General features: G+C 41.2%; 4 protein-coding genes across 13 annotated transcripts; 1 reads left to right on the forward strand and 3 right to left on the reverse strand.

Annotated features, from left to right (window-relative positions):
• Positions 1-8219: 8219 nt before the first annotated feature.
• On the reverse strand, positions 8220-40180 carry LOC140132993 (uncharacterized). Of its 4 annotated transcripts, none has more exons than XM_072152503.1 (7): positions 39947-40180; positions 37666-38811; positions 35444-35540; positions 25162-25413; positions 17362-17495; positions 11524-11647; positions 8220-8775 (listed from the first exon to the last, which is right to left on the reverse strand). In XM_072152503.1, exons 2-7 carry the CDS (start codon positions 38789-38791, stop codon positions 8616-8618), a joined length of 1893 nt encoding a protein of 630 aa, XP_072008604.1. In that variant the 5' UTR covers positions 38792-38811; positions 39947-40180; the 3' UTR covers positions 8220-8615. The 4 variants fall into 4 exon arrangements, with proteins under 4 accessions (XP_072008604.1, XP_072008603.1, XP_072008602.1 ...); XM_072152502.1 differs by having other exon boundaries at positions 39915-40180; XM_072152501.1 differs by having other exon boundaries at positions 39907-40180.
• Positions 40181-47590: 7410 nt separating this feature from the next.
• PRP4K (pre-mRNA processing factor kinase PRP4K) lies at positions 47591-71711 on the forward strand. Of its 5 annotated transcripts, none has more exons than XR_011855765.1 (18): positions 47591-47749; positions 51063-52235; positions 52502-52675; positions 54872-55030; positions 55783-55864; positions 58568-58760; positions 58858-58931; positions 59067-59157; positions 59587-59734; positions 59916-60053; positions 60143-60296; positions 60796-60910; positions 62685-62836; positions 66167-66253; positions 67306-68058; positions 68620-68665; positions 69182-69711; positions 71526-71711. XR_011855765.1 is itself a non-coding variant. In XM_072152506.1 (15 exons), exons 1-15 carry the CDS (start codon positions 47715-47717, stop codon positions 67507-67509), a joined length of 2979 nt encoding a protein of 992 aa, XP_072008607.1. In that variant the 5' UTR covers positions 47591-47714; the 3' UTR covers positions 67510-69072. The 5 variants fall into 5 exon arrangements, 1 of the variants encoding a protein (XP_072008607.1); XR_011855766.1 differs by having other exon boundaries at positions 69186-69711; XR_011855764.1 differs by lacking the exons at positions 69182-69711; positions 71526-71711 and having other exon boundaries at positions 68620-69072.
• A 3815-nt stretch (positions 71712-75526) lies between these two features.
• Positions 75527-88854, reverse strand: LOC140132995 (enoyl-CoA delta isomerase 2-like). Its single transcript, XM_072152507.1, has 9 exons — positions 88771-88854; positions 87644-87736; positions 86547-86714; positions 83885-83954; positions 81925-82027; positions 81663-81783; positions 80235-80324; positions 78800-78943; positions 75527-76056 (listed from the first exon to the last, which is right to left on the reverse strand). The coding sequence occupies exons 2-9, from the start codon at positions 87692-87694 to the stop codon at positions 75901-75903; spliced, it is 903 nt and encodes a 300-aa protein (XP_072008608.1). The 5' UTR covers positions 87695-87736; positions 88771-88854; the 3' UTR covers positions 75527-75900.
• A 12306-nt stretch (positions 88855-101160) lies between these two features.
• On the reverse strand, positions 101161-130344 carry LOC140132996 (enoyl-CoA delta isomerase 2-like). 3 transcript variants are annotated; one of them, XM_072152509.1, is made up of 10 exons: positions 130184-130344; positions 125539-125692; positions 124032-124130; positions 122541-122723; positions 118942-119014; positions 118528-118630; positions 115745-115865; positions 112651-112740; positions 102306-102449; positions 101161-101388 (listed from the first exon to the last, which is right to left on the reverse strand). In XM_072152509.1, the coding sequence occupies exons 1-10, from the start codon at positions 130231-130233 to the stop codon at positions 101233-101235; spliced, it is 1173 nt and encodes a 390-aa protein (XP_072008610.1). In that variant the 5' UTR covers positions 130234-130344; the 3' UTR covers positions 101161-101232. The 3 variants fall into 3 exon arrangements, with proteins under 3 accessions (XP_072008610.1, XP_072008609.1, XP_072008611.1); XM_072152508.1 differs by having other exon boundaries at positions 125539-125695; positions 130184-130339; XM_072152510.1 differs by lacking the exon at positions 130184-130344 and adding an exon at positions 130039-130133 and having other exon boundaries at positions 125539-125695.
• Positions 130345-144179: the final 13835 nt, after the last annotated feature.

Genomic DNA, 144179 nt, shown 5'->3' on the forward strand with positions numbered 1-144179 from the left:
CCTGGGGACCCCCTGCTGCGATCCCCCCAGTTGCCACAGCCAGGGGAATTTGTCCCTGGAATGCCATATATCCCCAGATCGCATATAATGGAAGACGATCTGGGTGCTACCCCCACTCTCACTCGCTATGCTGCACCCTCCCCAGAGTGGGAATCATCGCCTGAGCACTGTGGTGTGGACACTATGCCAGATAAGAGACCACCGACTTCAGAACCGTACTGGCACGCTCACCTCCAGAATTTGCCTACTAAAGAGGACTTTAAATCTTTAATTGCTGAAGTCAAAGAGGCGTTCAAATCTGAAATTTTGGAGGTACGACGTGATATTCAGTGCATGACGCAGAAAATTGATAATTTAGAAGCTGAACAGGCGGACTCAAGGCGTCAGATTTCACATACGCAACATGCTGTGCACTCTCAATCTGTCACACTACAAGAAATGGCCAGACACCTGGAAGACCTCGATAACAGAGGAAGACGTAACAATATTCGGGTGAGAGGTCTATCGGAGGTGGAGGGCAAAGAGGATGTACGTGTCACGCTACAAGCTCTCTTCTCAGCGCTATTGGGGGAGCCGGAAACACAGGTGAAGCTTGATAGAGCTCATAGAGCATTAAGGCCTAAAGCACTGGGAGGAAACCCGCGGGATGTTATCTGTTGTGTGCATGACTTTGAATTAAAGGAACGCCTCATGCTTACGGCAAGGAAAAACAAGAACTTTGTTTTTAACGGAGATGCCATACAACTCTACCAGGATCTTTCTGGGATCACCCTTCAGAAGCGGCGGATCCTATGACCGTTGCTGGATATTTTACGTGAGAATGACATAACCTACCGCTGGAATTTCCCCTTTGCTCTGTCTGCCACCAAAGATGGAGTCACGGCAACGCTCTCTGTGATGGAGGAACTGCAGGAATTCTGTGACATCTGGAACATCCCGACCCCGCGACTGGATGACTGGGGGAGTCTCCCCCCTCAAATGCGCCAACCACAAAATAAGAATCAACCGCAACAAAAGAGACGAAGACCACGAACCAGAGCTCCATCCCAGGACTCTTATGAATAGAAGAGGATGCTTGTTGAATACATATCCTTTATGGGGTTCTTGCATTTGATTGCTTGTAGGGGGTCTTATGTCTGCTTGTGTCTGCATATACTAGGGGTATTTTCCCCTCCTTAGTTATACGGGAAGTAATATGCACAAGGGCACCGGGGCTAGTCCCTGGATAGTTAGTGATTTATCTAATTTTTCAAGTTTTGTATAGTACTATAATTGACGTATCTTTTTCCTTCAACAGGTTCCATTGCCACGTTTTCCCCCATTTGGTGGGTCTTCTCTGGATCCCACCCTCTGGCCCTGACCAAGGGCTTCCACGGGAGGTGGTGAACCCAGATCAGCCGACTATACTCCCCCACATTAGGGGTAGACCGGCTGAATAGACCTACACCAGGGTCAGGAAGCTTTTCCTCTCCCTGGTTATAGAATTGGAAGTTTATCCTTGTTTTCTTATTACTTTTTTACCTGTTTTTACTCGTCTTGATAGTTTGTCTTGTGGTGTGTGTGTTTTGTCCCCCCATTGTCATACCCCTTGTCCTAGTGTTACTGACACCTTAGGCTTTCATACGCCGTCATCCTCCTATATCCCCATACCAGAGCCTACTACATAAGCTGCGCACGGCCATTCCCACCCCCTCTCCCCCTCAGGGCCTGTTCCGCCGTGTATAACCACTCACCATGGTTCAGCTTTTGACATTAAATGTGAAAGGGCTCAACTCTGCTCGCAAACGCCGACTTACGCTCAATGAGCTTAAGAGAAGTAGGGCAGATGTGGTGTTCTTGCAGGAGACACATTACGATGCGACAGGGAATTTTAATTTTGCTAAACATCTTTACCCGGTATCTTACATGGCGTCCACTGAGAACAAAAAAGCGGGAGTGGCGATCTTGTTTTCAACCTCGTGCCCCATAGTACCTGACATTGTGACATCAGATCCCATGGGCCGGTTTATTTTTGTCCAGGGTAAAATGTTCGGTTCGCCTGTAATTTTGTGCAATATATATGCCCCCAATTCATCACAGGTCCGCTTCATTACCAAAGTCCTGAATAAATTAGCTAAACTCCCAGCAGCACCCCTACTGATAGGAGGGGACTTTAATGTCATTTTTTCAGAAAATATGGATCGGCTGGCAATTGACTCCAATCCCGCCACTAGATCGCAAAGTACTACATCAGCGGCCTTCCGTAGAGTCATCAGGAGATTTGCCCTGTATGATCTGTGGAGGGTGGGTAACCCGGGTGACCGTTCGTTTACTTTTTATTCTGCCCCACATGGCACCCATACCCGTATAGACTATTGGTTTGGAGATATACAATTCTTGTGAATGATGCATTCCGCAGAGGTGGGGAATATATCGTGGTCAGACCATGCGCCAGTTCTCTTGCAGCTGAATGAGGGCCTCTCTACAACTAGGGTATGTCACTGGCGCCTAAATGAATCCCTTCTTAAAAAAACCCTGATTAAGGAGGAGCTAACTGGGGCATTAAAGGAATATTTCCAGTTTAATGAGGATTCAATCCCCTCTATCCCGGTGATGTGGGAAGCTCATAAAGCGGTTTTTCGAGGTCATTGCATAGAACAGGGAACCAGACTGAAAAGAAATAGAGCTCATCTGGAAAAGGAACTAAGAAAGGAGATTGGCAGGCAGGAGACAGCTTTGTTAGCTAAACCAACCAGGAGGAGACTCCAACAGCTAATTGAGGTCAGGGAACAGTTACGAGAGGTCCAGACCCAGGCGGTTGAGAAATTGCTGGTGTTCACTAAGCAACGGTACTATGAGCAAGCGAACAAACACCATTCTCTCCTGGCAAAACAACTGAGGGAGAAAAGGGACCACCAAACCCCCCATCTCATACGGGATTCCGGGGGGAACTTACTGCATGACCCGAGAGCGATCGCCTCTCGTTTCCAGGAATTCTATGCTAAACTGTATTCCCTGCCAAACACTCTGCCACTGGACGATACCCTTAGAAAAACGCTACTAGTGGATTTTTTGAATTCTTGCTCACTCCCTGGAATCCCCTCAGAGGCTATAGAGACACTTAGCTCAGAATTAACATCGGAAGAGATAGAGGAGGTTATTAATGGAATGCCTAATGGCAAATCCCCGGGCCCAGATGGGCTCACGTATCTTTACTATCAACATATGACAAAGGTATTTAATGCATTCTTACAAGGTGAGCCTATGCCTACAACTTTTACGCATTCTTACATCACTCTTATTCCCAAGCCCGGGAAAGATGCAACTGATTGTGCTAATTATAGGCCAATTGCACTTTTGAACGCAGATTTAAAAATTTTCACAAAATTGTTGGCCAATCGGCTGATTCAATGGATCCCCCAAGTAATCCATAAGGATCAGGTAGGCTTTGTACCAGGGCGGCAAGGTGGTGACAACACGAGGAGAACAATTGATCCCATAGATGTAATTAATAAACAAAAAGACCAGGCTCTGATCCTCAGTTTAGACGCTGAGAAGGCGTTTGATCGCCTCAGCTGGCCCTTTATGTTTCAAGTGCTTGAACACATTGGAATAAGAGGTCCCTTTCTCCAGGCTTTGAGGGGGTTATACTCAAATCCCACAGCTGAAATTAAGCTCCCACATGCGTCTTCCCCACCTTTGCGGACAAGGAACGGTACCCGCCAGGGTTGCCCACTCTCTCCCCTCCTGTTCATACTTTGTATCGAACCTCTGGCCTCCATCATCCGACAAGATCCTAATATCCATGGTATTATGGTTAGAGATAAGGAATTCAAACTGTCTTTATTTGCGGATGATATTTTACTAACTATAACCCAACCTCTAATATCTTTACCCAACTTGCAGGCACGGCTGCAGCAGTATGGTCGTCTCTCTGGTTATAAGGTAAACCCTTCAAAAACGGAGGCTTTGCCTCTTAATCTTGACCAATCACTGGTAGACCAACTGAAAACCACATTTAGATATAACTGGAAAGCGGATGCCATTAAGTATTTGGGGATACAATTGACTCCCTCTTACAATACGCTCTATGCACAGAACTTCCCCGGCAGTTTCCGGGAAATAAGGACTCTGCTTGACAATTGGAATAGTCTCCCCCTCTCCCTTTTTGGTAGGATAGCAGCGGTTAAAATGACCATCTTGCCCAAGCTGCTTTACCTTTTTGAAACCTTACCAGTCCCAGTCCCGTTAGGGGTTCTGAGGTCCCTGCAAGCATCCATAGTACACTTTATCTGGGCAAAAAAGAGACATAGAATCTCCAAGACTGTCCTCATCGCCCATAAATCGAAGGGTGGCCTATCGGTACCAGATATAACCAGATACTACTGGGCAACACATCTACGGCGCATCCCAGCATGGTCCAACTTGCTGGCTTTCTCCAAATGGATGGAGATAGAGAAATTATGGCTGGCTCCTTTTCACCCTAACTCTTACCTCTGGCCTAAAGAGGCACCTGAGCTACCTGACTCCCAACTAGGCCCCATCTCATTCACAATTAAATTGTGGAGGGCCTGTTTGGCCAGATTCCCACTGGTCTCTCAGTGCTCTCCCATGCAATCTTTCTTACACACCCCCCTCATGCAACAAGCCGGAGCAGGGCAGGAAATTAAACCCTGGCACGAGAAGGGTTTGTTTAGGTTTGCAGATATTGTGGACTACCGAGACAGGAAGATATTACCTTTCACTGCCTTACAGGATAAATTCCATCTCCCGCATACGGCAAACTTTCACTACATTCGAATCAGACACTTTTTACAGTCCCTAAACAGTACCGAGATGGTTTCGGCGCCCACCACATTTGAGCACATTTGCAAAACCGCCACCCACACTTCTGGCCTTATATCCGACATCTATATGATCCTATTACACCCAAGCTCAGATGAACCTATTGCACACCCGTATATGGCCAAATGGGAGAGCATAGTGGGGAGTCCAATATCCCAAGACACATGGCAATTGATCTGGAATAGAGCGGCTAAAACCTCCTTGTGTGCCACACATAAGGAGAATCAGTACAAACTAATGTTGCAGTGGTATCATACCCCGTCCTTGTTACACAGGCTCTTTCCAGATACACCGGATACTTGCTGGCGATGTGGCTCAACTGGTGGAACTCTCCAACACATCTTCTGGACATGTCCATTGGTGCAGCCTTTCTGGCAGGAGGTTAGGTCTCTCCTGCGGGAGGTTGTAGCGGTGGACATCCCACTCTCCCCACTATCTTATTTGCTAAATGTCTTTCCTCAACCCATGGCCAAGACGGCTACAAAATTGAGCCTACACATACTCACAGCCGCAAGGTGCCTGGTAGCACAATTCTGGAAAAGGCAAGCCCCCCCTTCCCGAATGGACCTTCTCTCTAGGGTGAGGGAGACTCGTAGTATGGAGTACCTGACCGCTTCTCTGAATAATCGTATCCCCTTCTTTGATAAAACTTGGGAACGCTGGGATCGCTACTGGATTGAGGAGCGAGCACGAGGAGGAGAGTGATATGGTCATCCCCTTTTTGTCTTTACCCAATTGTTAATTGTTGTCATGGTGTGTTTGTATGACTGTCTTTCGTTGACACCCCCCCCCCCCCCCCCCAACCGATTAGATGTAATGCAGATGTCATCCTGGGCAAATGTCTAAATACTAGAAAAATACTGCACGGTCAGGCTTAGGGTCCTGATACACCAATGGAAGATTCAAGCTGTTGAGGTCTTTTGAGACGAAACTTGTCTTTTGGTTGTATTGTTGTTGAAAAACTTTATTGTGCAATATGTACATGTTAACTTTTCTGTTACATTTCTTTGAAAAATGATAATAAAAATACAATTATAAAAAAAAAAAAAAAAAAAAAAAATCAGACCGTGTAATTTTCGAGATTTAATTTCACATTTTGTTTCTCATAGCTGAGGTCTACCTAAGATGTCAATTACAGACCTCTCTCATCTTTTTAAGTGGGAGAACTTGCACTCATCTGGATGACTAAAATACTCTTTTTCTCCCACGATATACATTGTAGTAAATAATTGTATTCCCAGCAGTACCCAATCTCATCAGCATTGTGCTTCTCCTTTTACCCCTAACTACCAGGTGGGGTGTCTGTATACCCTCTTGTCAAAGGTTATGCTCAGATGTTAAAATTCCTATAATGTATAGTACAAATAATAGAAGAAAAGCAGAACAAAGTGATATAATACTTAGCTTGAAAATGTTAAAAATCATAAGTTATAAAGTAAAATTAGGGAGATATATTTCTATTGCTGTTCTCGGCAATCTCCCTCAGCTCCATAGACATGAATGGAGCAGTGGCAGTCTGCTCCAGTCGTCTCGGGGAGCTACAAGGGGTCTCAACCCCATCGGACCCCGTTCTCGTGATCTGTAGGGGTGTCAAAAGTTATGGAGCCATATTTACCTTATTCATGTACACATACAATTAATGATAAAACTTTACATACAAGGTGCTTATGCAAAACAAACACTTCCTCTAAAAATGAGACTATGCAGAGCTCAGCTTTGCAGCTGAAAATATTGTCTGCATTCATGAAGTTAATACTTAAGACTTTAGTCATCTGGAAAGAATTACACAAATATCTTGAAATATTTCAGTGTCCAAATAAACTGGATCTCCGTAGAATTGTACTCTTGAGCTGAAAACAGGAAACCAGTGAGAAAATGTTAAACAATGAAGTAAAAAAAAAAAAAAAAAAGTCTCAAAAGAATACACATGCAGATGGGTGCATGTTGAAAATCAAATATCAATATAAAGAAGTTAATGAAGGTCCAACAGGGTCTATGCCCACATGGAAGTTTGGGGTGTAAGGCAGTGAACCATGCAGTAATAAACCTGATGGAACCAACTTGGAGGGGTACAGTTTCCTAGTCGGAAGATCGGACACCTGCATCTGGAACCAGCTGTATACCGGGAGCTCCACAAACAATCTCGGCCTGCTGAACGCCATCCCAAGAAGACGAACCAGCAATAGGAAATTACCTCTACTCTTGTGTTCTGATCCGTATCGGGAAAGGAACTGTTTGCTTTGATTGTCTCTTTGATCATCTTGCCACATTTGAAAAGTGAAAAATAAAAAGACTTAAAAGCGGAGAAAATACTTATTACCGTTTTTCCCGTGTGCCGTCTTTTCTGCTCAGTTTTATCTCATTTTATTCTATATGTGTTTAGTATTTTGGAGGTAATTGGGCTTTAATAGGGTTTTCTTCAGGAAAAAGCATATGCAGTTTACAGTGAATTGCTAGATCCAGCTTCACAGTAGGTATGTGTGAGACATGGTTTTCATGTGTTTGAAGTGTAAGTGATGTCGGCTCAGAACTGTTGCAATTTGCAGTAAATCCACTTGAACATTATGTTTGTGGACACCCTCCAGGACATGTCTTGGGTTATGTCAAACATCATATTCCAAAACTTTAACCTCTTGTAACCAAATATATTCAATAAGACTAAACGGCATTTTCAGTGAAATAATCGGATCTATTTTCACTTACAGAAAAGTAGAAGAGTAGAATTGAACCTCCTAGTACTTGAGATTTTTTCTAAGCATCACAGTACAAATACTATGAATATAAAGAAGTGGGTTCCAGTTCTGGAGACACCTGCCCAAGTAGTATGTCAGTGTGTTAGGCATGCAGATTCTTTTCTACCTCTTCAATGCAAGCTAACAAATTGCTAAATCAAGAACTGAAACATATACCGTATTAACTCAATAGTATTTACAAAAAAATATTAACACGGGTACAGAAAATCATTTATTACATTGTAAAATCTGCAGGTTCTGATATAAATGTGACCGGAACTCAAAAATGAATTATTATAATAGAGGATAAATATGAAGACAAGATGACCATTAAAAAACAAAAATTACAGATGGTGCTTTGGAACAATTTTGTGTGCAGAAGTGAATTTTGGCAAATCGGAACTTTGCAAAATTAGAAAAAAAAAGCAGAAAACCCAGATTCACAGAGCTGCACCTCAGTATTAGCCCGTCCACAATTTGTTCTATCCACACATAGTAACAAGTTCTTTTAAATTTAATCAGCATATGTTGTTTAATGTGTGGACCCAATGGACTCGCAAGAGCGGAGACGATTAAGGGTTTATATGGCACTCAACAGAAGGCACATAGATCTTCTAAATAGCCCCTTTTTGGCCACAAGCTGTCCTCAGACGAGAGGTCAACAATAATGTATCATGTTCCATGTATCAGCAGATATATCACAAGTCTGTTGTTTTGTTTTTTTTTCTTTTGCCCCAATGTAAAATTAGTTAGAAACCATTGTAGATAGTGTAATCTTTCTAATATAAATACTTCATAGTGTTGTATTGACAGACTACAACAAAGAGACAACAGAAGGCTGCTAATCCTTATTTTCATTTGCAAGATTACCAAGAGCCCAATGTAATCCAAGAACAACTGATGCAACATGACAGCGGTTAACATCTTGCTGTACGGAGCCGTCTGTACAGCCACTGCTAAACCACATTCTCCAAATACATCATCTCATTGCAGCCACAACTTTTCTGTAAGAAGAGGTAGACATTATCGACATGTGATGACTTCTGAAGCAGATATCTGTCAGCTGGTGTGATGCTGGGGGTCCTCACTGGTATGATGCTTCTTGGCATGTTTATGTAGCAGCTGCTTGTCAGGAGAAGAATATGTGCAAAGGCTGCACTTGAACATCTCTCTGGTGTGATGACGGCGTATGTGGAGGTCAAGGCTTTTCTTCTGAATACTACAAAAATACACACATTTTATGTGTTAAGAATGTTATTGCAATTTAGCTAAAAGGGGTTTATACTAAATCATCATCTAAAGTAAATGTTGAGCTCATTGGACACGTGGCTCTACAATTCCTTTGCAAAATTACAGTAATGGCTTGGGTGCCAGAAGAACGATACCCATGTATTAGTATAAAATGTTGTTGTGCATGGAAAACTCCTTTAACCCTGTTGTGACCAAAGGTCATTGGTGCCTGAATGTCCAGGGAAATTTTTTGCAGTTCTATTCTGCTCTTCTGTAAAGGAAACCTACCATTTAAATCCAGCATGATAAACCTGGGACACTTACTCATAGATCCAGACACAGCGACTGTGGTAATCTTCTTATATTTGTTATACAGTCTCCTGCCTTCTAAAATGATGGTGCCTGGATCTATGACTAAGAAACAACGTTCTGCTGTTTATTAAAGAGGAAAATCTCTCCTTTAATATCAAGATTGTGTTTCTAGGAGTCACAGAAAATATCCACTGGAGATATGTTTTTTTTTATTCCATTTTTTATTTTATAAAACATAGATTTCGAGTACAATGAACCAAGATACAATACGGAGGCCTGCATCAGCAGAACACAAACAAAAAAGAAAGAAAGCAACAATTGTCACTGAATATTTTCAGTATAATAGCATAAGTATGATAGCACCCAGAGCAGCTGGAGATAAATGGAGATAAATGGCTGCAAATAAGAAAATCACTTTCTGTATAGTAAAGTTTAGTCTGACTTTCTTTAAAAATCTACAGGTAGCATATGGGTGGTGTATGTGTATTCACCTCCTACAGCGCTCCCAGTCTCCTGCACGGCCCTCCATTGGTGCTGTGGACCTGTTTGTTTAAAGGGGCAAGACACCTCTGCTCCGATTACTTCTGGCAGCCTGGCACACCCTCCCATCCCCTGTCCCAGTGCTGTAATCTGGTGCCGAGATGGATCTAATCAGATATAAAGGAGTCTTCTTAAACTACTGTGTTCTTTCTGCATTCAAACTAGGGTTGCACAATGCACAAAAATTATCACAATACTTGATACCGATATGATACTTTTCAGATTTTTAAGGGGTTTTCTGTAATACCATTGTATCACTTTGATTACTTTTATTTTTTTTGAAACACTGACAAAAACACAGCATTTTTGCTAAATTTGTAGGAGATTCTTTTACGGGGCTGACTAAACGGGTTAATTAATGGATTATATTTATAGATTGTGAGTTATGCTAGCAGCACACGTGACTACGGCCTTTCACAGCAGGATCAGTATAACCCCTTCAGCCCTGCATCCTGACCTCTCTGAGGGCGAGTTCATATGTGCAGTTTTATGGATGCAGTTTTTAAACATATCCCTGAAACGCATGCATTTTGCATGTTACCATGTGTTTGGCTGGTTTGAATGTGTTTTTCTCTATTGCATTAAGTGTAAGCAGCGGTCTCACAATGTTAAAACAGCTGCTCAAACTTCCAGTAATAATGAAAAATGCATACCAGCCAAACGCATGCGTTTCTGGGAGGCGTTTAAATGCTTCCAAAAAACGCAACAAGTTAATGCACCAAAACTAAGAATACAGAAGCATATTAAACACAAGTCTGGGGCTGAACAGATGTTATTAGGGATCAGGCAGCCTGAACTAAGGAATACTAATTACTGATATGACCAGACACATGGCCACAGCCTCTTTAGGGTGCGGTCACACGTCGCGTTTAACGCATGCGTTTAAAAACGCATTGCAATAGCTGGAGAGTGATTTGCCTAATTAAACAGCTGCTAACACCTGTGTTTACAAAACGCAACCGTTAACGCATTGTTAATGCATGCGTTAACATCGCGGTTGACACATGCGGTTGTTAACACATTGTTACCGCATGCGTTAACATCGCGGTTAACGCATGCGTTTTGTAAACACAAGTGTTAAGAGGTGTTTAATTAGGCAAAATCACTCTTCAGCTATTCCAATGCGTTTTTAAACGCATGCGTTAAACGCGACGTGTGACCGCACCCTTACTGAGGGAGAGGTTTAACCCTTTTAACTCCTTTAGCTCCTCTTAGACCTCTCTGGCACAAACACTACAGAAGCAGAGTGCCCTGCAGGTCCTGGACCAGCACTGAGTGAGTTAATCTTCTCCGGCAGTGATCATGGCATCAGCAGCTTGCAAATTAGCACTGATGGACACATGGCCAGAGCTTCATCATGGAGAGTGGGTCATGTTTCTTCTGAGGTCCAGGACTGGGGTTAAAGAGATTGCACTGATAAGGGTCAGTGGAGTCAGGGGAACTGGAGGCAGGGGAAACTTCATTTGCAGTTACATCAAGCGCAGCAAAAAATCTCCCTACTTCCGTCTCTTTGCCCGAGCTCTCTGATTGGTGGTGAAGTGATCACATGCTCAGCATCGCACAGCAAGGTATCCTGGTATTGAACAGTTGTCCCTTTTAAAATTGAAAAGGTACCAAAATTTCAATGCATTGTGCAACCCTAATTCAAACATCTCCCAAACCTATCTCCAACCAGAATCCTGCTAAGTAGTAGGAAGAGACCGTGCTGTGTTCAGTAAAGAGATCTATTACAGGGCTACACGCCAGGGCATATTTTTCACAAACATGCAGTTACAAATCACACAAAAAACGTGTTACACAGCTCTCCAGGGTTGCTTCCCAATACTATCTGCAGTCGAAATGGCTGGTAGAATCCCTTTAACATAAAAGCCATGTATGAACTCACCAGCTGTAGGAACAACATTGACACTTGTAAGGCTTCTCACTTGTGTGAGTTCTGATGTGTCGACGGAGAGAGCTGGCATCTATTGACGCATAGGAGCACAGTTCACATTTAAAAGGCTTCTCACCTGAGAAAATACAGGATCAAACAATGAAAACAAAAAGACCCAAATCAAAATAATGTCAAATTGTTAACGCATAAGTACCGAATGAAAAACACCTCGGCTTTTACCCGAGTGTTTAAAAAAACCTTCCATGCTCACCTGGATGCAAGCAGAGACGGGGACTCTGCTGCAGGGCATTTTTATTACTGTGACCAATGACCTTCCCACCCTAGGCTTATACTCGAGTCAATAAGTTTTCCCAGTTATTTGTGGCAAAATTACTGGCCACGACTTACACTTGGGTCAATTTATACTCAAGTATGTACAGCAAATCTTTGAACCAAATTTATTCCAAATGTGAATTGAGCAAGTGATAGTAGCAGGCTCATGGTTTCAAATCAACAGTGTCCAAGTGGTTGCTTTCCTTTTAGTTCTCTACTTGTTTTTCTTGAAGAGAATCATATCCTGGTATTATCAACTTTATGATGCATTTTGCAGTCAAGAATAGGATAAAGCCACCAACATGTAAGCGTATGGACTTACTTATTTCTAGGCAGACACATTGTGAAGTTCTATCACTTGTAAAGGCTGTAGCAGAAAATCACAGTTACCTTTTCCAGGAGGGAAAAGAACTTGACCTGTGGGATATAAAACTTTCCTCTACAAGTTGTTATTGGATGGTTCATTTCAACATACTACATAGACTATACGGCCAAAAATTAGCATATAAATGAATCTAATTGTTTAAGACACTTAACAACTGGGGTAAACTTCATCCACTTGATTTGGTTATCTCCTAAAATAAAGAACTACTGGAGAAAGATATTCCTAGTTCTACAATCTTTGTTAAAGGACATCTACCACCGGGATCAAGGATTGTAAACCAACCACACTTACATACTGGCGAGTGCCGCCTCTGGCAGGATCCACTCTTCTTTATTTTCCTATGCCCTTGTTTTTAAGAAGAGAGGCTTTAAAAATTATAGAAATGAGCCTAAGGGGCTCATGGCTCAATTAACACCTATGGAGCTTGTAGCCCCTCAGGATCATTTGAATAATTTTAAAACAGGGCATAAGAAGCTAAAAGAAGAGCAGATCATTCAAGAGTGGACAAACACCAGTATGTCAGTGTGACTGGTTTACTATACTTGATCCTGATGGTATATGTCCTTTAACCTTTAAAAGGGATCCCATTAGCAGAAATTTGCTTAAGAAACCACTACCATTAGGTTGTCAAGCAGATTAACACCTTCCATATCAGTTTCTTTCATGGGTCACCATGGTGGCATAAGGAAACCAACTTTGAAGCGAGGTGCAAATTTGCTCTATAAAAGTCAGAGGTGGAGAGTTAACAAAGTCAAGCCTCCCACATCAGAACGTCTCATATGCTGTGATTGAAATTATTAACCAGACTTCTGGAGAGCCAGTTATGATCTCCCTGGACCATCAATTACAACGAGGGCATTCTGGGGAAGAGGGAGCTTGACTTCATTGCTAAAATGAACTGGAAGGAGTTTACCTGCTTAACTACATACTGGTAGTGGCTCTTCGGGTCAATTTCTGCTTGCAGATTCACTTTAATGTGTTTGTTTTTAAGCTGCTCAGGCTCCAAAAGCTATAACTTAGAGTTATGAGGGCTTGTTTTCTACTAAACACACATGGGGGAATTTATTAAGACTGGTGAATTGAGAGCTACCGTATTTTCCGGGCCATTAGGCGCACCGGAGTATAAGGCGAATCAGTCCGATGCGCCTTATATATGTAATAATTCCATATATAAGGCGCATCGGACTATAAGGCGCAGGGTCCGGGGGCGTGGCGGAGGTCCGGGGGCGGAGCGGAGACCCAACGAGAAGAGACGCGACGAGACGCGGCGACGCGGGGAAGGTGAGGGGGAGGTGGAGGAGGGCAGCGGACCATAGAGACAGCAGATCTCCAGCGGGAACTGCAGACCGACGCGGCAGAAGTTGTTCGTGTCGCGTGGTCTGCAGTTCCCGCTGGAGATCTGCTGTCTCCGGTAGCGGGGACCTATGTAAGTATGGTCCGCTGCCCTGCGCCATACATAGGGCGCACCGGACTATAAATAAATCAATATGAAAGTGTAAACTCTCAAAACACCCAACAGCTTGTTGCCTGTATGTTTTTTCTTCTATCCATTGTACTGTGCTGTACATGCTCTTTTTTAAAAGGATTTAATAAATGCCACTATTTTTATCTACTTGCCGCCTCTCCGTGCTCAGCTGGATGCATTTCCTTTCTTCCAGCACCGGACTATAAGGCGCACTTTGGATTTCCAAGGAAATCCAAGGCTTTTATGTGCGCCTTATAGTCCGGAAAATACGGTATTCTTAATCCAACCCCACTCAAGTGTAAAAAAAAAACAAACAAAAATGGCGATTCAAGAGTTGTTTTTTTGCAAAGGTTTTTTTTAACCCCTTAAGGACGCAGCCATTTTACAGCTTAAGGCTCAACCCCATTTTTTGGATTCTGACGCGTCATTTTATATAACTTTTGAACACTGTTACTTATCAAAGCGATTCTGAAATTGTTTTCCCCCCCCCACATGTTGTATTTCATTTTAGTGATAAATGTTGGCTGATAAGTTTTGCGTTTATTTTCCAAAAAAAAAGAAAAAAAAATGATTTTTTGAAAAATTTAACTTTTTTGAAATTCTAAATCATTACATTTTCAGGTAGATTTACCACCTAAATAAGTTGCTGAATAACATTTCCCATATGTCTACTTTACATTTTCATAATTTTTGAAATGTCTGGATAATTTATTTTGATGTCGTGCGGCTTACAAATCGAATAGCGTTTTTCTGTATTTTCAGAATTTACTCTTTTGCGGATAAATACTGTTTTGAATGAAATTTTACATATTTAGCATCAAAACCCTCCTATATAATAAACCCATTTTCAAATCTGCACCCCTCAAACTATCAGAAACAGCTTTTAGGAAGATCGTTAACCCCTTGAGATCTTCATAGTAATTGAATCAAAATGGAGGTGAAATTTAGAATGGTCAAATTGTGCCAGGTATACGTTTATTTAGCCGTAAAATTTATACATTTCCAAAAGATAAAAATAGAAAACCCACCATACAATTTGTTCTATAATTTCTCCCGAGTACAGAGACCCCCACATGTGGACGTTACTTGTGTATGGGGGCACAGCGAGGCACAGAAGGGAAGGAGCACCCTGCAGCTAACAGGATTTTAGTTTTTTCGGATTTTTGTAGGCTAAAATTTTTTTTTTCGCTTTTTCGTTATTGGGGCCATGTGACTGCATTTTTTTTTTGCGGGATGATATGCTTTTTCCAGTGTTGCCATTTTGGGGTTGGTATCACCTATTGGTGAAAATTTAGGAACTCGTTTTTGAGGGCAGGAGTAGAAAAGCATCAATTCTGTATTGGATTTTTGACTTTTTTTTACTTCGACTTTGAATATATTTTCTTACATTTTACAAAATTTGTCAGATATATCCGCCACTGAGCGCTAAGTCAGAGAATAGCGCAACTATGTTTTGTTTTAGAAAATTGTTGTTTTTGACCGAAATGAAAACCATTGCTCTGGGGTGGGGCAGTTCTAAATTCCCTACATTAACCCCTTCCCGACATTTGACGTAATAGTACTGCATCGCGGTAGGTGCGTTCCAGCAAAATGCAGTACTATTACGTCATGCTTCGGGCACCGGCTCCTGAACGGAGCCGGCGCCAGAAGCTGCGGGTGTCAGCTGTATATTATAGCCGACACCCGCCTCTAACACCCGCGATCGGAGATTTCTCAGATCGCGGATGTTAACCCCTGGCACGCCAAAAATGTATATTTTTCATAAAATCTCTACACAAAAATGTTCTAGAAAGTGATCAAAAAAAGTTATGTGCGCCAAAATGGTACCACTGAAAGAAACAACTCAACATGTAAAAAATAAGCCCTAAACTAGCTCTGTCAACCAAAAAATATTAAAGTTACGCCTCCGAAAAGATGGCAATGCAAAAACAAATGAGATTTCCTCTATATTAGTTTTTATCCAGTAAAATTGTAAAAATAAATGAAAAACTATATAAATGAGTTATCACCGTAATCGTAGTAACCTATAGAATAAAGATAATATAGTATTTTTAGTGAACGATGTACGACCCCCAAAAAATACGAAAAAGTAAACCAAAATTGACAATTTTCTTTTCACCCATACATTCAAGAGTTAATAAAATCTCATCAATAAGCTAATGACCCACTAAAATGAAGTATTTGTAAAGTGCATCTCATGTCGCAAAAAATAAGCCCTTATATGTCCAAATTGCCAAAAAATTAAGATTGTATAACCAATAAAAAGTGACAATGCATAATCTGCTCTGAATGGCGCAGCTCCCTTCGATGCCCTGGCGTGTGCCCATAGAGCAGGTTACCAACACATATACATATATTGTTATACGCGGGAGAGATTGCGTATCAAACTTTGTGGAGCGTTTTGGTATTTTATCCACTGAGAATTGTACATTTTTTGAAAAACACATTCATTTAGCCAAAAAAATTTTACTTTCAAAATTGCATCCGATTTTGTTTTATTCCCTGTAAAACAATTAAAGGGTTAACAAACTTCATAAAAGTTGTTTCACGTACGTTGAGCGGTGTAGTTTCTGTAATGGGGTAATTTATGGGGTTTTACTTTTATTTAGGCCTCTCAAAGTGATTTGAAACCTGAGCAGGTCCCTCAATAGCAGGATTTTGCATTTTATATAAAAATGTGAAAAAAAAAAAAAAATCGCACCTGACGTTCAAAGCCCCATAACATCCTACAAAAATAGGAGTATGCATAAAAAACCATGGCCACATAAATTAGACATTTAGTGTATGTTAGTTATTACTTTTTTTTGCGGTTATGACTATGTATGGAAAAAGTAGAACATTTTGAAGTCCGCAAATCAAGAATTTTTCCAAATTTTCACCAAATATCTGATTTTCCAAAATTTTTCAACTAACATAAAGTACAAAGAGTCACAAGAGAAAACAATTTTAAAATCACTTGGATATGTTAAAGCGTTCCGAAGTTATAACCACTTGTAGTGACACAGGGCAGATTTGAAAAAATGGGCCGTGTCAGGAAGGTGAAAAGTGGCTTCAGCGTTAAGGGGTTAATTACAATAATAATAATAATAATAATTCCTTTATTTATATAGCGCACACAGATTACACAGCGCTGCACAGAGATTGCCAAACTGGTCCATATCCCCAATGGGGCTCACAATCTAATCAACCTACCAGTATGTTTTGGAGTGTGGGAGGAAATCGGAGGACCCGGAGGAAACCCACGAACATACAAACTCTTTGCAGAATTTACAGTGGCTTAGTGGTTAGCATTACAGCCTTGCAGAACTGGGGACTTGGGTTCAAGTCCCAGGGTCAACATCTACAGACGGTTCATGTTAACCAAAAAGATTAAAAACTTTGAAAAATGTTTCAATGTCAAGACTGGGAGAAAAATAGTGTGGGTAAGATATGTAGTGAGATCCCCCCCCCCCCCCCCATCCCATCTTTTACTTCTTTCCTTGGTCAGCGGTTGGGGATTGAGAGGTCCTGGTAGGAATGTAATGAGCTTTTGTAATGTTAAAGAATAACCTTACATATAAAAGTCAGACACAGTATCTTGGTCACACATTTTGCAGATCAGACATGGTCTGAGACATTAGGTTCACAAGAGAGACCAGTGTCTCTTAGCCGTTTACATGACATTTACCTGTGTGGATTCTCATATGTTGTGTGAGAGAAGCCTTTAGCCTAGTTTTATATTCACAATGGGAGCAATGAAATGGCTTCTCTCCCGCATGTACTCCCATGTGTCTCTGTAAAGCCAGTTTTGATGAACACTTCCTAGGGGGAAAAATGGATTTCATCACAATGCAAGCACAATAAGCCCATTCAGGCTCAGCAGATGAGATCATTCATGGAAACAAGACATGCCACAAAGTCAGAGAGAAAAATACTGCATTTCTAAACATTTGTTTCTACCATTTTAACATACAGAACAGACCAAAAGTTTGGAAACACCTTCTCATTCAAAGAGTTTTCTGTATTTTCCTGGCTATAGAAATTACAGATTCACACTGAAGGCATCAAAACTATGGATTAACACATATGGAATTATTATACGTAACAAAAAAGTGTGAAACAACTGAAAATGTGTCTAATATTCTAGGTTCTTCAAAGTAGCCAACCTTTGCTTTGATTACTGCTTTGTGCACTCTTGGCATTCTCTTGATGAGCTTCAAGAGGTAGCTGAAAAGGTTTTCACATCACAGGTTTTCCCTGTCATTTTTAATTAGTGGGATGTATTTACTTATGAATGGGCTTGGGACCATCAGTTGTGCTGTGCAGAAGTCAGGTGGTTACACGGCTGATAGTCCTACTGAATAGACTGTTAGAATTTGTATTATGGCTAGAAAAAAAGCAGCTAATAAAGAAAAGCGAGTGGCCATCATTACTTTAAGAAATGAAGGTCAGTCAGTGTAAAAATTGGGAAATCTTTGAAAGTGACCCCAAGTGTAGTTGCAAAAACCATCAAGTGCTACAAAGAAACTGTCTGACATGAGGACCGCCCCAGGAAAGGAAGATTAAGAGTCACCTCTGCTGGGGAGGATAAGGTCATCCGAGTCACCAGCCTCAGAAATCACAGGTAATGGCAGCTCAGATTAGAGACCAGGTCACTGCCACACAGAGTTCTAGCAGCAGACACATCTCTACTAGATTAAGTTGAAAAAATTTATTCAATATACTTTTTTGTTTGTGAGTATATTGAATAAATTTTTTCAACTTAATCTACACAAAAATCCGTCTGCACTATTGCGCGTCGTTTTCTCTTCCCTATGGCGAGTGAGCTGGAGTAACCGCGGAATTAGCGGAACTAACCACAAGGAGGCAGGATTCCCTAGTCGGAATACAGAACCCACGCACCGACTATCAGCCGCTATCCGGGTGTCTTATCCAGCAAAGCCGGAGGAACGCGGACCAGGAGAACACACAAAGTATTTGCATTTCTTTCTTTCATTGGAGGAAGGTACTGTGAAATCTAGTTTTATCCCAGTGCATTTCACGCAATTGAAATTAATTAAAAAGCGGGCAAGGACGTTTGATGCGGTGATCACTTGACTTTTTCTGTTGGACTTTTCGGTGTTTTTTGGACTTTCTCACCAGTGTTCCCCTGCGCCGTCCCCTCAGCCAGCTTGCCTGACACGGTACTTACTGACTAGTAGAGTGTTTGAGCCTTGTGAAATTTTGAATATTCTGGATAAATATGCACCCTGAAGAGTTGGTTTATACTTTAAAACTACAAAATTTATGTTAAATGTCAGCAGCTTATATTGCGGCTAAAGAGGAAGTTCCTGCAGGATCACTATAATAAGAGTGGACATAAAATATTCAGTAGGTGACACACTGAGGCAATAACTGTTTGAATATTTTGGGGAATCTACTGTTATCAGTGTGAAACTATTGTGGTAGATGTTTGTTGGTCTATGAAACTGCAAAAAAATTGACATTTCCTAGAGGCAATTCTTTCTGGGAAATGTAAAACTAACTAAACAACTGAATTGACTGAATAAAGAAATCTTGTGTGTGACAATTACAGGTAAAATGGCAATCCTTACAGTTCTATAGCTTCCAGCAGCATACATTAGTACCACGTCTAATTGTATGTTCACAACTTCTTCGACGTTGCAAAAGATAACATAATCTGCACCAAAGCAAATGCTAAAATAATAAGCATATACCAAAAAAACACTACCAATATATCACAACGTATCAGGAGAGTATCTCTGACAAAGTGTTTATACATTTAGGAGTTGAGGAGATGAAACCCTGTGCACTGCAGTTAAGATAACATTCCCAGTACTTTCCACTGCTGGCACTTCTCTCTATCTCATGAAAGCTGTACTCGTGGCTACACAAGAGATGGGGAGAGAAGGAGCCAAATATGATCTCATTCAGAGTGGCTGTGTAGCATGACTCAGCGCACAGCCGCTACGTTCTCAGACATAAATTAAAGCTGCAGCCTTATATACTAACACAAAGAGACAGGTCCTGTCATATACAAGGGCTAATCTAGTTTACTGGAGAGTATGACTGGGAAGTAACCAAATCTATAATGCAGTAACATGTACCTAGACCAAAACCAAAAGAAATAATTAATTTTTTTAAATAAAAAAATCACTCAAGCCCAAATGATTCATTGCAAACAAAAAAAAAAAAAAAAAAAAAAAGATATGATAAGGGAAAATTTCTTTCCAACAGGCAATTATGTCAGGTTAAAAGAGCAGCTGCAAGAATGCCTGGTCATAGCAGCAGACAAGTTTGAAGCCGCTGGTGCCTCCAACGTTCCCCCAACAACAAGATGCAGGGTCCTTCAGAGGTCTGCAGCTGTGCGCAAGCCTGTTGACCTCCTCTATCCACTGCACACAAGCAGAAACGGCTCCAGTGGGCCAAACAATACATGAAGAGTGACTTCAAAACTGTTTTGTTCACTAATGAGTGCCGTGCAACGCTCGATGGTTCAGATGGCTGGAGTGGAGGACGGCTGGTTGATGGACACCCCAAGCAAACACTGCTACGGTGTCAATAAGGAGGAGTTGGAGTAATGTTTTGGGCTGGCATCATGTGGAGTGATTTTGTCGGCCCCTTTAGGATCCCTGAAAGGGTAAACATGAACTCCATAATGTATGTGGAGTTTCTCAAACAGCACTTACTGCCATGGTTCAAGAAGAAGAACCGTACATTCCGCATCAAGATCATTTTCATGCATGATAATACACTCTCTCACGATGCAAATACTACATCTGCATCTCTGGCTGCTATGGGAATAAAAAGGGGACAAACTTATGGTGTGACCCCCATACTCCCCTGATCTCAACCCCATTGAGAACCTCTGGAGCATCATCAAAACGAGAGTCTATGATGGCTGGAGGCAGTTCACATCTAAGCAACAGCTCTGGGAGGGTATTCTGTCTTCTTGCAAAACAACTGAAGCAGAAACCATCCAAAAACTGACAAATTCAATGATGAGAGAGTTCAGAAGCTCCTTTCCAACAAGGGGTCCTATGTGCAAATGTAACATCACCTAGAATAAATGTTTGACTTGAAAACTGTTTGATTTCAGTTTGTAATAACCTGCTAATGCTTATAATGTCACAAATGACCATTTTTTGTTCTTAATAAAAATGAAAAGGTTGAAAACTCTTCTGTTCATAAGAATTTAGGACATACATTTGTGTATATTTAAAAAAAATATATACTGTTATCATGTTAATAATTTGGAACACAGTGTAATGAGGATCAAGCTGTCTACTTCTTGTTCCGTTGTCTATAAACTTTATGAACAGCTGCTCTCAAATACTATCTGAAGGAAAGGTCATCAATTAATTTAGTCCAGAGAACCGCTTTAAGCTTTATTTACATGAGATGAAAATTCCTTTAGATGTTTCATCTGTGCTAGGGACCAAGTTTCAAGCTATTAGGATAAAAGGTGGAAGCGTATTCTTGATGAAGATGACAATCCAGTGAGGAAGAACACCGTCAGTAATATTCTCAGCCTGCCCAGCATGACCTGACCTTATGGCTACTTATTCTTCCAGTTACTACTGTATAGAAGTAACAAATGCCAGTAAAGGAAGATATTCTATGCTGTCCTAACATTCCCAGGGTTTCATTTCCCCCCTAAAAAAAAAAAAATATGTTGTACTCCATGGATCCATACTCTTCCAGTATACCAAACCTGTTTGTCACCTGCTTACAGACAATAGAAACACAGGATGAGGCATGTCACCTGCTACATTAAGCCACAAGCTACTATTTCACTTGAGCTTTACTGACACCTATTGGAAATAACGTATATTGTGTTTTGTTTTTTTTAATTGTGCTAAATTGTTACTTTAATATAAACAGGACCCCTTGTAAAATAGTTGTTGTACACTCGCTATAAGCATTCAACCTCATTTATTTAATATTATAATAATTCCTTTATTTATATAGCACACACAGATTACGCATAAAGGAATTAATATTATTATTTAATATGATAAAGATTTCCACATGAAAGGAAGTAAATGTGAGCTTTTTTCATGTGTGCACCTTAGAGCCTGACATAGCATACAGAATTTATACAGAATACCCTTTAAAGCGTAACTGTAAAGTATAAAAAACTTTTGCAGAGCTCTGCACCAAGCCAAAATTTACACTCATTACCTATCTGCAGCCGTTAGGTAAACTAGCAGCACCTTATCTCTGTCTTGTGGGTTGGTTGCCATGTGAGTCCATATCTAGACGCTGGAGAAGAGAAGAGGGTGGGTGCTGTTCGGAGGGGTCCCTGACACATGGCAGGCTCCTTAGGGTGCTGTCACACCATGCATTCTTTGACCGTTTTTAAACACACTGAAAACGCATTTTGGTTTGTTAACCTTGCGTTTGGCTGGTTTTAACCCGATTCACAGCTGCTTACACTTCCAGATATAAAGAAAAACAGATTCAAACGGATTTAAACGTGCGTTTAAAAACGTTCCAAGACTGCACCCTAATCAGTAAAAGCTCCCGGCCACTCCAGGACCGGCCGTGATGTTATAACCATGTGGCTGATCACATGCTTCATGTCATCCAATTACATACCAGGAACGCAATGTAGAAGAGTGGTTTGTGTTTGAAAGTTTGGAAAGTGTGTGTGTGAGGTGCTGCCATGTGTTCATCTAATGTAGGGTGCGTTCAGGCGTGGCATTAACACATGTGTTTTCAAATGCAGCTGAACAGCTGAGAAGAGGAGATTTGCCTGATTACACAGCTGTTTACATTGCATTAACAAACAGATGCGTTATCATGGGTGTTAATATTGCATTAACACTTGCATTTTGTAAACGCAATGTTAACAGCTTTGTAAGCAGGCAAATCTCTCCTTAGCTATTCTGATGCGTTTGAAAACGCTGCATGCATTATTGCCATGTGTGAACGCACCCTTAACCCCTTCACGACTTGGCCTTTTTTAGTTTTTTCACTTCCATTTTTCACACCCCACCTTCAAAAATCTATAACTTTTTTATTTTTCCACATAAAGAGCTCTGTTATGGCTTATTTTCTGCGTAACAAATTGCACTTCGTAGTGACGGTATTTAATATTCCATGGCGCGTACTGGGAAGCGGGAAAAAAATTCCAAATGCAGTGAAAATGGTGAAAAAACACATTTGCGACGTTTTCTTGTGGGCTTGGATTTCACAGCTTTCACTCTGCGTCCCAAATGACATGTCTACTTTATTCTTTCGGTTGCTACGATCACAGGGATACCACATTTGTACAGGTTTTATAATGTTTTCATACATTTAAAAAAATTAAAACCTCCTGTACAAAATTTTTTTTTTGATTTTGCCATCTTCTGGCGCTAATAACTTTTTCATACTTTGGTGTACGAAGCTGTGGGTGGTGTCATTTTTTGCGACTTTTGATGGCGTTTTCATTGCTATCATTGTTAGGACTGTGCGACCTTTTGATCACTTTTTATTAATTTTTTTATATTTTCCAAAATGGCAAAAAAATGTCATTTTTGACTTTGGACGCTATTTTCCGTTACGGGGTTAAACGCAGTGAAAAACCGTTATAATATTTTGATAGATCGGACATTTTCGGACGCGGTGATACCTAATGTGTTTATGATTTTTACTGTTTATTAATATTAATATCAGTTCTAGGGAAAGGGGGGTGATTTGAATTTTTAGGTTTTTTTAATATAATTTTTTTTTTTTTAACTTTTTTTTACTTTTACTTTAACTATTTTTCAGACTCCCTAGGGTACTTTAACCCTAGGTTGTCTGATCGATCCTACCATATACTGCCATACTGCAATATGGCAGTATATGGGGATTTTACTCCTCATTCATTACAATGTGCTGATAGCACATTGTAATGAATAGGTTAAAACGAGACAGCTTCGGGCCTTCGGGAGGCCCGATGCTGTCATGGCAACGGATCACCGCTCCCCGTGACGTCATCGGGGAGCGGAGATCCGCGCCAAGATGGCGGCGCCCATGCGGCGCCATCTTTTTGAAGCCTCCGGCAGCATTGCCGGAGGCGATCGCGGTGAAAGCACCCGCGATCGGTGCTAGCACCGATCGCGGGTGTTACCGGTAAGCCTTTGCTGCAATATGCAGCAAAGACTTACCGGCTATGGAGAGGGCTCGGCCCGCGAGCCCTCTCCATGCACCGGGACCCGGCGCGCGCCGTACTAGTACGGCGCGCGTCGGGAAGGGGTTAATATATCCTCTTCTTTGTGATGTAGTAGATAACTGTATGATGCAGTGCTCTGTATCTTCCCTGCCTCTATACAAGCAGCAACACTGATTCTGTATCCTGACTGGCTGAGCCGCTTGTTCATGTTCACGTGAATGCCCTGAGTGCTATTGGCATCACTGACCATAGCTCATGACAACAGGAAGTCCCGCCCACTTCAGAAAAATCTGAGAATGTTTTACAGATATCCTCATATCTATTAGCCCAAAAATTGCAGGCAGAAGGGCTAGCCGAAACGTTGCACTGTATTTTCCACTTGTGAATAAACACTGAACACTACTTAGTGCTGCCCTTCTGCCTGCAATTTTTGGACATCCTTGGGGGTTTTTGAGTCGAACCTCGGGAGCCTGCACCCACACTGGATTACAATCCCTATTGCTCTCACTGTGCCGCCTGTACTTGTTTGCTGGTTCTCATATCTATTAGCCCTATATTTTAGGATAGGAAGAGGCTATAAGCATTATACAGGTATCATAGGAATTTTTGTCAGAGGCTACAAGGTGCTACAAACGCTACACCTCCAGATAAAATATATAAGTGGGTTCATGGTACAAGATAAGGTAAGTGTTTTTTTTATAATTGCAACAATGTCATAGAATTGGGTGCTATACTGTGTGCTGAAGGTTACTCCCGATCTTTTCTGTTCTCGGTCAGACTTAGGTTGTAGGTAAGCTGTGCGAGGTTTCCCATTTACAATGTTAACTCTGGGGTTAGGTATGACTAAGATGATATAGTTCGAAACGCGTTACCGCTGCTATTTTTTTGTCTCGTGTTTTTTCGTTATATCCATGTTTAACATTTGCTATATGTTAAATTTTTATCATGAAGATTACATTTTTGACTATGTCTTAACAGTTTTGTGTATCGATTTGTGGATGCTGGATCTCCTGCCCTTTAAAAACATATTTTCTCTTTGCAAGCATACAGTACACAGGATATCCGGACAAGCGTCTTTTTAAGGGGATACCGTGCACCTGACCATCCGTGACCTGGGACCTACACAGCCTCCTATGGGGGAGCTGTTACCCTTTTTTCTTTATTGATACAATTTCATATCCTTCCATTACCAGAAGCTGGTTAAAAAAGACAGAAGGCTCAGTTATACTGTAACAAAATCCATTAAAATGGGCGGTCATTCAAGATGATCTACATCAAAACCCACACACAAAAATTATGACTATATGATCATAAATTAGGATAAAAGACAGAAATAATTCTTACCTGCTACAAAGGTCGCAGCTGAATGCTTTATTTGGATTCCCTTGTGGATTGCTGGAACCTTCAGGAACAAGAATGCGATTTTGGTTCTCGACTTTCTCCTTTCCTGTCTTGCCATCTTTGTTATCAGATTTGGGATGTACTCGCGTTTGGTGTCTGTTCATTTGGTGGATGTTTTTGAAAGTTCGATTGCAGTATGAACAAGGAAATGGCTTGTGCTTTTTGTGTTTAGACGAGTGGATCCTCACTTGTGATCTATAGAAAGACAATTTCACATACATTAGCATTTTGTTTAGGGTCAGTGGCTTATGCTTGGCCTTCAATGTATAAACTCACAGTTTATACAAACAATTATACAATTACTTAACATCTTCAAGGGTATTTAGGGTATATACTCATGTATAAGCCGAGTTTCTCAGCTCAAAAAAAAAAGTGCTAAAAAAACCACACCTCGGCTTATACACGAGTCAATAAACAAAATAAACTTACATACTCGCCCTCTGGCACCCCGTTGCTTGGCGCAGCTCCTGTTATGTCTTCTCTATGCTGTAGTAGCCGGCAGAGACGCGTCCATTCGATCTGCTGCCCAGAGAGAAGAAAGGAGCCGCAGGGACCGGAGCATTGGGGAGCCACGTCGAGCATCGGGACCGCCCGATGGGGAGTATGCAAGTTTTTTTTTTTTATGTGCTTGGCAAACTGCGGGCTGGCCGGCCATACGCTACAGGGGGCTGGCCGGCCATATATTGGGCGGCTGTGACCAATGCATTTCCCACCCTTGGCTTATACTCAAGAAAACAGGTTTTCCCAGTTTTTGGTGTTAAAATTAGGGGTATCGGATTATAATCAAGTATATACGGTATACGGCAAACAAGTAAAGCACCAGTGTTAGGAATACACTTGTTGATGCAGAGGTAGGACAAGATAGCTTGTAACTGGTCAAAAGTATAGCCCCTACCGGCGAACTTCTTCAGACCCTGCATAGTTTCAAAAATGCACCATAAAAGTCCCCCCCCCCCAAAAAAAAAAAAAAAAAAAAAAGAGAAGGTAAAAATACATGTTCCCCTATGTCTTGCATCAGTAAAAATTATATACCTGCCTCTTTCCTTGCTCTGCTCAGTTAATTGTGGCCAACCCCTAGTTTTTGGAACTACTACTACCACCATCATGCTGTGTTGGCTAAATACCTCTAAGGGATATTGTGAGCTAAAGTTTGGAAAATAAAGATCCAAAGGCACTCGGAGTTAATCTATCCTCCCAAATAGATTGTGATGTCTCACAGGCAGGATCCTTCTACCAATTGTTACAGATTTCTGTAGCTTTTTTATTTTGTACTTGCATTTCTTTTCGTCTTAATGTCATGTATGTGGACCCCTTATTAACCCCTACACGCACCTAGACGCTATAGTACTTGCTGGTGAGTGCTTAATTAGCGCACCAGGACACACTATAAGGTGCCCCTCTGTGTCCCCAGCACCTGACCCCTTCACCTCCTATTCATAAGGGAGAGTTCACTTTCTTTTTTTTTTTTAAATCTTAAAACTTTTTTTTTTAATAAATTAAATAAATATATAATAAATAATTTAAAAAAAGTTGTTAGTTCATTAGAGTCAGTTACCGTCGGTCATTGTCATTTGTCAGTCTGTCCCTGTCAGTCCATTAGTTAGTCAGCGTCAGTGTTAAAAAAAATGTGTAGTGTTTCACAGTTTATAAAATGGTTATGTTGCTTCACGATTCCTCCTCCTCCAGTGATTCAGGAGAACCCACTCAGAGTCGTAGGAGAGTTAATGCTCAGGTTCTGCCTGAGGATTTAAATTGGGCACCCCTAACAGATTACACCTCCCAAATTCCAGCATTTACTGCAGTAGCAGGGATTAAAGGAAACCTACCACTTGAAGTGGCAGGTGTAAGAAGGAAATACCGAGCACCAGCTCGGTGTTAGTGTTTTAAACCGCTGTATCGCGGTTTAAAACACTTTTTAAACTTTATAGCCGAAGCTGCTTCGGCACAGGGAGGTACGCGCTCGGCGCTTACCATGCGCGCGGCTACGTAGGAAGTGAAGGATAGCCGCGCGCATGGTAAGCGCCGAGCACGTACCTCCCTGCGCCGAAGCAGCTTCGGCTATAAAGTTTAAAAAGTGTTTTAAACCGCGATACAGCGGTTAAAAACACTAACAAAAATAAGCTCCTACAAGTGGTAGGTTTCCTTTAATGTCCCTACTGAAGGGCTCTCTGCCCTCAGACCAAATTGCCTGTAAAAAATAATTAAAAAAAAAAAACAATTAAATGGTAGAACAAACCAACAAACTGGCACTGCATGGAGGTATTAATTCGGCACTGCCATGGATGTGATATGGACAATGCACAGCTCCATGTGTTTGCTAGTTAAGCCCAGACATTACTATGTATTGGATATCAAGTCCTAGCCTACCCAGATTTCTACATACTAGCTGACTTGTGTGTGTGCGTTCTTTACACACAACTCTTCACAAAAATAAGACCAGGAAATGTCATATCTGAGAAAGGCTACATGCACACAACATCCGTTGACGAGCTGCAAACAACAGATCTGAGGCCCGTGTTTTATCAGAGTGTGAAGTCCACTCATGTGCCAATGACGGTAGAAAAGAAAGCCCGGGCCATAAACATGGGCAGTATTGGGACATACTCTGAGTTCTGAGGTTCGAACAGTGGGCTCTGGAAACCAATGGCCGTGCGTGGGCACATTTTAAATTAATTTGCCAAATAAAATTTTTTTTAAATGAAATTTACTTTTTATATGATAAAAACACAAAACACAGCTAGAAAAAATTCCCAAAAGCACATAAATACATTCCTTATATAGTCGTGTGTCCAGACACCGAGTTTTGAAAGATCAATACTGTGGATTTGGGAGTAGTATAGTTATATGGAAGAGTATCATTACACTCTGCTGTTATGGCAGATAAGATAATGATATAGCTTCAAATAAATCCCTTCTATCTTATATTTTCTAAAGCTAAAAATACACCAGATGTCTCTGTCTATGTCCCCATAGGATTGGAGGTGGATAATTACTGTTTGCTTTCTGTACAATGCATCTTTATTAACCCTTTATGGAAATGCTACATGTAAAAATGCAATGCTCGCATATGCTGGGAAAACATAACTTTTTTTCCCCAGGCCAACAATATTAATGCCCTATCCAGTAATAGCTCCTAGCACTGCTGCCAGTTAGAGGAGCAGTGCCACCAGAGATCGCAATAACGCCTCTACAAACGTCTATGACGCATGCAGAGGCCGATTTACTCTCCAAAAAAACCACCAAGTGTATAAATACGCATGGCAATTTAATTGTGTGAGCGCTGTGTGGCTCTGGGCAGTAGTGATGTGCAGCTCCCGCCTGCTAGTGTGTAAGGACAGAGCGGGCAGCGGAGCTCAGACACAGAGCAGTCACGTGCACACCGCCCCACTACACTGCAGAGATGTATCTGCTCCTCCCCCGCAGAAGAGGAGCTCAGGCCACGCCCCCTCAGCACAGAGCAGTCACTGTCTTCTCCCAGCTGCTCTGTGTCTGTGTGATATAGCATATAGGGAGCAGTAGGGCAGTGATGGCGAACCTTTTAGAGACAGAGTGCCCACACTTCACAATAAAAAAGTGGATTTTGGTTGAAGTGCCACCATGGAATTTTATACAGTAGCTTATTGCTACCTGTTCTTCCACATCTTCCAATTGTATCGGCCCCCTAAGGCCAACAGTACAGTTGACAAGAGGAGGGTAAATTCAATCTACCATTGTAGCTTCTCTCCATGGTCTCTCTGTACAGGAGAAGGGGTGGGTCCAGAATGAGAACCTCCAAAGATAATGCACTTCTGTCATCACCATCTCACTTTTCCCGCAGTTCCAAACTGCCAACAAAGTGTCACTTTAACCCCTTCCCGACATTTGACGTAATAGTACTGCATCGCGGGAGGTGCGTTCCCGCAAAATGCAGTACTATTACGTCAAGCTTCTGGCCCCGGCTCCTGAACGGAGCCGGGGCCAGAAGCTGCGGGTGTCGGCTATATGTTATAGCTGACACCCGCCTCTAACACCCGCGATCGGAGATTTCTCCGATCGCGGGTGTTAACCCCTAACACGCCGCGGTCGCGCTGACCGCGGTGTGTTAGAGGCATTTAAAGTTATTTAAATGTGAATCGGACCCCCCCGCGGCGCTTACCGGGGGGGTCCGCTCCTCCGATCGCAGCCCCGGGACTGCCGGTGCCCGGGGCTGCGCGATCCTCCTCTCGGTGCCGGGTCCCTGCCTCCTGGCAGGACCCGGCTGTAAGACACTGGGGCATGCGCAGCATGCTCAGTGTCTTACATTACACAGTGCAATACATCTGTATTGCACTGTGTAACCTGTAAAAAAGCTTGAACAAGTGATCAGAAGATCACTTATTCAAGCTAAGATGTCAGTAAATGTAAAAAAAGTAAAAATAAATAAAGGTTTTTTTACAGTAAAAATAAATAATAAAAGAAAGTGAAAGTCCCCCCAAACACCACATTTCCCTTTACACAAGTAATAAAGTATAAAACACTAAATCACGAAAAAACCCCACTTATTTGGTATCGCCGCGTCCGTAACAATCTGTACAATAAATCCTAATCATAATTGGACCCGCTCGGTGAACGTGGTAAAAAAAAAAAAACAAAAACTTGCCAAAAATTAAAACTTTTTATCAAATTGCTTTACAAAAAATGTTCTAAAAAGTGATCCGAAAAAGTTACAAGCACCAAAATGATACCAATAAAAAGAGCAACTTGTCACGCAAAAAATAAGCTTACAACCAGCTCCGTAAACCAAAAAATACTATAATTATGCCACTATAAAAATGGCAATACTAAAACAAATGCAATTTTTTCTATTCTAGTTTTCCTTCAATAAAATTGGACAAATAAAAATAAAACTATATAAATGAGGTATCACCGTAATCGTAGTGATCCGTAGAATAAAGATAATATATTATTGTTATGCTACAGTGAACAACCCCCCAAAAAAATGCTAAAAATCCAAAACAAGAATTGATGATTTTATTTTCCTCCACACGTAAAAAGTTAATAAAATTTCTTCAATAAGCTAAAAACCCACTAAAATTAAGGTTTTTTTTTACAGTGCATCTCGTCTCGCAAAAAATAAGCCCTTATTTGTCTAAATTGCTTAAAAAATAAATAAAGATTGTATAGCCTATTCCCAACGAGCGTTGTTATAGAACGGTACGGCGGGTTGTGACTTTCCAACACCGGTCAGGGTAAGACGGCGGCTGTTCACTAATCGGGGTAAGACGGTGGTTGTTCCTGACAGCCATCCATCCTGCCCCATGGACCAGAAGGGTTACGTCCCCCCCACACACCCCCAGTTTATTATCGCTGCTACTGGCTCATCAATTCAGACGAGCCGATAGCAGCGAATTTACTTATGACGTCAGTAATACCGATCACCATGTCTGTAGACACGGTGATCGGGGCAGGGTGGCGGCTGTTCCTGACAGCCACCAATTTTGCCTTGCGGTCCAGAGGGGTTTTGTTGCCCCCCTCTGTCCATGTTTGCCGCTATTTGCTGGTCGATTTGGTCCAGCCAAAAGCAGCAATATTCGTCACAATGGGCATCGCTAGGGTGAATAAAAGCAACACTTGGTGATAATTTCCCTACTAAAACGAAGATTTGGTACAAAAGTGCGGGCCGTGTACATTGTACAGATTATGGTGTACAACTCTTACGAGCTGTTCCAATGTGCATGTCCTGCCGTATCATTTCTCCGTTTTCAAGAGGAAGATATTAGGAAACTAATATTGGGACAAGAAGGACGGGCCCCAGTACCTCTGGTTTAGATGTTTTGCCAGGACAGCATTTTCCCGGTGAATTCTGCTGCTTCTAATGGTAGGACTCAATAAAGAGTCTGTTCCAAAAGAGAAGTTAGGATGGACACTATGTACTAAGAGACCTGCGACAACTCCAGAGTGACAAAAGTTTAGTTGGTCCCCTGGTATATTCTACCTCCTTATACACTTGACATTCACAATTCACGCCCAACCTATTGTGAATTAATTTCGGTAAAATGAATAATTGTAACAACTGTTATGTCCCGTTGCTCCCTAAACCCCTCCATTATTTCATAAGGGGCGCCACATAACGGGCACTGAACTTTCCAGAAATAATTGCAATTTCCATCTTGGACTCCGTTGCACATCATATTTGGAAACCACCTATATGTTCAAAATGCTCATTTCACCACGTGTATTACACTACACCACATATTACACCTTGCTATATTCCCCAAGGGGTGTACATTCAACAATTAGGGTCACTTTTCGGGTTTTCCTCTGTTTTGGTACCACTACGGCTCTCCAAATGTATCCTGACACATGTGAAGGATTTCTTACAAATTTGGCCTCTAAAAGACAAACATCCCTCTTTTCCTCTACTGTGCGCCGATATAGCATTTTATATGCACATGTGGGGTACTTCTACACTCGGGAGAAATAGTTTTACACCTTTTTTGGGGTTATTTAATATATTATCCCTTGTGGCTTACATAAATTAGGGGTAAAGTGACATTTATAGGAAAATTTTCACCTTTTTAATGATTCGGGCCTAATTGGATCATTCACCTGTAGGGGCAAATACATATATTACACATTGCAAAATTCTCTAAGGGGTGTGCATTCAAAGATTAGGGTCACTTTTCGGATTCTTATCTGTTTTATACCACTAGGGTTCTCCAAATGCATGTCAAACATTTCTGTCAAATTTGGCTTCTAAAAGGCAAACATTCCCCTTTCCTTTTACTGTGCGCCCATACAACATTTTATATACACATGTGGGGTACTTCTACACTCGAGAGAAATAGGTTTACACATTTTGAGGGGTTATTACATTTTTTTATCCCTTGTGGCTATCTAAAATTAGGAGTAAAATGACCTTTATAAGAAAATGTTCACCTTTTATCTATTTAAGTCCTAATTAAATCAAACACCTTTACGGACAAATACACATATTACACCTTGCTAAATTCTCTAAGGGGTGTGCTTTCCAAAATGGTGATACTTGTTGGGGTTCCGCTCTGTTTTGGTACCACTACGGCTCTCTAAATGCATCCTGACACATGTAAAGGATGTCTGTCAAATTTGGCTTCTAAAAGGCCAACGCCCCTCTTTCCCTTCTGAGCTTCACTGCGTACCCATACAACATTTTATTTGCATGTGTGGGGCAATTTTATACTCGGGAGAAATGCTAGTACACATTTTTTGGGGTTGTTTCATCTTTAATGCCTTATGGGATACAAAAATTAGCCGTAAAAGTGACTTTTTTGGGAAAATATTCACCTTTTTCCTTTTAGGGACCTAATTGAAGCAAACACCTGTAGGGGAAAATACACATATTACACCTTGCTAAATTCTCCAAAGGGTGCACTTTCCAAAATGGTGACACTTGTTGGGGTTCCCCTCTGTTTTGGTACCACTAGGGCTCTCCAAATGCATCCTGACACATGTAAAGGATGATTGTCAAATCTGGAAAGCCCCTCTTTCCCTTCTGAGCCCTACTGTGCACCCATACAACACTTTATATGCAAAAGTGGTGCAGTTCTGTGCTTAGGAGAAATAGTTTTACACATTTATGGGGTTGTTTCATCTTTTATCCCTTGTGGCTTACAAAAATTTGGGGTAAAAGTGACTTTTTTGAGAAAATTTTCACCTTTTTTCCCTTTTGGGGCCTAATTGAATCAAACACCTATTGGGGAAAATACACAAATTACACGTTGCTAAACTCTCCAAGGGGTGTACTTTCCAAAATGGTGTCTCATGTTGGGGCTTTCCTCTGTTTTGGTACCACTATGGCTCTCCAAATGCATCCTGACACATGTAAACTTTTTCAGCCATATTTGCCCTGCAAAAACGAAACAACGCTCTTTCCATTCCAAGTGCCCCACTGTGTCCGTACAGCAGGGTACAGTGACAAAATGGGTATTGGCATACTCAAGAGGAATTGCCCTCAACATTGTAAAATGCATTTTCCTTTTTAACCCATTGTGAAGGTGCAAATTTTAGTGTTAAATGAATCTATAGTAAGATAAAATTACATTTCTCTAATTTCACTTTCATTTATCTTTCACGCTCATGAAACGCTCAAAGGGTTAACAAAATTCCCAAAGGTTGTTTTGAATATTTTGAGGGGTGTAGTTTCTAAAATGGTGTCATTTGTGGGGGGTTTCTGTCATGTGGGCCTTATAAAGTCACTTCTAACTAAATTGACCCTCCAAAAGTAGGTTTTGATGATTTTCGTAAAAATCTGAAAAATTGCACCTAAAGTTACAAGCCTCCTAACATCCAAAATAAAGGAAAAGATGTTTGAAAAATGATGCCAAGTTAAAGCAGACATATGGAAAATGTTAGTTATCAAGTTATTTTAGTGCTATGACCAACTTTCCAAAAAGTAGAAAATTTTGAATTTGGAAAACATTGCTTTTTTCAAAATTTTTGCCAAATTTCCATTTATTTCATAAATAAATACTAAATATATTTATTAAATTTCTCAACCAGCATGAAGTACAATGTGTCACGAAAAAACAATCTCAAAATCAACTGGATATGTTAAAGCGTTCCAAAGTTATAACCACTTAAATAGACACATGTCAGATTTTAAAAAATGGTCCGTGTCAGGAAGGTGAAAAGTGGCTTCAGCGTTAAGGGGTTAAAATAGCGCTGAGAGCAGCATCTCTTAAATTGCCTGGGACTGTAGGTAGGGTCAGTGTTTGGTGAACTCTGATGGCCAGAGTGCCCGCAGAAAGGGCTCTGAGTGCCACCTCTGGCACCCGTGCCATAGGTTCGCCACCACTGCAGTAGGGGAATCACATTACACTGAGGGGCGGGGCAAGGCACAGGCAGGAGGACAGGACATGTGACCACTACTGGGGGTCTCTGCTCCTCCTCCCCTCCTGACCCGTCTCTCTAGTTCTAATATATACAGCTGCACATGCGCACTAGCAGACTTGGCAGAGTCTGAAAGAGTGGAGGTGCGTTTGATTCCAAAGGTGTTTGTTGTCATCTGTTGTGGTGGTCCTGTGTCTGCTGTGGTGCTCTCACAGGTTTGTGTGACTGACCTATTGTATTCCCAGGGAGTTCAATTGATGAATAGTGATTACCTGAGCCTGACATAAGATGTATTCAATAAATTACAAAATAGTTATAATTGATATTCCATGCATAGGTGGACTACATGGGACACAGGAGGTGACCGTGATCTTACAATGTTCACAAGAGCTTACAATCTATGAGGGGGAGGGGGAGTGGGGGGGCAAGAGGTGACAGTGCTTGTACAATGGTCCCCAGAGCTTACAATCTATGAGGAGGAGGACACAGGAGGTGACAGTCCTTGTACAATGGTCACAAGAGCTTACAATCTATGAGAAGGAGGGGACACAGGAGGTGACAGTGCTTGTACAATGGTCCCCAGAGCTTACAGTCTATGAGGAGGACGACACAGGAGATGACAATGCTTATACAATGGTCACAAGAGCTTACAATCTAGGAGATGGCAAAGGGAAATTGGAGGTGACAATGCATATACAATGGTCACAGGAGCTTACAATCTATAAGAAGGAGGGGACACAGGAGGTGACAGTCCTTATACAATGGTCACAAGAGCTTACAATCTATGAGGAGGAAGAGACACAGGAGGTAACAGTCCTTATACAATGGTCACAATAGCTTACAATCTATGAGGATGAGACATAGAGGGTGACAGTGCTTGTACAATGATCCAGGCATTTCAAGTAAGGGATAATTAAATAAATACCCCAAAGACCCCAATGTTTTCGCATTGTATTGAAACTCATTCTATTGAACAAAATCCTCCCTGATCCAAAACACCTGTGCTCAGTAAGTAGCAACTTTATCGCGGCCAAATACATCATGCTAGTTATTGAACGCAAGTGCATTGGTCAGAAGGCTTATGTTTTTGGAAAGGACTATTTACTTTAGTAAAAAAAAAAAAAAAAGTGTTATGCCCTCAACACCCCAAAAAATAAATGAAATAAATTTACAGGCGGCAGCCTCAGCCTGCTCAGCGTGGGGAGGTAGGGGGTTTGCGGCTGGCTATATATTTGTATTACTGAAAATTCCATACTCTTCCTCGGCTAAAAATACTCCTCAAAAATGGTGAGAAGAGTATTATTACCCTTCTGGAAAAATGTTAGTGCGACCTCTGAGTGCCACCATACACAGGATGCAGCTCAAAGATGATAATATAAGGGGGAGAAAAATTACTTACTTTGTGCAAAATCTTTTCCCACACGTGCTACATACAAAGGGCTTTAAACTGCTGTCATGACTGGACAAATGCTTATACAGCTTATTCCATTCTGGTTCTGAAAAAAATTAAAACAATATATAAGAGTTAAAATAAAGGGAAGTTTTGAGTCCTTACTTATAAATGAATGTGAGAAGAAAACAAAATCCAGTTGCCTCCTTTGTTTGTCAGTGAGAATTTTTAGAAAACCATCCCAAGCAGAAACACTCCACTTGTGTAAGGACCGTCACTGATAGGTTGTATGAGGGTAGGCACCTCTGCGGCCAAAGGTAACAACATCTACTCAGAAGAACTAGCTGTGCTAATTTTACATCATTGGTTTCCAACATTTTAGTAGAAGTTCTTTATTAAAAATTAAATTGATCTCTTTTAATTTTAGTGCAAGACACAAGGCAGTGAGGAGGGGGATGTGGACATGACTAAGGCTACATGCACAAGACTATATTTTCTGGCCGTGAGCTAGCCGTACCACAATGTTTCTCTCACGGCTAGCACATGGCACATTCTTTTTTATGAAAAATATGGGTTTCCATTTGATTAATTGTATTTATGACTGGACTGTAATTCAGCCAGGCAGCCATGCCATATATATATATGCCCATTTGTCTTGTAATGTAGAAGGTGAGGGTGGACGAGCGCTCACTCCCCCTCCCTTCTCCACCCAGCCATGTTCTATGTCTGGGTTCCGACACTGGTGAGAATGTGGTTATGTGCATGTAGCCCAAGCCTGGGCCTCCCTCTCTGCTTAAAGTGAAAAATCTTCCCCATAGTCATGATCATAGGGCAAACTGTAATTCCACTGTAAGCTGGAACCGTATAAAACGTATGCTTGCCCAGGTTGTAACCCAAACAAGCATACAGCTGGGTGCAGGAGAGGGGTGAGGAGTAAGTGAAAGCAGAGGGTCCGGCACCATAATATGGCAAAATGTATATATTTCTGTGCAGCCGCCCAGCTCTGTCACAGTGAGGTGAGAGATTGCGTGCTCACTGCACTGTGACCGGGTCCCATAGATGTCTATAGAGGTCCAAGAATGATAACTAAACTGCCATCTACTTTTTATTTAAAGAAATGTGCCTTGGCTTACATTCATCTCCCCCACTTTACTGAAACATAAAAAGAGCTGCTCCATTTAAGAGGCATGTGGACAAAAGTTTACATTTCTCCTTTTCAGATGAAGGTCACTGACCCAGGAGAAGAAACACAAATTAAAAGGACAATCACCAGCTTTTACCCCACTACTAGCTCCTTCAGGTAGGTATCATATGTCCTATGTAGAACTCTCTTTTATGCTAAATATCACCCATTTACCTATAAAATATCACCTCCAAAGTCCAATATTTCAAGTCACATTAGACTTGTGGTTCTGTGAGGCGTGAATCAGATTGTTAGGCTACGGCAGAGGAGGAGAGGGTGAGCGCTGCTGGCCCCGGCCCTCTCCATAGAGATACATGGCACGCGTCGTCGTAATACCTACATGTCCTACCTTATCCCTATGTACAGAACAGTACAGTGCTGCACAGTTCCGCTCCGTGCGCCCATTGACGGCCTATGGGGAACGTATATACGGCCTAAATACAGAAAATAATAATACTGGAAGCCCTCATTGGACTGTCAACAGGGTGCAGGCCACTAGTTGTGCACGCCTCTTCTAGGCATTTAGTGCTGCACTTTATTTACATGCTCATTAGTGAAGTTCCTCTGCTACAGATCAGAGGAAAAAAGGCACTGGGAGGAAATCCCTGCTCTCCCTTTGAAACTGCTAGAGTAACCAGGAAAACACATCTGTGGAATCAGAGTTGTGCAGTCCATGACCATTTCAGTGAAGTTGGAGTTAGGGAAATTGAGGAGTTGGAAGTTTTGCTTTGTGACCCTATGCCCGGATCTCATCAGAACAAAAAGTGACTCTTGCTCATTGGCATATGACTACGGAGGCAATTTTTCCATACGTAAAAAGTTGAGACAACATTAAAAATCTAGAAAGGACATTTCATACCCTACCTGAGGGGACTGCTAGTTTCTTGACATAAAAGCTGGTGACAGACTCCCCTTTAAGGCAACTATTTTTGGTTCACAAACATGAAAGAGTAATAGCGTGGTTAGAAGCAAAAATGTAGGTCAATGCTGGAGTTCCTAATGTACATCTACAGACATAAGCTGCTGGGGAAAAAAATGAAGCACATACCCACAAGTCCACATTGAAAACACTTGAAGACATCTTCGGTATGACAGGTCACATGCAGGTTTCTAACATTTTCACTTTCAAATGATAAAGGGCATTTTGTGCACAAGAACACGTCACTCTTCTGGTCATGGCCTCTCATGTGGCTTTTCCACGCACTCTGGGTCATAAACCGTTTCTCACATACCTGACACTGGTAGCTCTTTCTGACTAGGCGATGGCTTTTTATGTGTTTTTCCATTGGTTCCCATTCACTCATGATGGAGCCACAATACAAGCAGGTGAAACCACCACCATGTTTGTGGCACTGCACGTGAACTTTGTAGGTATCCTTTGTCTCAAATTCAAGTTGACAAGTTGTGCATGTATAACCTTTTTTTTTATCAATGTTAATTTTCACATCCAACACAGAGGATGAGTTTCTGAGTTTTCTGCCTCTGCTCCTAGTTCTTGCAGATTCTCTTACCAAGCTACTTGGAGGCAGTTTAGCATCAGTTGATAAAGAAAGGGGTCTCAGGTTGGAGATGCGGTACAGACCCAGAGACAAGAGGTGTTCACACTGCGCTTCATCTTCCCCTTTAGTTTTGGGAGAATTAGCATTACTTGAAGGTGGAATGGAGTCACTTGGCAAAGACTCATCCATGGGAAACTCGGACTGATCTCCTTCAAATATTGAATTTACTTCACTTGCACTGACCATATTTACATTTCCACTTTGGTCTCCAACACTCATATCACATGATGTTGGGCTCATAGTGTTTAACATTCTGTACAAGAAGGGCATTTTGTCTAAGTTTTCCTCATTTTCTTTGTTTTCCTGAGTACTTTCCTCTTCAATTCTGAAACAGTCACTTCCATCAGGTTCATTGCTTTCTGGGATCAGAGGAGTCTGATCGAGCTGATGCACCTCTGACACATGAAGGCAGATTTGATTTTTCAGGCTGCTGGTAAACTGGCAAAGTTTGCACCTATAAATCTCCAGTAAAAATACTTCCACCAGGCTGGCTATCCTGGCATCCAAGTCTTCTGCAGAAGAGGCATAAAAGTTGGCTGTAGTAATCTCTGCATGGACATGTAACGTTGTTGGTGCAATCTGCTCATATTTATAGTTCAGTTCATTCATCTTCATTAGAATAAAGTGAAGACCACCTAAATATTGAGAAAAAAAATTAGCATATGACTACGGAGGCAATTTTTCCATACGTAAAAAGTTGAGACAACATTAAAAATCTAGAAAGGACATTTCATACCCTACCTGAGGGGGCTGCTAGTTTCCTGAAGAACCATCTGTTTTCTAACCTTATCTCCTCCCCAGTCCCTCTCTTACAGCATAGGGGAGTTTCTGCAGAAAGAGAGCAGTTGTAGGTGCAGACCCACCCTCAGAGCACTTACAAGACCCAGAGCCTTGGTATATGTTTGTGTTCACAATCATACGGCTTAAAATCTAGCAATAAACACAAAGTAAAAGGGGTTGGCCACACAAAAAAAAAAACTTTACCAGGGTAATTACAAGACCGTAATGGTGTCATCCATTTTGTACTTATTCTGTTAAACTTTCCCTTTCACCTATGAGCCTCGGGTCACGCAATGTCCACACACCCCTCCAACCAGTGACATGGGAGTAGTGTTAAAGTAATAAGAGTACTGCCTCTGATCTTCTGGGACAGGACATGGGTCACCACAGGAAGTTCCAAAAGTGACTGCCAGATCACATGACTCAACTACTCAATGACTGCAGCAACTGGTCTCTGCAGTAAGACACATACTGCAAAGAAACTCAGATCAGAACCTTATTTGTGATCAGCTGAGGCTGCGTTCATACGTATCAGAGGATATCGGCCTAATGACATTGCTTTTAACATTGCTACTACAAAACCCAGTCCAGCCTCACGGGAGGCCGGGGATGGATGCAGTACTGTTGCATCTGTCCCACATATACAATTATTGTCTCCGCTGAGCGTCAACAGCAGAATGCAGGATAGAAATACCTAGCTTAAAGACTTTTTTCATTCAGCCTTTCCTGCTGGATGCCACATAACTGGTGAAATGGAGGCAAAAAGGATGCCCCGACTATGCAGTATTAGTCATTGGATACATTTAGCTTGTCCTCCAGGTGTGCACCCTAGACATGTCCACAAGACCAGATTTGAACATATACTTATTATTTTAAGCACAGCATGCCATCTGCCTTCCTGCAGGCCACCTACTGTATTGGTAGGTAGGTTAGGGAGAGTGAGAACATACCTTTCAGCCTGGGTGTCCTTACACTGGGTAGTCTTTCTACCTTCTTTGGGAAAGCTCAAGTATAACAGATGCGAAAACTAGCGAGCGCAGAGGCAGGCGCCGTGCTGTCTTCCATAGCCTACTACTTGTACAGAGCTCGGGCCGTATACGGTATACGGGGTCCTCAGAGCTGGCAGCGCTCACAGAGCGGGCGACAACTCGGCTTCCGGCAGCGGGATCCCTCCTCTGCAGCTGCCGCCTGTTGCTCTCGGTGCAGCTTCCCTGTAGCCTGTGCAAGTCTCTTACAGTGTTTTTTTTTTTTTCATGAAACTTTATTGACAGCGGCAGATGAGTTCCACTAGCGGCCATACAGCGTTATGTGACATTACCACTATGTTACTGCTAATGGAAACAATGTCCGTGGTGCCAGCAGGGCGCTAATAACATGTCATACAGCTCCTATTGTGCTTATAACGTTATTGTAAAGCCCTTAGCTACCTAGCAGGAACATCCTTATTCTACAGGTCAGCAGGGTCAAGGCAAGACTCTTTTTTCTTATTTTGCACACTATAAACACTTATATTTGTGTTTGAGTGTCACTGTTTTTCCAAACGCATAACAATTTTATTTGTTTAACCCCTTAGTGACCAAGCTCATTTGTGCCTTGACGACCAAGCCCTATTTTTCAAAACTTGCTTCACTTTGTCTGGTAATAACTTTTGAAGGCTTTAATTTACCCAATTGTTTTTCAGAGAGTTTTTTTCGTGAGATGTTCTTCAAGTAGGTGGAAAAATTTGGTTGATATATTTAGAATTTATGTATGAAAAAAGGTGAATTTGGTAAAAAAATCTTCAAAATTCAAAATGTTCACTTTAATAGGGGCACATTTACTTTGCGCCACTTTGCCACACACTTTTTTCAGACCGTGCCTGTTCTTCAATGTTAAAATGGCATTTAAGTAGTGTGTGCACTGGGATTGTGCACGCGACCCTGAGGAAGGCGGAAGTTCGGCTGGGCCTGCGTGTGGGCACAAGTCCCAAGGCCTGGAAGTGCGCGCCAAGCACACACCCTAATATCCATAAAAGTGGCCTCCACCAACTCGATCCTGGCCCCTCTAGCCTAGCCATCTATCTTGAAAAAATCTTGACCCCTATGATAAAGACCACTCCTGCCTTTCTACTAGGTACATCCCAATTTTTGAGTTCCATTAAATATCTCTCTCTACTACCTCAGTCAGCCATTCTTGTGACATGGGATGTATGCAGTTTATACATCTTAATAAAACACAATAAAGGCATGGAGGCAATAGAACATCTACTAAGGAACAACCAGGTAACAGAGAAAGACAGATATTTCCTCCTGAAAATACTACACATCGTATTACACAATAGCTTATTCTTAATAATAATTTTTTATTTATACAGTGCCTAAAGATTACGCAGCGCTGCACAGAGCTTGCCAAATGGGTCCCTGTCCCCATGGGGCTCACAATATAATCAACCTACTGGTATGTTTTGGAGTGTGGGAAAAAACTAGAGGACCCGGAGGAAACCCACGCAAACACAGAGAGAACACAAACTCTTTGAAGATTTTGACCTTGATGGTATTTGAACCAAGGACACCATTGCTGCAAGGCTGTAGTGCTAACCACTGAGCCACCGTGGAGATAAGTACCGTATATACTCGTGTATAAGCCGAGTTTTTCAGCACAAAAAATGTACTGAAAAACGTCCCCTCAGCTTATACACGAGTCAATACATAACATGCATACTTAAAAAATATTTAAAAAATAATAAATGTATATACTCACGCCCCGGTATGCAGCGATGATCCCCCGATGTCCGCGCGGCTCGTCTTCAGGCTTCCGCGCCGTCTTCTTTCTTCTGCCATGTTCTTCCAGCGGGCGCGGAAGAAAGAAGACGGGCGCGGAAGCCTGAAGACGAGCCGCACGGACACCGGGGGAGCAGCGCTGCACACCGGGGCCACCGGAGGGTGAGTATATAAGATTTTGGGTTTTTTTAATGCTGGGGAAAGCTGTATACTACTGGGGGCAGGCTGTATAGTACTGGGGCAGGCTGTATAGTACTGGGGCAGGCTGTATACTACTAGGGGCAGGCTGGCTGTATACTACTGGGGGCCGGCTGGCTGCATACTACTGGGGGCCGGCTGGCTGTATACTACTGGGGGCAAGCTGTATACTAGTGGGGGCAGGATGTATACTACTGGGGGCAGGATGTATACTACTGGGGGCAAACTGGCCAGGCTGTATACTACTGTATACTAAAACCAAAGGACCTCAACAGGTTATTACACTACTGTAGCTCTCACTCCCCTAGCACAAAAAACTCTTTGCCATCATCACAATTAAGCAAAGTTAATAGAATTGTAGCGATCCAAATTGCTACATGAGATGCAGACACGGAGTCTATGCAATGAATCACAACATCCCAAAGCTGTAATTAAACGCATACTGCTAGTATGCTAGTATTCACTTTCACCTCTTTTCACAAGAATTGTAAATACACATTGGCCTCTTCTTCAAAAAGCTTATCTACAAATCCAGGTGTTTCAATAACCCCCATTATTGTGCTATAAACGCAAAAAAAATTAAAAGATTACCTGGTTAGGGCAGATATTGGAAGTCTTTCCAAAATACCAAAACAGACTTTTCTGGCAACCCCCAAAAAGGGTACCTAACCATGTCTTTGTCAGGATTCAGGGGTAGTAGACCCACTGTAGCATCCCAAGAGATGACGTAAGCCGACACTAAGTGGCACCTGGTTTTCACCAGAGCCCGTCTCAAAGCGGGTTGGACTTGCTGCGGGACTACCAGGTCGCTCCATAGGCGCGACTTTGATCGCGGTGGAGGCCAAGGCGAGGTACTGAGTCGTGAGGCAGAATCTGGGTCAGGGACAGGCAGGAGGTCGAGACAGGCAGCACAAAATGGTCAAAGGCAAAGCAGTAAGTTAGGGTCAGGGAGGAACAGAATTAGGGTCACAACGAGAAATCAGTCTAAACGCACAAGTCAAGTGATACAGCTTTTTCAATGCCAAGACAGCACAAAGATCCGGCGGGGAATGTGGGAAGAAGCGCCAATTAGTAGAAGCCGCTGCTGGATCGTGGAGAGGTGAGTGAGACTGCTGGCATGGAGAAGAGCATGGGTGCACCTGCAACCCTTGACATGGGGCACCCGTGACAGTACACCCCCTTTTTGCCTCCCCCTCTTCTTGGTCTGAAGGAACCTCTGCCCAAGATATTGTCTTCGGGCTCCCAAGACTTATACACATGCCCGGACCCCTTCCAGTCAACAAGGACAAACCGCTTTCCCCTCACCATCTTCATGTCCAGGACCTCTTTTACCTCAAAGACGTTGGTGGAGTCAGCCTCAGGAGAAGGAAGTTGCTGGAAAAGTGGTACAGGATTCCTGGCTTCAGAATAGAGACATGGAAAAAGTTTGGGATGCGCATGGTGGGAGGAAGGTGAAGCTTATAGGCCACAGGATTGATGCGCTTCAACACCTCAAAAAGTCCCAAGAAACTATTTGTAGCTGAGAATCTTCAGCCAGATGTATCTGGAAGACAACCACACTTTATCACCTGGAGAAAAAACTGGAGGAGGCCTGCATTTCTTATCAGCTCGGAACCTGGTGAGGGCGGACGCCTGGAGTAGAGACTGATGTGTCTGCTCCCAGATGGATGTGAGATCTTGAATCAAATCTTCCATAACAGGAATATCCGAAGGAACAGACAGGGGGAGAGGTGGGTGTGGGATTTGTCCGTAGACAATAAAGGGGGCAACCTCAGTAGATTAAGAGTCCAGGGAATTATATGAGAATTCTGCCCAAGTAAGGAGAGTAGACCAGTTTTCATGTCGAGCGGAGACAAAGTGCTGTAGGTAGGAGCCCAGAAACTCATTGACTCTCTCCACTTGTCCATTAGATCGTGGATGATATGCAGAAGAAAAATCCAGTTTTACTTGTAGTTGGTCGCACAACAAACACAAGAACTTGGAAACAAACTGGCCCCCTCGATCTGAGACAATGTGCTGAGGAGGTCCATGAAGTCGGGAGATGTGGAGGAAGAATAGGCTGGCAAGGCGTGGAGCTTACAACAGACCTGGCAGAGGAACAAAGTAGGACATCTTGAAGAACCGGTCTCTTACCACCTAGATGACGGTATTACCAGAAGAAGGTGGAAGATCCATAATAAGGTCCATGGCCACATGAGACCACGAGTTGCTGGCTTGAGACAAGATGACTTGTTTCGGGCACAGGATGTGCAGGAGCTCACAAAGTCTCATACATCCTTGACCAGATATGAGAGCGACAGATCTCTGCACCCCAGGGTGCCCAGCCACACAAGAGCAATGTCCCCAAGTTAGTATCCTCTCCAAAGAGCAGGTCTTGCAAAGGGGAAGCTGCCATAGGTCCACAGTAGCAGCAAAAAACAGTTGTTCCGGAGGAACGATATGTCGAGGAGCTGATTCTTCCCCAACAACATCAGAGGCACATGAGAGGGTATCAGCTCGGCTGGCCATAAGTGAATGGAGAAGTTGAAACGAGAGAAGAAGAGGAATCAGTGAGCCTGTCGAGGATTGAGACGCTGAGCAGTCTGGAGATATAGGAGATTCTTGTGGTCGGTGTAAATGCAGATTGGATGACGAGTTCCTTCCAGAAGATAACGCCATTCTTCCAAAGCAAGTTTTGTGGCCAGAAGCTCCTGATCACCTATGGAATAATTCCTCTCTGCGACTGAGAAGGTCGTCAGACGTCAACCTCTAGCAGGAACGGTTTCTCAGTATCCGGCTGGGTGAGAACGGAGTCAGACTTCTTCAGCCGCCGGAGGCCAGAGTTTAGGATTGGCATTCTTCTTGGTCAGCGCCCTAATGGGAAATACGAGGGAAGGGAAATGTTTTATGAAATTGTTAAGGAAAACCTAGCTCATAGATCAAATCCTGTCAGTTCTACTTGTCTTATTTTCCTAAAAAGTACTGTAACAGAGAATACATTTTAAGATGGCGCTGGCATCCTAGACCGCATCTAAAACTTTGATGCTAAGGAATTTCAGGAATTCCCTATGGTAACGTGAGTGTGAGACAGCAGGAAAACTCTCCAATCAAGAAGAGGCCTAATATGTTATGCTTTGTATGCTCCTACTTTTCTACTTTTTTCTACTTTTCTTTATAGACTTGTGAAACCAAATAAACTGGCGCAGTGTTGATTTGCCCAGGGCATTAGCATGAGTGAGACTTGAATCAACAGTTGTCTGAGTCCCTCCTTGCAATGTGCACACATGCTTTTAACTAATTTGAAACACAAGTGTCCGTACCGAGGATCGCGGGTGCACCCGTGCCTGCTGCCGCTGTCCCCGCTCCCCCGGGCCGGTACATATCCGTTGGAAAGGTGAGTATAGAGCTAATTTTATAGGCCTGGCATATTTGGGGCAGGGGCTTCTGGCTATATATACTAGTGGGCATGGGCTGGCTATATACTGGAAGCAGGGGACTGTCTGGCTACATACTGGGGGCAGGGGGCTGCTGACTATATACTGAGGGCATAAGATGGCAGGCTATATATTGGGGGCTGGCAGGAGGATGGCTAAATACTGGGGACATGAGCTGGCAGGCTATATACTGGAGGCAGGGGGCTGGCTAGCTATATATTGGAGGCAGGGGGCTGCTGACTATATACTAGGGGGCATTAGTTGGCTATATACTGGGGGCAGGGGCTGGCAGGCTATATACTACAAGGCATTAGCTGGCTGGCTATATACTGGCGGGCAGGAGCTGGATATATACTGGGGGGTATGGGCTTGCTGGCTATATACTAAGGGGCATTGGCTGGCAGGCTATATATTAGGGAGCATGGGTTGGCTGGCTATAAACTAGGGGGCAACATAGATTGGATAGCCATATACTAGGGGGCATAGGTTGGCAGGCTATATACTAGGGGGCATGGGTTGGCTGGCTATATACTAGGGGGCAAGGGGCTGGCTAGTTATATACCTGGGGGACTGGCTAGCTATATACTGGGTGAAGGCTGTGACCCATGCATTTCCCACCATACGCTTATACTCCTTATACTCGAGTCAATAGGTTTTCTCATTTTTTTTGTGTTAAACTTAACTTGGCTTATACTCAAGTATATACGGTACCTTGTTCTGGTGCTGCGCTGACCCTAGGGGTCCATGGAGTTCAAGGACTCAGTGAAGAGTCTCTTTATGCATAAAGTGTGGTCATTCATAATTCTCAGACCAATATGTCCTGTACATAGGATCAAAAGGGAACGTCTAAGTGGGGGAGTTTGATTTAGCTTAATTCCCACCAAAAGTGCAACAATAATCAAAGGACAATCATATCTATCACATGAAATGGATATAAACCAAAATTAGGAGTTCCCACTGCCAGGATAGGATCAGGGTGAAAATTTGAATATATAGGAAAAAGTTTATTGGAAATTGTGCAATTATTCCATCCTATCAAGAGTTTTATAAAATACTTCTGAAAAAGGTAACTCACTGTGGGAAGGGGTACCATTCTCCTCTCAGTGACATCACAATCAGCTAGTGGGAGCAAAAACCCATGGGGTCTTGGAGGCGCTAGGCTGTACAGAAGTTCTTCTGCCAAACCTGGCAGCTGGATAAGTTCTATATTTCAATAGTCACAGAGTAACTGTAGGGTGCTGTAATCGAGAAAAAAGACAGGCGCTTCCTGGTGCAAATAAATGAGATTCAGGGTGATATTATTCTCACCTTCGGTGGTTGTGCATGCAGGCACAAGGAGGAAGAAGATGAAATCTGCTTGAGGATGAAGAAGATGAAATCTGTTCCATTTGGATGGCTGGAGGGAAAAGTGGACTTTTGGACATCAATATATAGTAACTGCAGGGTGCTGAAGGACAAAGAATGAGCTGTCATTGCTCCTGCTGCCTTGAGAAACTTCCACCTTACTTTCCCTGTGATGACTTGATTGGTTCTCTATTAGGCTTTATTTTTCCGTGTGCAGAGTTGTACGATGCTTGTTTTCTGCTGGACAAATTATACCTAAGGCTACATTCACACACATGTATGGGGGACGTATATACGGACAACGTATATACTGGCAATATACGTCCCTCATACATCGCTATGGACATGACCTATCTTTCTACGTGATACGGCGCCGTGCGCTGTATACTCCTATGGAGAGGGGTGGGGGTGAGCTGCGCTCATCCCCTGCCCCTCTCCGCAGTGCCGATGTATGCCCGCCGTGCTATGTAGCCTAATAGTGTCAGTAATTCCAGTGTACTGGGAAGCTGGGGAAAAAAATCCAAATGTGATGAAATTGAAAACAATAAAGTAAAGCCAGTTGAACCATTTTCTCTGTTCTTTAGATAGTGGGATGATTTTATTTTTTCCCATCTTTTTTAACTTTTATGCATTATGTTTTGTTTTATGTATTGTTTACTCCTCTTAGGCCCCATAAATTGCTGATATGTTAGGTAGCATATCGGTATTATACTGTAGTAGACCCCAATACAATGCAGCCATGTAATAATCTTGATTCTTGTAATCCTTGATTCTTTATTCTGGTAACGTATCTATGTAGTTATTTTGGTCCTAGTAAGTATAGATGTGAAACTAATGTACATGAGGGTGCACTTGGGCCATGGTCACTTTCAGCCGCGCAGTGCCTGTCACTTGTCACGTGTTCCTTTTCTATTGTAGCACAACGTTGACAACCATTGCCAGCCACTGCCGGAAGTGACCTCTGCAGCAACGGAGGTGACGACTCTTTCCCTCTTCCGCTCCCGTAACCTCGTCTCCGCCGAGGCTGTGAGCTCAGAGAGGAAAATGGCTGCTGTGGACTCGGAGCTGCGCGATCCGGAGTAAGGATTAGTGCGGGGCAGGGGGACCTCGGCCGCGGGGGCCTGGGGGAGCTGGCCGGCGGGAGGGTGCTCAGCCTGTGCCATGTGGTGGAGCCCGCTGTGTCCGTGTTGTGAGGGGAGGCATGTTATGTGTACAATGGCCAGCTGGATTACCTCTCAACTAGAGAGTTGTAGTGCCCGGAAGCCCGCACCCGGGGAAGTGAGGGGGTGCCCGACCTGCGGAGGGGCCCGTGTACGGCACCCACCTGTCACTCTACTATGTACACTGCATGATGGGCTGAGGGCGGGCATTTCTGTCTTGTACAGTGACAATGGATGCGATGCTCTACCTGTTACCCTAGTCAAGGGCTGTAGCCCCCTGATCAGCAACTGGAGGGGGCGCCACTGTGCTGGGAGTAAAGAGGTTGAAATGTAGCTTGACAAGTGACAGTCATCCTGGACCCCATTCAGTTATAGGGAATAAGTATAAGAGCACAGGTGTGGACCTCGCCTAATGTCAGCTCAGGCTTAGACCCAGAAACACAAAACTGAACCATCCTGTCAATGTATCTTTCATTGTTGCAGACTGTGGCACAGGTTTCCACCATCAGTAACAGAAAGTGGCACCAAATCTTCCCACCGCGGGTGTGAACTTGTGTATAGTGATTATGATGCCCAGATCGCCTGCTGTGCCGCTCAAGTAAAGCGCCTCTGCTGCTTGGCAGCCTGATGAATGGGGCTGGCCTACAATGCTTTGAGTACTGTATACAGCTTTGTACATGGTAGTTACTGTAGATACTGTAAGTCTTGTCCCTCCAGCAATGGCAGCATATTCACGCCTCCTGCGGCTCCTATTCATCTGTGTCACTGGCCTCAGGGTTCAGTCACGTGCTGCTTGCATTGTGTGTTTAAATGCAATGTAAACGCCTGGTGGCGGAGCTTGGCCCAATTGTATATGCGGTTCCAGTTTTATGATTTACATGTAAAACACCGAAGAGGGTTTATCACGTGTTGGCGCTCATGCGCTAGCGAATGATGGGAGCGCCGTCCCTCTAGCGCAATCAGGCTTTAGCTTTCTGATGTATCCAGCCTGTGGCTGTGCTCTTGGCCAAAACTACACTCCTAGTTTTATGCAAAAACCATGTGAATGTTCACTTAGTCTAGATAGTACGCAGACTTGGGCCTCCACCCATGACCTCTGCATGCCTTGACATGCCCCCTTGGCAGGAGTGTTGTGCCGTATGATACCGCAAAGCACAATGGGGGGGGCGATACATCAACATGTCATATCCACCTGCAATGCACAGCGCCACGTTTATTACTGGTTTTAGAACATTTTTGGTTTTAGCAGTTTGACTTTTACTGATTTCAGACCATTTTTGAGAATGTCCTAACCCAGTGGCCAGAATATTTAGTTGGTGCACCACAAAATATTGGTGTAAGTTGCACAAGCTTTAATAGCTGGTCTAAAGTCTAACTCCCCTTCCTACACTGCACCAGATAAAGCATCCAGCATGATTTATCTGGTGCAGAATACAAGAGCCGCACTCTAATAAATCTCCCCCAATGAAAACCTTGGTGCTCTGGCAGGAGGCAGGTAGTTGAGTGTAAGGTGCACTAAAGCAGTTTTGCGAACGAGCTGGACAACACTTTAAAAGTGCAGCCTGCGTCAAGTTTGGCTTTTTTTCCCCACTCTCCTTATTGCACATATAAGAAAATAATTGATATTGTTTGTGTAATGAAGTTATATAATTTTCCCATATACTTGCTGTATCAATTCCTCATGGTTTTCTAGATCTCTGCTTGCTGTCATTCTATACTATTTTCCATAGGTCACCAATGGTCTAAAACCTTCAATAAATATACCACACAGCGTTTCAGTTGCAAATTACAGTACTCAAGTTTTCTATCGTAGACGGGTTGATACATCTCCCCTATTGTGTTTTCTTGTCATTTTTACAGTTTCCCAATACATTGCACTGAATACAAAATTATTTTCTCACAGATGTTTAAACAATCAAAGCTGAACTTTGATTGGTTTCCATGGGTAACTAGAACAGCTTTACATCAGAAACTTGATGATAAATCTCCCTTACAATATATATATTTTTTTAGTTATCCATTTAGAGGCATAATGGTTAAAGGGGTTGGACACTTTTCAATAAATCTGTTCCATTAGACATGTCTCTTCATGTATATGTTCCTGTGTCTTTGCCTCCTGTGAGAGCTGCAGCCTTTGGGTGATGCCACATGGGGTGTTTTTGGACCATTTTAAAGCATGCGTTTTCAGTCCGTTTAAAAATGCGTGCTTTAAAACGGCCCAAAAACGCCCAGTGTGGCATCACCCTTTCCCTGTTATCCACATGCTGCATTCTGTATATACCCTGTTTCTCACTCCGTCAGTCCGTCCTAATGGTAGTCTCCAGTGTTGTTTTTTTTGTCTGTCTCACTAACAGACACAGGGGAAGGGGAGGAGGTGCAGCAGGATCAGTCATAATCTCCTGCTGCAGGTCCCTCCTATTTATCAGTGTTCAGACATGTAAACAAAGATTCTACAGGGTGCACAGAGTCTGCACACAGCAATAAAGGAAGCATCAGGGGCGATGAATTAATTGGTGAGCATACAGGGATTATTATTAGAATTAAAATTAATTCTAATAACCGGGAAATTGAAAAACGTGGGTGTATTAAAGAAGGGAACATAAAAAAGGGATGCAATGCTTTTTGATTTTTGGATAGAACGGCCGTATAACCCCTTTAAAGCAGTAAAAGCATATGGGCGATTTATGTACAACAGTGGCCAACCCGTTTAAGCACCCAAGGCTGGGGATACAGACACAGGGATGGCTCCACGTTAGCTGGACTAAACTTGCAGGTTATAAATTGCAGTCTACAGGAGCAACTAGTTGCATCCACTTTCAGTGGTTTTTGAGGTAAAGGTTGAAAGTTGTGGGAGACTCTAACAATTCTTACCTGTAACCACGGAGAAAAAAATGGCAGATTTTCCATCAGGAAAATTCAGAAGCTTTCACTTTGTGTAAATGCAAGCCTTGTTTTTCCTAGTTTGTGTACACTAGTAGATTAGGATATTTCAGTAATAAGGGCCTTTCCCAGAATTTTTATGCTCATTACCTGTATTTATGACAGGCCATCTTCATTTGATTATCAGGTGGATCATGCATTTGGTTATTACTGTTTAGAAAGTCTGGTTTTGATATCTGGCAATAAAAAACTTCAAGTGGAAGACGTAAATGACATTTGTACAGCGTATATCTGTTGAGTCAAACAGTACCAATTTTTAGTCTTGAATCTTTGTCGTTTTTTTTTTTTTCAGTATTGATGATGCTGATATATCAGAAAGAAGTGCCATTGATGAAAATGGTGAAGTCTCTGAAGATGAAGAGCCTCAGATCAAGCACAGTAAACATAAGAAAAAGAAACATAAGCATCGGAGTAAGCACAAAAAACATAAACATTCTTCAGAAGAAGACAAAGACAAAAAACACAAGCATAAACACAAGCATAAGAAGCACAAGCGGAAAGAGATGGGAGATGCTGACAAAGATAATTCCCCCTCCAAGAGAGTGAAACTAGAAGACTTTGCTCTATTGGAAGACTTGGAGAAGCAAAGAGCTATGATTAAAGCAGAGCTTGACAATGAATTAATGGAAGGTAAAGTGCAGTCTGGAATGGGGCTGATATTGCAGGGTTACAATTCTGGTTCTGAAGAGGAAGGTGAGATCAATGACAAGATTCGAAATGGAAAAAGAGCCTCTATGAAGTCAAGCTTGAAGCGGAAGCAGGAACTTGATTCAAAAACTGTTTCTAAGAGAAGAAGTAGGAGCAAGTCCAAAGAGAAGACTAAACACAAGTCAGAAAAGAAAAAAATTAAAGTAAATTCTGAAGCTTCTAAAGAAAAAGTACCTAGAAGTAAGTCTAAGGAGAGGAGGAAATCTAAAAGTCCTTCTAAAAGAAACCGTTCCCTAGATCTATTGAAGAAGTCTCCTCCTTTGCGCAGACAATCTCCAGAAACAAATAGGAAATCCATGTCTCCCTTAGAAGACTTCAGAGTACGATCACGAGACCTAGACCTGAAGAAATCTCCTATAGCTAGTGAGAGCAGGATTAGGGATCGTAGTAGAAAGTCCAAGTCCCCTGTACTGAGAAGAAGCAAATCGAAGGAAAGGAGGTCAAGGTCAAAGGAACGTAAACCAAGGAGGTCTGATACAGAGAGAGAGAAAAAACCTCCTAAATCTCCATCAAAAGATGCTTCTTCAGGAAAAGAAAACCGCTCACCAGGCCGTCGACCAGCACGCAGCCCAAAAGCAAGAAGTCTTACTCCAAAACAGAGGGAGAGGACATCAAGGCACAGTAGATCTCCATTTACTCATGATAAAAAGATTAAACCATCTCCGTCTCGATTACAGTCACCTTCTAGGAGAGCAAAAAGTAAATCTGTTGAAAGGAAACGCCGTGAACCAGAGTGGAGGCGACTGTCTTCTCCAAGGTAAATCAAACCAACATCCTGCTTTATGCATATTATAGTTCATCATTGTGTCATCAGAAAATACTCTCCAATGCATTGATTGTCATGTTCCAATGTGGATATTGTACCCACAATGCTCTGCACTAGTGGCTGGACTGAGCAGGCACTTAGTTTGTGCTGAAAGAGCAGTGCAGTGGGGACCCAATCGGGAATCAAACTGACGGGAAATTGGAGAAGATGAGTATCATGTTTATTGATTTTCTCACACCACCTTTATCTATGTTTAGAGCAAGAGGCAGAGAAGAAGGCGTTGCAAGACATGATAGAACAAAGGATGCTAGCCCTTCTCGATGGTCTCCTTCTCGAAGACGTTTAAGCAGGTCTCCTGGGAGAAGAAGGTCACGATCACCCCTCAGACGTAGTAGATCACCCAGAAGAAGAAGCCGATCTCCTTACAGAAGGTATGAGCTTTAAAGATTGTTTTTCCCAACAACTCTGTGAAAAGACTTGCTCTACTAGGTACAGACAGATAAGGTCTTTATGTGAGAGGGAGGCATATAGCAGTGCTGACCCTGTGTGTGTGTAATAGGTGAGTTAGCAGAGTTGTCATTGATGTAAAACACAATCTAAGGGATCTCTAATCTGTCTCATCTCTTTTTTTTTTCTGTGTCTGATACTAGTAGAATGATAAAGTAGATAAACCTGGACCTGATAATCTAAGCACATTGTCAGCATGGAGGGATCATAAAGTATCTGCTTAGAGAGTCTCCGCCAACACTCTGGAATTTTACACTGACCATCACTGTGTGATAGGAGCTAAAATAGCGATAACAACTGTAAAGTAAAGGGGTTAAAACTGATCTTTATTGTGTAAACATCACTAGGTGATTAAACTTTGAGAACTTTCATTCATAAGCAAACCCCTTTAAGACAGGCATAAAAACTTTAAAAAATTAGCAAAAATGTGTTGGGGCTTTAAACCTGTTAAACATACAGTTAAAGGAAAGAAATGAGGAATGCAGGATGGTTCGAAACGTTTTACACAAATACAGGTAGTGGCAGGTTGACACACTGCTTTTAGCTAAAAGCAGTTTCCCTCATATCCCCATAAAATCAGAGTTAAAATCTTTCAGCTTGGTATCTATGGCTCTTTGGAGCGAGTTGAGGGGGCGTGGCCTAATGTCATGTGACCAGGGTGATATTAGCAAACTGTACCCCATGTACGTATCTGACCACATAAAAAGAATCACAGCCGCTTCCATGGACTCCTACTCCTCTCCATGCAGGCTGCAGTGATTTCATGTGATACAATATGCTTGGTGTACAGTTTCTAATGCTACAAAAGCTATAGGACCTGCGATGTCACCCTGGTCACATGACCTTGCAGCTGCATATAGAGAGAGGATGGAGAGGAGCTGCTGGATTCAGCCCGAGGAGGCCACACCCACCTCGACTCACTGTAGCCATGCTTGGATACCAGGTAAAACTATAAAGTTGAATATATGGGAATCTCGGGGTAATCATTTTTAGCTAAAAGCAGGGCATCAGATAGTTACTAGGGCTCTATGGGAATCTGTCTCTACCTGTATTGTGAAAAATTGGTGACGGGGTTCCCTTTAATGTTTGTCCCTGACAGGTGGTACCTGAGGACTACATTTACACCAAATATACTGAAATCACTTTTTTATGAAGCCATTGCACAACTCTACTCACTACCCATTAGTTTGTATGTTTATTTTGAATTTATATTGCAAATGTCAAAAAAACATGCTTCATTAGCTAGACATGGTGGTGGGGTTGTATTTACCATATCCCTGGCATATGATGAAGGTCCTGTCTCATGCATCGCAGGATACATCTGGCGTTTGGGCTGCACAGCGTGCAATTCTAGAATTTTTCCATAACATGCAAGCTTTTGGTCATGCTAGTGCACTGGTGTGGAGGTAGCCTAAAGTCGATAATATAAGTAGAAAGGTAAGGAAAGAGGCGGCACTCACCCAAATAGGAAACTCTTCTTTTATTCAACACCAAAGCATGGGGCAGGGAGGTGCTACACGCTGTGAGACTGGCAACGGGCCGTTTCGCGCTCTTGCGCTTCGTCTGGTACGGCCAGACGAAGCGCAAGAGAGTGCGAAACGGCCCGTTGCCGGTCTCACAGCGTGTAGCACCTCCCTGCCCCATGCTTTGGTGTTGAATAAAAGAAGATTTTCCTATTTGGGTGAGTGCCGCCTCTTTCCTTACCTTTCTACTTATATACATACTCCTTCCCTGGTTGAGCACCACCCGTGCATTAGGAATGTTTCCTGCCTGAACGCCATAATACGAGGCTGTCCGTGAATTTCCTATATGAGTCTGGTAGTGCCGACGCTCCTCTTCAGATGGTAATCATACCACCTTTCGGACTTTGTTGTCACTAAAGTCGATAATAATCGCATTGCCTGACAGTTCTCTAGGTGTTGCAGTAATGTTAGGGCTTGTACACCATGAAAATGGCTTTCAAGCCCTAATAAATGTTCCCCATTGCAATATATTACATTTTATATTTTCTTATAATGACTGATTTGTTTTGGACTGAATTGCAGAAAATAAATAAACTTGCACCAGAATTCTAGCACAAGAGATTTGGTAAATGTTATTTTTTTTTTTCCTTTTAACAGAGATAGAAGCAGAAGAAGTAGATCACACATTAGGAGGAGATCACATTCCCGAGGAGGACGAAGCCGCCGAAGGAGAAGTAGAAGCAAAGATAAAGAAGACAAATTTAAAGGAAGCCTTTCTGAAGGAATGAAGGTGGAACAGGAATCTTCAGATGATAAGTATGAATATTTGTTGTAAAGTAAAAATTATCTCAATAATCTTCAAGTAAAAGCCACGGGTGTTGGCGCATTGATAAATTGTGCCCTGGGTAAAGCTTCTTTGAAGTGCCCGAGAGCGGTGCCTGCAGTCTCCTGCTGGTCCTGCACATAATTTGAAAAGAACTGACAGGTAGTGTGCCAGGAGTCACACCCCATTAGTCTCCTTTTCATGCCCTGTTGTATGGATAGGTCACTAATAGTTTAGGGCTGGACGTTCCCTTTAAACAATTCAAATTCTTTGAAACAAACTTACTTGTCTGTTAAGGCCCCAAAACATTCAGACTTTTTTGTGCAAAATGAGGTAGTTAATCTCTGTTTCTCCTCTAGGGGAGAACAATCTGACTGGTTGGGGTCTGACCGCTGGGACTCCCACCGATCACGTGAACAGCAGTCCTGTTACTCCCAATTAGCAACAGGTTGAGAATCTATACTCACCTTTGTCCTAGTTTGTTTCTTTTGGAACTACTGTAAATAGCCAAGCTCAGCACTCAGCTATCTCAGGCTTTCTCATAGAGGATGAATGAGAGTGCCATGGTGCCGCACTCGGTTATTGCCACAGACCCCACTTCTGTGATAGTTATCACCTAACCTGTGGGTGGAGGATATAAATTTGTCTTGGGTCAACCTCTCAAACCTGAAACAATGCAAGTATTGTTCAACTGCACTACTATTTAACATTTTAGTATAAAAACTTGACCATACTTTCTTTGCAGCCTCGAAGATTTTGATGTTGAAGAGGAGGATGAAGAGGCTTTAATAGAGCAAAGACGCCAGCAGAGACTAGCTATTGTAGAAGTAAGTAGGACTTATTATTTGTCATCTTCTTAAAAGTGGCCAGTGACATATCCAAAGCATTGAACATCAGCTAGTAAAATAAGTTGGCTGTGTGTTTGCTTAAACCTTCATTTGGGACCACTCTTTAGATTTCCTATTCATATATGTTTTGGGACAGAGCAAGATTGTCATTGAAAGTTTTTGATAAAAAAGTCATGATTTATTTCAAAATCGCATGGACTGTTCTTCTATCTGCATAAACTGATAAGTCAGACTTCTCATCATATGACTAAATTGGATTTTCCTGTTACTTGCGCTTACACTCGGGTCTGTCAGTCCCGCTAACTAAATTAAGAAAAAATTGTAAGTGGGAGTTTATTACGTGGTTTTAAAATAAGAGAAACGTAAACCATTGATGAGGATTACTGAAGTTTGATTCTCATATTATGTCCAAGTAAGTAAAACTATTAAATGGTGATTCAAAATAACTTGCTTACTGGAAATCTATCACCTTCTTAAAGGAAACCTACCACTTGTAGTGGCAGGTTTCCGATAGCAATACCGGGCACCAGCTCAGGGTGAGCTGGTGCCGGAGCTTATTTTAGTTAGTGTTTTAAACCGCGGTATCGCGGTTTAAAACACTTTTTAAACGTTATAGCCGGCGCAGGGAGGTACGCGCTCGGCGCTTACCATGCGCGCGGCTCTCATTCACTTCCTATGTAGCCGCGTGCACGGTAAGCGCCGAGCGCGTACCTGCCTGCGCCGGCTATAACGTTTAAAAAGTGTTTTAAACCGCGATACCGCGGTTTAAAACACTAACTAAAATAAGCTCCGGCACCAGCTCACCCTGAGCTGGTGCCCGGTATTGCTATCGGAAACCTGCCACTACAAGTGGTAGGTTTCCGTTAATGTTAGATTAACCATTAACGCTGCTGGCGTTTAAAAAAACAAAAAAACTTTCTCTGTAAATGACTTGCAAGTGCTCTTAGGGGTGGCACCAGAGCCACTCTGGGCTCCAGTTATTACACTACTCCGGAACACTTCTATTCCGTCCCTGCTCTTTACTTCGTGCTCCTCTACAGCACAGATCTAGTACTGTGTGCTACAGTGAGATTTCCACCTACAAACACAATGCTGTGATCATGTTTACATTTTATATATTATTTCTCACTACATCGTGACTGAGCCAGACAGCTGTGCCACAATTTATAGAGCTGGCACTACTTCTGCCCTGATTTGCGGTGTGGCTGCTCCTTTCCTATGGATATGGTAGCACCCAGCCACAACGGGCCACAAAGTTTCCTCTGTTACTGCACACTGCCATATGCATCTTGCCTAAATCCATTAAACACTCTGCAGTGTACATACAGGACTATAATAGTGACTAGCCTGGCAGCTTTCATCAAATGGAGGAGCATGGTTCATGAGGTTCTGCAAAAGAATGTATGACACAGCAAGATGTGCAGACACAGAGAAAGTTCCTTAGACTGGCATGGAGGGATTGATGGTGAATAGGGGAGATCTTATATCTCACTATTCTTTGTAAGAGGTTTTTTTTAATCCACATAATTGAACACTTTCAGTATTCCTGCCAGTTACAAACAGAGCACTTTTACATGACTTCCTTTTCCAGAGTGAGCAGGGAGCAGCAGACGCTACCCAAGACTAAACTGAGGAGGATAGAAACCTCTGCACATAGGATGTTATAGTTTGAGGAGCTGAAGATTTGTGATCTTACTAAGTGAGTGATGTAAGATTAGGAATATTGTCAATAACACAGTAGAACTGCACACTGGATTGCTGAAGTACAGAATGTAGTATATAGAAAAGATTAAGGACAAGCACATGTATAGTGTAGAATTACGGCAGATTCAGTATACACAAATATGTGGTATTTAGATTTATCTTGGTCAATAACAGGACAGCCCGTTCCTAAACCACTCAAGTTGAGTATGTTAAGATTTAGTGTAGGCCAGGGCAATAGCCTAAGATACTACTTTGAAAGCGCTCATCCGTTAAAAAGATTCCTTCGTTTATTCCAGATTATTAAAAGCAAGCTGTTTATGGGCACATAATTTTTAATACTTTATTAATAAGTTGAACTAAGAGACACGTTTCAAGTTTTTAATACTGCTTTTATCTAGTATAAACAGAGGATTCTTTTGAAAGGATGAGTGCCTTCCTAGTGTTTGTTTAGGCTACATTGAATCTTAGATTTAAAGATTATCTGTCTGGTCGATTTGGGACCCTAAACCAACTATAGGTTGTTTTTGACGTCTTTACGTTTGGATAAATAAAAAAATAAACATTCATGCTTGCTTAGAGGTGAGTGCTGTGAGGCACATTGGACTAACATCCGTAAAGCCAGGGTGTAATACGCTGGGAGAACGAATGCTTAAAAATGAAACTGGGCGATTTTGGACACTAAACCACTGTTCCATAAGGACCTGTGGGTGGTGTAGTGTCCCAAATCGCCCTGACAGGTTTCCTTTAAAGTTTAGAATGCGCAGAAATGAAATTTGCAAGTTATACTGAATTTATTTCCCATAATATTTTATGAATCCACTCATCTCCTCTGGGTCAGTAAAATTCTTCCAGCAGATCAGACTGCATGTGTAAGCTGACCAAGTTAATTTTCTGTAGAACCTCAAACAGGTTTATGATTTCATTATCAGATCTGATGATCTGTGTTCATCCATAGTGTTTTTTATTTTGTTGATCTAGAAATACCTGAAGGAAGACAGCAACATGTCTGAGCCGAACAGTCCCCAGAGTAGTTCACGAAGTCGCTCTCCTTCACCCGATGACATTCTGGAGCGGGTTGCTGCAGATGTTAAGGAATATGAAAGAGAGAATGTGGATAACTTTGAGGCATCTGTTAAAGCCAAGCACAACTTAATGACTGAGCAGAATAATGGTAAGCGATGTTCACCTGCTGGTAACCACATAAATCTATCATTCTATTGGTGCAATGAGCTTGATTTTCCGACACAACCTTGTTTTGTGATTCTTAGGTGCTGCTCAGAAAAAAATAACTGCTCCCGACATGTTTACAGAATCTGATGACATGTTTGCCGCATATTTTGACGTAAGTGGCCTTTAGTTTCTATAGTGTCTAGGCCAGCTAAAGCGCTTGATAAAGATATTTATGGTTTTTTTTCCCTACACCTGCTTATTTCTTCTTCTAGTTCCATATTTTTTTACTCATTTTGTTGTGTTTCAGAGCGCTCGTTTTAGAGCTGCTGGTATTGGAAAAGACTTCAAGGAAAATCCAAACTTGAGGGATAACTGGACAGACGCTGAAGGCTATTACCGTAAGAATTTGTATATTTTTAAAAAGTTATTGGATTTTGTAACAAGAAATGGTTCATGTTATTTTGAGATTTCAAATAGCGTTTTTTTGGCAGGGCTATTGCGCTCTTCTCTTTTAGTCAATATTAGTGAGCATGCAAGGGATGTTTTCTTTTACTTTTGTGTTGTGCTAAGCTTTCTACTCAAATTGTGCTTTTTAGGGGAACATCAATTACAATTAGCAACATTTTGTGCTCAAGAAAATGCATTTTGTTGTGAAATACAAAAGAAAGCATTATAGCATGTCTTCAATACATTGTACAATTAAGAGTTTGATGAAAATTGTATAGACTAAAGCTGGCTTTTTATGATTTAGGATGCACAAATACATATATTTAGCAACATTTTGCATTGATGTGTTAATGAATAGCCCTCTCTCCCTTCAATTTAAGGTGTAAACATAGGTGAAATCTTGGAGAAACGATACAATGTGTATGGATATACAGGTCAAGGTGTGTTCAGTAATGTTGTGCGTGCTCGAGACATGGCAAGAGCCAATCAAGAAGTTGCAGTAAAAATCATAAGAAACAATGAATTGATGTAAGTTTTACCCCTCGACTCTTGGTGTCGGTCACTCTGATGTCATGAATGTATGCATGTTTTCTAATGAATACAACATAATTTACCTGAGATTTGTCATCACTGTCACACCACATACTGTGTGCCTCAGTATACCCTGACATTGATTTATTTTAATGATATGAATGAACTATTTTTATAGGCAAAAAACTGGCTTAAAGGAATTAGAGTTTCTGAAGAAGCTGAACGATGCTGACCCAGATGATAAATTTCACTGCCTGCGCTTATTCCGTCACTTTTACCATAAACAGCACTTGTGCTTAGTGTTCGAACCACTGAGGTAATGCTTTTTCATTAATATAAAAGTATTTTAATAATTTTGTATGTTTATATTAATATCAATAATAATCATTTTCCTTTTTTGTCCAGTATGAACCTGAGAGAGGTTTTGAAGAAATATGGGAAAGATGTAGGCTTACATATCAAAGCCGTCAGGTCCTACAGCCAGCAGCTCTTTTTGGCTTTAAAACTCTTAAAAAGATGCAACATCCTTCATGCTGATATTAAGCCTGATAACATACTGGTAAGCACATGAAATAGTCCCTTTTAAATCAATTTTAACCATTGAATTTGAAAGTTTACACAACTGGCCCATTTATTTAAATAGCTTCTTTGTAACTGTGTTTTCCCCAAAATGTCTGTGTGATACCAGTGCCTCATCCAAAACCCATAGTTTATTTAAAGGGAAAGAAGCACAGAGATAATCTTTCTTTTCGATCATCTTTCACCTTATGATAACCAGCTGTTTTTTACTTGAACTTAGAAACATTTTCCAGAGCATTTGGAAAATGAATTATAATACCAGAGAGTGATAAATGTCTTCTGCACTAATCCCCTGTTGTTCCTATTCTGACGTGACCCTGTCACATTAATCTCTTTTTTGCTTACAGGTGTATTCCTATCTAGGCATACACATTTAGTTCATCTGCCAGATACATACATTTCTTCAGTTGCATGTGTTTGTCATAGGAACATAGGACCATTGTGGCAATAAATTTGTTTTGTTGTTTTTTCCCCCACAGGTCAACGAATCCAAAACTATTCTCAAACTTTGTGACTTTGGCTCTGCATCACATGTGGCAGACAATGATATTACACCATATCTTGTCAGTAGATTTTACAGAGCACCTGAAATCAGTAAGTTATTTTTTTCCTTCTGCTCTAATAAATATAAATATGTTACTAGATCAATGGTCCTGGGGCATTTTAAGTTACAAGCACAAAAATGCACCCATAATTCACTGGCCTCAGGCTGTTTCATTATTGGTTATCTGAAAAGTTCTGGCAGCCAAACATTTTTTTTAATAGTGCTTGTAGAGGCTGATTTACCCACCATGCATAGAAATACTTTTGGTGGTTTTCAGCTGGCTGGGTGCTTGGCTACCGGCACTTTCAGCGCAGGATCGGAGCTCAGCGGCGTCACCTCTCAAACAATACAGTGCCGCCCCCTCCTCCCCTGCCGAGCCATCTTGCGGCTCTGATGGAAAGTCGTGTGACCGGAGCTCAGGTCACATGACGTTCTTCATCGGCCGCGGAATAGTGCAATGAGTAGCCCTGCCCATCCCCATGGCTGTGGGTGATCGTGTCTTCTATATGACAGCCCAATACTGTACTATTTAGCAGTGTAAGCCCTGACCCACTCTGTAGGGGTTTGGGCATTAGCCCTCTGTAGTTGGGGGGTGGGGGTCTGGGGCCAGCGTAAGCCCCAAGCTGGCTTTTGGGGGGGGGGGGGGCAGGCATTGGCCCCAGATATGACTATAATTGTCTCAAATGCCTACAAAAACAGGGGCTTTAACTATTTTCTTCTACAAGTAGACATTTATAATAATAATAATGTTTCTTTACATAGCGCCATCATATTCTGTAGTGCTTTACATATCATAGGGGCTATTTACAAATAAAATAAGACATTACATAGTAAAAACATAGTCCTATAAAACACTCTCTCCCCACTCTCTTTCTCTCTCTCTCTCTCTCTCTCTCTCTCTCTCTCTCTCTCTCTCTCCCTCTCCCTCTCCCTCTCCCTCTCCCTCTCCCTCTCCCTCTCCCTCTCCCTCTCCCTCTCCCTCTCCCTCTCCCTCTCCCTCTCCCTCTCCCTCTCCCTCTCCCTCTCCCTCTCCCTCTCCCTCTCCCTCTCCCTCTCCCTCTCCCTCTCCCTCTCCCTCTCCCTCTCCCTCTCCCTCTCCCTCTCCCTCTCCCTCTCCCTCTCCCTCTCCCTCTCCCTCTCCCTCTCCCTCTCCCTCTCCCTCTCCCTCTCCCTCTCCCTCATGCTGTTTCATAGACTCCTCTGCATCCCCTCCCTCTTTTTCTTCTACTCAGCAGTGAAGGTATTAACAGTCCCCCACCTTCTACACCGTGCAGAGTAGCTATTAACCCTTAGTGCTCTCACAGCACAGACTGTACACATCATGTAACTGTTTCACTGCTGTTTGTGCCTCTACGTGATGAAAGCTGCTGGGTTAGTCACCATATAGATCATGTATGTACAATATGCAATATTCATTGGATTTACTGAATCTCACTGTATTTGCTGACAGATTACTGAATATAAGGTATTGTGGTAAGTGAGAGCAACCTAAATTTGACTGCAGATTTAGTGCAGATATAGGAAGAAGGTAGTCTACACCCACTTACTTCACTACAGCTGAGGAAGTATAACCGAACATGCCAGAATTATGGAAAGAAAATGGCAATGAACACAATATGGGAATCATCTGATAATCACACATAAAAATTTGGTAAATATTCTCACCAAATTTGTCTTTAATTGGAGGAGTCTCCCTAAAGAGGAGGATTTGACCATCAGAACTGATATAATTGATATAAAATCAATGTTGACTGGTATCCAACAGTTCAAACCTTTTACATATTTCATTTGTGCTTCTGATCTAGTCTTTTTGTTCCTTTACAGTAATTGGAAAAATCTATGATTATGGAATAGATATGTGGTCTGTTGGTTGCACATTGTATGAACTCTATACTGGAAAAATCTTGTTCCCTGGGAAGACTAATAACCACATGTTAAAATTGGCTATGGACCTGAAAGGAAAAATGCCCAACAAGGTACAGCTAAATGAAATGGTTGAAAATGTTATGCAGTTGTGGATGTTGATTAGACTGTGGTATAGTAATAGTTTAAGGAAAAGATGAGCAGACCGGTTCGTCGGGGGACACCCATGGCTGGTTTCCAGGGGCGTTAGTTCTGTCCAATTGGCTATTTGGCAGCCAATCCGGAAATATGTCTGGGTAAGGGGGCTGAACCCGAACTTGACCATCAGGTCCGCTCATCTCATTTCAGAGCTTCCAGCCATTGAAAAATAGTTATTGCACTTAAATTTACAAAAACAAAATATAAATAGGTAGGATGTGTAAAAACCGGCTATTAAACCATAAATATTGAAGAAAAATTGTATATAAACATTATTAAATGCACTAACAATTAAACATTTAAAACCACATGCAATTCTGTGCCAACCTCAATGCATAATAACTGTCAAACACATGCATTGTACTCTCAACCTCCTAATGATCGTGGTATGACCTACACTGAATATTTTATCAGGATAATGCTGACTGTAGCTCTGTATGTGTCAGTAGTATGCCTACAGGGAATGGAGTAGCTTGTGCAGAGAGTATATGGTAGTGAGAGTGTGTCTCAGTCTACAAGTGATACCAGCTACAAATAGATGCATCATGTCAGCATGAAATAAATAAATGAAATATCACCAGTTGTATGATGGAGGGAGAGATTCTGCGCCCCGCGTGTTCCGCCTCTAGTGTGGGTACATGTGATTCAAGATTTGCACTTAAATTTAGTTGTATGGATGACAAGACCAGACCTTTTCAATAAATTAGGTGCAGTATGTTCAAAACTTTTCCTTTTGAATAACTCCCGTAGCTTTAGAAATAATTTTCATATTGACGAATTAAACTTTATTTCTGCAGCAGCTACATCCCTGGATAAGTGAAAAACAGGATGCAGCTGCTGCCTGGACAGGGAATCTACCATGGAGATTTTCTCAGAAAATCACACACATGTATGGGGGGCGTATATACAGCCGACTTGTATACAGCCGATATACGTCCCCCATACACTTCTATGGGCTCACGGCACCGTACCGCTCCGTAGCCCGGGAAAAGATGGGACATGTCCTATCTTTTCCCGTGTTACGGCGCTGTGCGCCATATGTTCCACCTCTCCCCGCGCGCTGCCTTGTACCTGCCGTGCTTTGGTATGGCGGGCAACGGCAGTGTGCATGTAGCCTAAAGACGTCGGTGCAGACTCGAGGACCTGCGCCTGCTGACCACTAAAGTCAGTGGGTGGTCTAAGAAGGATTAATCCCATTTATTATTGTTGTTGATTGACAATTTGAAATGTAGTTTTTGTTTTTTTTCAACACTGCACACACCCTTATAATACACATATGTATAAGGCAACTGTGAGAATATGCTTTATCATACAGAAAAAAAGTTGTTTTTGTGCATGTGATTCTGTATCTCTTGCTGTGCATTGATCGCCTTCTCAATGTAATGTCTTCACTTTAATAAGTTTTTAACCATTTAAGGACGCAGCCATGTTGTAGCTTAAGGCTCAGTCCCATTTTTTGGATTCTGACTTGCGTCCCTTTATATGGTTATAACTTTTGAACACTGTTACTTATCAAAGTGATTCTGAGATTGTTTTTTTTTCCCCACATGTTGTACTTAATTTTAGTGGTAAATTTTGGCTGATAAGTTTTGCGTTTATTTACAAGAAAAGAAAAAATTATGAATTTTTAGAAAAATTTTAAAAATTCGAAATCATCGCATTTTCAGGTAGATTTACCACCTAAATAACTTGCCGAATAACATTTCCCACATGTCTACTACACATTTTCATAATTTTTGAAATGTCTGGATAATTTATTTTGACGTTGCGCGGCTTACAAATCGAATAGCGATTTTCAGAATTGACTATTTTGGGGATAAATACGGTTTGAAATTAAATTTTACATATTTAGCATTAAAACCCCCAATATAATCAACCCATTTTTAAATCTGCACCCCTCAAACTATCAGAAACAGCTTCTACAAAGATTGTTAACCCCTTGAGATCTTCATAGTAATTGAATCAAAATGGAGGTGAAATTTAGAATGGTCAAATTTTGTCGGTTATATGTTCATTTAGCCCTAAAATTTACACATTTCCAAAAGATAAAAAGAAAAAACCCACCATACAATTTGTTATGAAATTTCTCCCGAGTGCAGAGACCCCCCCACATGTGTCCGTGACTTGTTTTATGGGGGCACAGCGAGGCGCAGAAGGCAAGGAGGGACCAGCAGCTGCCAGGATTTTAGTTTCCTCGTTGGTCCCTTTTGTAGGCTATAACATTTTCGCTTTTTCGTTATTGGGGCCATGTGACGGCATTTTTTTTTTTTTTGCAGGATTAGATGTTTTTTCCAGTGTTAACATTTTGGGGTTGGTATCACCTATTGTTGAAAATTTAGGAACTTTTTTTGAGGGCAGGAGTAGAAAAGCATCAATTCTGTACTGGATTTTTTTTTTTCTTGTTCACCGTATAGCCTAATAATCATGTTATCTTTATTCTATGGGTCGATACGATTACGGGGATACCAGACATTTGTACATCGCCGTCTTCCAAGTGGCATAACATTGTTACGTTCTTGGCTACAGAGCTGGTTGATGGCTTGTTTTTTGCGGGAAATGTTGTACTTTGCAACAGTATCATTCTGGAGTACATATGTTATGTTGCATTTTTAGTGGGATTCAATAGGTAAAAATAATTTTACGGCGTTCATCGTACAGGTTCAATAGTTACTTTTATTCTACGGGTTGTTACGGACGCGGTGATACTATATATGTGGGGTTTGTGTTATGATTTAGACTTTTTTGAGCGTTCTATGTCTCTTCATATGTTTTGGGGCTTATGGGCATTTTTAGTGATTTATAAAGTTATTTTGTATTGAAAAACTTTTTTTTTTTTTACCCACCAATCATCTGATTGCTTGTTCATGATAAGGGTATTAGCAATGGCAGCCTATGCACATGCATAGGCTGACACTGTGCCTTCAGGCATCTCTGGGGTCTGATCGGCGCCCCCGAAAACGGCGTGGGGGAAAGACCCCCGGAAGGCAGGTTAAATGGCTGTACTGCGCTGAGCGCTATTCGCAGGACCCAGCACAGTACAGCTATGGCGCAGAGCGCTAAGGGGTTAAAAAAGTAGACATATAATGGCCAGACATGGTTCTATACATCATGTGAACCTACACTCCTGGTGTAACAGCTTCACTAGTTAGTGGTTTGTTATAGTTAAATGTTGCCACTCTGACAATATCAATCTGATTTTACATAAATTTTTCTCATTGTGGAATTCCACTTGTTTTCTTCCCTAGATGATTCGGAAAGGCGTGTTTAAGGACCAACACTTTGATGCAAATCTGAACTTCATGTATATTGAAGTTGACAAAGTTACAGAAAGGGTATGTTAATTTTGTGTATATTTAGGGCACTTGAGTTTTGCTGCAATGGCAGCATCTTATGGCACAGATATCTAGTGATATCTATGCTTCACTATCTAGTGAAGAGATGCCATGCTTGAAATTAGATTCAGAGAAGATTGGTTAACCGTTTCAGTGCACAGATGAATGAGAATGATCTGCTGATAGCTGTTCCTGTGATGGGATATTCCCCACCTGGTGTCTTTGTACCATCCTGGCCTCCTCTTCTCCTAAAGATTGAATGTTCTTAACAGGAAGTGGACTGAAATGTTTATAGGCATTCTGGGCTTAGGAGTTCAAATTAGTTTTCTGGTTGAAAAAAATATATTTAATGTGCAGTTTTGTTAAGGATGGGTTAATATCTCATGGTTACTAAACTGTGAAAACTGTAGATTACTCACATTCACCACAGTTTACAGCATCTATGTTGTGTGCTACACTTTGATCTTTTTTAACCACCTTCACTGGCTTTATCTGTTTAGCAAGAACTGTTTTAACAAAAATCTACCCATCTCAATTGGTTAGAAGGGAGCAGAAAGATTTATCCATTGTTGTGTATGTCACCCTTGGGTAGTTAACAGGTTTTCCCGATATATCTTGGAAGATCTCAGAGCAGGGAGAAGTTGAAGGTACCGAGCTTGCTCCATGTCTTCCTTGTCCCTCCATTCTTTTTGTTGTAATTTCTGTGTGGCTTTAGAGCTGCTGCCAGTCAGTGGTTACAGGAGGCAGAACAATGACATTACTGCTGCTGACAGTGTGCTCCCTTCTATGACCACTGACTCTGTCCACAACGGTGATGGAAGCACTTATTTTTGTGGTCCAGCTGGAGGTGTCCACAACGGACCAGAGGGGTATGCCACAGTGTCAGGGAACCAGAGCAAGGAAAGTATTATGTATCCTGTCTCTCCTCTGCCCACCCAGGGGGTTTCCAGTGTAGCTATAAAACCACTTTAAAGCAGTAGACATTTTCCATTACTAAAGTACGTAAAATGTAGTAAAATCTGTTGGTAACTTTTGATTTTTGTGCCTGACAGGAGAAAGTTACTGTCATGAGCACTATTAACCCAACAAAGGACCTATTGGCTGATTTAATTGGATGCCAGAGGCTGCCAGAAGACCAGCGTAAAAAAGTTCACCAGCTAAAAGACTTGTTGGATCAGATACTAATGTTGGACCCAGCAAAGCGAATAAGCATCAATCAAGCACTTCAGCATCCTTTCATTCAAGAAAAGATCTAAATGTGGGGAATGGTCTGAATAGTTCACAACGGGACTGAAGACCTTCCGCAGCAGCTTGTTAATGTATATAAACATATAAATATTTCCCTTGCAAAGTTGAGGAAGCTTGTATTGTTTGAATTAAAACCAAGGGTTTATTTTAGTTTATTAATTTTTTTTTTTCTCCCCCAATGAACTGTCTGAAAAATTGTGGTATCTGAACTTTTTCACCATAGAGATGCTTGTAAATTGGCAGAGCTGCATTCTCAGCGCTGATACAGTTTGCTTTGAAATTATGTTTGAGAAATCCAGCTTGCAATTTGATGTCTGGGTGTAAAATTTTATTTTTAGCAGTCACGGCTCATTATTTTTTTTATTTTGTTTTTGAAGAAAACATGACCAGCATAAATGCTGTTTATATTCACATTTCCCTAGGTTGCGTGCGCAGGCCTCAGCAGCATGCCCTTGGTCTAGTCAGTGCCGAAGGGAGGCCTTTTCCTCCATGAGCCTGCCTGCAGGGATGGTCTCTTCTTTTAAAGCAGGTTGTGTACAGCTTACAGTACACTGAAGGTAAGCTAAACCATCAACAACACTGGTATTTTAAGATGTCGTTTAATTATATAGATTGTCATTTGACAGATGCAAATCTGATGGCTAAATGTGGCAGCATTCTGCTCTTGCATGTCTCACAAGTGACCTACTGTTTGTTCTTTTGTAACGTTTTATGTTGGACAATATAAGTGGTGGTTCAATCCAAATTTTTCTGTCTGGCTGTAGGGAGTATGTGCACTTGATGGATGGGGTGCACCTTCAGTGTACTGTTTCTTAATGGTTTTCTGTTTTTGTATGCATTCTCCCCACCCCCTTTTAAGTCCACTAGCTTAATAAACCTACAACACATTTCCAGTGTCTGTATTTCCATAAAATTATTTTAGGGATGTTTCATGAGAAATTCTTCATTTCCAAACTTAAATAAATTACAATGTGTATCTCTTAACTGTATGAGGGGCATCTTTATTCTGGCTGAGGACATATGACAAGAATCCCTTTTTTGCCATTAGCGGGTTCTGAGAACAATGTATTTTTATTTGTATGTTGCATTGTTTATGATCATGTTGTCTTTCGATACAGGAATAAACTCTCCACTCTTGAGCAAAGCAGCTGCTTTTTATAAGCGGTAATTGCTTCTTTACCTTTTACTTTCTCTTGTAAATGATGCGTTTTGTTATAAAAGCAATGTCTACACGATGTTCCCTTTGAATAAACTGTTGAGACTCACTTATTGTCAAGTGACAGATGTTCTCCTGCACGTTTAGTGACCCATGCAGATATCTGTATGTTTTCAGTATGCATCATTAGATAATAAAGTCTTTTGTGAACAAGGTTATCTGTAGCCATTTCTAAAGCATTTGTTGGATCACGGCTGATAAATCGGGTAGTACCACTAATAGTCGATCCATTTTTTTTAAGTTGTAGACTGTGGTTTATTGTTCTGTATGCTGTATTTGGACTAAGAGGCCACTGATGACTAAATTCCCATGGCTCTTGACTTTTACAATACCAAATAAATTTGTAATGTCCATACTCCTGATCAGTGTAGTGTGTTTCTTTTTTTTTTTGACGTTGATATTGACTAATGTTTGTGCTATTTTCTCACTTTTCCTCTTGATGGTGCTGAATGGAAAATGGAAAGCAAGACAAGGCCTCCCAACGGCTGGTTTGCTGAGACACCATCTTCATCTTCTTCACAAGGTCATTCTTGACAGCATGTGTAGATAAGCAATAGCAAAAAGAAGTACAAAACTGATGGTTTTATACAGTTAAAAACAAAACACTGGCTAAACTCTAGCAAATGATAGCCTATTTGGGTTGATCACTTAGCCACGTCTTGGTGAGTTAGAACAGAACCACAATGTCCCACTTTGCAGGGACGGCCTTCAGTGATGAGGTGTAATAGCAGGTAGATGGGCTATGACATGAATGGGAAAGCATGTTCTTAATACTGAGGTTTCTTCACGTTGCAGTGAAGAATGTTAGTTGAGAGAGAAAAGGAGTACACACGAGATGTACGTTTAGTACACTAGAAGAAAACAAAAATGCAGATCTGCATTTTTTTTATTTTTTTACCAAATTCTTTGAAAGAATAAAGTTGCTGGTTAATCTGTCTCTTTCATTTTAGATGGAGTTTGACAGAAGAAGATGACAAAGAAGACCCGATCCAAGGTTTCTGTATCATGCAGTGCATAAGTAGCTTAAGAGGCCAACCATGATAATACTGTTTGAAAATGTTTTGCATTTGGGTTACTAAGCCTAATCCAGTTTGTTACAGAAATGTGTTCATATCATGTAAATCCAGCTTATTTTCTCTTTATGGGGGAGAATCTAGCGGGCTTAAAGGAAATCTACCGGCAAAATCAATCCTGATAAACTAGGGGTACTTATATATCCAGACACTGACTGAGGTAATCTCATTTGTTTTCCTCCCTCTTTCCAGATGGAGTGGAGGTGTTACACAGTGTAACAGCCTGACAAATTACAAATGGGGGCTCTGTTAACACCCCTAGACCTCTTTATTAGCATTATTTTATAAGAAAATAACCACAGTGACAGGATCTATGAGTAAGTGTCCTTTGGTTTATCATGATGGATTTGGATTCTATATTTCTTTTTAGGAATCGTTAAAGCCATTTGGTTCTCATTATTTCAAACAATAACTTTAGTGCCATTTGTTGGATGTGGGTAATTTCTAACCCTTGAAATGCACTTTTAAATATTATTTAGTATGTAGATTTTGTACCATTGTGGGATATCTGCCTTGCAGTAGGTGGCACTAGCATCAGTGAAGCCAGACATTAGTTATCTAAACTTACTCAGAGGTAAAGATGTAATACCTCAGAGCATTTTAATGGCACTACAGGAACCCTGCTGTGTAACATATGTCTAACATGCAGCCATTCTTTATTAGCTTATAAGCTGCATTCACACACCCATAATACATCCAATTACTGTAATAGATGTTGCAGTTTTTGTATGCAACTTGATAATATTGACAATCAATGCCGCGTCTTGTGAGCACACATTTCATTTGCAGCCCTATGAGTTGAAGTTGTGCTCTTCAGTGGGTCATAAGCCAGTCACAAAAAAGTCCTTGAATATGAAGAAGTTGGCCCATTCTCTAGATCCCAGATCATAATGAGGAGATAGTTAAAATCATTAATCATGTCCTGGATTATGCTGTATCATTCATTCATGTAAGTAAGTGAATATATAACTTCTCTAGTACCCAATTAAAATCATGTACTCTGCATTATACTTGTTACCATCCACTAAATTAAACTCACTTCTACTGCAGCTCCTGATAAAATGGAAATACCTGAGGTAGACCTTTAATCTAGCTATATTGGCTAAGTTTTTAAAGATAAAAAGTTCAGAACCATAATCTAGAAAAAAAAATTGTGCTAGGTATATTTTTGTTGCAAAAGAGCTAAATAGTAAAGTAATCCCTTCCATTGATATATTCAAGGGTCCTTAATGGTCTGTACAACATGGGCCTGCATTAACACAGCAGGAAATGGTTAGAAATGCTAAAATGTTTTTAGTACAAAATTTTATCATGAATATTTATATGATCAGTCTTTTGGCAATGCATCCTATGTTTATGAAGGAGGGTTTGCTGCACACTGATTTAATGACTGCAATTGTTGGTTGTTGACTTCCACGTTTACTATGGGGCAATACGTGGGAAGAAATGAGAACTTAACTGCAGTAACCCTATTTGGCCACTACATGAACAGTGGAGCTGTGTCTGCTTTTATTTGTTTTGGTAAATGAGGGATCCAAATGTCGGACCCCAACTAAAATCATACTGATGAAGTATTTTTGTTAATGTAGAGAATGCAGATCTGCATTAGTTTGGTACTAGTATGGCCTACATTAAAGGTCATTCTGGTGTAAGTGCATAAGGTTTTAATCCTATTTTATCTCCGTTCAATTTGATAAACTATCTGAATTAACTTTTTTCTCTTTCTTTTATGTAGGGTAAGTTGTGGATTTGTAATTGCTGAGATCCTGTTATAAACTGAGGAGGAGAGACAAAAGAATAAATATTAAGTGTCCTGTGCTATTCAAATTTGCTGGAATAAAAAGGAACGTCCAGGGAAGAAAATATATTTAATTGTATTTCTTTATTATTCAGTTCTTTTTCACAACCAATATTAAAACTGTTGTGTGAATTTTTGGCTGCTTTTCCTTGAATAACATATTGCAACCCTTAAAAGGGTTGGTCTTGGTTTAACTTCTATTCACAGGATAAACAATCTCACTATGCGGGTCTCGCTTCTCTGAAATGATGATTGGGGGGGGGGGGGGGAATCAAGAATGTGTCCTACCCGTCTATTCAATGTTTATAGGAGTGCTAGAAACAGCGGAGCTCGTAAATTGCCTACAGAATACTGAACATGTTGTGAGGCGAGGATTGTGACTCTCTAACAGGGTGGTTAAAGGATTAACAGGATTAACATGCAAAAACTGCATTGATGAAACTAAAAGATAGTAAAAACTAGTAATGTACCATTTATAAAGTTACATTATTAAACTCTTACTATCATCTCACTTGTAGCCATTACACTCAATATATAAATAGATGCTCCATTTATTGGGTGCTGGGTGTCCTTGGCTCTTGCAGCTCAAAACCGTAGCCAGCAATTTCACTTCAAAGGCTTCCCCTCTTTAAAGAGGTACCGTATTCCTTTTGTACTCCAATGATTTCTCCACCGTGCAATCCTACAAGCTGTTCCACAGGAAACTGTGGAGTTCTATTGGCTACAGAGCTCCCTAGGATTTTCCACTGTTCATCAAATGTCCCAACTGTCTGACCCCCATCAATCAGAAATATATCCGCTATTCTGTGGTTGAAGTTTTTTGCCTAAGCTTGTTTTCTTTAAGACCTTCACCAAAGTTTATAAATATGTAAAGTATGAATTGGGTGGGACAGGGTGAAAATAGTAATTTCCTGATCACCCTTTCAGCAGCATAATACAAATGGCCATTTTTTCCCCAGTTACAGAAAGAGGTTAAATAGCACAGATATTAAACAAGCAACCAACAGTAGCGCAAATATGAGGTAGGAACACCACCTCAGCGTCCTTTCGTTTCTCATAGATCCAGGCCCTGGGACTGTGCGAATATTCTTTTCCTGTTTGTTCTATGGCAGCTAATTTCCATATGGTTTTATCTCCCTAGGTACAACCACACAGAGACTGGTCAAAGGTCTAATTGCTAATTAATTATCAGCAGGCAGCTATAAGGGTGGATTCGCATTGGTGTTTGCCTCCTCCACATTAGTGATTTCTCGCTGAAGCCATTCTGCCTTATGGACACAGAATGGTTCTATTCCTGGTTTAAGTGATTTTTCACTGATGCCTTGCTGACCCATTCCTTTTTTTTTTTTTTTTTTTTTTGACTGATCAGTGGGAAAAAACGTAGAACCTGACCTTTTTGTGTTCAACAACATTTGATGAGTGGGGGGAAAAAGACACAGGTGAGACATATTAATGTGTCGGTCTTTAGACCAGTGCAGAGTAGAAATAGATTGTATTATTTTTGCGCCAGATTAATCAATGTCTGGTGCAATAGAAGACTGGTGAGTTGTAATTTTCACCACCTATTAGTTGGTCTACTTGGCTGCGCCACAATATTGAATTTTCTGGCGCACATGTTACTGTGTCCGGTCACGCCCACTAGTTACTAAAGACGTGGTGCATGGCATTTTCAGGTCCAAATTATTCCAGTTTTCTGGAATAAAACTGGATAAATGCATCAGAGGAGATGTCCATAGGCTGTATTCATAAGTGGCGTTTACATTGCGTTTTGAAATGCAATACAACCACTAAGGAGATTTGCCTAATTGCATTGTTTTTAACTTTGTGTAAATTAACACACAATTCCATTACGCATTTTTTCATCAACCCCTGTTATGTCTCAGACCAATAGTCCATCCCCCTGCTCCTTCCTGAGACCTTTCCTTAGTTCTGTCAGCTATTAACAAAGCTCTTTCTGAACCACCCCCTGAAACTTCCAACAAGTGGCCATCCTTCATCCTGCCTTCTTAGAATCCATCAATTCAGCATGGAACTCCAAGCACTTTGCATTTAGCGAGCCTTAGGCTGCTTTCACACTACTGGGGCCCGGGCATGCATACAGCAGTGTGCTAGAGAGAAGGGGAGTGATCACTGCTCTCCCCTCTTCATAGGCACAGGTTGCATATGGCTGTTTTCACTCGGTCGTTTGAAAGCAGCTTTTCTTTAACTACCTGGGTGATTGCCTTTTCTTTATATGATGTCAGGGTTCCTGCCTAAACTTCCAAGTTGTAGGAAAATAACCAAGAGATCTATTTGCCAGTATTGTGTCCAAGCGCACAGTTAAAGGGTTATTCTCATCTGGGAATTTATATTCCATTTCATTAATCTGCCATATATACACATTTCTTCAATTAGATGTTATTTAAAAAAAAATTACCTGTGAAGATAACTTCTCATAAATGTAGTCATATGGTCCTTTAGAAACAAGACTGTTTCCTTTGATACAACCACCTCTGCTGGGATGATTGCAAAAGGTTTTTTTTTTTATATGAAATGTCAGGGAGTTATTGCATGTCCCACAGCGGTCCTGTGGTAATGATTGCTGAATCCAGGTGGGCAGGCAGGGCTCAATAGTGCATGTCTGGCCATCACTGCCAGTGCGGGGTTGTCATATCCAAGGAAGCCATCTTGTTTCTAAGGGACAACATGGCTACAGTTATGAGAAATTATCTTGACACAGGAACTTATCATCCAATTGAAGAAATGTTTACATATGGAAAATGAATAAAATGTGAATGCTCAGATGAGAATACCCCTTTAAAACAGGACAAAAGGTGACCGACCTCTCCTTGCTTAGATACACAACATTCAGGAAAACGGGGCGGTTACTACAGTTTGCAGACTGCAACAAGGGTCAAGAGACTATGTCTGTGAAGACATAACCATAACTACTGAGTCTCTGTATAGCAAAACAGTTAGGCGGTGAAGGGAGGTGTCAGGTTTGTGTGAATGGGTTTAAAACAGTATTATTTTCTATATTTTGCCAGAATAGTCAAGGTTGTGAAATATCAATGGGAATTAATATCTACTATGAGATCCAGGTATCACCATAGTATTGAAATCCTTCCTTGAGCTAATAAAAACGGCCAAACATTTTTTTTTTTTTTCATATCAGATTTATATTCTTCAGTCTTTAGATGCTCTTTGTTTTTCTGTATGGAGTTGAAGAGGTGGAAATACATGGCTGCCTTCTTTCAAAAACCATGCCAAATCCTGACCAAGGGTAGTGTGTGGTATTGCAACTCAGCCACCATACATCTTCGTACAGCTGACCTGATATAACAGCACAAACCATGGTCAGCTGTGGCAATGTTTTTGTTAGAATGCAGCCATGTTTTACCAACTGCTGGACAACCCCTTTAAAGGGTTAATCAGGGCAGTAAAAACGAGTACTGGCTCTGTGAAAGGAGAGCATGTTCTATTTTTTTTAAGTGGTCATGAGCAATTATGGTTGATTTTGTCCATTGTGTAAATGTGAAGTTTTAAGATTAGTAATCTGTTATTCTGAAGTAAAATTACATTTTTATAGCAAATTTATTGTAAAAGGTAGGAAAGGCAGAGCTAAAAACCTGAAAAAAAAATTCCAAGGCAGCCTGACCAATGTATAAAGAATAAAGTCAGAAGGATTGTAGTGCAAAAAGACAATATTGAACCATATCCATGCACATAAGAATATAGTCAATTGGTGGCTTTAATAGCGTGGACTTATTATGTGCAATGCCTATTACTGTAAAGAAACATTGGACACATTGCATTTTAACCAGAAGAAACTCCCTTTGAGTTTGTACAACAAGCCGACCAATGAGCTGAGCCTGTACTGACTCTGAGACAGGCAGAAATGCTAAAAGTAAGATATATTGTAATGGCGCACTTTATCTGTAAACATCTACAGAGATGCCTTTTTGTCTTTCATAATCCATTTTTTATTACACCATTTACAAAAAAAGCTTGTTTTTGTATCAATTAGTAGATATTTATTTTACGTGTGTTTTCCTTTCTTACCCAGGAAGCAAGAAACATATCATTTAGAACGTTCAGCATGTAACAATGCTGGATATAACGACCCACATCTACCAAAACTGGTGCAAACTGCACTTTGCAAAACTGTTTTACTAATATCTTAATGTGAAATAAGACTTAATCACAAAGCATAAAAAGTATTACCGAGAAAAGATAACAGAATCTGCAAAATGTGATCCTTTTACCGATATTACTGAACATGTGCTTTGTGCAATATATGGCATCTGGTTATGGCCTACAAGAAAAATGGACATCACAACTGTGACTTGCGTTGGAAAAAACGTTGCACTGCGTTAATGGCATCATCTGAATAGGCTCTTGTGTTCAGAAGCTCAAACTCTCTTTCACAAACCGCATGAAGTTTTTCTTTCTCTACTTTACGTATCAGTTGTTTGGACAGGGCCAAGCACTAAAGAAAGATACAATACAATGCATCAAATTCAAAATTCTCAATATTTGTTAATTTTAATTGACTAAATTGGACAATTTCTGATATAGTTTACATTACAAAATATTAAAAGTAGCGGCTATAAGGGTTAGGTGATGATGCGGCCGTGAGGGCCAATGCCTGCTTGTCTGTTGGGACGATAACCCTACCCCCTAACTGGATACCAACAGAAGATATAAGTTCATTTTTCTGGATGTCATGGACATGGCCAGCAACAAGGGAAGCGGCCATATAAGGTACTTTTTGTACTTTACAAGTGTTTGGGCTGGTGACAGGTTCCCTTTAAAGCCTAAAGGACGGTCAGCCGGTGACATCACAGCCGGGGCGTGGAGAAAGGGTGTGCTGTCTCCTAGTTGCTCAGCTGGGAGCAGGATTAGGCTTATAGCAAGGGGGGCAGAATGAATTAAAAACAGGGAAGCCGAGAGGCACTCAGGCAATGTCAGCCTGAGCGCCTCTGGCTCATTTAGATATTTTTTAAAAACTGTTCCAATTAGTGCATAAAGAAACAGGCATCTACACTCCCCGGCCACTTTATTAGGTACACCATGCTAGTAACGGGTTGGACCCCCTTTTGCCTTCAGAACTGCCTCAATTCTTCGTGGCATAGATTCAACAAGGTGCTGGAAGCATTCCTCAGAGATTTTGGTCCATATTGACATGATGGCATCACACAGTAGCCGCAGATTTGTCAGCTGCACATCCACCACATCCCAAAGATGCTCTATTGGATTGAGATCTGGTGACTGTGGAGGCCATTTGAGTACAGTGAACTCACTGTCATGTTCAAGAAACCAGTCTGAGATGATTCCAGCTTTATGACATGGCGCATTATCCTGCTGAAAGTAGCCATCAGATGTTGGGTACATTGTGGTCAAAAAGGGATGGACATGGTCAGCAACAATACTCAGGTAGGCTGTGGCGTTGCAACGATGCTCAATTGGTACCATGGGGCCCAAAGAGTGCCAAGAAAATATTCCCCACACCATGACACCACCACTACCAGCCTGAACTGTTGATACAAGGCATGATGGATCCATGCTTTCATGTTGTTGACGCCAAATTCTGACCCTACCATCCGAATGTCTCAGCAGAAATCGAGACTCATCAGACCAGGCAACGTTTTTCCAATCTTCTACTGTCCAATTTCGATGAGCTTGTGCAAATTGTAGCCTCAGTTTCCTGTTCTTAGCTGAAAGGAGTGGCACCCGGTGTGGTCTTCTGCTGCAGTAGCCCATCTGCCTCAAAGTTCGACGTACTGTGCGTTCAGAGATGCTCTTCTGCCTACCTTGGTTGTAACGGGTGGCGATTTGAGTCACTGTTACCTTTCTATCAGCTCGAACCAGTCTGCCCATTCTCCTCTGACCTCTGGCATCAACAAGGCATTTCCGCCCACAGAACTGCCACTCACTGGATGTTTTTTCTTTTTCGGACCATTCTCTGTAAACCCTAGAGATGGTTGTGCGTGAAAATCCCAGTAGATCAGCAGTTTCTGAAATACTCAGACCAGCCCTTCTGGCACCAACAACCATGCCACGTTCAAAGGCACTCAAATCACCTTTCTTCCCCATACTGATGCTCGGTTTGAACTGCAGGAGATTGTCTTGACCATGTCTACATGCCTAAATGAGTTGCCGCCATGTGATTGGCTGATTAGAAATTAAGTGTTAACGAGCAGTTGGACAGGTGTACCTAATAAAGTGGCCGGTGAGTGTATTGCTGGACATCTTCCGTCAGTCAAACTCATGGTAGATTTACTTTAAATATGCAGCTCATTCACATAAGAGTGTCCATATTCTATCTCCATGATTGTTTGCAAAAATTAGATGCCAAAACACCTGGTACCCCTGCAAAAAAAAATTAATGCTCCAACCATTTTATTTTGTCAACCTATTGCCAATTTTTTCAGGGGTCAACAGGTTAATGAAAAATAAAACGACATCTGAATAGTGCCTAATAAATATAGGGTTAGTATGCTATGCTGGAAATCATGGCTACACAAAACAGATGTGAAGTAATTTCTTGGTTCTGTGTTATAACCAAGTAGAGAAGGGGGTTAACTGAGAAAAAGTTTATCTACAAAAGCCAGAGAAATCTGACTATGAATGCAAGTGGATCACATATGTACTTCCAAAGAATGCCTGTATATTTAGGATTTAGGTTTGTTATATTAGCACTTAGGTCACATGCATGTCAGAGATGACACACAACAGGGCAACACTCCTGCTAGATAGCTGTTATTTGAGCAGCACTCCCATCTGGAGAGTTTCCCTGCCTCTGGATGCTGTCTGCTTGTCTACAGTCAGCATCCAGTGGAGGGGCAATTAGCGGCCATCTTACCTCCTTTACCCCTGCAGTGAAGCCAGAGCTCCCACCCATGCGCCGCCATATTTTTGAAGCCATCGACAGCATTGCCAGCGCTAATCGGCGGGAAAACACTCGCAAATCATTGCTGCAATTTGCTATATATTATACTATTACGGCGTGCGTCGGTAAGGGGTTAATAGAGGTTTTACCCTGCTTTTACCATAGTATTAATTGTCAGGGAAAATATTTTCAATACGAAGCATTATTCAATGCAATTAGGGCACACTATTGGGCCTCCTGCCAGTTGCAGAGCCGTATGAAAAGGGCCTGAAAATCCACACGTGGCTCCTGTGTCACTTGCTTGGGGACACTGCTATACCTTTCTGTAATATCTACTTACATTTTTTGGTAAAGTTGCATAATCTATCAGTTTTGACCAAACTTCTTTCTTGAAAGTAGCATCAGGAAAGACTTCAGTCACCAGGCCTACATTACAGGCTTCACGAGCAGTCAACGTCTTGTTGAAAAGTAGTACCTCAGTTGCCTGGACAGTGAATACAAAGTCAATACTTGTCTTCCGGTATGTGAACAGTAAGAAAATAAATGTCCATTAACAGTTATATAGTATATAGAAGAAGATTGCCAAATTTACCACTGATTCCTAGAACATTGGTCTATGACCTTTTCACTTAAAGCTATTTTCCTATTTTGAAGTTTATAACCAGTCCACAAGATAAGGGAACCCTGTGCAATCAACACGAGATCCTGCAAGTGCAACATGCAGATGGAATACTGGCACATGTTCCAGCAGTTGTAACTACTCTCACTACTCTTTTTCCTTATATATGGAAGGATAAACTGGGGTTGGGGCAGGCTGCAAGCATACAGAATCCAAAATATGGCCTGAGGTCAGGGCAGGCAGATATTGACAGGGATCAACTCAAGCAGAATATAAAAGTAGAAACAGTGGTCCAAGTGATCCAGGGGCAAAACACAGGAATCCAGAAAATAACAGTAATGTAAACCTTTGGGCAGGACATGAGGAACACTCAGGCACCACTCATTGGAGAGTGTGTGATGCCTTTAACCTAAGCTTAATTTGCTGACCAGCTTGACATAACTTTTAATAAACCATGTTAAATATTTACATAGATATGTGATAATAATTCATATAACACCCCCTCCCCTAACACCACTACATTTACACTACAATGGCATTACTAGCAAACCAAAACTAATTAATTAAACGGGTGCTCCCATTACAGCAAATAAATATAATTGTTTGTATGATGAAAATTCAGGGCATCACTGGTTCAAGTTTGTATAAAGTAAAAAAAGTGAAAAAAACCCCCCATAAGTTTAAAACATTAAAATAAAAAAATTTTAAAAATATTTAAGCATGGGATCGAGTCCTGAAGGGGTTAAACAATAAGGCTTTCTATAAAGATGACAGCAAGCTGAAATCTAGAAAGCCATGAGGAATATATGCATAAACGATATTGAAAAATTATAACTTTATACAAACAGTAATATTAATTTGCTGAAATAGGAACACTCCTTTAATACACCACTCTCCTATTACAAATATTTCATTTTAATACTATGAGGGGAAATTACCTGATCAGTTTTATAACATCACACAATTATTATTTTTCTTTTAATGTGATATTACACCACACTTTTATTTTTATGTAGAGAAGGTCATAAAAGGAACAATTGGAGAGTAGGGAGGAGGGGAGATTATTTGAAAGATCCTAAATATCAAGAAAAAGTTAAATTATTTTTAATTAACAATAAGGTGTAAGGTGGATCCTTCCAATAAAACAATGACTTACCTTAGACAAACCCATAATCCTAGGAAATGTATAAGAGGAACATGCCTCAGGATGTTGTCCTAACTTGCTAAATGGTGTATTAAAAGTTGCCTACATCAGAGACAAGGGATTAACAGTTATCGGAGTCTATTATATACAGTATATCATATATTAACACAGCATGTTACTTTCTTATTCCCTTTACTGATGCAGTACTGGGACACTACATAGTGGGTTTCTATTCTAACAAAACATTTTAAAACAATTTTTTTGAGCATAGAAACTTTTGAAGAAGGATTGGATAATCTAGGAACAATCTTTGACATTGGCTGCAGACATCATTTTCACTAATGCAGTTTTTCCCCAGAATTCTGTGCTCTGTGAGAACTCTGTACCTGTACACATATGAAAAATTAGGTAATCCCTTTAGGGACAGCATATTACCTGAATGAGGAGACATTTTTACATAATATTGTGCACAAAGTGGTTAATATTATATCAGTGGTCATTTTACATGTTTGCACCCCGCATGCCATTTTGGGTATGAAAAGGCCTGCAGCCAAATGGGAGCGGGTGGGAAGTGGGCAGAAAATGTTGGAGACTGCTTGCAATATTTAAAATCAAACCCTGTAGAAATCAGGGAAATGCTGCACACCACCCCTTCGGAAGTCTTTGGTGCAAACACTGAGATAATGCCCCTTTTGCATTTCAAAAAAATCCTCTTTGTCGTACAGCTTGTATAAATGTCTAAAACCTGTCTTCAAATCTTGATAAAACTACACAAGTTAAATGGCCATAATCACAACAGATTTATGTCGGGGTATAACTAATAAATATGCCATGTGATTTTTTTATTTTTATTTTGCAGCTTTTTAAAGGAACTTTTTTGGTATCATCATTATCATAATGATCTCCAGATCCAACAAGGGCAAATTATATATTTTTTCACATATTTTCAACTAATTTCTAAATACATATGTGTTTAAGATGCTTCTATACAAGTTTTTGTCACCAGACATTTTATTAAAATGGTGGAGATCTACTATTACATATTATGCTGGCTACTAAACTACAACTAACTCTCATGACTGCAGAAGTAGTGAAACCCCTTGAGGTTATAAAGAGTAGAGATGAGCAGATCCATATTTCCTGTTTCGGTTGGGGTGCACCCTGCGTGCCCAGGCATATTGCCGGATTGGCTGCCAAACAGCCAAATTTACTCCCATATCTACTAGCCATGGCTGTGATTGGCGAAGGGGACACCACTGGCCAATCATAGCCATAGCTAGTGGGGTTAATTTCCTGAATTGGCTGTTCAGCAGTCAATCTGGCAATATATCCGGGCCGCGCGGGGGCGTCCGAACAGGAAGTTCAGATCCATTCATCTCTAATAAAGAGCTCATATCTACACTACACACTGCATGTTATTTTATTGATCAAGTAACTTACCTTATCAGAAGCATACACAAGGTCACACAGACCAAGTATAGTTGTGGCAATCCCAATGGCAGGCCCATTTACCATAGCTACAAGAGGTTTGGGGAAATCAATGACTTTACACACAAAGTTCCTATTAAGAGCAGGAATATGTTAATTTTCAGATTAAAATCATCTGTCTCCTACTACAGTATAAATACACCTTAAATAAATCATAATGCTCGCTAAATCATTCAGTAGGAATAATGGAGTCAGAGTACTGATATTTTAGTACCTCACTACTCCTGATGTTTCTTTCACCATCTCATCAGGACTTCCTTTGAAAGCACGAAGGGCATTGTTTAAGTCATTGCCACTGCTAAAGTAGTCACCTTGTCCTGGACAAAAGATATACTGTTTTAATTCACTTTACAAACAATTTTGCACTGGTATATTTAGAAGATTATAACATTAAAGGGATTGTCCCCTTTTAGCAAATAATTGATATTGTTTATGTAAGGAAAAGTTATACAATGTTCCAATATACTTTCTGTATCAATTCCTCATGGTTTTCTAGGTCTCTTCTTGCTGTTCTTCTAAAAGAAGCTTCTATGTGTATTTCCAGTAGATGGATGGTGACGTCGTGGACACACAGGTACATGAGCTGCTATTATCACACGGCTCTGATTACTCTCTATGATAACACCAGCTCGTGCACCTGTGTGTCTATCACATCACAATGGACAGATTATATCCACTGCAAGTAAACATGGAAGCTTTCTATAGAAGCACAGCAAGCAGAGTTCTAGAAAACCGTGAGGAATTGATACAGAAAATATATTGGAACATTGTATAACTTTTCCTTACACTAACAATATCAATAATTTTTAAAAAGTGGACACATATGAACCTAGCCTCAGTATAGTAGGTAATTCATATACATTAAATGTGGAGGTAAAAGGAACTTTTCTATTATGTACTGTACTGCAACTTAGTCCACCGAAGTTACTGAAGCTGAACTGTTGTACCAGACTTTGCCATACTAATAGATGAGTACTTGGCCTCTGTTCTGAAAATCAGTGGTGTTGATTAAGTTTGTTGAAATTTGAATGGAGCCGCAATTCTCAGTACATTATTTATAATGAGTAAAATACTCACACGCTAGTGCCTACTTCAAGATGTTATTTTTCCATATTACTATAATGTCGTGTATTTGATGTACCCCTACTTAAGGACACCTGACTTACAGACAACCCATAGTTACAGACAGACCCCTCTAACCTCTGGTGAAGCTTTCTGGATGATTTACTATAGCCCCAGATTGCAATAATCAGCTGTAAGGTATCAGTAATGAAGATTTATTGATAATCCTTGGTCCCATTACAGCAAAAAATGTTTAAACTCCAAATGTCACTGGGGCCAAATTTTTTTTTGTCTGGATCTACAATGATAAAATATACAGTTTCGACTTACATACAAATTCAACTTAAGAACAAACCTCCGGACCCTATCTTGTACGTAACCTGGGGACTGTCTGTACTACACATCATTACTTGAATCACTACCAACATTTTTCTTCAGTTAATCTGCATACATTTTAATTTGAAAATGTTCTTAGGCTACATTCACACTAACGTATGGGGGACGTATATACGGCCGACGTATATACGGCCGATATACGTCCCCCATACACTTCTATGGGCGCACGGCACCCTACGGGAGCGGTACGGTGCAGCACACGTGCGGCACTGTACCGTTCCATACCCGGGAAAAAGATAGGACGTGTCCTATCTTTTCCCGTAATACGGCGCCGTGCACCATAGGTTGCTATGGAGAGGGGCGGGGGTGAGCAGCGCTCACCTCCTCCTCCTCTCCCCGTACACTGCCGTTGCCCGGTACGGTACGGGCGGGCAATGGCAGTGTGAATATAGCCTTAAACTGTAGAAGAGCACCTACATGTATCCGAATGAATGGGCCAAGATTCATTTATAGCACCTTTGTTATAATGCTGCCAGAGCTTTCTGTTGGTGGTATTACCAATCTGAATACTAGAAGTTGTAATGTAGTGCTTTATTCATGCACTGTATTCACACATGACACAGAGCTGCTTCAGAGATCCCTATTTTCTGTTCTGGGCATCATTTGCTTTCCCTCCTGAAATTTAGAGGGCTGGAGTATAGTCTAGATGACGGGCATGTCATGTAAAGGCTTTTGTTGGAAACATGTTTCATGTGCTAATAAATAAGGAACAGTACCTGTTATGACCGTCAATACAGAATCATCTTGTCCAGCATCATCCAGCGCAGAACAAACTTCTTTATACATCTGCAAATAGATACATTTTGAAGCCTTTGTATGAAGTGGAGAATTTCCGTAAAGACAAAACCAGATATTCAATAATCAAGAGTAAAGTGTATAGGACAGCACAGACTAGCTAAACCCTTATCATAAATTATCAAAAATAAAAATGTTCATAAGTACTACATACATAGGGAAGGCATCTAATAAAATGTTAAATAAACTGTGATATCCATAGTTTACAATTCTTAGATTCTTGATATTATTTCTGGACATTTAAATATAAATCATGTGCAAAAAATGTCTATAGAGGAAATCTACCATCAAAATCTATCATGATAAACAAGGGACTCTTATTCATAGATCAAGGCACCGATACTGTGGTAATCTCCTTATATTTGTTAATGATGGCCTCCTTCCTTCTGAAATCAATTTAAAAAAATTATGCTAAGGATGCTATGCTAATGGGGCGTTACCGCAGCTCCTCCATGCTGTAGCTTCACAAGCTCCCCCTGCTCCCTCAGCACTTCCCCCTCCTGCTTCCTGATGTAATCTCACACAAGTGCTCCTGTGCAGTAACAATCTGTGAAGCTACAACATGGAGAGCTTCCGATAACACCTCAAGGATCCCTGCTGGCTCATTGGCATCATTTTAGAAGAAAGGATTACCACAGTCACAGTGCCTGGATCTATGAGTAAGTGCCTCTGATTTATCATGCTTGATTTTGATGGTAGATTTCCTTTAACCCCTTCCTGAGGCCGAGCCCTCTCCATAGCCGGTAAGTCTTTACTTCATGTTGCAGCAAAGGCTTACCAGTAACACCCGCGATTGGTGCTAGCACCGATCGCCGGTGTTTTGCTGACAATTGCCGGCGGCGGCTCCAAAAGCCATCTTGCCGTGAAACGTCGCTCCCCGTGACGTCATCGGGGAGCGGTGATCCGTCACCATAACAGCCTCGGGTCATCGGAAGACCCGAGCCTGTCTCGTTTTAACCCATTCATTACAATGTGCTATCAGCACATTGAAATGAATGAGGAGGAAAATCCCCATATACTGCCATTCTGTAGTATGGCAGTATATGATAGGATCGATCAGACAACCTAGGGTTAAGTACCCTAGGGAGTCTGAAAAATAGTAAAAATAAAAAAAGTAAAAAAAAATTATAATAAAGAAAACTAAAATTTCAAATCACCCCCCTTTCCCTAGAACTGATATAAATATAAATAAACAGTAAAACTCATAAACACATTAGGTATCGCTGTATCCGAAAATGCCCGATCTATCAAAATATAATAACGGTTTTCACTGCGTTTTACCCCGTAAAGGAAAATAGCGCCCAAATGGCACTTTTTTTGCCATTTTGAAATATATAAAAGAAAAAAAAATAAATAAAAAGTGATCCAAAGGTTGCAGTGTACTAAAAATTATAGCAATGAAAACGCTATCAAAAGTCGCAAAAAATTACACCACCCACAGCTCCGTACACCAAAGTTATTGGGGCCAGAAGATGGCAAAATTTAAAGAAAAATTAAATTTGTACAGGAGGTTTTTGAAGGTGGCGAGTGAAAAATGGAATTGGTGCCTGAACGTCCAGGTCAATCTTTGACTTTCTGCTATACTGTTTGCTTTGCCGATAATTAACTACAAACGTGAAAACAATATGCTTTTTTCTTATTTTTCCGATTAAAGTTTTTTAAAATAAATAGTAAAACTGAATACGCTAAATACCAAAATATGCTATAAAAATGTATAGCATTATTCCATCACCCTTTCCCGGGTTCAGCTACAGACCCAGAGTGTGCTTGTACTTCTGCAAAGTGAAAGTGAAAATCTTTCCTGCATATAAATCCTATGGGGCACATTTACTTACCCGGCCCATTCGCGATCCAGCGGCGCGTTCTCTGCACAGGATTCGGGTCCGGCTGGGATTTAAGATGGTAGTTCCTCCGCCGTCCACCAGGTGGCGCTGCAGCGCCGAAAATAATCTTAACGCCCCGGAATGCACCATCCCATAGAAGGTGAAGGTGAGCGCTCCCCAAGCGACACATTTTCGGATTTTAAATGCGGCGGTTTTTCCGAATACGTCGGGTTTTCGTTCGGCCACGCCCCCCCGATTTCTGTCGCGCGCATGCCGTCCCCGATGCGCCACAATCCGATCGCGTGCGCCAAAAACCCGGGGCAATTCATGTACAAGCGGCGCAAATCGGAAATATTCGGGTAACACGTCGGGAAAACGCGAATCGGGCCCTTAGTAAATGACCCCCTATATGTTTAATAAAATTATATTTTTAAGGAGATTAAACACTCTTTTATTTAACCAAGCAAATTTTCTTTTATCAATGTTTTCAATGTGTTGAAAGCAAACAATAGATAAGAATATACAGTTTACAATTAGGCACCACATATATAGTTACACAATATAAAGGATGATGGTAACACTTTACTATAAACACCCATGGTGTCTGAATAAACTTTGGAACATTGTTATGGCCTTGTTTTGTCCTTTGCATGTTTTGCCCAGTCTATTGTAGCTATTGTACAAATATTATACATATATAATAAACACAATAGAATTGTAATCATTATGACTATAAGAAAAATAGCAAATATGATGTTACCTCAAAACTAAAAGCATTTTTTTTCTCTGGCCGCTTTAGTACTATTTTAGTGATGTTATCTAGGTAGACAACGTCAATTGTTTCATATTTTGAATGATTGTTTTTCCTTGATTGTTTGGCAGGTTCAGAGGACACCACACGTGCCACTAAGCAGACTTTCCGTTTTCCCTGAATTAAAACGAACGAAGATACATTTTATTATAAAAAAAATTAAAAAATCACAAATGAGGTAGATAGAAACAAAAGATGACATTGTTCACAACTAATGAAATAGTCTGAATTTAATACATTTCATCCCTAACTAATAAAAGCAGCATTTATAATGTGCAAGAGCTTGGTTCATCTATCCAAATTTATTTAACTTGCAATGACTGAGGGTCCCAAGAATATGGAACCCCCCGAGCTTTCAGACCCATTCTATTAAAAATATAGTTTTACACCTAAAATAAAAGAATTAATTTTATATACTCAGACTTTAGACTCTTTGTTACATATTAACGTGCTGTACAAAGGTAACCACAATCTTTTAAAAACAGACTGCGTAGATGTTGTGCAGTGACATGGAATTTCTCAGACGGAATATCTGTAAGATCTTATTCATGTGCCAGAAGCACCAGATAAAGAAAAACATTTTCTCACATACAGGCGGTCCCCTACTAAAGTGCACCCGACTTACATACAACCCCTAGTTACAAACGGCTCTCTGGATGTTGGTAATGTGCTGTACTTTAGTCTTAGGCTATAATAAACAGCTATAACAGTTATCACAGGTGTCTGTAATGAAGCTTTATTGTTAATTCTGGTTCTTATGACAATCCAACATTTTTAAAATCCAATTGTCACAGACAGCAAAACAAAAAATTTAGCCGAGGTTACAATTATAATGTATACTTACATACAAATTCAACATAAGAGCAAACCTTCAGAACTATCTTGTACATCACTCGGGGACTGCCTGTATTATTAATTTAATGATTGTGACCAAATATTAATACACATTAATTACAAATTAAGAACCACATAAAAACTGAAACAAAACCCAATCATCACTCAACTCTTTTCGACTGTATTAAAATTCTTATGGGATACTTTCTTACCTCTAAGATATTGTCCATGGACTCCCTCAGTGTACGTACATGTTCTGACATTTTTGTGTCAGAGGTTAAATCTAGGGTCTTCTGTGCCTTGAACTGGTGTTAGATTTAACAAATGCAGTTAGAGGCTTAGAATTCAGCAACAATGATCATAGGTCAAAGTTTACAGAGATTTCACAACTCAAGCAGAATATATTGTATTAACAATCTAAGATTTGCCGAGTCCTAGAAAAAGCATGTATACCGTGCAATAGGCATCTTTAAGCATTGCATCCAACTGGAAATGAGGTACACTGCTAACATGTTTCAGTGTTCCTGTCAGCCCAAGATTCTTATATTTGTTCTATCTATGTTACAACTCTTGTTCAGATTTAGCAAGGCCATTAATCAGTTTGAGCTGTTACATATATAATTATATATAACTATCTACTATTATATAATTTGCCATATAGTAGTAACATGGCAGTTCTTCATGCAGAATACTATGTGGATAATGTTAATTCACCATAGATTTTCTTGGAGATTATGCTGAAAAGTTATCGGACAGTTGTAACTCTCCCAGTGAAAGGGTTAAAATGCAAAGTTCAGGTCCATGAATGAGTGGAATAGCAGAAGTTGTAGACTCTGTAAGGAACATAGTTTATATGGTTGAAAAAAGACACCTGTCCTTCAAGTTCAACCAAGGAAGGGAAGGGATTGGATGAGGATAGGATTTAATAGAAACAATGTTACACAAATATAATGTTCCCCAATATCCCTCAAGTTTAACAAAAAATCTGTCCATTGTCTTTTGATGATCAACCTTCTGATTGTTCCAGAAAAAGCAACTAGTTATCTACATAAAAGTAGAAATAGTCTACATATCCTTATGCGTTTTATTAGAAGTGCAGCTATTGTGATTGTACAGGATTAGCACTAGTTTAAAGTTCAGCTCTTGTGTCCTTAGCAGAACAGTTTCCTCCCTGGCTGCATAATACAGCCATTCCCAGGAACCAGAAGGAAACTCCTTTCACTCCGCAGTATAAAGCTCAGCATGAAGCTTGGCACAGTATGTACAGCACAGGACCATGCACTAGCATTTAGCTTTTATCAGTGGTATTCTCTAGTCTGGGATTGTAAATGTTTCTTACCTTTTAGCTTTGCAGTGTGAACAGTAAAACATAGTGATCTCTGTAGGAAGTGTTTGCCCTGTAGTTCCGCCCTATGGAGAAGATAATGGGAGGAGATGTTTAGTCAAGGCTGCTTTTATTTAAAGGGGAATGTACAGAATTTAATACTATCAAAAACAGTCTTTAAGAAGCACGAAGCATAATGTACAATAGCGTTGCTACCAATATCTTATTGTGTATTTGTGATAGTGTAATCAAGATTGGGAGGAAAAGGCACTGATGTAGTTATCAATCATAATATGTTATTATTAATTATCAAAAAACACAGAATATCACAACATTACAGTATCAACAATACAGAGCCAGTATACCTTAGTGATATATTTTTCTGAGTTTATCCCAATTATATATCTTTTCAGAATATAGAATACAGATTCAAAATCAACTTATATTAAGATCACTCATACTGATCAGAACATTTTTCTACTGATTCCTTATTTTGACAATTTCTGTAAATGCATCTAATGTCCTAGAACAGTGATGGCGAACCTTTTAGAGACCGAGTGCCCAAGCTACAACCAAAATCCACTTATTTACCAGAAAGTGTCAACATGGCATTTTAAGCAGTAATTTATTGTTACCTGTTCTTCCACATCTTTCAATCGTATCAGCCCCTGAGGCCACCAATACAGTTGAAAGAAGAAGGGCAAATTCAGACTCTCATTGTAGCTACTCTCCAAGGTCTCTCTGTAGAGGAAGAATGGTTTTGCCCAGCAGGAGGACCTCCAAAGATAATGCAGCCCAATCCACACCTTCTAATTTTACCTGCAGTTCCAAACGGCCAATAAAGTGTCGCTTTAGTGAGCAGAATCTCTTAAGTTGCCTGGGACTGCAGGAAGATTTGGTGAATTTGTTCCTGGTGAACTCTGTCCTGGGTTGATAACCTGAGTGCCCACAGAAATGGCTCTGAGTGCCACTTCTGGCACCCGTGCCATAGGTTCGCCACCACTGTCCTAGAATAACAGCCTGACATCTTGGGATTTGTAGTTCTCTAATATTCCTTATTGAATGTCCTTTCATTTCCCACAAATACCTGAGAGTTCTAGTTCTTTCTTATACTACTCTATAATGTTCTCTCAAATCCTATAATAGTGTGGACTGGCCAGAAGTGGAAGTTCTCTATACCTAAAAACTGTTTCAGTATCACTGAAGTAAAAGCTGCTATTTGTTATCTTACTCCAGATTTACCATGGGAACTAGATTTATGAAATGCAACTTTTCAGAAAAAATTTAAGTTAAAATCTGCTCTGGTCTCCCAAAGGGGCAAGACAATCGTAAACCATTGTTTACTAGCATTTGTAAATATTTTTCAATATAAATACCAGTATATTTTGTGTCCCCTAGTAATTGGTCTAAACTAGGCCAACCAACAAATAGAAGAAGACCTAGCAGAGATATTAACTGGTCTTTGCTATGCGAACAAAAGGTGTCAAATTCATCATACAGCCTAAGGCACTGTGATATATTTGTATGAAATTAAGGTGAGTCTCCTGCAGGAGGAGGATTGAACTCTTGTGAATCTAGTTATCTTTTCCTGTTCTCTTACAGATCCTTACTAGTAATATGAACATTAGTATACCCCTACAGTTACATGTGTAAATCAAAGGACAAACACAGGGTGCCATAAGTTAAGGAAGTGGCACTTGCTTTCTTTGTTTACCTGTTTGCTGAAAAGTAAGGTGCCTTTATATCAAACTTTGATACACTAGTAAGGAGCAGTATAGCATACCCCTTAGACACAGAGGATTATGAACGCCTGTGGGGTCTAAGGCCACACTTATCACTAACAGAGACAACATGGAAGGGTTCATATTGCTTTCCAATATAACCTGCATCCTATTACTACCAGGGTGACAAGTGATCACAGCTCTTTGACCTCAAGGGCTGAGTTACAACAGAGCCAACTTACCAAGCAAAGCTCAAGAGCCAATGACCCAGATTTATTACAGCCACTGTGCCAGTTTTCTGTCGGACTTTGCCTTGTCTTTTGTGTGAAAACTGCTTGCACATGTATTTAAGAAGTGTCTATGTTTCACAAGCTACTCATTTGTGGCGCGGCTGCACTATACCAGATGCAACACAAAATTTTGCACCAAAAGGGGCATCCTGTTGAATATTCAACATTTGGGGGCTGATTTACTAAGGGTCCACGGACCGCATTTTCGTCGGGTTTCCCAACGATTTCAAATTAGCACCACATTCAACAGTGGTTTTTGGCGCACACGATTGGATTTTGGCGCATCGGCACTGGCTTTCACGCAACACAAATCGGGGGGCAGGCCGTCGGACGATTTAACATCGTAAATTGTGATGCAAGACACGCACTTACAATCACCTGGAAGAAGAAGTTGAACTGTGGCGGACCTCAGCGGGGGAAGCGACAGATGCAGGATCTCGGGCGCACGATGTTGGTGAATCGCGCCGGACTTCATCTTCGTCAGACTGTCCGGATCGGGAATTGTATTGCACGTCCTATGTTAAAGGTGCACCAAAAAAAGTTGAAGCACCCTGTCGGAGCAGTGATGGGAGCAGCAGATGCATGCAAAACGGGTGCCACCATTCATGAATCTGACGCCCTCTACACACTACTCAGGCACTACTTTTTTGATAAATGTGTTCCCATATTTTTTTTATATGATGAATGATAACGTGTCCATCAGTTCCATGTGACTTCACAGGCTATATTCATTGAAGTTCTGAATGGGTCTCAAGACTCTGTTTTCAAACTTGACTGAGCACACAGATCCCTGGGACCACTCTTGAGGATTAAGGAGACCACTCACATGATGTCATGTGTCCTGTGCACCTTTCAAAAAGGAGGGCCATATTCCTTACACATTTAGGTTGCACGTCTTACTATCCCTTTTCATTTTCCAGTTCCCTGGCCAAACTCTACGCTGTACTGAAGAGGCGCAACGATTTTGAAACAGTGCTGTGTACATTTGGGAGTCTGTTCTTTCTGAAATAGATATACTGTTCTGTCTTTAATCCCACATCATGTCATTAGGGTTCTTGAAAGTCATGCTTAATGTTAAGGGGGCTGCCTTACAAGGTAGCAAAGAGGCATTGTTTTCCGTATCCCAACCTAGAGAGTCTATTTGAATATCTCTAAGAAGGGGAATGTGTTACTTTAACAGGTGCACATACAAAAAGCGCAGGTCCTCCATGAGACTCCCTTTCATATTGGGCATATCTCCCACAATGCATAACAGATACTTTTTGTAGTGGAACCATAGTACTGACCTGGCCTCTACCTATAAAGGCATGTCCATTGTTGCTCACAAATCCCACCCACATGGAATGTTGTTCCAACTCAGATGGCAGATTTGTGTTTGCAAAAATGAAAATCTGCTGTCTAATTGTTACAATGGCCAACTGCTCCCTTACTCAACAAGGTCAGGCACATATGGAAAGGTTCTACACACTTATCCAAAACAGAGGCCCTCAACATTACGTTATCTGTGACTGACGTCTGTGTTCTCCCTAGGCATTCCCTTTACAGCCAGTTTATGCTCTTCATATACTGCAGATTTAATTATTTCTTCTCTCTTTTCTTTCCCATTTTATTTTCTCTTCCTTTCCTTTTCCCTACCTATGCACTACCCTTCCCCTTCCTATTCTGGTACTTCTAATGAATCTCTGATATACAAGGTTTATTTAATCTAATGGAACTCATTTGCCAAAAGTGGCCAACCCCTTTAACCCTTTCCCTGCTAAGTGCTTCTGGAAATTTTGTGGCGTTATTGGCCACAGCAATTTTGACATGTACAAATAAAACCAAAATTACAGCATAAAAAATTATACTAAACCCCAACAAACCATGTTTTCTGAAAGCAGCCCCATTTTCAAAAATCCATTAATGGGGTTTTCCCACGAAATAAAATTCTCACATCTCATTCCCCTAGTGATGTTAGCACAATCAAGAGCATTTTAACCCCTTACTTTACAATTTTACTCAGTTTTATTGCTGTTTTAGCTCCTATTACTCCCTAGGCTGCTTAGTGCAGAATCCCAGAGTGTGGGCGGGGGCTCTCTAAGCAGACACATAATGATCCATCTAGTTCTGTGGGGTGACAATGTGGTAAAATTATCCGGATACAGCTGTAAATACACTTTCATTTGGCTTCTGACTTTGTACTAAGACACTGACACATAGAGATGAGCCAGATCAGGGATGCACAAGATGCCTATTACACAGAGGCTGACAGACTTTTACACTGCTATACTTTTAGCTCTGCTACATATCTGTTCTCATAAATATGTACCTGCCTTCCCCTTCGCCCAAATCACTTATCTCCTTGCAGTTTCTCTCTGCTCACGATGTGCGGGCAGGAAGTGAATCAGTGTGTGTGTCAGTGTGAGCTCCGTGAAGGCACTGCAGGGGGCATGGTTACAGCCACAGAGCAGAAAGAAACAGAAGCTTAGCAAGCACGGCTGTCACACAGAAATCCAAGATGGCAGCCTGACCCTAAAGTCAGAAGTTACAGGGTCGTGTCTATGGGCAACTGAAATTGTGTACACCATGGCTGATAGAGACAGCTTGGTCTTATGTCTGTGAAATGCTGTATTTTTTGTTAACCCCTTAAGGACGGAGGCAGGGGTGCACCTAGCCTTTCTGCTGCCTGAGGCGAGCTATAAAAAGACGCCCCCCCCCCCCCCCCGACTCCATATATGTAATATATCATGGAGTGTCAGGAACAGACCCGATCATATTGGTTTAATTCGAAAATGAAGCAATGCAAAATACACAGAGATTCCCATGTACTATATAATAATAAACAATAAATAATAAATACGGTAATAGTAAACACAGCGAGCTACCACAAAGAACAAAATACATACAACAATCCGCTATATAATATAAAATCAATATATCATGCCACCATATATTATAAAATACATCCAGCATCCTCCATGTAATATATAATAGATCCAGGGTGCCACCATATACCATATAATACATACAGCGTGCCCCCATTTATCATATAATACATACAGCGTGCCCCCATTTATCATATAATACATACAGCGTGCCGCCATATACCATATAATACATACAGCGTGCCGCCATATACCATATAATACATACAGCGTGCCGCCATATACCATATAATACATACACTGTGCCGCCATATACCATATAATACATACAGCGTGCCGCCATATACCATATAATACATACAGCGTGCCCCCATATACTATATAATACATACAGCGTGCCCCCATATATCATATAATACATACAGCGTGCTGCCATATACCATATAATACATACAGCGTGGTGCCATATACCATATAATACATACAGTGTGCCTCCATATAATATATACAGCGTGCCCCCATATACCATATAATACATTCAGTGTGCCGCCTTATACCATATAATACATACAGCGTGCCGCCATATACCATATAATACATACAGCGTGCCGCCATATACCATATAATACATACAGCGTGCCCCCATATACCATATAATACATACAGCGTGCCCCATATACCATATAATACATACAGTGTGCCGCCATATACCATATAATACATACAGTGTGCCGCCATATACCATATAATACATACAGTGTGCCTCCATATACCATATAATACATACAGCGTGCCGCCATATACCATATAATACATACAGTGTGTCGCCATATACCATACAATACATACAGCGTGCCGCCATATACCATATAATACATACAGCGTGCCCCCATATACCATATAATACATACAGCGTGCCGCCATATACCATATAATCCATACAGCGTGCCGACATTACCATATAATACATACAGTGTGCTCCCATATACCATATAATACATACAGCGTGCCGACATTACCATATAATACATACAGTGTGCCGACATTACCATATAATACATACAGTGTGCTCCCATATACCATATAATACATACAGCGTGCTGCCATATACCATATAATACATACAGCATGCTCCCATATACCATATAATCCATACAGCGTGCCGCCATATACCATATAATACATACAGTGTGCCACCATATACCATATAATACATACAGCGTGCCGCCATATATCATATAATACATACAGCGTGCCGCCATATACCATATAATACATACAGCGTGCCGCCATATACCATATAATACATACAGCGTGCCCCCATATACCATATAATACATACAGCGTGCCCCATATACCATATAATACATACAGTGTGCCCCCATATACCATATAATACATACAGTGTGCTGCCATATACCATATAATACATTCAGTGTGCCGCCTTATACCATATAATACATACAGCGTGCCGCCATATACCATATAATACATACAGCATGCAGCCATATACCATATAATACATACAACCTGCCGCCACATACCATATAATACATACAGCGTGCCGCCATATACCATATAATACACACAGCGTGCAGCCATATACCATATAATACATACAGCGTGCCCCCATATACCATATAATACATACAGTGTGCTGCCATATACCATATAATACATACAGCGTGCCGCCATATACCATATAATACATACAGTGTGCCGCCATATACCATATAATACATACAGCGTGCCGCCGTATACCATATAATACATACAGCGTACTGCCATATACCATATAATACATACAGCGTGCCGTACACACACTCATACAGCATGTACACATATATACAGCATATATACTCATATAGCATTCATATACACACACTCACCACACACATACAGTATGCACACACTTATATACAGTCATACAGTATACACACAAACACACACACACAGTATATACATGTATACAGAGATGCATATAAATACACGTGTGTGTATATATATATATATATATATATATATATACATATATATATATATATATATATATATATGTATACATGCATATAGATACACACAAATGTATATTTATATGCATCTCAGATATAATAGGTACATACTTACCATGACGGGTGAGGCGGGCCGCGGACAGGAGAGGCTGCAGGGCCACGGACAGGAGAGGCTGCCGGGCCGCGGACAGGAGAGGCGGGCGGGCCGCGGACAGGAGAGGCGGGCGGGCCGCGGGCAGGAGAGGCAGGCGGGCCGCGGACAGGAGAGACGGGCGGGCCGCGGACAGGAGAGGCGGCCGGGCCGCGGGCGGCAGAGATAGGGGGGCGCGGACAGGGGGAGTCGGGTGGCGGATTGAAGATGTGGGCCGGGCGCGGATGGGAAAGAGGCGGGCCGCGGATGGGAGAGGCGGGCCTGTCGCGGCCGGCAGAGGCGGGCCGCGGATTGAAATCGTGGGCCGCGAACTGGAGAGGCGGGCCGGGTCCTGGAGAGGCGTGTCGGGAGGCGGCCGCTGACAGAAGGGGCGTCCCAGGTGGCCGGGGACGGAGCCATCTTGCCGGTTACAGTAGTGAGTGACTGGTGAGTGACCTGCCTGATGCCGCCCCCACCGTCCACTAGGAGGCGCTGCCGCCTGAGGCGAGTTTCTCAACTCGCCTCATGGTAGGTGCGCCCCTGGACGGAGGGTTTTTCGGCTCATTTCTCGCTCTCCAACTTCAAAAATCCATAACTTTTTCATTTTTCCGTGTACAGACCTGTGTGAGGGCTTATTTTGTGCGTAACAAATTTTACTTTCCCGTAATGTTATTTATTTTAACATGCCGTGTACTGCGAAGCTGAAAAAAAATTCCAAATGTGGAAAAATTGAAAAAAAAACGCACGTGCGTCATGTTCTTGTGGGCTCAGTTTTTACGACTTTCACTCTTCGCTCCAAATAACACGCCTACTTTATTCTTTGGTTCGGTGCGATCGCGGTGATACCAAATTTATATAGGTTTTATTGTGTTTTAATACATTTTCAAAAATTAAACGAATGTGTACAAAAAAGGAAATTTTTTTTTTGCCATCTTCTGATGCTAATAACTTTTTCATACTTTTGCGCACGGAGATGTGTGAGAGGTCATTTTTTGCGAAATGAGGCGACGTTTTCATTGCTACCATTTTGAGGTCTGTGCGACATTTTGATCATTTTTTATTTTATTTTTTATGTTATGTAAAAAGGTGTAAAAGTCGCATTTCGGACATTTGGGCGCCATTTGCCGCCTCGGAGGTCACCGCCGCCTGTAACAGTTTTTATATTTTGATAGATTTTGATTTTTACTGTTTATTATGTTTTATATCCGTTCTAGGGAAAGGGGGGTGATTTGAACTTTTAATATTTTATAAATTCTTTTTATTTTTTAAACTTTTTTTTTTCACTATCTTTTAGACCATCTAGGGTACATTAACCCTAGATGGTCAGATCGCTGCTACCATATACTGTAATACTTCTGTATTGCAATATATGGCATTTTTGCAGCACATTCATTACAATGAGCCACTGGCTCATTGTAACGAATCTGCAGCTGCCAGATAGCCTCGTGTCAAAAGAAGACACGAGGCTACCATGGCAACCGATCGCCGCCCCCCGATGACGTTCGGGGGCGTGGCGATCGAAAAAAAGATTGCGGCGCCCTCGCGCCGCCGTCTTTTAAATGCCGCCGGCGACTTTGCCGGCGGCAACAGGGGGGTTAATAGCCGCGATCGGTGCTAGCACCGACCGCGGTTATTAGCGGTGGGGGTTTTATGCATTTTGCAAAAACCCCCACCTTTGTATGAAGAGGACTCAGCCCGTGAGCCCTCTTCATACATCCCTTATACCTCTGCGCCGTAGAGCTACGGCGCAGAGCGTTAAGGGGTTAATAACAAAGAGAATGTGTTATTTTGTTATCCTGAGTACATATAAGAAACTTGTCTTTATGGAAATAGCAGTTTAAAGAGTATATAGACATGGGCACCTACATGCAATTTTGATTCAAAGTTTAACATTTTATAAAAACTGCATAAAATGTAATTTGCTGACAAAAATGTGCCCCAAAAAGGAAATAATTAGCTTCACATCTCCTAAATGTAACAGATGAACACATGTAGAGTAAATCATCTTAAAATCACTAAAACTGAAATAACCAAAAACTTGCTTTATGGCTAGAAATTTTAAAATGGTTACAACCTTCAAAATATAACAATTGAACAGATTACATGTAAAGGCACCACTAAAATGTATATATTTTTTGAAAACAGACAACCTGGTGCTTGCATTTGTTTTTCTAAACAGTTGAAGACCTGTACCACCATCATGCAGCTTTGTGACAAACACAAATTATTTTGTGAAACATACAATTTTACATAAAATTCACATCAAAGCGGAGGTTCAGACACAAATAGGGATGTAAAAATAATAATAACAAAAGTGTGAAGATTTATATATACCACAGCATTTAACAAAATTTACACTCCCAAAAACACTAAAACAAAAAAACATGTAATATTTGGTTTCAATCCACAAATGAAGCTCAATTGAGCTTCACACAGTTACATTATTGTAACCCAAATAAAAAAAATTCAATATATCCATAAAGCAACCTAATGAGAGATAACAACGTCACTTTAGATTTGTGTGATATGTGCGAATTGTATTAGCAGTGCAATAATGGAACCTTCCACAGTTCATGAAAATATATAGTATATAATTCATGGATGGTGTGAAATACAAACTTTATTCTGGAATGTACCCGCTTTTCCAGGGATCTGAAATAATCACGTTCAGGCCTCTTACCCAGGAGCAAGTTTAATGCATCAAATGTTCTCTAATAGCCAGCAGATGGCAAGCTGTTAGAGAGCAGTAGAGAGCCAGCAGTAATATTGCTATATACTGCAATACAGTAATATTGCAGTATATAGTATTAGCAATCAGACTCTACAGGGTTAAAAAAAATACAATAAATAATATATATATTTATATATAAAAATTGGAAAAAAAAAGTAAAAGTTTAAATCTCCTGTGTGCTGCATCTCAGCCACAACATACACTGTCAGATCTGCTCTGCCTCTCACAGCTTTAGTGTGCATTCACACTACAGTATGGGGGACGTATATACGGCCGACGTATATACGGCCGATATACGTCCCCCATACACTCCTATGGGCTCACGGCCCTGTACGGGAGCGGTACGGTGCAGCACACGTGCGGCACCGTACCGCTCCGTAGCCCGGGGAAAGATAGGACATGTCCTATCTTTCCCCGTACTACGGCGCCGTGCGCCATTAGTTTCTATGGAGAGGGGCGGGGGTGAGCTGCGCTCACCTCCTCCTCCTCTCCCCGCGCTGCCGTGTGCCCGCCGTACTACGGTGCGGCGGGCTCACGGCAGTGTGAATTTAGCCTTACTCACGCTGTTGCTTGCCAGCAGGAAGTCTGTTAGTGATGGCTCGATCGCGAACGAGCGGTCTCTTGTTTGTGAACGACGTGAGCCGGCTCACCTGAGTGAGCCATTGGCTCATTTAACCCTGCCCCTAACCCGGCTCACCATGCCCCATTTAACCCGATACAATCATGTTAAAAGTGGAGTAGTGTGGGGAGATTGACTGTCCTTTTAATAGGGAGCCGTTCAGGAGCCAGAAGAGCCGGCTCTTCTTAGTGAGCAGAGACTAATGAGAGACTAACGGCTCACTAAGAGGAGCCGTTATTTCCACAGGGCCGCTTCTGCCATGAAGTCCCCGCCTCAGGCGGCAGATAGCGGACCCAATTTAAGAGCGGCATTCTGCCACTGGTAGCATGGACTTGCCAAAGGCTGGCAGGTCCGTGCCACCTGTAAAATAAATTACATCGCCGCCTTTAAGGCGGCGATGTAATTTATAGGCAGAGCGGTGCAGCACATCGCGGGACACAGGCTGGCGTGATGACGTCACCACGTGCCGTGCCGACCTGTGTCCCTTCACAGAGCGGCTGCTGGCTGGAGAAGATGAGGGAGCTGCGTGGGAGCACTGAATGGTGAGTGCAGTAGGGGGATCGCTAGATCATGATGAGAACATGTACAGTGACTGCTTTTCCCAGCAGTTGCTTCACCCTCCTGGAGTATAAGACTCCCGGAGGCTGAAGACTGAAGGACCTTTGATGATGCAATGGTCACATGACCTGCCGGGGAAAGCAGTGCACACACAGAGAGAGCTGCCTGAGTGAGGTGAGGGGGGAGACATGACAGGGGCCAGGGAAGGAGAAGAACGTGGGGGGCTGTGTGTGAGCACATTACTTACTGGGGTGGCTGTGGGGGCACATTACTTACAGGGGGTTGTATGGGAGACATTACTGGGGGTAATTGTGTGGGGCATGTATACAGCTGAGACTGGATATGGGTGGTGGTGGGGTGTAGGCTGTGTATACAGGGGGGTAGAGGAAAGGCTGTGTATACAGGGGGATAGAGAATGGTAGAGAGGAGAGGTTGTCTATATGGGGGGGGGGCTGTTCATTATTGGGGGAGGCAAAATTAGGGCACCTAATTGAATTGCTCTATATGCTCTAATTTGGGTGACTAAAGGATGTTTTATGTTGGGAATAGTTTGTTCAGTCATGTGAGGATAATATATATTGGAGTCACAATCTATTATACTGTAAGTGACTGTGGTATTTTTAGGGGCGCCATGGTGAGTTGTGCTGCATTTAGTTGAAGACATTTCTTTGTGAATTCGGAGGAAAACCAAGGCCGGAAGAAAGCGTAAAGAAGTACCCTTCCGGATGAAGTAGATGGTCTGGTGACTAGAGGTCACTAATATCTGTGACTAATGACTACTAGTGTGTAAGGTAGCATCACCAGGGGCACGCACGCATGTGCACGTAAAAAGGCTAGAATCGGCCCTGTATTTCCATCACTAGTTTCTGTGTGTGAGCTCATCTTGGAATGCAAGGGTTGGGGCTGTAGGTAAAGAGGCAGAAGAACGTGTCTTCCCGACCCTAGAATCAGAAGATTAATGGCCGGATCCCAGGAGAACCAAAATTGTGTACACCAGGACTGATAGAGACAAGTTGGAATTTGTGAACTGCTGTATTTTTGTTAATAAGAGTGATTTAGAGAAATTGTTATTTTGTTATCCCAAGTATATTTAAGAATCTTTTCTTTCATGGGAATACCCGTTTAAGTTAGCAGAACCCCTTTTTTTTTAGAATATGAGATTTTTCTCCACAATTGGTTGGTATATAAATGCATGAGCCAAGTATGATGTTTAACTGTATTGTGGTAACTGTGTTACTGTTTAAATAAACCTGTCATGTTGAACATGGCATCACATAAGGAATTGTCATGTCTCTGACAATTAAGAGCCGAGCAGATCCAGTATATGAGATATTTAATATTTCATGTATTTTCTACAATGATAGCCCCATACTCTCTAGTTCTGCCATCCATGTGTAGTGTAGTATCCATTCCTAGTCATATGAATAAAGGTATTTCCCCTAATAAAACACGTTTGACATTTAAAACAAGTCTGAATTAACCTTTATTAGTTTAAAAAAAAAAAAGAACATTCTATATTATTTACATGATAATGCACCGATTAATACATTCATCACAACTTTGCTTTCTTTTGGAAGAAGCTTATAATGGCATTCATGCAGTCATCTGATAACCAGCGTTCCTTGAGGCGCTCACATTCCTGAACATTAACTGCATGTAGCTTTTCCTTTTCAGTATCTCGAATAAGCTGCTTGGAGAAAACTAAGGACTAAAGGAAAGGGAGAGACACAAATAGTACATTGCAACATATTAATTATTTATCAGAATTATTATAATGACATTAATCCTTAACAGAGAGGTCAACTAGAATACAGCAAATACATATACGAGAGGTTATTTTATTAAATGAAACCTGTCAGGCACATCTAGCCCCATCTCACATTTTCTCAGTTTTTTTTAATCAAGTCTTACAACAGCCAAATTCAAAAAATATGCCTACTTAAAAAATTAGCAAAATGGCTACAAATACAAATCAGTATTGTTTATTGCTATGGGCTTTCCTGGAACATTTGGGTCACAACATTTTTTTAATAAAGCATTTTCAATCCCTTTAAAAAAATCCCTGTTGTTGAAGGAAGGGAGGTTTTTCTAATCTCAGTAACAAACCTTTAATAGATGCAATTATTATTATTAATACTTAAAGGGGTTGTTACAAGATAAGATAACAAGCTAATCTGTGAAGGAACTGCTTGAGATTGGGACAAATAATCTGCAGAACAGGAGTCCAATTCTCACTAATGGGTGTTCATCCTGCTGCTCCACTCAATAGTATGGGAGTGCAGGAAGTATCAAAGCACACTGCTCGGCTATCTCTGCCGCTCTTATTGTACATCTTGCTCCCCCTTATGGTGGCTCCAGACAACCACTTTTAACATGAAGAAGCGCAAGGGGAAGATTTGTTACAGTATTAATGTCAGTTGATTGGAATCAATATATTGAAAAATATGTGGGCACATTTACTAAGAACAGTGCAGTCTGCCCATGTATAGTAAAGAGGGCCCCAGATTCAGGATTTCCGGCAAACGTTCTGCATGAATCTGGTGCTCCCTGCACCCCTGACAGAGTGCACCACAGAGTGGAACACGTATTTCTCCCTTGTTTGTCAGCTAGAGAGCTCTCACTTACATTCTTGGGTAGTTCACCATACGAGCGGAGTCTCCCCCAAACCTCCTTCTGGAAAGTGGCATCAGGAAAAACTTCAGTGACTAGTCCAAGCTTGCACGCTTCATGTGCTGTCAGCAATTTGTTAAACAGAAGCACTTCTACTGCCTGTAACAGACACATTCAACACCGATGTCAAAAGTGTAACATTTGCCAAAGTGATAAATGCTGAAGGAAACAGGTAAAGCATTAGGACCATTCTGCATTCATAATCATGGAGGAATCAATGCTTAATCTGGACAATTTAAATAATTAAAATTTCTTTTTGTTTATTAACATCCCTTGATTTTATATAGTGGTGAATCCCCTAATTTATGAACACGTGTACATACACGAATACGCTTCAATTGTAGATATCTAAACACCTCGGCAGTCTATAACCAAACCCCTGCTCTCTCACTCTACATTCTTTGAAGTTAGTCTTGGCAAGAATTAGAGATGTTAGTGTAAAACTCATTTAATAGGGACGGTCTCCTTTAACCCCTTAAGGACGCAGCCTGTTTGCAGGTTAAGGCTCGCAACTTTTTTTTGAAATTTGACCAGTGTCTCTTCCTGTGGTAATAACTTTTGAACACTGTTACTTATCAAAGCGATTCTGAGATTGTTTTTTCCCCACATGTTGTACTTCATTTTAGTGGTAAATTTTGGCTGATAAGTTTTGCGTTTATTTACAAAAAAAAGAAAAAATTATGAATTTTTAGAAAAATTTGCCATTTTCGAAATTCTAAATCACCGCGTTTTCAGGCAGATAGATTTACCACCTAAATAACTTGCAGAATAACATTTCCCATTTGTCTACTTTACATTTTCATAATTTTTGAAATGTTTGGATAATTTATTTTGACGTCACGTGGCCTACAAATCGAATAGCGATTTTCCGTATTTTCGGAATTGACAATTTTGGGGATAAATACTGTTTGAAATCAAATTTTACATATTTAGCAACAAAACCCCCTATATAACCAACCCATTTTCAAATCTGCACCCCTCAAACTATCAGAAACAGCTTTTACAAAGATTGTTAACCCCTTGAGATCTTCATAGTAATTGAATCAAAATGGCGGTGAAATTTAGAAATTTCAAATTTATCAAATTTTGTCGGTTATACGTTCATTTAGCCCTAAAATTTACACATTTCCAAAAGATAAAAAGAGAAAGCTCACCATAAAATTTGTTCTACAATTTCTCCTGAGTGCAGCGACCCCCCACATGTGGCCATTACTTGTGTTATGGGGGCACAGCGAGGCGCAGAAGGGAAGGAGCACCCTGCAGCTGCCAGGATTTTAGTTTTCTGGTTGCCCCCTTTTGAAGGCTATAAAATTTTCGCTTTTCCGTTATTTGGGCCATGTGACGGCATTTTTTTTGCGGGACGAGATGCTTTTTCCAGTGTTACCATTTTGGGGTTGGTATCACCTATTGTTGAAAATTTTGGAACTTTTTTTGAGGTCATGAGTAGAAAAGCATCAATTCTGTACTGGATTTTTTACTTTTTTTTTTTTCCGTGTTCACCGTATATCCTAATAATCCTGTTATATTTATTCTATGGGTCGATACGATTACGGGGATACCAGACATGAATATTTTTTCTTATGTTTTACTAAATTTGCCAAATAAAACCCTAATGTGGGGAAAAATCTATCATTTTTGCATCGCCGTCTTCCAAGTGGCATAACATTGTTACGTTTTTGGCTACAGAGCTGGTTGATGGCTTGTTTTTTGCGGGACATGTTGTTCTTTGCAACAATATCATTCTGGAGTACATATGTTTTGTTGATCACTTTTTATTGCATTTTTAGTGGGATATAATAGGTAAAAATCATAATTTTTGGCGGGTTTTTGACGTTTTTTTTTTACGGCGTTCATCATATGGGTTCAATAGTTATTTAGTTTTATTCTATGGATTGTTACGGACGCGGTGATACTATATATGTGGGGTTTGTGTTATGATTTAGACTTTTTTGAGCGTTATATGTCTCTTTATATGTTTTCTGGCTTATGGGCATTTTTAGTGATTTATAAAGTAATTTTTTATTGAAAAACATTTTTTTTTACATTTTTTTACTTGATCCACCATGGGATATGAACAAGCAATCATCTGATTGCTTGTTCTTCATAATACTCTGCAATACTAATGTATTGCAGGGTATTATCAGTGCCAGCCTATGCAGATGCATAGGCTGACACTTTGCCTTTAAGATGACGTCACAGACGCCATCTTAAAGGTAAACCCTCCAGGCTTCTCTGGGGTCCCGATCGGACCCCAGAGGAGCCAAAACAGCGATCGGCCCCCCCGAAAACGGTGCGGGGGGGCCGATCGTGGGGTAAAGACCCCCAGAAGGCATGTTAAATGCCGCGGGTGTTAGCCGGGGATGTCAGCGGTAGATTACCGCTGAAATCCCGCGGCTAGCGATGCCGGTTCGGCTGCTATACAGCGCTGAACCGGCATCGTCTCTGCGCCGTAGCTGTACTGCGCTGAGCGCTAATCGCGGGACTCAGCGCAGTACAGCTATGGCGCAGAGCGCTAAGGTGTTAAACTGATGCTTAAAGACGGCCTGTCACCTGAAATGATCACTCTAGGAGCACTTACTAAAGGAAGCAGCTTCCAAGCCCTGCCCCAGTAATAGCAGTGTAAAACCGCTAGCTTTATTGGGACATCGGTCCGCCATATTCATGAGCCCCTCCCACACCATATGCCGTTGGTGACTGCCACCAACCAGGATGCAGTCACGACTCCTATGCCCGCCCCCTCATGGGGCTTGGTCCGGTGTTAGGAGGGCTTTGTACTGCAGTGTTTCCTAGCTTATCAGTATGTTCTGATAAAGCTAGCTACTTAACACTGCTATTACTGGGGTAGGGCTAGGGAGCTGCTTACATTAGTAAGTGCTACTAGAGGTTTTTTTTTTTTCAGGTGACAGGTCCTTTTTAACCCCTTAATGACCGATGGTCATTGGTGCCTGAATGTCAAGGTCAATTATTGTACGTTCTGCTGTGTGCATGACAATATCTCTGGAAAAGCTTTACATATCATATCTATTTTTACTTTATTTTTTTTCATGACATATGAGACGGTTTTATTAATTATATATTTTTTAATTGATAAAATTTGCCAATAATTGACTACAAATGTGAAAAAAAAGCTTTTTTGTCATTTTTCCAATAAAGTTTTTTTTTCCCCTAAAGGTAGTAACTTTAACCCCTTAGGGACGTGGCCCTTTTTCGTTTTTGCATTTTCATTTTTCACTCCCCACCTTCAAAAATCTGTAACTTTTTTATTTTTCCATGTAAAGAGCTCTGTTTGGGCTTGTTTTCTGCGTAACAAATTGAACTTCATAGTGATGGTATTGAATATTCCATGCCGTATACTAGGAAGCGGGAAAAAATTCAGAATGCAGTGAAAATGATAAAAAAACACATTTGCGCTGTTTTCTTGTGGGCTTGGATTTTACAGCTTTCGCTGAGCGGCCCAAATCACATGTCTATTTTATTCTTTGGTTCAGTACGATACCAAATTTGTACAGGTTTTATAATGTTTTCATACATTTAAAAAAATTAAAACCTTCTGTACAAAAAAAAAAAAATTCTTCATTTTGCCATGTTCTGGCACTAATAACTTTTTCATACTTCAGTGCACGGAGCTGTGGGTGGTGTCATTTTTTTGCGACTTTTGATGACGTTTTTAATGCTTTCATTTTTAGGACTGTATGGGCTTTTGATCACTTTTTATAGAATTATTTATATTTTTCAAAATGGCAAAAAAGTGGCATTTTCGACTTTGGGCGCCAATTTCCGTTATGGGGTTAAACGCTGGGAAAAATCGCTAATATATTTTGATAGATCGGACATTTTTGTACGCGATGATATCTAATGTGTTCATGATTTTTACTGTTTATTTATATTTATATCAGTTCTAGGGAAAGGGGGGTGATTTAAACTTTTACTTTTTTTTCCTATTTTTTTAAAAAATTTTTTACCATTATTTTAGATCCTCCAGGGTAATTTAACCCTGCAGGGTCCGATTGTTAATACTATATACTGCAATACTACTGTATTGCAGTATATAGCTATTTTACAATGAGTTTTAATAGCCTGCCCTCTGGTGGCTATTAGAAATCATTGCACCTGGCAAGCCTACGAGTCTCAATGAGACTCTAGGCTGCCATAGCAACCGATCGCCGCCCTCCGATGACGTTCAAGGGGGGCGGCGATCGGGCCTCCAAGATGGTGGCCAGAATTTAACTGTAAGTTAGGTGCCGCGGTCGTGGTGCCAGCACCAACTGCGGCAATGACAGGCGGGTGTTGGCTATATTATACAGCCGTTACCCGCTGTGTGTGGAGAGAGCTCATCTCGTGAGCTCTCTCCATACACCCCTTGCCGCGCGAGGACGATATAGTTCATCCTCGGTCGGCAAGGTGTTAACCAAAATATGTTATAAATATGTACAGCATTATTCCATCACCCTTCCCCAGGTTCAGCTACAGATGCAGAGGATGCATGTACTGCAAAGTGAAAGTGAAAGCCTCCAGCAGCTTCTTCTATATTCTGCCTTCAGCTGACAGGCTGGAGGGGGAACACTTCAAACGCCTACATCTCCGAACCCTTGCACGTAGAAATGCAATATGATACATGGATTGTGCACAGATGCTTAAGAGAACCATAATATATCCATTCTTAAATTTACAATCAGGAATAAAAAGCTGTACATAAAAATAATTTTTTTAATGCAACTCTAAGGGTGGATATCTCCGGTTCCTCTCGTCCTACAGGCAGCACTGATGGGTAAGAGTCTGGAGTCCTAATTATGACAGAAGAACACAATAACAATGTTAATTAACAATAAATCAATTAACCGACTGCCCTATAAGTATCCTAGGAGTCAAGGAAGAGGCGTGTTTTTTTCTTCTGTCCTAATTAGGTTTACTGCCAGTATCCTCTTGCTCCCCTGAGGCCTGGGCTGTGGTGCACGTCCAGCAGGGTAGAAGCAAATGTCTTACCAGTGGCAATCTTGGTGAAACTACATTCTGAGGCTGTCCTTCCCCCCGTGGTGGCGGAAGTCCAGTATTTTCGGAGTTTCTGGATAAACTCCCCTCCTACTGCGTCTCCCATTGGAAGCGGGAACCGCTGTATTCTCAGGTACGGCTTTTGAATAAGCAGAGAAGTGGAGGTCAGATTTGTGTTGCACTCAATACTTTGGGGTATAGCTGCTGTTTGCCGCATCTCCCCCTTCCTGAAGCCACCATCTACAATGTACCGTAAGGTGGTTTCTATATTGTTGTGAACAAAGCTCTTGCTAACCTTAGGGCTCAGCGCGTCCCCTGCATCCTTTTCTTATGTTAGAAGGATTTGGTTGTTAGCCCGGGTGTCGCCTCTGACCAGGTGCATTGCATTTCCTGTTGGGAATGTTTTAAGGCTGTACTGTTCAGGTATGCTCTCTGCACCTGCCAGGCAGCAGAGTCAGTCTGAGCTTAAGGTTTGTTCCTTTCATGAGTGCCCATGTTCCTTCATTTGGCATGTCCTAACACTTGTTGTTTGTGTTACAGATGTCCAGCCTTGGTAAAAGGAAGAGAAAGTCTCATCATAGAGACTGTATTAGCTGTGAGCAGCCTATACCGGATGATTGCCCTGATGATGTTTGTGCCCCTTGTGCAGCTCCTGCTCAGACTTCAGGAGGAGACGTATTTTTTCAGTGGATGAAGGAAAAAATGTCTGCTGTATTTGATGAGATGAGTTCAAAGAAAAAGAAGTCTAAAAGACATCATAAACATAGAAAACATCATAGGCAATCATCTTCTATATCTTTGCCTTCTAGTAGCTGCTCAGAAGCCCAGACGGAAGGTTCTGGGCCAGATGTATCTGAGGATTTTTTTCTGTTTCACAAAGATAAAACCTCTAAATTAATCAAGGCGGTTAAAAGTGTAATGGAGACAGATGAGTCTCATAATGACTCTGTTAACCAAGATGCACTTTTTTATTTTCCCAGAAAAAAAGCCAAAGTATTGCCTAGTCATCCTGATCTTAAAGTCCTCTTTGAACAGGGTTGGTCTAAGCCTGAAAAAAGATTTGATTTGGGGTCTCGTTTTCGAGCAGTATACAAAATCGACCCTAAAGAATCTGAAGAATGGGAATTGCCTCCCAAGATTGATATCCCAGTGGCTAAACTATCTAAAAAATCTATTTTTCCTGCAGATGAATCTTCTTTACTTAGAGACCCTCTTGACAGGAAAGCTGACGCTATGCTCCGCAGAAGCTATCAACTCTCAGCAGCCATGGCTAAGGCATCTCTTGCTACTGTGCCTGTTGCACGAGCCTTAAGATTATGGCTAAGCCAGATTGGTCGGGACATTTTGGATGGAGTCCCTAGAGAAGAAATTTATGAGAATTTGTCTTCTGTTAAACTTGCAGGCGATTTTCTGTGTGATTTTTCTCTTGACTCTTTAAAACTTGCATCTAAGAACATACTAACGGCTAACTCTGCACGTCGTGCCCTGTGGATAAAACCCTGGACAGGGGATGTAGCCTCCAAACATCACTTCTGTTCACTTCCCTTCCACCCATCTTCCTTGTTTGGGAAAGACCTGAAGGAGGTGTTGAAGAATCTTAGTGAAGATAAGGGGAACTCTTTTCCACAAGTAGCCAGTACCTCCAAAAAACCGAGCTTTCCACCTAGAAAAGCAAGACCAGAAAGACCTTTTCGTGCATTTCGTAACCGACGTAGAGGAGTTCAGAAGTCTAAAGACAGAACTGTCTTCCACAGTAAAAAAAACGAGAAGCCTGACTTCTGACGCCATGCCAGGTCTGTCTCCAGTAGGTGCAAGGGTGGCAGACTTCGCTCACTTATGGACAGACATCACATCCGATGCTTGGGTACTGTCCACAGTAAAAAACGGTTACGCTTTGGAATTCGACAAGATTCCGCCAGAAAGATTTTTGAGTACAAAAATCGAAAAATCTCAGATCCTTCCCTTGTTGCACGAATTTATCCAAAAAAGAGCTCTAGAAGAAGTCCCTTTGTCAGAAAGAGGAAAAGGAGTGTACTCCGCCATATTTGCTGTACCAAAGCCAAACAACAGGTGGAGATTAATTATAGACCTCCGCTATCTAAACAAATTCTTGACCAAAATTGCATTCAAGATGGACTCCATAAAATCGGCCACCGCCATTCTACAGCAAAGCAACTACATGGCCAAAATAGACCTGGCCGATGCTTATCTCCACATTCCCATCAGGAGAGGTCACAGAAAATATCTGAGAATAGCAATTGTGACCAATTCAAGAACTCTTCACTACCAGTTCACCTGTCTGCCATTCGGCATTACATCAGCCCCTCGCGTCTTCACCAAGACCACCATAGTTCTGGCGGCTGCACTGAGACTTCGGGGGATACAGATCGTGCCCTATTTGGACGACTGGCTGATCATAGCAGAGAATCAATCTCTCTTGAAACTTCATCTTCAGATGACAATCGATCTTCTACAACAACTGGGTTTCCTAATCAATTGGGAAAAATCCCTTCTTATTCCAACAACCAGAATTCAGTTCCTGGGGTATATTCTCGACTCGTGCAGTATGACTATTCATCTTCCTCAGGAGAGAATCTTGAAAATCAAGCAGTCCGTGCACTACCTTATCAAGACAAGATGCACAACGGTCAGAACAGCCATGAGGGTCCTGGGTCTGATGACTTCAATAATAGAAGCAGTTCCTTGGGCAAAGGCACATTTCAGACAGCTACAACTCAACATTCTGGCTGTTTGGAACAAATCTCCAGCAGGATTCGACAAACCGATTGTACTAACTCCTCAGACCAGAGTCAGCCTCGGTTGGTGGTTGAGGAAGAATTTGGCGTCCGGCAGATCTTTACGTTTTGTTCAACCCCAGATCCTGACAACCGATGCCTCATCCTCAGGTTGGGGGGCCCACCTCGGCAATCTCTGGGTTCAGGACAAATGGAATTCCACAGACAGGACTCTGTCCTCAAATCAAAGAGAATTGAAAGCCATTTATTTAGCCCTGAAATTCTTTCAGACCCATCTGAAAAAACAGCATGTGAAGGTACAGACCGACAATCTGTCATGTGTTTATTACATAAACAAGCAAGGGGGTACCAGGAGCACACCCCTCATCAAACTGTGTCAAAAGATTATCTCCTGGGCCGAGGAAAACCTTCAGAGTCTGACAGCAGTCCACATTCGAGGGTCTCTGAACACTCGGGCAGACATTTTAAGCCGCTCTCAACTAAGACCAGGGGAATGGTCCCTGAACAGTGTTATCTTCCAACAGATTGTCAGTCGGTTCGGTTGTCCACAAATGGACATGATGGCGACCAAACAGAACTCGAAGTTGCCAATGTTTTGCTCTCTTTACAGGTCAGACCAACCCTATGCAGTGGATGCCCTGTCTCTTCCCTGGACCAACCTGTTCATTTACATATTTCCTCCGATACCGCTCATTCAGAGGATACTTTACAAAATCAAAGAAGAGAAACCGAATGCAATTCTGATCCTACCATTTTGGCCACGCAGAGTATGGTTTCCTCTTGTAATGAGGTTGTCCAAGGGCGAATATTGGAAACTTCCTGCAGTTCCACATCTCTTGGAACAGATGGGGTTTTTCCATCCATCACCACAGAAGCTACAGCTTACGGCCTGGAGATTGAGAAGAAGACCCTAACAGGTCTAGGTCTTTCATCCAGAGTTATAAAGACATTGTTGTCAGCTAGAAGACCAGCGACCATTAAGTCCTATGGTAGAGTTTGGAAAGTCTTCACATCCTGGTGTTCAGATAATTCTGTATCTGAACCTTCAGTCTCAGATATTCTTACTTTTCTACAGGATGGCCTTGATAAAGGTTTAAAACCTGCTACCTTGAAGCTTCAGTTTGCTGCAATCAATGCTTTAAATAACAATAGATTCTCATCTAATCATTTAGTACGGAGATTCTTCAAGGCTTTAAGGAACATCAAACCTCCTATTAGACCACCATGTCCACAGTGGGATCTTGCCTTGGTCCTACATCATCTCACAGAACCTCCCTTTGAGCCTATACAGGAAGCTTCTCTCAAATGTTTATCGTGGAAGACCTTCTTTTTAGTTGCCGTTTCCACTGCTAGAAGAATTTCAGAGCTGCAAGCCTTATCCTGCAAAGAGCCATACTTACAGATAAGACCAGACTGCATCATACTAAGAACAGTCCCATCGTTTCTTCCTAAAGTGGCCTCAGTTTCTAATTTAAATCAGGAATATTATCTTCCAGCTTTGTGTCCAACTCCTGCTAATGCTCATCAGCAAGTTCTGCATCTTCTGGATGTTAGAAGATCCGTCTTGACTTATCTAGAGAAGACAAAATCTTTTAGAAAATGTGAATCTCTGTTTCTCCAATTTCAAGGTCCAAGAAAAGGGATGAAGGCCTCTGCAGCCTCTCTCTCTCGATGGATAAAGCAGAGTATTTCTATGGCTTACAGAGCCTTGGGACAACCTTCACCTTTACAGATTAGGGCTCATTCTACAAGATCTACTGCTACTTCCTGGGCAGAGTATGCAATGCTCTCTATAGATCAGATCTGTCAAGCAGCTTCTTGGACTTCTTCTAATACTTTTGCTAAACATTACAGGCTGGATGTCTCCTCAGCTGGCTCAGCCTTTGGCGTATCGGTGCTATCTACAGTGGCTTCGAAAATTTGTCCCCCCCTTTGATTTGCTACCTAAATCCCATCAGTGCTGCCTGTAGGACGAGAGGAAGATCTAAATTTTGCTTACCTGAAAATTTCTTTTCCTCGAAGTCCAAAGGCAGCACTATTATATTCCCTCCCAATAAAATAATTTTTTTGCTGCATAAAACACGCCTCTTCCTTGACTCCTAGGATACTTATAGGGCAGTCGGTTAATTGATTTATTGTTAATTAACATTGTTATTGTGTTCTTCTGTCATAATTAGGACTCCAGACTCTTACCCATCAGTGCTGCCTTTGGACTTCGAGGAAAAGAAATTTTCAGGTAAGCAAAATTTAGATCTTCTGTTAAGCATCCGTACACACGATAATTGGATGTATATACCTGTATGGCAGTCGTTAGGGGTTAATCTTTATATTTTGCTGCTGGAAAATTCATTTAAAATTATGTGCTGCAGAATCCTGGCATTTTACCATATAAATCTACTGCATATGGTAAATGATAATTATTAAGCTTTTCAGAGGTTAAAAATGGTGTGAGCGGAATCATTTAATTTGTTTACTGAAAACCAGGATTCAATCAGGACCTTTACCTGTTATCCGAGCAGCCTGTGCCCTAATGTATACATGGCACAAATACTCACCTTACTTAAGCCCATGACACGTGGGAATGTGTACGAGGAGCATCCCTCTGGGCTTTGTCCTAGCTGGCTGAAAGGAGTGTGAAAAGTGGCCTGCCAAATGAAACAAACATGAAATTATTACATTTTAACCCCTTCAGAACCAGGTTTTTGCATTTCCATTTTCCGTCCACCATCTGTAGCTTGATTTTTTCCATTTAACCCCTTAGTGAGGTGTCCTGAAAAGGCTCTAGTGACTGGGCATTTTTAGCACATTTTCGATTTAGCACGTTTTAAGGGCCCTAACTTTTTTTTTTTTTTTTGCGTGCTTCCCTAAAATATTTGTGGCGTTTTTCCAGGACACACAGAGCTAGCTAAAACGTAATAAAAGTTTAAACATTTTTTTTATTTTTATTTGGGGTTAAAAGCGGGAAAAAAAAGTATATACCGGTATATTTTTTTATAATTTAAAGTACATATTTTTTTCCATTTTCAAATTAACTCATTATGAACATTAGTAATGAATTCCATATTTTGTTTCAGATGTTTTGATATATAATATGTATAGTCTCGGCAAATGGGCGATTATGGCAATGTTTTTTTTAGTGTAGCGGGGGATTTTATTTTTATTATATGGGGAAATGCAAATGTATCTTTGTTAATATTTGTTAATATTTTTTGTGTGTGTGTTTTTACTTTATATGTACCCCACGAGGTCATAAAAGACCTATGGGGGACATTTTCCGTTTTTTTTTTGTTTAATGTTACTTTATTCTTTTTCTTTAACAAGTTTTCCCCTGTAACTGGGGCATCTATAAGGATCTCAGTTACAGGGGAAATGACCACCTGTCACTGGATATGCTGATCAGAGTGGTACTTGGTCCAATTAGACCCAGCAGCTCTGATTCAGGGTGCGGTCACACGTCGCGTTTACCGCATGCGTTAAAAATGGAGAGTGATTTGCCTAATTAAACACCTCTTAACACTTGTGTTTACAAAACGCATGCGTTAACCGCGATGTTAACGCATGCGTTAACAATGCGTTAACAACCGCATGCATTAACCGCGATGTTAACACATGCGTTAACGGTTGCGTTTTGTAAACACAGGTGTTAGCAGCTGTTTAATTAGGCAAATCACTCTCCAGCTATTGCAATGCGTTTTTAAACGCATGCGGTAAACGCGACGTGTAACAGCACCCTCACTCTCTAGATCTAGACTCTTTAAGCTATAGGAGGGCTTGTTATCTACAAGACAAATTGTATGGCAGCGATTACCTGTGCCATGTACAGGGTATCTGAAATTGTCTTCTTTTTTTTTTAATGTGGCGAATGGCCAAAAAAAAAAAAAGAAAAAAAAAGAAAAAAAAGTTGGGCCATATTCTGATGGGCTTTGTTTTTACGGCGTTCATTATGTGGTCTAGATGACACATCTCCTTTATTCTTTGGGTCAGTACAATCCCAGAGATTTATAGTTTGGTTATGTCGTAATAGCTTTAAAGAAAAAAAAAAAAAAAGCCTTGCATCTCTATATTTTGACACCTACAACTTTTTTTGTTCTTTGGTATACGAAGCTGGTTATGGTGCCACTGTTTGTGGGATGAGAGTACTGTAAGATCTTTTGATCACTTTTTATTAAAATATTTATGGGAGGCAAAAAAGGTAAAAAGTGGCAGTTTGGGCATTTGGACAATATTTTCTTTTATAGGGTCTATAGCTGGGTATAATTGTTTTTATATTTTGAAAGAAAAGACATTTTAAAATGCGATGATACCCAACATGTTTAGGATTTTATTTATTTGTTGTTTATAGGCATTCTAGAGAAATGGGATGTAAGGTGTTCAACTGCAGCACTTATCAGGTTAACTGTCGCGATCAGTGCCAGCAGGTATGAGCTGTATGTCAGCAGGTGTCAGCACTGACATATATTTACATCGGTCGGTCATGAGATCAAGAGTAAATATTACTAGAAAATGAAACAGGTTTCATCCTTTTATTGACATATGTCTTTACAATAATTTAGCTTTTACAACTGTAACAAGGAACATAACAGCAGTGTCTAAAAGCCAAAACCCTTTTTACATTTTGCTTAAAGAATAGTGCCTGTTATAATAGTAAACTTTGTCATATATTTTTAAAAAGTATAAAAACGTTCTCTGTCTGATTTATTCCCTCCTTCCTATCCTGCACATATCAGAGTGTCTTAAAAAAAGAATTCTTCTGCATAACAAAGCAGTCCCTTATACATGAATACTCTCACCCCTCCCCTTCCCCTTGATCCCGACAGTGTCCGTCGCTATTCGTGAGACCAGGATCAACTAGAGAAGAAAGTTATAATTAGCAGCACAGAGCGTGGGGACAACATGTCCGGGTTGCTAATTATGAACGCCTAGCACCTACCTCTTCCATGCTGCGAGCGTGGGAGATGAAGGTGACGTCACGCAATAGGTTCGGACATCTCGTCCCCGAGCTCCATGCTGCTAATTATAACCTTCTTTTCTAGGTGATCCCCAGCGTGTCAAGATGGTGAAAGGGTAAAGCGAAATTGTACGCCAGGCAGGGCCATAGCCTCCTGATATATCCGGAGCAAATGAGGGGCGGAGGACATCAAACGCTGGTGCAACATGATAAATAACCTGCAAGGTCTTCATCTGGCTTGGGGATCATCGAGGCCAATTTTTCTGCCAGCTGATGTCATGTTCAATCTGTGTGCGAGTGTGGAACCAACCCCTTAGTGGTTAAGTACCATTCTTTCAGATGTGACCACTGAAGCCAGAGATGGACTGAGCAGTCATGAGCAGAATGAAAGTTATGATAGAACAAAAGGCGCTTTCTTAATGGGGATGGAGTAATGTGCATGATTAAAAAATATATATATTATCGAAATAAGGTTCTGACTTTTCTAAGCATTTTGAATATTTTTCAAAGTGGGAGCATTGATAGTGATCAAAATGGCCTTCAACATTCACTAATGGAATTTCTGGTTTTCTGTGTAACACTGTTTTTCCAGTTATGAGCAAACATTACAATAAAATTGATAAAGTAAATAAAAAAAAATAAAATAACAAAAATATAAATGTAAATTTTCAAATGCCCATCGTGACTGTTATGAAACTTACTCTGTCAGTGGCGTAGACAATGTCAAACAAGCCTAAAATAGTTACTGAGATACCGACTGCAGGTCCATTTATAACAGCAATAAGAGGCTTGGGAAAATCAATAAATTTGCTGACAAATGCTCTAAGAACAATAAAAAAAATGAATTAAGGTTTTACAATCAGTATGTAAATTTAAGGTCTGAGCGCTCTAGTATGCATTTCCAACTTATTTATTAAATAATATAAAATCATTAAGATTTTTTCATTTTAAAATTTCAATTCCCAATTGCTATCAGTTATCAACTATAAATTAATTTCTTTATGTTGGAACATAGAAGTGTTTGCCTGATGCTATGAGAATGTAAAATACATTTTCTAAAATACTCAAATTTCATAAGCTGGATGGGCTATATTTACTGCAGACACATAGGGGCAGATTTATCAAGTTCAAACAAAACTCAGACCAAATGTGCAATCCAAACAATCTTCTTTGTTTATACTTGGATGACAAAGACAACAATATGCATATCTAGCCGGGAACTGGTGATGTATATGCTAATATACAAGTCCACACTAAGGAATTCTGGCGTCCACTGAGACGCCGAACGCTCTGTGTCCTGTGACGTTTCGGAGGTAGTTCCTCCTTCCTCAGACATGCGCAATACCGGTTAGGTAAGGGTTTAAATACATTTGTTACTACAACTTATTCTAATTTATTCAACATTTAAAAAACCTTACTGAAACAACTTTACAACAAGTATACACAACACATCATAAAATATTACAAACAAAGTTTAGAGAAACGCACCAAAACAGCATTGTTCATTCAAACCTCGGGGTTGCAAAGTATCCAGCTTAGTAATCCAATACGCCTCACGTAAAAATCTTTTCTTAAGAAGTAGATCATTTTCATTTGTAACCTCTTCTAATATTAACCAATGCAAATCACTCACATTGTTTATATTCCCAATATTGCCTAGCAACACCCGTCTCCTGTTTAACCCTTTTACTGCTCACCTTAAAGAGGACCTGTCACCCAATTTATCGGCACTAGGAGCTGCTTACTTTAGTAAGCTTGATAAAACGCTGCAGTGTTAGAGTGATAGCGTTACCGGAAACCTCCGGTAACCCTATCAAACGCTGCGGCGGAGTACAATGTAATTGTCGGACAGCTCGCAAAGCTGTCCGACGTATTCATGAGGGGGCGGGGTTGGGGACGGTGACTGCCGGAGGCTTACTTTAGTAAGCAGCTCCTAGTGCCGAAAATTTAGGTGACAGGTCCTCTTTAAGTTCTTCTTCCCTTTTAGTGCGATACTGCCTAATCACTGACTTGTGTTCGTTCAACCTGGTCCTAATAGTTCTACTAGTCTGACCAACGTACGCTAAACCACATGGGCATTTCAACATATACACAACAGATTTAGTGTTGCAAGTGTAAAAGCCTTTAATCTGGATTTCAGTCCCTTTCCTAGGGTGATTCACAAAATCACCTTTAATAATTCCAGAACAGTTTTGGCAGGAAAGGCACGAAAACATGCCATTCCTCTTAGCTGCCAGTAAAGTTTGACGTGACTTTTTCTGCTATATCAGATCTAACAAACTCATTAGCAATTGAGCGACCTTTCATGTAAATGAATTTAGGGCAATCTTTAAACAATGCCCCATATTTTGGATCATGAGACAGTATATTCCAATTTTTCATAATAGTTTTTTTGAGCAAATCGGCATGTCTATCATATTGTGAAACATAAGATATCTGTTCTCTCGCTTTCTTATGTCTAGATGTTCTAACAACTTCCCTGGGTAGCTCTGACACTTCTCGACCCACTCTCTCTACTTCTTTTTTAGGGTAACCTCGATCAACAAACTTCTTAATCAGTTTATCCATTTGGACACAATATTCGTAGTCATTACTCCAAATCCTTCGGGCCCGTACAAACTGACCCTTGGGAATCCAAAAAAGGTTGTGGTGCATGATGGCTATCATAATTTAGTAAGTTATTACGGCTGTTTCTTTAGTATAAAGAGTAGTAACCACCTGATCATGACTTTCTTATTTCAACGTCTAAATAATGTAACACATGAGTATCTTTTTCTGCTGAAAACTTAATAAGAGTATGACATTGATTCAAGTATAGAATTGACTAATCTAGGCTCTGCTCCGAGCCTTTCCATAGTAAGCAGACGTTGTCCACATACCTCGTCCATAAGGCAACGTCACAGGACACACAGGGCGTTCGGCGTCACAGTGGAAGCCAGGAATCCTTAGTGTGGACTTAATATGGATTTATGCATATCTAGCCGGGAACTGGCCATTGTTGTCTTTGTCATCCAAATATATATAAAGAAGATTGTTTGGATTGCACATTTGGTCTGCGTTTTCTTTGAAATGGATTGACTATCACGGCCAATAAGAGCCTGTGTTACTAGACCAGTGTACACACTAAGTAAAAAGGAGCTTGACGGTTGTATGTATATGCAGATTTATCAAGTGTCTGAAAGTCAGAATATTTCCAGTTGCCCATGGCAACCAGTCACAGCTCAGCTTTCATTTTACCAGTGCTCATGAATATTTTAAAGAGGAGCTGTGATTGGTTGCCATGGGCAACTAGAAATATTCAGACTTTCAGACACTTAAATCTGCCCCATAGTCCTCAAAGTTAGTACAGGCTGTGAAGTATTCACACAGCCGCAGTAGGCAGTGAGCTTCTCTGTCATTGACATATAAAGGTGCTGACTGTGTTCTTTAGCTGAACCAGCCCACAACTGATATTCTCAACAGCAAAATATATGGGTCTACTTACTCCAAGATGACTGCTGAATCACTCGCCATTTTCTCTTTTCCTTCTGGTGGAATATTGGTAAAATTATTCAGGTCATTACCACTACAAAAGTAATCACCATGCCCTATTAAAAAAAAAAAAAAAAAAAAAGTAAAAATTAAATGATGAATTTCCAGCCAATTTCTAGGTCCAATCCTAGCCCTAGAACCCTCAGCAATCAGCTGTTACCAGGATAAGCCTATCCGATTAATCAATTAAAAAATGGGTCACCAGAGAATACATGACTCTGCTCTGTGTAAACTGGATCCAGACTTATTGAGCAGTTTACCATTCTATGGTTATTTTGACATATGTCTCCATATTCATAATGAAAGTAGCAATGTTTTAGTGAAAAAATAAGTGCATTAAAATTTAAATATGAGGGAATAAACTTACCAGTCAACACAGTAATAACAGTGTTGTCATCTTTAGCCGCTTCATCTAAAGCCAGACCAATTTCCTTGTACATCTGAAAGAATTGAAGGATAGAAGAACTAAAAACCTACAATGCACTAATGTACCATATATACTCAAGTATAAGCTGACCCGAGTATAAGCCGAGACCCCTCATTTTACCACCAAAAACTGGGAAAACCTATTGACTCGAGTATAAGCCGTCCCCCATGTGGTATAGAGCCAGCCCCCATGTGGTATAGAGCCAGCCCCCATGTGGTATACAGCCAGCCCCCATGTGGTATACAGCCAGCCCCCATGTGGTAAACAGCCAGCCCCCAAGAGGTATACAGCCAGCCCCCAAGAGGTATACAGCCAGCCCCCAAGAGGTATACAGCCAGCCCCCATAAAGTATACAGCCTGCCCCCATAAAGTATACAGCCTGCCCCCTGCCAAGCGTATAAAAATACTCACCCTCCGGTGTCCGGATCGTTGGCGCGGGTCCCGATCTTCAGCGTGAGGCTCCCGATCATCGGCGCGGTACCAGGCGGCGACGGCTCCTCTTCTGTAGCCGGCAGATGCGTCCATGCGATCTGCCGGAGGGCGCACACTATGATACCGCATCTTATCGCATGGACGCGATCTGCCGGCTACAGAAGAAAGAAGAGGAGCCACCGCCTGGTACCGCACCGAGGATCGGGAGCCTCGTGCTGAATATTGGGACCCGCGCCAATGATCCGGACACCGGAGGGTGAGTATTATGTTTTTTATTTTTTACTTGACTCGTATATAAGCCGAGGTGAGGTTTTTCAGCACATTTTTTATGCTGAAAAACTCGGCTTATACACGAGTATATACGGTATATGAGAGACTGAATTAAATTATGTAATAAAAGCCATTTTAACAACACCACAAGCATTTAAAAAATTATGGAGGAAGGCCAGAAGAATACCAATATGAAATAAAAGTGATACAGGTAAAACATTATTCAAATGTTCTAACGTGCTTCCATATATGGAACTGATTTGTTTCAGTGGTGATGCTTAACCCTTTCACGACCCGTGACGTAATAGCACGTCACGGGTCGGCCGCGGGTGCATGGAGAGGGCTCACGCGCTAAGCCCTCTCCATAGCCGGTAAGTCTTTGCTGCATATTGCAGCAAAGGCTTACCGGTAACACCCTCGGTCGCCGCCAGCAATGCTGCCGGCGGCTTCAAAAGGATGGCGGCGCGTGGGCGCCGCCATCTTTTCGAGGATCGCCGCTCCCCGTGACGTCATCGGGGAGCGGTGAGCCGTCGCCATGGTAACCTCGGGTCTCACGAAGACCCGAGGCTACTTCGGGTTAACCCATGCATTACAATGTGCTATCAGCACATTGTAATGTATGAGGAGTAAAATCCCCATCTTCTGCCATACTGTAGTATGGCAGTATATGATAGGATCGTGCAGACACCCTAGGGTTAAAGTACCCTAGGGAGTCTGAAAAGTACTAAAAATAAAAAAAAGTTAAAAAAAAAAAATTTATAATAAAAAACCCTAAAAACTCAAATCACCCCCTTTTCCCTAGAACTGATATAAATATAAATAAACAGTAAAAATCATAAACACATTAGGTATCGCCGCGTCCGAAAATGCACGATCTATCAAAATATGATAATGGTTTTTCACTGCGTTTAATCCCGTAACGGAAAATCGCGCCCAAAGTCGAAAATGGCACTTTTTTTGTCATTTTAAAAAATTAAAAAAATTCTATAAAAAGTGATCACAAGGTCGAACAGTCCTAAAATTGATAACATTGTAAACGTCATCAAAATCCGCAAAAAACGACACCACCCACAGCTCAGTACACCAAATTATAAAAAAGTTATTAGCGCCAGAAGATGGCAAATTCCCCCAAAAAAAATTTGTACAGGAGGTTTTAATTTTTTTAAATGTATGAAAACATTATAAAATCTATATAAATTTGGTATCCCCGTAATCGCACCGACCCAAAGAATAAAGTAGACATGTCATTTGGGGTGCACAGTGAAATCCGTAAGATCCAAGCCCACAAGAAGACGGCACAAATGCGTTTTTTTACCAATTTCACTGCATTTGGAATTTTTTTCCCGCTTACTAGAACACGGAATGGAATATTCAATACCATCACTATGAAGTGCAATTTGTTACGCAGAAAATAAGCCGTCACACAGCTCTGTACATGGAAAAATAAAAAAGTTATGGATTTTTGATCATGGGGAGTAAAAAATGAAAATGAAAAAACAAAAAAGGGCCAGGTCCTGAAAGGGTTAAAGAGGTTTTCCAGGAATAAGCATAATTAATATTTAAATGTGTCATTAAAATACAAGCTAATATGTAATTAGATGTTAATTTAAATTTAGCTCTACTTAGCAGAAAAAGGTTGCAGTCGTACAATATGATGCAGAATACAAATGCTACTGGCCCTTTAATCAGTGCTGTAATTTTGTCCAGGGGGGCAGAAACAGAACTGAGGGTGGGTTAACATGTGTCAGGAGGTGTGCGTGTGATCGCATGCGTTTTTAAATGTCACAATGCGCTTAGCTACTCTGAGGGCGCTGTCACACATTGCGTTTTGGTACCATTTTCATTGCGTTTTGAAACGCATTACAACAGCTGAGGAGAAGCGATTTGCCTAATTGCATTACTGTTAACATTTGCGGTGTGTAAACACGATGTAAACGCACACATTAACAATGTATTAACGGAATGCAAATGTTAACATGCGTTAACATTGCATTTACCATGCATTTTGTAAACACAAATGTTAATAGTAATGTAACTAGGCAAATTAGCATAAAGATGGGTGCTGGTCACATTTCCTGCACCTGATAGGGCAGGTCATGTGGTCATCATTATATTCAATGAAACTACTCAAGCTGTTACTTTAATAGAGCATTACCACACATTATGTTTAGCACCCATTCATTATACAGTTATAAGGATGAAGACAACAGTGCAGCCTCCTGGAAAAATACATTATGCTTAGATTTTCTAAGAGACTTTAGTGAGAAGGATTGTCACACTGTGATACTACTTTTATTTATAGCAGCAAAAAAGTACTTCAATATGTGTTATTTTGGCTGTTAAAACTTGAAGAACTAGCAATGGACACCAATCACGCTCGGCCTAAGCTGCAAGTATCCACAGTCCCTAAAAAGTGATAAACATTGCTAATAGGAGGTACTATATATACACTCGAGTATAAGCCTAGTTTTTCAGCACAAAAAATGTGCTGAAAACCCCTAACTCGGCTTATACTTGAGTCAAGGAAAAAACAAAAGAAAGTGAACTCACCTTCTGATGCTCCTGGGCATCCATTGCGGGGGATGGATATATACTCGAGGGGGCAGGCAGGCAGGCTATATACTCGAGGGGGCAGAGGCTGGCAGGCTATATACTGGGGGGCTGTGACCAATGCATTTCCCTCCCTCGCCTTATACTCGAGTCAATAGGTTTTTCCAGTTTTTTGGGTCATAATTAGGGGTCTCAGCTTAGACTCGAGTGTATATGGTAATACATTTATTTTTTTTATTTAAAGATTTTTAAATTAATAATTGACACACACTGAATATTATCTTTACCTGCAAGGTGATAGCATTTTTCTTTTCTGGTCGGTTAAGAAATATCTTTGTTATATTGTCTTCAGTAATAACCTGCAAAGTATCATATTTCTGACCAGTACTCAATGATGCAGTATCCTTTGCAGGTGCTTCAGATAAAATCAAACCATTTACAAGTTCCACATATGATTTTTTGGCTTCATCCTGAAAAGGTAATAAAAGAAATAAGGTGTTAAAAGTCCTACTCAAGGGGAAATTTACAAAAATTCTAAGCCAGAAGCCTGGATAAGAAGTGCATGAACTTGCAACTACAAGGCAGGTACGGATGATTTCAGATCCTAAGCCGAGTCGGGAAGATGCTTGAACTGCACAATGCATATGTATAGAAAGTTCTCACGCAGGCTGTTCCTCCTTTCCCATCTGTAGTCTCTTTACCATAGTAATGTACAGCATTCGTCCATACATCTTAACATAAAAAAACCTGAAAACTCTTTTTAGGAACTTTACCATAAACATGATATAATTGTGACAGAGGGATAGTAGTGTTTATTACTCGTTTATAGACACTAAGAGGGGGATTTAACGCATTCTCTCTTTTTTTACACTATTCTTGCTCATTTTTTGGGGCGCATTGGTGGCCGCTCCCGAGCTTTCCAGTGTCGGGTCTGGTTTATCGTTTGCATCCAGATTATGATAAAAATAAACCCTCCACTACTCTCTTGGCGTATGAAAAGGATTAATACTTCGCTTTTCATACAAAGCATTGGCCCAAGACAAAGTTATGAGAAGATGACTGTTCTATCATGTCAAATTAACACAGTAGGCCATTGAGGAATGTTTCCAACTTTACCCTAAATGATGTCACCTAAAGTTGCCATTCTCTGCATGAGCTGGGGTTTGCAAGCAAAAGGGTTTAATAAAGATGTATGGCTATGACAGACAACCGCTTTCATTCTATAAAAACATTAAGTACATTGTGAAGATTATAAAACCAGACAAACCTACAATATTTCATCCCACATATTAAACAAAGATAATGATACAATTTAGGAATTATGTCAGTCAGTTTTGGACTTAATCTTTCTTGAACAGTAGTTAAGCTTATTAAAACTACAGTTTTCTCACCCATGGCCAACTTCCCATAAATATTAGGGTAATTACACAATGTCCTGAAGAAAGCGCATTGCTGTAGACTTGCAAGCTACAGAAGAAATTAAAGCTCATCCCAGGAATCCTTATAACCCATTGTTCTGAGATTTTCTAAAGCTCAGTGCCTATGCCTCAAGGTGAAACCAGGGTGTGAACAAACCTTATTCTTTAAAGAAAAAGGAAAGTTTCACAAGAACTGCATTACACGGGTGCAGGATAAAGCATATCTGTCTGCTAAACAATTATGTGGCATCCAGAGATATGTGCTGTGATTTTCCACATGAAACATTGCTTTTAGGAGAGATGTACGCTCTGTTGTACCAAAACATAGGGACTCCTCATGCTATTGTATAGCTTTCTTACCTTTGATAAACTTCCAAGCGAATTCCATGCATCCCATTTGGCCTTATTTACAAAGTCCAGCATGCCAGGCTTGGGAGCATTGCAAGATCCTTGTGTAGCCTATGCACAAAAAAAAATAAAACAATATGAGACATCCAGATATTTGAAAGGTGTTTTTCCCACATTGGAGGCGTCATTATGCCAAACTTCCGATTCCAACTTCGACTGCAAATTTCCCTAAATCTTAGTCCTAACTCATGTTCACCAACTAGTGTTCCCCAACTCCACAGACCTGTTTTCCAGGTCACTCTAGCGGTGCTGAGATAAATGCGGGAATTCCTTCCTACTGTCTTAAATGTGTAGCGGAGGAGCTTCACTACTGCATATACATGAAATGCAGCACATGTTTATCTCTACTAAAAGCCTGAAAGAGGAGTGCACGCCCCACAATAACAGGTCACATGTGGTCTGTCCAGCCATGAGTTGCGGTCCGAACCCTGCTGACAATCAGAGTCCAATGAGCACTTCCATAACTGATGGAAGTGATCAGTGGTGCAGGAGGCTGGATAGCAGTGAGTGCAGCTGAGAAATACTCACTACTACTGGGTACTATCCTGCCACTCTGCACCCAGGAGTGGTAAGTACCTGTCAGTTGTACTGTACTGCTGCTCCAGGGTCTTCTACCTTTCCTGGAACTGCTCTGTAGAGTGGAACATGGAGGAGACATGAAGCTGCAGTGTGTTGTAGGGAGCAGAAGAGGAGCCAGGAAAGATGAGGATTTATTAATACTTTTGTCTGCTTTAGGGTCTCTGGAACTATTAGTATCTACTCTGGGGTCTCCAGTACTATTATTACCTGTTCTGATTGCAGTATTTGGTTACTGTGTTATTTAAAATTCCTAGGGCAGCATTTTGTGCTGTACTATGCTTGTTGGTGCATCTAGTGTGCTGGTTACAGATATGGCCCCTTAAAGTTGAGCAGTATGACCCTTGGACCAATAAATGTTGTTCCCCCCTAGCCCAAATCCTTAGATCTGGAATAGAACAGATATTAATTAATGTTCCCTTCGATTATCTGCCATTTTTGAATCTTGGTAGACGATTTGTTATTGCAAAATTTTATCTTAGAGATTCATGTATTACCTTTTGTAGGGAATATGCCTGCCTTATGTGTCAGGTGGCGTGTTTCCCCCAAAACTATTGTTTCTAAATTATCTTCTTGGAAATTGGAAACTTCTACTGTATACAATAGAAAGTTTGAAGAACCAATAAAAAATAATTGATAACAAAATAAAATGAAATGACATAACATGTAATATGCTTGCAGAGTCTGAGTCCATCCATTTACTCCAGACCCCGACTCCACAGGCCTGCCATAAAGGACACTTATGACATGTTTATAGGGTGTGCTTAAAGGTCTCATCCACTGCCATCTCTAAAATAAAACTGCAATGCAGCTTCTCACAGATTCCTGTACCTGGACAGTGAGGGGAGGTCAGAATTTTACATAAAAATTTGTAGTAAATTACCTGTTTAAACAGTGCATACAATTTCAGTTTGACATCATTACCCGGGTCCTTTTTTAGGGTCTTTAAGTCATTCTGTGCTTTTTCAAAATCTTGCTGACTGGCCTGCATACGTCCTCCTGCTGTGTGTAAACCCAGGGCTGCAACACGACTCCATCTACTGGTTTCAATATAAATAGATCAACGCAAGACATTGTTATGATTATTAAACCATTATGGTCTTAGCCATTTTAGGGCCTTAGGACCAAGCCTAAATTTTTTAATTTGCCCTGTGTCATTATACGCTTTAACATATCCAGGGTATTTTGAGACCGCTTTCTCGTCACATATTGTACAGGCAGTCCCCGGGTTACGTACAGAATAGGTTCTGCAGGCTTGTTCTTACGATGAATTTGTATGCAAGTCGGAACTGTATACTTTATAAATATAACCCCAGTCAAAAAGTTTTTGGTCTCTATGACAATTGGATTTTAAAAATGTTGGGCTGTTATAAGAACCAGGATTAACAATTACTGTTATAGCTGTTTATTGTAGCTAAATGCTAAAGTACAGTAATTTACCAAAATCCAGAGGTCTGTTTGTAACTAGGGGTCATCTGTAAGTCGGGTGTTCTTAAGTAGGGGACCGCCTGTACTTCAAAGTAATAAAACTTTTAGTTTAGTTTAGTTATGAAAAAAATGGGAATTAGGCAAAAATTTCTCAAAATTTAAAAGTTTACAAAATGCAAAATAATTTATAAAATATTAAAAGTTCAAATCACCCCCCTTTCCGTAGAACTGATATAAAATATAATAAACAGTAAAAATCATAAACACATTAGGTATCGCCGCGTCCCAAAATGCCCGACCTATCAAAATATAAAAACGGTTAGAACCGGTGGTGACCTCCAAGATGGGAAATGGCGCCCAAATGTCCGACTTTAACACCTTTTTACATGACATAAAAAATGTAATAAAAAATTATCAAAAGGTCGCACAGTCCTCAAAATGGTAGATATGAAAACGTCGGCTCATTTCGCAAAAAATGACACCTTACACAGCTCCGTACACCAAGGTATGAAAAAGTTATTAGCGTCAGAAGATGGCAAAATGTTTTTTTCCTTCTTGTACACATTTGTTTAATTTTTGAAAATGTATTAAAACACAATAAAACCTGTATAAATTAGGTTTCACCGCGATCGTACCGAACCAAAGAATACAGTAGAGGTGTTATTTGGAGCGCAGAGTGAAAGTCGTAAAAACTAAGCTCACAAGAATGTGCAGGTTTTTTTTTTCAATTTTTCCACATTTGGAATTTTTTTCTGGCTTCCCTCTACATGGCAGGGAATAATAAATAACATCACGGGAAAGTAAAATTTGTTTCGCACAAAATAAGCCCTCACACAGGTCTGTACAAGGAAAAATGAAAAAGTTATGGATTTTTGAAGATGGAGAGCAAGAAATGAGCGAAAATACCCTGCATCCTTAAGGGGTTAAGAAGTGTGTTAACCCTTGATGTTTGACAGGGGTTAAAACAAAATAGAGGTGTAATTTACAATTTTTTTTTTAGACAATGTATTAATTTAAGCCAAAAATTAAACTGTCAAAGTATTAGATATTACAAAACTCCACAAACTTTGATACTCATTTTTTTCCGACTATGAGGATGCCCCATATTCTCCATAACTTGTTTTGCAGAATATAGAACTCATTTTGAGAGAAATTCGCTTGTTTTTGCATCACCATGTATTAATGGGCATAATGTTTATATTATTTTGTTTACAGAGCTGTTTTAGACCTTTTTTTTGCGGAACAAGCTGTACTTTTCCTTGGATTCATGTTGGGGTAAATGTTACTTTTAGATCATTTTCTATGCTGTTTTTATGAGGTCGAATATGAACATTTCTTAATGTGAGGTTTTTTGCAATTTTTTTTTACAGTGTTCACTGTATGGGTTCAGTGACAATTTTATTGTATGGTATGGGTTGTTACGGACGTAGTGATACACAATTGCAAAAGAATATAAATACAATGCCACGTCACATAAGATGTCATTTTTTGGGGGACATGATCACGTTTATATTGCTATCATTTTGGGGACTGTATGACCTTTTGCAAAATGGTGAAAAAGTGGTGTTTTGGACATTTGGTCGCTATTTTCCGTTAAAGGGTTCACCGTCGGAATCAACATTTTTAATATTTTGATAGATTGGGCATTTTGGCACGCGGAGATACCTAACATTTTTAGGATATTATTTGTTTATTTTTATATCAGTAAAGGAAGGTGATTTGAACTTTTCATATTTATTTACTACATATAAGACCCCCAAGGGTACTTAAACTCTTGGGAGTCTGATCATTCGTACCATATACTTATATGCAGAATTTACTATGGATCTATATCAAACCTCAAGTTGGTATAGCCAGAGCCTCTATGTGTATCAGTATCATTACAGTATTTTATTTTTGTGGTTTATTTTTTTTATAATTCTTATAGGCCGATTTCATAAGTGGATACGAACCCACACAAAATAGCAAAAATAGGAAAAAATTATTATTTTAAATGTTCCACTGTGTGTTGACAGCCATATACGATTTAAATATAAATAATATAATATATAAAGCCCCTTAGTCGGTGTTAGCTATGATGTTAGCTATTAAGTTATCAGATCATGGTATTTTATGTGCACATCACCGAGGAATCTACAGAAAACAACCACAATTTAATTACTCATTCTCTTATCCATTCGCTTTCAGTTTGCAGGTGGATTTGGTCCAAATCTCCTCTTCTTATATTTAGTTCCTCTGATATACTGTCAATCCTGTTCGGTCTGCATATTGCAGCCAACACCCACCATGTACGAAGAGCTCGTAAGCCCTCTTAATATACGTACATGTACGACAAAATGCATTAAGGCACGGTGGCTAACGGGGTAGCACTTCTGCCTTGCAGCGCTGGGGTCCTGGGTTCAAATCCCACCCAGGCCAACATCTGCAAAGAGTTTGTATGTTCTCTCGTGTTTGTGTGGGTTTCCTCCAGTTACTCCGGTTTCCTCCCACACTCCAAAACATACTGTTATGTTATTTAGATTGTGAGCCTTATGGGGACAGGGACCAATTTGACATGCTTTGTGCAGCACTGCGTAATCTGTGTGCGCTATATAAATAAAGAATTATTATTATTAAGTTGTTAAACAAGTGGTACACTACCTTTTTTTGCGTCTCCTCAGAATTTGACCTCCCCAGACTAGACTATGGTTTAAGCCCCCAACCTCCACAGACCAGACTGTGGCTGATGCTGCAGAGCTCCACGGAACAGACAGTGGCTAATGCCACCAACCTCCCCATATCACCATATGATTGATGAAGCAGACCTTGCAGACAAGGCTATGGCTGCCGCTGAATAAACTTGCAGCCTTTAAAAAAAAAAATTATTTATAACATTTAAATTAGATTTATTTTGTGTGTGTGAGAGTGGGGGTAACACAAATTTTTTGACTTTTGCATTGAATTTGTATTTTTGATGTGTCCCTTGCTGTTTTATACAGATCATATACAACAGTGATCTTATTTTAACATTCTATAGGATTACTGTTCTCAGTGATGTGTATACACAGATGCACAGAGGATGCACATAGCATCTTCCCTACATGCCTCTCACCCCTCTGCTTAGGTGACATCACAAAATCCCTCTGCAGACTGAGCTCTGTGTGCAGCGGCAGCTGTGACAGAACTGATTTCATCAGTCCCCTGTCACAGAACAGGATTGGGTTGTTAGTGTGACAGCCAGATCCTGCTGATGCCGCGATGTACATGTCTGCTGAGCTTCTCCTTGCTGAAGTGCCCGAAGCTGTGCAAGGATGACCACCTATTGGGGCTGCCGCTGCCAAATGACCACCTATTGTGGGGAGAGGAGAAAACTCGCACTCAGATGTATCCGCCTGAAATTTGTTTGAGGATGTAAAACTACCTGTACAAGCGTACAAGATGCTTGTATAGATGTTAAAGCAACCTGAGTCCTGTGGTGCTGTCCAGAGGTTTCCTTGAGTGATATATCACTATGATCCTTGTAGTTTCGTCCTCAATACTGTGTTCGCTCCATAAAATACAGCCAGTGTGCCGTCAGGGATTCATATACCGATCACGGATGTGTTTCTCTGACCTATAATTGATGTTGTATTGGGGGGATGCAACACCCAAACCCTGCACCAATCAGCTTCTCTATAGGCACGGATATACATTCCCATAAAGGTCGTGTGAATAGACCTCCTCTGTACTACCTATTAGACAAGAACAGTGACTCTGCCGCTGTGCTTGATGTATGCAGCGTCTAGCATATAGAAAAACGTATTCTGTGCGATATGGTGACCACAAAATGAAGTGTGAACATAGCCTAACGGCATGAGCACCAATAGGGGAGGGAAGGGAGAGACAACTGAGATATACACAGAAAAGCAAAAGTGACACGTACAGAGAAGTGGAGGAGGAGAGACAACCAAGGGGTCAAAGAATAGAGTGACCATACTGGAAAGGCTGGAGTTCAGAGAATCTCACGTCCCTGGAGGAGTCTCCCTTCTGGTCACAATACTACTGCTGCACTCTGCCAGAGGTCACACACATAACACGTGCGGTATATATCTGTGAATGGGGACATAGAGGTCGGCGCTCACCTTATAGGAAGCCACAGGGAGCTGTGACCTAGTAATCGGGAGGCAGCCATAGAGTACAAGGAGCACTGCTACAGGTGACAGCATACAGACCCGCCTCTTCCTCCTGCCCGGCTCCACACAACTCACAGGCGGAACATGTAACACTGTCCCTGATTGGTCAGCGCTTGCAGGCTTTCCGCGTCCTCCATCCTAGGCACTGAATAGTACGCACGCGCCCTCTAGTGGTGGAAAGGTAATATTACTGGTGTAATAATGTACCTGGAGAGACACTTTCAGTGAGTGGAGGAGAGCCCGCTAACTTTTTGTTTTAGATTTTATATCTAAGAATAGTTATTATTAATAATGATAATAAATAATATGCCGACATTATAGTGTTTTACATTTATGGTTAAGTGATATAGACTACTGCAAAGTGACAGTCATCAACAGCACAGCTTTGATTTATGAGTAAAAATAAATAAATCGTACTATTTTATATTATTAGGTGTCTAAGGCCCTGTAGAGATGGCGGCACATGATTCTTAAGTTTTGTGCACCTGCTGTTTTTGGCTTTTCTGCTGGTCAGATGTATCTTAGTGGTTTTCCTGATTGATACATGTGGCATTAAAGGTTAAGGTGTTTAGTGAATTTGCAACTTCTTAGCTCATTTCCTACACCCAGCAAAAGCAGGTGTGATTTTTTTGGCAAAATGCAGTATGTAACTTTTACATCTGGAATCAGGTGATAACTCAGGGGACACTGCAGAAAACTCAAACATGACGAACTTTGAAAAACACATGTCTATTTTGGGGCTTTTATTTGCACTTATGACAATCTCTCTTCAAAGTTTGCCATGTTTTGACAGTTTTCTGCAGTGTTCCCTGAGCTTAGGTGCAAAATAAGTCACAAAAGTAGACATGTTTTTTGCAAACTGTATGCAGGCTTTTATACGTCAGCACTCTCTGCCATAAAGCCCCGACTGGTGGAGGGCTGCAGTGATAGTTGACAATGTGTGAACTCTCTTCCATCTCCTTAGTGCATCTCTGGAGGCACAGCGATCTTGGGGTTCTTCATTATTACTCTCACCAAGGTTCTTCTCCCACAATTGTGTTGTTTGGCTGGACGGCAGGGTTGAGGAACCTGTAGGCTCGCAGGCAACTAGCTGCTATTACTGCCATATTGAGAGACTACTCGGCTAGTAGTCATCAGTAATGGAAAAGTTTCATTGCCTAGGGGATATCAATGATGTGCCTAGGGGAGACTCTCACTGTGTTGAGGGATAAGCTTCGTTCTTTATTGCTATATTTATATGAAAGACAATTGCAAAGAACTAAAGCCTTGTATTACTCACAAGGGAACAAGGCTGTCAAGCTCCTCTGCCTCCCAACTGAAGGCCCATAATCTCAAGTCTAGAATCCCTTATCTTAGGCACCCCTACACAGATAGGAAACTTACACATCCTCTTGAGATCGCCACCAGGTTTAAGTAGTATTATGCCTTTCTCTATAATCTAAGGCAGTGGTGGCGAACCTACGGCACGGGTGCCAGAGGCGGCACTCAGAGGCCTTTCTGTGGGCACCTGGGCCATCACCACAGCACACCAGACAGGACTCAAAGAATTTTCCTCCAGTTCCAAGCAACTTAAAAGATGCTGCTTTCAGTCACATATTTAAGTGAAACTTACTTCGCTACTTGGGACTGTAGGAAGAGGGAGAATGAGTAGACATGGCCGAATTATCTTTGGAGGACCTCCTGCTGGCCCCACAATTCTCTGTGTACAGAGGGGCACTGCAAAGAAGCTAAAATGCTGAAAATTTTCCATCTTTCTACTGTGTTGCTGTCCTCAGGAGGTAAATATGAAGTTGTTGAACAGGGAGCAATAAGTTACAGCTTTAATTTTTGGTTGGCACTTTGCGATAAATAAAGGGGGTTTTGGGTTCAGTTTGGGCACTTGGCCGCTAAAAGGTTCGCCGTCACTGATCTAAGGGATGGCCCTTTCACTTGCCAGCCCGGACCCAAAAGATTGAAGATTTCCTACTAGCCCAAAACCTCAACCGCCTAACTCCTAATGCCTAAGGCTATGGGCATTCAGGGGAAAATTATGGCAGAATTAACGCACTTTATTCTAACCCGCCAATGGTTACCAATGGTACCCTATCAGAAAACCTTTAATACCACCTAATGGCACCCACCATGGGTGTGCATTGTCTCCGCTGGTTTTTAATATGTACTTGGAGCCTCGGCAATTATGTTGAGGAATACCATAAATATACAAGGTATCGCTGTAGGCGCAAACTCCCATCTCAAATCTCTATATGCAGATCATATCATTCTCTCCATGACTAACCCTGAGACCTTGCTGGAACAAGTAATGCTAGTGCTCTCCAGATTTAGCAGGTCATTCTACTATAAGGAAAACACGCAAAAGACGAAAGCTATGCCCCTATTCCTATCTCAATCCTCGAAATCGTTTTTAAAAGAACCGATATACTTTTGACTGGCAAATGGAAAGCATACAACAATTGGGGATTCAGGTCACACACTCTTATAGTAAATTATACACATTTAATTACCTGGCCCCATTAGTTAGACAAACAGGAGGCCTCTATAATCTAAGGGATGGCCCTTTCACTTTCCAACACGAACCCCAAGAGATTCAAGATTTCCTACTAGCCCAAAACCTCAACCGCCTAACCCCTAATGCCTAACGCTATGGGCATTCAGGGGAACATTATGGGAGAATTAAGGCACTTTAATCTAACCCGCCTCCCAGAGTGTTCACCAATGGTACTCTATCGGAAAACCTTTAATATCACTCTTACAGTAAATTGTATACATTTAATTACCTGGCCCTATTAGGCAGACAAACAGGAGGCACTGTACATCCAGAAAACAGAGATTGCTTGGATTAGGGGGATCGCAGCCTATAAGATGTTGTTGGAACCTAGGCTATTATATTTATTTCACACTTTGCCTATACCGGTACCTAACCATTTTTTCATGGAAGCACAAGCAATGGTTTCTCAGTGTATCTGGGGGGAGGGATGCAGGCCTAGAATTGGCAAATCGTATTACCAAGCAGACTATCCATGTCACCCTTAGCCACGGCCATTTTTTCCTGCCGGCAGGAGCTGCGCTCCAAAGGGCTTCTCACCATTATCAATGTTGAGACTCTCCCTTTTATAGTTTACATATAGCCTTAGGGGATGCCTCCATGAAGCATTGGAGGAAAAAGCATGTCCTTAAATTCTTGCAGACCTACAAGTCACCATAACATAGTCCCATTTGAACAGCTGCATCAAACCTATGCTCTCCCGAAATGATCTTCTTACATTGAAAGGGGTATTCTCATCTGGGTATTCACATTTAATTTAATTCATTTGCCACATGTAAACATTTCTTCAATTGGATGTAATTAAAAAAAACTGTTCCAGTGTGAAGATAATTTCTCATAAATGTAGCCATGCTGTCCCTTAGAAACGAGATAGCTTCCTCGGTTACGACCACCTCACATTTTGGCAGCAGTGGCCAGACATGCGCTATTGAGTCCTGCCTGACCACCTGGACTCAGCAATCATTACCACAGGACGGCTGTGGGACATGCAGTAACTCACGTACATTTCATATACAAAAACCTTTTGTTTCTTTGTGCAATCCCTCCAGCAGAGGTGGTCGTATCCAGGGATACAGTCTTGTTTCTAAGGAACCATATCACTACATTTATGAGAAATTATCTTCACACAGGTAAAAAAATTTCAATAAGAGATTGGCTGCGATTTGGCTTTTTCGAATACTGTAACAAATGTGGGGAATGGCTCTCCAGGGCCCTACACCCTAGGCTACTTTCCTCAAGGGTTATGTCTATAAACACTCCCACCAAGGGTGCATTGCATAGCCCCTCTGAAATCCTTGAGGAATTCAAGGAATTTTATGAATGCCTTTATAATATACCAACGCATGCAGATGCGAGCAAGCGTGAGGAAATTGCTGCATATTTATCTAAGTATGCCCCTAAACGCATTTCACACGAGCTGGCCCAGGGCTTAGAAGATGAATTCACATCAGAGGAACTTACCCAGGTGAATAAGGAACTGAAGGTGGGCAAGAGTCCAGGCCCTGATGGCTTTTCCCCACGCTTCTATAAACTACTGAAATTGGATATAATAGAACCCCTCCTAGCCTCATATAACGCAATAGCATAAAGAGCTACGTTCCCCAAACAATCCTTAATGGCACATATTTCTGTGATTCCAAAACCGGGAAAAGACACCATCCATTGCACCAACTTTAGGCCTCATAAATATAGACATAAAAATATATTCCAAGGTGTTGGCACAGCGCTTGCAAACAATGATCCCTGGCCTCATATATAAAGAACAGGTAGGCTTTGTCCCAAGTAGGGAAGCCAGAGATAACACAATCAACAGTGTCTCTGATGCATGCTGCCCGCCGGCATAAGATTTCTATGTGTCTGCTCTTTGTCGATGCCGAAAAGGCATTTGACAGAGTGAACTGGAATTTCATGGAACAGACACTCAAAGAGATGGGTCTCGGCCCTCTCATGCTTGCGCTTAATGGCTTTATATCAACATCCGACAGCGATGGTCAGGGTTAATGGGGACCTTACTGCCCCGTTCGCTATAAGCAATGGGACCCGCCAAGGGTGCCCGCTCTCGCTGTTGCTATACATTTTGTTGATGGAATCCTTGGCAAATGCCATTAGAGCTAATGAATCCATTAAGGGTCTGCATTTTGGCGGGTACCTTCGCAAAATAGCTATCTTTGCGGATGACCAATTAGCAGTGCGCTGGCCCCTTAAATCTTTGAGCGCTGCTGGATGTGGAGCAGGAGCGTGGAGAGGTAAGGAAGTATGGAGGAGAGCTGGGGACTGGAGCGTGGCACAGGTGCACCTGTAACAGCTCCCACATGGCGAACACTCTTAAAACAACATTACATTAGTACTTCACCCCAGATCGTAAAAAAACCTATCCCAAGGCATCCCCCCAATGATGGAGAGGTTGCGATAAATGAAGCACACTTTTTCACATATTGTGGGATTGCCCACACATTCTGGCATTCTGGTTCCAGGTGTAAGGTGTTCTTGAGCAAGTACTTACTCGACCCTTCAGTTTGTTTATTGTTATTTTGTTTGTCTGATATGCCCTAGTATCTATGTATAGCACCTTCTCATTTATCATCAGATACAGTCTGTAACCATACAAATAGGCAATCTTAACGTGTGTATGTTAAGCTACAGTGCCTACAAGTAGTATTAAAGTATTAAGAAGTAGTTCAGGCACAAAGAACAATGAGCTTCACATGTTTGGATTAATTGACTATTTAAGACCCTCCCCAAACTTGTGAACAGCACTCATACATGGTCAACATGGGAAAGACAAAGGAGCCAAGATCATGGAGGGTCACAAGGCTGGCAAGGGGTACAAACCCCTTTCCAAGGAGTTGGGCCTACCTATCTCCACTCTTAGGAGCATCATCCAGAAGTGGAAGGCTTATGGAACTACTGTTAGCCTTCCACGGCCTGGACAGCCTTTGAAAGTTTCCTCCCGTGCCGAGGCCAGGCTTGTCCGAAGATTCAAGGCTAACCCAAGGACAACAAGGAAGGAGCTCTGGGAAGATCTCATGGCAGTGGGGACATTGGTTTCAGTCAATACCATAAGTAACGTACTCCACCGCAATCGTCTCCGTTCCAGGCGAGCACGTAAGGTACCTTCACTTTCAAAGCATCATGTCAAGGCTTGTTTACAGTTTGCTCACTTGGAGGACTCTGAGACAGACTGGTTCAAGGTTCTCTGGTCTGATGAGACCAAGATCTTTGGTGTCAACCACACACGTGACGTTTGGAGACTGGATGGTACTGCATACGACCCCAAGAATACCATCCCTACAGTCAAGCATGGTGGTGGCAGCATCATGCTGTGGGGCTGCTTCTCAGCCAAGGGGCCTGGCCATTTGGTCCGCATCCATGGGAAGATGGATAGCATGGCCTACTTGGAGATTTTGGCCAAGAACCTCCGCTCCTCCATCAAGGATCTTAAGATGCGTCGTCATTTCATCTTCCAACAAGACAACGACCCAAAGCACACAGACAAAAAAAACAAGTCCTGGTTCAAGAGGGAAAAAATCAAGGTGTTGCAGTGGCCTAGTCAGTCTCCTGACCTTAACCCAATTGAAAACTTGTGTAAGGAGCTCAAAATTAAAGTCCACATTAGACACCCAAAGAACCTAGACAACTTGGAGAAGATCTGCATGGAGGAGTGGGCCAAGATAACTCCAGAGACCTGTGCCGGCCTGATCAGGTCTTATAAAAGACGATTATTAGCTGTAATTGCAAACAAGGGTTATTCCACAAAATATTAAACCTAGGGGTTGAATAATAATTGACCCATACTTTTATGTTTAAAATTTATTAAAATATAACTGAGCAACATAACCTTTTGGTTTGTAAGATTTATGCACCTGTTAATAAATCCTGCTCTTGTTTGAAGTTTGAAGGCTCTAACTTATTTGCTTCTTATCAAACCTGCTAAATCTGCAGGGGGTTGAATACTACTTGTTGGCACTGTATATAAATCAATCCTGCATTGAGGAGTAGTAGAAGGAAAGGTTCAGGAAAGAGTAGTAGTACTGTTCTGGATCCATGTACAGTGCCTTGCAAAAGTATTCGGCCCTCTTGAACTTTTCTACCTTTTGCCACATTTCAGGCTTCAAACATAAAGGTATAAAATTGTAATTTTTTGGTGAAGAATTGACAAGTTAGAACACAATTGTGAGGTGAAACAAAATTTATTGGATACTTTAAACTTCTGTTAAAAACAATAAAATGAAAAGTAGTGCGTGCAATATTATTTGGCCCACTTAAGTTAATACTTTGTAGCGATTACAGCTGCAAAGGGTATCAGGTATCGATCTGAAATTTTTGCCCATTGTTCATTGGAAAAGAGCTGGAGCTCGGTGAGGATGGATGGAGAGTTTGTGAACAGCAGTTTTCAGCTCTTTCCACAGATTCTCAATTGGATTCAGGTCTGGACTTTGACTTGGCCAGTCTAACACCTGGATATAATTATTTGTGAACCATTGCATTGTAGATTTTGCTTTATGTTTTTGATTATTGTCTTGTTGGAATGTAAATCTCTGTCCCTGTCTCAGGTCTTTTGCAGACTTCACCAGGTTTTCTTCCAGAATGGTCCTGTATTTGGCTCCTTCGATCTTCCCATGAATTTTAACCATCTTCCATGTCCCTGCTATTAATATTTAATATTTATTCATCTGGTATTTTCTTATCATCTTTTTACAATGTGATCATGTTATTTGCCAGCTTCACAGCTGGGCTTAACAGTGGCAAGGAAGAGATGCTGTGGGGACACAAGAAATAGTAAGAATCTTCTTTTTTTTTATTCACAGCAAGAAGTGAAGAAGGGCAAAACAGTAAAGCTGGTTGGATAGAAATGTGGGCATGAAAACTTGGGGGAAATATTAAATGGGGGGTGTTATAGAAAAGAAACCATAAATCAAGAAGCTACAGAAAGAGGTACTAGACAAAAGGAGTATTATATTTGGTGGGGTGTCATAGGAAGTTGCCGGCCCCACCTTTTCTTATTGTGCCCCCACCTCTGCTCCCCTTTTAATTGTGCTCCCCCGCCTTAGGGGCCCGCATCAATCCCCTCTGGGCCCACAGCCTTCGATTTATATATTGGCACCACATTTGCCTTGCGCCAGTCACTTGGCACCACACCAGACATTACGGAATCCCTGAAGATTTTAGACAGCGGTACAGCAATAACAGAACTGAGTTATTTAAGAACTCTGGGGTGTAACCCATCTGGTCCAGGAGCCTTGTACACATTGATTTTATTGAGCCTAGATTGAATCATGTCTACATTCAGCTAGTTTAGTATATTACAGGGTTCATGACCCGCACTGGCACCACCCACATCAGAAGTTCTTTCTTCTATCGTATAAACGGAGCTAAAAAACCTATTAAGTATCTCCACCTTCTCTTGGTCTCCAGTCATCGATGCCCCATTTTCAGAATAAAGGGGTCCAACCTGTTCTGACCCACTTAAAAAGTTCTTGAGATTTGTTTTGCTATCTTTAGCCACCTGACTTTCATTTTGTATTTTGGCTGATTTGATTTCCTTTTTACAGATTTTGGTAAGCTTTCTGTAAGTATTGAAAGCCTCAGGTGACCCGTCAGATTTATGTTTTTTAAATGCCCTCTTTTTCTCATTAATTGCCCTTTTAACTGTAGTTGTAAGCCACGCGGGGTGTAATCTAGCCCGTCTATGCTTGTTACCTATAGGAATAAATTTAGAAGTATAAAAACCCAGGATAGATTTGAATTTCTCCCATTTAACATTAGTTAGTTAACATCATCATTTGACAGAATCTGATCCCAGTCTATATCCTGTATTGCAGCCCTGAATTTTTGGAAATTAGTCCTCTTAAAGGAAACCTACCACTTGTAGTGGCAGGTTTCTGATGGAAATACCGGGCACCAGCTCAGGGTGAGCTGGTGCCGGAGCTTATTTTCGTTAGTGTTTTAAACCGCGGTATCGCGGTTTAAAACACTTTTTAAACTTTATAGCCGGCGCAGGCAGGTACGTGCTCGGCGCTTACCGTGCACGCGGCTACATAGGAAGTGAATGAGAGCCGCGCGCATGGTAAGCGCCGAGCGCGTACCTGCCTGCGCCGGCTATAAAGTTTAAAAAGTGTTTTAAACCGCGATACCGCGGTTTAAAACACTAACGAAAATAAGCTCCGGCACCAGCTCACCCTGAGCTGGTGCCCGGTATTTCCATCAGAAACCTGCCACTACAAGTGGTAGGTTTCCTTTAAAATTCAAAGTTTTCGATTTTTCCACCTGTTTCTGCTTTTTAAAGTTTAAGATTAAAATAATTATGCTATGATCGCTGTTCCCAAGGGGTTCCCGGACACTGACATTTTGGACAATCTCCTCATTGTTATAAATCACAAGGTCCACCAATGCGTCACCTCTTGTGGGATCTTCTACAAGCTGCACCATAAAATTATCCTGAAGAATGTTCATAAAATGTCTCCCTTCACAGATGAAGAAGAGCCCTGACCTCAATTTATATTTGGAAAGTTAAAGTCTCCCATTATCACTACGGTCACTAGAGGTGACACTCTATTTCCTCAGAGATGTTAGGGGGTCTATATATTACAACAAAAATAATTTTCTCAAAGCTCTCTTGGCTTTGAATTTCAACCTACAAAGTTTCAGCCTCCTCACACTCTGAGACCACTGACTCATTCACAATCGCTTTTAAGTCTCTTCTGACATACAGACATACACCACCTCCCCTCCTATTTGCCCTGTCTTTCCAAAAGAGTGTAAAACATTGAATATTAACATCCCAATCATGCGATGCATCAAGCCATGTCTCTGCTACACCAACAACATCTAACTGTTCCTCTAATATCAGAGCCTCAAGCTCGCCCCTTTTTGCCTGTGATACATCTGGCATTTGTGAACATACAATTTAATTTTCCACAATTTAAAGTAATTTTACTGGCACATATATCCTCACCAATGTCCTGTAACTTATGGATCTCCTTATCCACTGCCTTAGGTCCGCATACACCGCCCACCTAACCACCCACCAACATAACCTGCCCCCTCTCTGACCTGTGTACCCCTTTAGTGTCTTCCTTTTCCTCCTCCCCCGATCCTAGTTTAAATACTCCACCACCCCTGCTAGGATCTTCTCCCCCAGCACAGAAGCCCCCCTTCCATTTAGGTGCAAGTTATCTACGGAAAACAGCTTGTACCCCAATGAAAAGTCAGCCCAGTGCTCTAGGAACCCAAATCCCTCTGCTCTACACCAGGATCTGAGCCATGCATTTAACTCCCTGAGCTCCCGCTGTCTGCTCTGTGTAGTGCATGGCACAGGTAGAATTCCGGAGAATACTACCTTGGAGGTCCTTTCCTTAAGCTTTGAACCTAGTTCTTTAAAATTATTCTTCAGGCTCCTCCACCTACCATCTATTTTGTCATTGGTACCAACATGGACCACGACCGCTGGGTCATCCCAGACCCTGCCAGTAATTTATCCACCCTTTCCACCACATGCCGAACCCTGGCACCAGGGAGACAGCAAACCATTCGGTTGAGGTGGCCTTGGCGACAAATTATTCTATCCGTCTTCCTGATTATATACAACCACTAGCTGCCTTGGCTTACCTGCTCTCCCATCCACCCTACTACTAGCTGGTCTGTTCCCCTGGCTGTGAGGGAGAGCAGGATTCACTAAGGCCGCCATTTCTGACACTGATGTCCTTACATAATTGCACAATTTTGCAATTTTGATGCTATATTGCAGCAAACACCCACCGGTAACACCCCCACCCGTGGCAGGTGGGTGTGCGTGCAGACTGCAGGCCATGACATCACTGCAAAAAAAAAATGGGTCAGAACAGGTTGGACCCCTTTATTCTGAAAATGGGGCATCGATGACTGGAGACCAAGAGAAGGTGGAGATACTTAATAGGTTTTTTTAGCTCCGTTTATACGATAGAAGAAAGAACTTCTGATGTGGGTGGTGCCAGTGCGGGTCATGAACCCTGTAATATACTAAACTAGCTGAATGTAGACATGATCCAATCTAGGCTCAATAAAATCAATGTGTACAAGGCTCCTGGACCAGATGGGTTACACCCCAGAGTTCTTAAATAACTCAGTTCTGTTATTGCTGTACCGCTGTCTAAAATCTTCAGGGATTCCGTAATGTCTGGTGTGGTGCCAAGTGACTGGCGCAAGGCAAATGTGGTGCCAGTATATAAAAAGGGCTCTAGAACTTCACCAGGCAATTACAGGCCTGTAAGCTTAACTTCCATTGTGGGGAAAATACTGGAAGGTTTAGTAAAAGACTATATACTGGAGTATGTGACATCAAATGGGGGAGGAAGGGGGGCTGGATGGGGGAGGAAGCGGGGCTGGAATTAGATTGGAGAATAAGGACGAAAGGAATACGGACAGGGAAAACCATATAAAGTGTATGTACACAAATGCCAGAAGCCTCACAAACAAAATGGAGGAACTGGAACTCTTGATGTTGGAGCGGAAATATGATATAGTGGGTATCAGGGAGACATGGCTGGACAGTAGCTATGACTGGGCTGTTACTATAGATGGTTATAGTCTTTTTAGAAAGGATCGTATAAATAAAAAAGGTGGATGGGTTTGTTTATATGTGAATTCTTGCCTCAAGCCCGTCCTGCGAGATGACATCAGTAACGCAAATGTGGAGTCCCTATGGGTTGAGATAGGAGGAGGGAAAAAGAATAATAAAATATTACTAGGGGTTTGTTATAAGGCTCTAAATATAATGGAGGAAATGCTGATAAGTGAAATGGATGCGGCTTCAAAGCATGGTGAAGTACTTATCATGGGAGACTTCAATTACCCAGATATCGACTGGGGGGCAGAAACATGCAGGTCCTTCAAAGGCAGCAGGTTCTTGTCAACAACAAAAGACAATTACCTGTCGCAACTAGTCCTGGAGTCAACAAGAGGGCGGGCACTGCTGGACCTTATACTTACCAACAGACCTGATAGGGTATCAAAACTACAGGTTGGGGGGAACCTGGGGAATAGTGATCATAATATCATTGATTTTGTATTACGCTTTACTAAGAGTGTTAGTGAAGGGGCAACCAACACTCTAAACTTCAGGAGGGCAAATTTTCAGCAACTAAGGGAAGACCTTAAAGGCATAGACTGGGATAATGTTCTCAAAGACAAAAGCCCCCCCCAAAAATGGGACTTTTTCTCATATATTCTGAAAAAGTCCTGTGAGAAACACATACCTTATGGGAAAAAGCATAAAAGGAACAAGAAAAACCCTATGTGGCTAACTAGTCTTGTAAGGAAAGCAATAAGCGAGAAAGATAAAGCGTTTAAGGTGCTAAAACGTGAAGGTAGCGATGAGGCATTACAGGATTATAGAGAGAAAAATAAATCCTGTAAAAAGCAGATAAAGGCCGCAAAAATAGAGACTGAGAGAAATATTGCCAGGGAGAGCAAAAATAATCCCAAATTATTTTTCAAGTATATAAATGATAAGAAACTAAAAACAGAGAGTGTGGGTCCCCTTAGAAATAACATGGGGGTCATGGTTGAAGGAGATGAGGAAAGGGCCAATCTACTGAATGTCGCCTTCTCAACTGTCTTTACCCAGGAAAATCCCCTGGTGGAAGACACAATGAGGAATAATGTTAATTCTTTTTATAATGTCAACAGTTTAACCCAGGAAGAGGTACAGCGCCGCCTCGCAACCACTAGGATAGATAAATCACCTGGGCAAGATGGCATACACCCCCGGGTTCTGCATGAATTATATACGGTGATAGACAAACCGTTATTTTTAATATTTGAAGACTCACTGAGGACTGGTTATGTTCCACAGGAATGGCACATAGCAAATGTGGTACCAATATACAAAAAAGGATCAAATAGCGATCCTGGAAACTACAGACCTGTGAGTCCAACTGCTGTGGTGGGGAAAATATTTGAGGGGTTTATTAGAGATGCTATCCTGGAGTATCTCACTGTGCACAACCTTATAACCCAGCGTCAGCATGGATTTATGAGAGATCGGTCCTGTCAGACTAATCTGATTGGTTTCTACGAGGAGGTAAGTTCAAGACTGGATCTGGGGGACGCTGTGGATGTTGTATATCTGGACTTTTCAAAGGCATTTGACACCGTGCCACATAAAAGGTTGGTATATAAAATGAGACTGCTGGGAATAGGAGAAAATCTGTGTATTTGGGTAAGTAATTGGCTTAGTGATAGAAAACAGAGGGTAGTCATTAATGGCACATTCTCAGATTGGGTTGATGTTACCAGTGGAGTGCCACAGGGGTCAGTATTGGGGCCACTTCTTTTTAATATTTTTATTAATGACCTTGTAGTGGGTTTACACAGTCAAGTTTCAATATTTGCAGATGATACTAAGCTTTGTAAACTAATAAATACTGAGGTCGATAGTTTAGCATTACAGAGGGATTTGTGGAAGCTTGAGGGATGGGCAGAGAAATGGTTGATGAGGTTTAATGTAGATAAATGTAAAGTTATGCACTTGGGCCATGGAAACAAAAAGTATAATTATGTTCTAAACGGTCAATTACTTGGTAAAACTGAAGCTGAAAAGGACTTGGGGGTATTGGTGGATGGTAAACTTAATTTTAGTGACCAGAGCCAGGCGGCTGCTGCAAAAGCAAATAAAATAATGGGATGTATCAAGAGAGGAATAGATTCTCATGATAAAGACATAGTTTTGCCCTTATAGAAATCCCTGGTCAGACCACACATGGAATATTGTGTACAGTTTTGGGCACCAGTGTATAAAAAGGATATAATAGAGCTGGAACGGGTGCAGAGGAGAGCAACCAGGATTATTAGGGGAATGGGGGAACTAGAATACACTGACAGATTAAAAAATTTGGGATTATTCAGTTTAGAAAAAAGACGACTGAGGGGAGACCTCATTACAATGTACAAATACCTGAACGGACAGTACAAGGATCTCTCCAAAGATCTTTTTATACCTCGGCCTGTGACCAGAACAAGGGGGCATCCTCTACGCCTAGAGGAGAGGCGATTTTACCATCACCATAGACAAAGGTTCTTTACTGTAAGAACAGTGAGACTATGGAACTCTCTGCCCCAGGAGGTTGTTATGGCGGACTCTATGTACATGTTCAAGAGAGGCCTGGATGACTTTCTGGAGAGAAAAAATATCACGTGTTATGGGGATAAAACATTTATTTAATTCTTAAAGGTTGGATTTGATGGACTTGCGTCTCCTTCCAACCTTATATACTATGATACTATGAAATAGTATAATAAGTGACAGCCAGCATGGGTTTACTAAGAATAGAAGTTGTCAAAGTAACCAGATCTGCTTCTATGAAGAGGTGAGCAGGTGCCTGGATGGAGGAGCAGCTGTGGATATTGTGTTCTTGGACTTTGCCA

Source organism: Engystomops pustulosus, chromosome 5, assembly GCF_040894005.1.
Source record: "Engystomops pustulosus chromosome 5, aEngPut4.maternal, whole genome shotgun sequence".
Lineage (NCBI taxonomy): Eukaryota > Metazoa > Chordata > Amphibia > Anura > Leptodactylidae > Engystomops > Engystomops pustulosus.

Bases quoted from the DNA above. Each gene is read 5' to 3' on its own strand.
- PRP4K (XM_072152506.1), top strand. From the start codon at position 47,715: ATGGCTGCTGTGGACTCGGAGCTGCGCGATCCGGA. The intron at 58,761-58,857 runs GTAAGCGATGTT...TGTGATTCTTAG, and splicing joins AATGACTGAGCAGAATAATG to GTGCTGCTCAGAAAAAAATA. The intron at 60,297-60,795 runs GTAAGCACATGA...TTTCCCCCACAG, and splicing joins TTAAGCCTGATAACATACTG to GTCAACGAATCCAAAACTAT.
- LOC140132993 (XM_072152503.1), bottom strand. From the start codon at position 38,791: ATGAAGATGAATGAACTGAACTATAAATATGAGCAGATTGCACCAACA. The intron at 17,496-25,161 runs GTAAGAATTATT...TTTTCCCCCTAG, and splicing joins AGCTGCGACCTTTGTAGCAG to GAAGTGTTCATCAAAACTGG. The intron at 11,648-17,361 runs GTAAATGTCATG...GTATTTTCTCAG, and splicing joins ACATATGAGAATCCACACAG to GTGAGAAGCCTTTTAAATGT.
- LOC140132996 (XM_072152508.1), bottom strand. From the start codon at position 130,233: ATGGCTGCCTCCCGATTACTAGGTCACAGCTCCCTGTGGCTTCCTATA. The intron at 125,696-130,183 runs GTGAGCGCCGAC...TATTGAAACCAG, and splicing joins TCCCTGTGGCTTCCTATAAG to TAGATGGAGTCGTGTTGCAG. The intron at 115,866-118,527 runs GTAAGTAGACCC...TATTGTTCTTAG, and splicing joins GATTCAGCAGTCATCTTGGA to AGCATTTGTCAGCAAATTTA.
- LOC140132995 (XM_072152507.1), bottom strand. From the start codon at position 87,694: ATGTCAGAACATGTACGTACACTGAGGGAGTCCATGGACAATATCTTA. The intron at 86,715-87,643 runs GTAAGAAAGTAT...GTTTTAATTCAG, and splicing joins CCATGGACAATATCTTAGAG to GGAAAACGGAAAGTCTGCTT. The intron at 78,944-80,234 runs GTAAGTCATTGT...TTCACTGTCCAG, and splicing joins GGATTATGGGTTTGTCTAAG to GCAACTGAGGTACTACTTTT.